Below are 138,187 nucleotides of genomic sequence, written 5' to 3'. Positions count from 1 at the left end.
AAGCCTACCAGACAGCTAATGCCTTTTCTACTCGCTTCAAGGCAAGCAACACTGAAGCATGCACAAGAGCACCAGCTGTTCTGGACGACTGTGTGATAAGCTCTCGGTAGCCAATGTGAGCAAGACCTTTAACCTCTGTCCCACCTCGACAACAGCCAGTGAATATTGCAGGGCGCCAAATTCAAAACAACAGAAATCCCATAATTAAAATTCCTAAACATACAAGTATTATACCATTTCAAAGATAAACTTCTTGTAAATCCAACGACAGTGTCCGATTTCAAAAAGGCTTTACTGCGAAGCACACCATGTGATTATGTTAGGTCAGGCGCTAGTCACTGAAAACCATACAGCCATTTTCCAGCAAGGAGAGGGCTCACACAAAGTCAGAAATAGCGATTAAATTAATCACTAACTTTGATGATCTTCATCTGATGGCACTCCCAGGACTCCACGTTAGACAATAAATGTGTGTTTTGTTCGTAAAGTTAATCTTTATGTCCAAAACATCATTTGAAATTGGCGTGTTATGTTCAGAAATGCATTGTTCTAAACAAACATCCGGTGAAAGTGCAGAGCCACATCAAATTACAGAAATACTCATCATAAACATTGATCTAAGATACAAGTGTTTAACATACGATTAAGATATTTCTCCTTAACCTGATGAGACCAGGGGGTGCTGTTTTCACTTTGAGGAAAAATCGTATCCAATTTAAACGGCTCGTACTCAATTCTTGCTCGTACAATATGCATATTATATTACTATTGGATAGAGAACACTCTCTAGTTTCTAAACCGTTTGAATTTAGTCTGTGGGTAAAACACAGCTCATTTGGCAGCACACTTTCTGACCAGGAAGTGGAAAGTCTGAAATCGATGCTGTGTTCAAGGGTCTGCCTATAAATGGGCATTATACGTATGATATACGTGCACGTCATAAACCTTCACCCGGATGTCAAGAGGAAGTGAGAGGAAAAAGGAGTTGATTATCTCTGTCTGACGTTGAATGAGCCCACTTGGAACAACGTGTCCCCATTTTCTGTTGTCTGCAACGCGCGTGGAGGAACCTTTATTGCCTACTGGAAACCTGCCGTTATGGATGAATATGATCTCCGGCTCTGATTTTATTTGATACATCTTCAATATCATCCTAAAGTATGTTTTTTCAATATAGTTTCATTAGATTATTGAACTTTATTCGGGACGTTAGTTGTGTTGCGTTGCTTGACTTTGTTGACGTTGGGAGCATAGCGCCGCATGGCCAGTGTGTTTGCTAATTCAAGAGGAAAGAGTTCGTTCTGAATCCAAAACAACGACGGTTTCTGGACAAAGGACCATTGTACAACATTCTGATAGAAGATCAGCAAAGGTAGGAACCATTTTGTGATGCTATTCATATATCTGTCGAACTGTGTACTTGTCGCTTTGGGCTCAGGTTTTGGTTATTCCCTTACCATAACTAAGTCTTATGTCGTAATGAAGATATTTTAGAATCCTAACACTGGCGATTGCATTAACTAATGGATCTATCGTTTCTATACAACATGTGTTTTTTTGTAATGTTTATGAATAGCTATTTGTCAGAATAGGTGAGAGTCTAAAGAAATATCCGCACATTCTGGGAAAAAGATGCTACGTTAACGTTATGCTACGTTATGCTACGTTGTATAACCCGGATTTCAGCTCTAAATATGCACATTTTCGAACAAAACATGAGTGTATGTATAACCTGATGTTATAAGCTGTCATCTGAGAAGGTTTATGAAGGTTAGTGAAATTTAATATCTTTTGCTAGTTTATTCGCTAACGCTAACGTGCCTATTGCTATGCCTGGTGCCTTGATGATGAATGCGGTAGGTGGTAGGCTATTGTAGTAAGCTAATATAATGCTATATTGTGTTTCGCTGTAAACACTTAAAAAATCGGAAATATTGGCTGTATTCACAAGATCTTTGTCTTTCATTTACTATACACCATGTATATTTTCAGAAATGTTTTATGATGAGTATTTCGTATGTCACGTTGGTGTCTGTAATTATTCTGGCTGCTTTCGGTGCAATTTCTGATTGTAGCCGCAATGTAACTATGATTATACTGAATATGCACATTTTCCGAACAAAACATAAGATTTATTGTATAACATGTTATAAGACTGTCATCTGATGAAGTTGTTTCTTGGTGTCTTTGGTTTGTTCTAGGTTAGTTTGGTTGATTTTGTGCATGATACCTGTGCTGTAAAAAATGTCTGTGCTTTTTTCTATTTGTTGGTGAGTAACTAAATATATATTGTGTTTCGCTGTAAAACATTTAAAAAATCGGACATGTTGGCTGGATTCACAAGATGTGTATCTTTCATTAGCTGTATTGACTTGTTAATGTGTGAAAGTGAAATATTTCTAAAAAATATTTTTTGAATTTCGCGCTCTGGCTTTTCAGTGGAATGTGGGAGGAGTTCCGCTAGCGGAACGGGGGGGCTAGAAAGGTAATGCAACCGCTGTGTCAGATTTCAAAAAGGCTGTACAGCAAAAGCACACCATGCGATTATGTTAGGTCAGCGCTAGCCACAGAAAACCATACAGCCATTTTCCAACAAGTAGAGGTGTCACAAAAGTCATAAATAGCATTCAAATTAATCACTTACCTTTGATGATCTTCATCTGATGGCACTCCCAGGTCTCCATGTTAGACAACAAATGTTTGTTTTGTTTGATAAAGTTCATCTTTATGTCCAAATACCTCCGTTTGTTGGTGCGTTTAGTTGCAAAATCCAAAGGCACAATGTGCACGCTCAACATCACGACAAAAAGTAAAAAGTCATAAAAGTAGTCCGTGTGGCTCAGTTGGTAGAGCATGGCGCTTGCACCGCAGGGTTGTGGGTTCATTCCACGGGGGACAGATGAATATGTATGACTTTCCAATTTGTAAGTCGCTCTGGATAAGACGTCTGCTAAATTACTTAAATGTATGTTAGTAGAAACATGTCAACGATGTTTAAAATCAATCCTCAGGTTGTTTTTGTCATAAATATCAATAATATTTCAACTGGACAAAAGCTTCTTCAATAGAAAAGGAGAAACAAGAAAGGTGCGTTCCCGATCACGCATTGGACTCATGTCTGGAAATTTCCACTGGCTCTCATTGAAGTGCTGTATCTCCCTCATTTTCAGAGTAAAAGCCTGAAACAATGCCTAAAGATGGCCACATGTAGAGGAAGCCATAGATATCGTGAACTGGGTCCTAAGTCTTTGTATGGTGGATAGGCTTTCAATGGAAAAACAGCCTTTCAAAATAATAGTTCTTCCTGGTTGGATTTTCCTCAGGTTTTCGCCTGCCATATCAGTTCTGTTATACTCACAGACATTATTTTAACAGTTTTGGAAACTTTAGAGTGTTTTAGAGTGATATGCTTTATGCATATTCTAGCTTCTGGGCTGAGTAGCAGGCAGTTTAATTTGTAGTTTTTTCAACTCAGTCCTATTGAATATACAGTGGGATATGGGTCATCTTGCACTTCCTAAGGCTTCCACTAGATGTCAAGTCTTTAGAACGTTGTTTCAGGCTTCTACTGGGAAGGGGGGCTGAATGAGAGGGGAATGAGTCAGAGGTCTGCCAGCAGCCTCGGCTTCGTGATACGCGGTCATGAGAAAGTTACCTCTCGTTCCATTGCTTTTCTACAGACAATTCATTCTCCGGTTGGGACATTACTGAATTTATGATAAAAACATCCTAAAGATTGATTCTATACATCGTTTGATTTGTTTTCTCGACCAGTAATATAACTTTTTGCAATTTTCGTCCGACATTTCGCTGGACTCGCGCCCTCGTGAGTTTCCATTTGTTTACTAAACGCCCTAACAAAAGGAGGAATTTGGACATAAATGATGGACGTTATCGAACAAAACAAAATTTCTTGTGGAACTGGGATTCTGGGAGTGCATTCTGATGAAGATCATCAAAGGTAAGTGAATGTTTATAATGTTATTTCTGACATGTTGACTGCACAATATGGCGGATATATTTGTTTCTTGATTGGGCTCTGAGCGCAGACTCAGATTATTGCATGGTTTGCTTTTTCCGTAAAGCTTTTTTGAAATCTGACAACGGCGGTTGCATTAAGGAGAAGTGCATCTAAAATTCCATGCATAACAGTTGTATCTTTTAGATGTTAATTATGAGTATTCCTGTAATTGATGTGGCTCTCTGCAAAATCAAAGGATGTTTTGGAACTTCTGAACGTAACGCGCCAATGTAAACTCAGATTTTTGGATATGAACTTTACCGAAAACATACATGTATGTGTAACATGAAGTCCTATGAGTGTCATCTGATGAAGATCATCAAAGGTTAGTGATTATTTTATCTATATTTCTGCTTTTTGTAAGTGTATCTTTAAAATGGTGTAAAATACATGTTTGAGGAATTTTAATTATGGGATTTTCTGTTGTTTTGAATTTGGCACCCTGCAGTTTCACTGGCTGTTGAAGAGGTGGGATGCTACCGTCTCACGTACCCTAGAGAGGTTAACTTGGCTTTCGAAGACCTTAGAAAGGCAGGGTAGGGTAGATATAGGTCTATAGCAGTTTGGGTCTAGAGTTTCATCCCCTTTGAAGAGGGGGATGACCGCAGCAGCTTTCAAATCTTTGGGAATCTGAGACGATATGAAAGAGAGTTTGACCAGGCTAGTAAAAGGGGTTGCAACAATTTCGGCAGATCATTTTAGAAAAAGAGGGTCCAGATTGTCTAGKCCAGCTGATTTGTAGGGGTCCAGATTTTGCAACTCTTTCAGAACATCCGCTATCTGGATTTGGGTGAAGGGGAAATGGTGGGGGCTTGGGCGAGTTGCTGTGGGGGGTGCAGGGCTGTTGATCGGGGTAGGGGTAGCCAGGTGGAAAGCATGGCCAGCTGTAGAAAAGTGCTTATTGAAATTCTCAATTATAGTGGATTTATCCGTGGTGACAGTATTCCTAGCCTCAGTGCAGTGGGCAGCTGGGAGGAGGTGCTCTTATTCTCCATGGACTTTACAGTGTCCCATAACTTTTTTGAGTTGTGCTACAGGATGAAAATTTCTGCTTGAAAAWGCTAGCCTTAGCTTTCCTAACTGCCTGTGTATATTGGTTCCTAACMTCCCTGAAAAGTTGCATATCACGGGGGCTATTCGATGCTAATGCAGAACGCCACAGGATGTTTTTGTGCTGGTCAAGGGCAGTCAGGCCTGGAGAGAACCAAGGGCTATATCTGTTCCTGGTTCTACATTTTTTGAATGGGGCATGCCTATTTAAGATGGTGAGGAAGGCACTTTTAAAGAATAACCAGGCATCCTCTACTGACGGGACYAGYTCAAAATCCTTCCAGGATACCCGGGCCAGGTCGATTAGAAAGGCCTGCTCGCAGAAATGTTTTAGGGAGCGTTTGACAGTGATGAGGGGTGGTCGTTTGACCGCAGACCCATTAAGGATGCAGGCAATGAGGCAGTGATCTCTGAGATCTTGGTTGAAAACAACAGAGGTGTATTTGGAGGGCAAGTTGGTTAGGATGATATTTTTGAGTGTGCACGTGTTTACGGATTTGGAGTTGTACCTGGTGGGTTCATTGATAATTGTGTGAGATTGAGGGCATCAGCTTAGATTGTAGGATGGCCGGGGTGTTAAGCATGTCTCAGTTTAGGTCACCTAACAGCACGAACTCTGAAGATAAATGGGGGGCAATCAATTCACATATGGTMTCCAGGGCACAGCTGGGGGCAGAGGGTGGTCTATAGTAAGCGGCAACGGTGAGAGATTTGTTTCTGGAAAGGTGGATTTTTAAAAGTAGAAGCTAGAATTGTTTGGGTACAGACCTGGATAGTAAGACAGAACTCTGCAGGCTATCTCTGCAGTAGATTGCAACACCGCCCCATTTGCTTTCTACACCTGCATTGCTTGCTGTTTGGGGTTTTAGGCTGGGTTTTCTGGTACACACTTTGAGATATAAGCTGATGTAAGAAGGGCTGTATATAAAACATTGATTTGATTTGATTTGGCAAGTTCTATCTTGTTGGAAGATGTTGTAGTTAGGGATGGAAATTTCTGGGTTTTTGGTTCCTGAGCAGGATTCAGACACGGCTAGGACATCCGGGAGGCAGAGTGTGCTGAAAGCAGTGAATAAAATAAACTTAGGGAGGAGGCTTCTAATGTTAACATGCATATCTGCACAATTAGCTGTGCTTCCTCTACTACGAGATATCTCCTGTATCACTATACACAGAGGGGTATCATTCCCCAGAGACCTATTACCTACTTCCTTAATTTATGAGCCACAGATCTCCGCCCAGTCACATTCCATTCTGCTCTCCCAATTGCTGTAACATTAAAGCCTTGGTTTTTGGGACTCCATAGAAACACTGATGTCGGTCCTGCCAAACTCTGCAACTAACACCCTTATGCAAACATTCTGTCTTTAACACAGGCCCTGTATGTACCTCCTCCCGGCACATTACAGTACCAGTCAAAGTTTGGACACACCTACTCATTCAAGGGTTTTTCTTTATTTTTACTATTTTCTACATTGTAGAATAATAGTAAGACATCAAAACTATGAAATAACACAATGGAATCATGTACTAACCATAAAAGTGATAAACAAATCAAAATATATTTTATATTTGAGATTCTTCAAAGTAGCCACCCTTTGCCTTGAAAACGATTTGTAGTGCAGGACACAATTTCTTCTATTGATTCAAAGTCAGAAAGTATCAGGTTTCAGGTAAGACCCAAGTGCAGACTGTGTAGAAGTAACAATTTTTATTGTAACACGGGCAGGCAAACGACAGGTCAAGGCAGGCGGGGGTCGATAATCCAGAGTGGTGGGGCCAAGGTACAGGACGGCAGGCAGGCTCAGGGGCAGGCAGAGTAGTCAGGCAGGCGGGCTCGGAGTCAGGACAGGCAGGGGTCAAAACCAGGAGGGTGAGAAAAGAGAGACTGGGGAAAAGCAGGCGCTGAGACACAAAACGCTGGTAGACTTGAACAAACAAGACGAACTGGCACAGACAGACAGAAAACACAGGTATAAATACCCAGGGGATAAGTGGGGAAGATGGGCGACACCTGGAGTGGGGTGGAGACAAGCACAAGGACAGGTGAAACAGATCAGGGCGTGACACAAAGAAAGCACTTGGAAGCATATAAACAGGGAAAACAGAAAAGTATGCACTAAAACTCCAGCAATTGTTGCTCAATACACACACACCAACCCAGTATACTCTAACTCCTCATTCTTGTCTTATCCCCCATCTCCATAGCTACAAACATGTGGTGACACGGCGGCGTGCAGGCACGGCYGTGGTGGTGTGTTGGATGGTTGCCATAGTGGTTGGCCTGACGCCCATGCTGGGCTGGAACAACCGGCAGCGTCTCCATGACAATGTCTCCCAGGTGACCCATGACTTCTTAGTGATGTGTAAGTTTGAGAAAGTCATCAGCATGGACTACATGGTCTACTTCAACTTCTTCGGCTGGGTGCTGCCGCCCCTCGTCCTCATGCTGCTCATCTATGCTGAGATATTCTACAAGATACACCACCAGCTCAACAAGAAGGTAGCTCACTGTCTGTAGAGAAGTACCTGTCTTGAGAATCAAATGACTAGAACAGGGTAACCCTACCTTCTTTACCATGAGCTATGTGCATTGTCTCTATTATATGTGCAAGAATTATCTATGCTGAGGTATTATATGATCCAACGCCAGCTCGGTAAGAACATTAGCCTAATTTAGTCTTACCAATGTCTTGCCAAGGTTAGCTTGAGCTAGTCTTTCCAATGTCTTGCCAAGGTTGGGTTGAGCTAGTCTTTCCAATGTCTTGTCAAGGTTAGCTTGAGCTTGTCTTGCCAAAGTTAGCTTGATCTTGCCAACTCCTATGGTCATTCTCACATGGCCTGAGAATGATCCTAGGAGTTGGCAAGACCGCACAAACAGTTCTGGGACCAGGTTACATGAAGGTCACTGACTAGACTAGAGTCAGGTGAATGAAGCGGGTGCATTTGATGAGCACAGCAGGGAGGTGGAAGGAGATAAACGGGTGTTGAAATTCGCTGTCCTTTGGCGTAACAGGTTATTCCCCTCAGGGATGAAAGCTTAGACAGGCATAATGAGCAGAGATGTTGATTTGTTTCTAAATCAGGTGTCAACTCACTCCACCCAGGACACAATGCTGTGCAAATCAAACCCACTTAGAATAACCAAAAAATGTAACGTCAGTTAACATCAGTTAAATTGTAAGTATGCATTGCAGAAATGTACAGCCTCTGAATCTAAAGTCTAAATCCTCTTCTCCCTCCCTCCTACCCCAGGTGACGGAGAGCCACACAGACCGCAGCCATTACTACAGTAAGGAGCTGAAACTAGCCAAGTCATTGGCTCTGGTCCTCTTCCTGTTTGCRATCAGCTGGCTTCCTCTAAACATCCTCAACTGCATCACGCTGTTTAGCCCGAACGGTGACAAGCCCGCGCTTCTCATCTACATCGCCATCCTGCTCACACACGGCAACTCCGCTGTGAACCCCATTGTCTACGCATTCCAGATCAAGAAGTTCCAGAATGCGTTCCGGAAGATCTGGAAGCAGTATGTGCTGTGTAGGGACCCGGTAGGCAAGCTGCCCCAGAGAGGGAGTCAGAGGTGCCAGAGCAGATTGGAGAGGATGTTGAGGGCGAACGATGATGACAATTAAGTCTGATCTGGTGATGAAGGTCATAGGGGTCACGGGTCTGTCGCATCCCTCAATGTGTGTGTCGTGTGTTGTTTGTTAACCATCTGTCAATGATGGCTTTTCAGTGGTGGGGTGTTGGACTGATCTTGTTGATCGCGTACATACTCGTTACTAAAGGACTGTTATGGAAACGCTGCTGGCAGCGGAATCCAATACAGCAGAGAGTTTCTACTACAATGCAACTCAAACACGAACGTAATMGATATCCCAAGGGCTCATCTAATCCCTGATTGTCTGCGAGTGGATTACAAACCCAAATGTAAACGTGGAAAACGCAGGGGAATCAGACAGAGAAGTATGACAGGGTAGTAGACAGTAGACAGTACCCACCACCTTGCTGATCAACGCCCAGTCACCGAGGGGGAAAGTGGATGAGCTGTCAGCGAATCTGCGCTTCCAACATGAATACTGGGAGGCCTGTTTGCTGGCGTTTACTGAGACTTGGCTGGATGAGTCCCAGACAGGGAAGTGGAGCCAGCTGGCTTCACACTGGCCAGATCGTGATCTGACCGTCACAGGGACCAGTGGTGTAAATGGARCCTGGTAAGAGAGAGACTCTGTACCCCTGACATTGAACTGTTTTCTGTGTCACTGRGACCCTACTATCTGCCCCGTGAGTTCCCCCAATTGTTTGTTACCGTTGTGTACATTCAACCAAACGATAATATAGCAAAGGAATCAGAGATGATWTATAATCTGTCACAGAAACTGGAGTCCATCTCCCCRGACGCACCCACATTTATTTGAAGGGATTTTAACAACTGCACTTTGCACAAGGTCCTGCACACGTACCACCAGTATGTGAAATGTCACACTAGGAAAAATAAGACTCTTGATTTGTGCTATGGGASAATACCAAATGCTTTCTCTGCCACCACCGGACCTCCCCTGGGGACATCTGACCASAATGTTGTCTACCTCCAGCCAACCTACTGTCAGCTCTTGGAGAGGGAGAAACCCACAGTTAAAACTGTCCAGATCTGGAACGASAATAGTATCACTCCTCTCCAAGGGTGTTTTGACTGTACTATGTGGGAGGTATTTGAAGACAGCAGCTCGGATCTTAACAAACTCACAGATGTTGTTTCAGTGTATGTCAACTTCTGTGTTGWGTCAGTTGTGCCTACAAAAACCTGTAAAATGTTCCCTAACAATAAGCTTGGGTATCAAGACATCTAAAATCACGAATTAATAGGAAGAAGGCAGTTWATGCTGAGGGTGATAGACAGGCTTTAAGAGATGTACAACYTGAGATCAAAAGACAGATACTGGTGGACAAGGAGGCATACAAGCAAAGGGTGGAGAGGACCCTCTCCTCAGGAAACTCAAGGGTGGCCTGGTAAAAGATTAAATCCATGGCTAGTCCCTCCCACATAGGCAGGAGAAAACCAGTGCTGAGCTTGGGAGACATGAGGGACAGAACATGGCTAATGAACTGAATGTTTTCTTCTCAAGATTTGAATCAGACGACTTAGGAAGCAAACAAACAAATGGAAGCATCATTACAAATGTTTGAGAGGGTTGTTGTTAAACAGGCTGATGTTTTGAAGTTGTTCAGTGGATCTAATGCACAAAAAAGCCCAGGCCTGGGCAAAATAAGTGGACATTGAAGCACTGTGATGAACAAATAGCTGGTGTTTATACAGACATTTTCCAATCCTCGCTCGACCGGCAACACGTGCCAGTATTGTGGAAAAACTCAATAATTATACCCATTCCTAAAGCATCTAATCCCTCTTTGCTGCATGACTACTGCCCTGTCGCCTTGACATCCTTAGGAATTAAATGCTTTGAGAAAATTGTGAAAAGTCATATTCTCTGCAACACCCAGAAGCTCCTCGACCCATTTCAGTTTGCCTATCAGCCCAGCAGAGGAGTTGACGATGCCATTCTTACTCTTCTCAACATGATCTACAGACCTCAAGAGGGCGCCAAATCCGTCAATGTTCTGTTTGTTGACTTTTCTTCTGCCTTCAACACAATCCAGCCTTATATTCTGGCACAGAGAATCATAAGTGACTTCCGCTGAGATGGGGTGGCTGGTTTTGTAGCTGTTGGACTTTCTGAACCAGATGTCACAGCGGGTCAAGTTGTGTCCCCGAGTGTCGGACATATGCACCACCAACACAGGCTCCCCACAGGGATTTGTTTTGTCCCCACTCCTGTACATTTTGTACACTAATAGTTGTACTAGTTCCCATCCTGACAGACACTTCGTTAAGTTTGCTGATGACACTGCCTTGATCAGCCTGTTGCATGATGACGAGGAACAACATGGCCCCMTCCTAAATTACTTTGTAGAGTGGTGTGATGAATCATACTTGGTCCTCAATACCAACAAGARCAAAGAGATGTGCATAGACTTCAAGAAGCATACAACACCTACCTCTGCAACATCTGTCAGAGATCAGAACATAGAGATAGAGGAATACAAATTTATGGGTGTCCTCTTGGACAATAAGCTTCAGTGGAGTAAGTGTACAACCCTGATCTACTAAAAGAGTCAACAGAGACTGTACTTTCTAAAAAAGCTGGGATCTTTTAATGTTGAGAGTATTTAAACTTTTTGTATTGTTTGTTGGTTTGGCAATGCCAGTGTCAGCCAGAAAAATATGCTGAGAAGGATTATCACCACAGCAATCAAGGTACTTAGAGTCAAACAGATAGGCCCTCAGTAAGGCTCATAAAATTATTTTAGACCCAAGCCACTCCATGTACCCGGACTTTGAACTACTCCCCTCTGGGTGCAGGTATAGGTCACCKCCTGGCATGAAAACCAAACTAGACAATAATTTGTGCCAGGTGTGATATCCCTCCTAAACAGTTCAGGCTGATGTTCCTATCGAACCCGTGTAAGGCCGGCAAGCTAGTCTTTTTTTATTTGTGTCACGCCCTGACCTTAGAGAGCCTTTTTATTCTATATTTTGGTTAGGTCAGGGTGTGACTAGGGTGGGTACTCTAGTTTTTTGTATTTCTATGTTGGCCTGGTGTGGTTCTAAATCAGAGGCAGCTGTCGTTGTCTCTGATTGGGGATCATATCTAGGCAGCCTTTTCCACCTGTTTTGTGTGGGATCTTGTTTTTGTATTGTTYCTTTTTAGCCCTACAAAGCTGAACGTTTCGTTTGTTACTCTTTCTTGTTTTTGTGCCGGTTATCATAAATAAAAATGATTAACCTACCCCACGCTGCATCTTGGTCCGACCATCCTTCAACAATGATTGTTACAATTTGGATGTAACTGTTATGAATATTGTGCTGTCAATTTGTTGTATTGTCATGTACATGTTTAAACACCKCTTTAAACATGTACATGATACTGCAACAACATTTCCCCATGGGGACAATAAAGGAAGTAAGGAAGTAAGTAAGTGAAGATGTCGGGATGTGAATACTGGATTATTAGAGCAGAAGGATGTACATGACAATGGTTTCTCTGTTGATTTGCCTGCTGGTTAGAGAATTATGATTGGATAAAGAGGTGGAGGTGGTGGGAGGGATCCTAACCCTGCAGTGATTGAACTTGAAGGAGGGTATGGGGAAGGGACCCTATCCCCAACCCTCGACAGAATCGAGGGGGACCCTAACCTCAGTTTGACCCCACACAGTGAGGAAGTTCTGTCAAGGAATGTTCCTAAATGAGGGTTGAAATGTTYCCTCACACAGGCTGAACTAATTATCCACAGGTGGCTGGGTTCCGATACCGTAACCGTGGGTGATCTAATCTCTCTACATTCTAGAATGCAGCAGAATGGCGTCACTCCTAATACATCACTAAGGTCCATCGACTGACAAGACAGGTTGTACTGTCTGACCTGATGCAAGACAACAGAACAGACCAATGGAGAGGTCAGGTCAGAATGGTGATTTAGGATTCCGAATTAGGAAGGTAGAACTACTAACAATGACTTCAAACATCTCCCATCGGCTTAGGGAACGATGATGTGTAACGGGGGAAGGGGGTATCCGGCATGTACCGATAGGAACCTGTTGAACTATTAGTAGCACACTATGGCTGTGTCTGAAATGGCACCCTATTCCCTATATAGTGCACTACTTTTTTGGGGGGAACCAGAGCCCGTAAATCACTTAAAACTTTAAATGGTTCAAACACGCACAGTCARGAAGAAGGCGCAACAGGAGGTTGAAAAGGTTTGGCATGGGACCTCAAATCCTCAAAAGGTTCGACAGCTGTCCCATTGAGAGCATTTTGACTAGCTGCCTCACTGCCTGGCATGGCAATAGCACCGCCCTCGATCGCATGGCGCTACAGAGGGTGGTGCGGACAGCCCATTACATCATTGGGGCCGAGCTCCSTTTCATCCAGGACATCTATATCAGGCGGTGTGGTAGGAAGGCCCGGAAGATCGTTAAAGACTCCAACCACGCAAGCCATGAACTATTTTCTGTGCTTCCGTACGGCAAGTGGTACCGGTGCATCAAGTCTAGCACCAACAGGCTCTTGAACAGCTTCTATCCCCAAGCAATGACTGATAAATAGCTAACAATTCAACCACACCATCCCCGTCCTCCATTGTCTTGACAACAATCCTTTTCAGCCCCAGTAGGATCAGCCTGTCCACTGATTCCTCCAATTTGTTCTTTACTTCTGATAGGTCCTCTGCTTGTTTGATCTCGAATTTATGACAGGCAATGGAGAATTTTACACACAGAAACAGAAACCATACATGTAAATAAGGATGATCTATTATTTCTTGTTGCTGTTAGGGAGGACATTCAAAATGTGGGGGCTTATTCAAAATGTATGGCAAATCCAATAAGGGATGATCTAAGGGAAAATACTCTGACATTGTGGTTTTAAATACTACATTTTGTTTATAAACAAATGCTCTTAAAACAACTCAGTCTCTGGATCTGATTTTGGAGATGAGGGAGGTGAAGGTGAAAGGATAAAGTGAGTGAGAAGGTGAGGGGTGAAAGAAGAAAAGAGTGAGGATGTTGAGGGTGAGGGGTGATGAAGGAGGTGAGTGGAGAGGAGGCAGGCGAGAGGTGAGAGGGGACAGGTAATTGGACAGAAACCAATGGTGTAAAGTACTTAAGTAAAAGTACTTTAAAGTACTACTTAAGTCGTTTTTGGGGTTATCTGTACTTTACTATTTATATTTTTGACAACTTTTACTTTTACTTCACTACATTCCTAAAGAAAATAATGTACTTTTTACTCCATACATTTTCCCTGACACCCAAAAGTATTCGTTACATTTTGAATGCTTAGCAAGACAGGAAAATMGTCGAATTCACACACTTATCAAGAAAACATCGCTGGTCATCCCTTCTGCCTCTGATCTGCCGGACTCACTAAACACATGCTTTGTTTGTAAATTATGTCTGAGTGTTGGAGTGTGTCCCTGGCTAGCCGTAAATAAAAAAGAAAAAAAAGAAAATGGTGCAATCTGGTTTGCTTAATATAAGGAATGTTAAATGATTTAAACTTTTACTGTTGATACTTAAGTATATTTAAAACCAAATACTTTTAGACTTTACCTCAAGTAGGATTTTACTGGGTGACTTTCACTTTTTACTCAAGTCATTTTCAAATAAGGTATCTTTACTTTTACTCAAGTATGACAATTGGATACTTTTTCCACCACTGACAGAAACAACCACACACAAAGTTTATAACTATCAATTAGTTCAACTGTAGTCAGATACAAACATTAAATGTATTATTACTATTATAATTATTAAGTATTATCATGCTAGTCACCTACACATCCTTCACAGACTATGTGTTGTGGACTCCTGAATTTCATACTCCTCCAATGACCCGTTAATCGTGCTCTCCAGGGTTGCAAAGCCCGCTGCCACCTGGAGAGTAAAAACCTTGCTCGAGGCATCATCATCCTCCCCCACAAAATCAAACATCATCTATATAACACAAGACCAACATTAACTATTGTAATTCAGCCTGAAATGTACATTTATCGTGCTGAGTTTCTCAACAAGTGAATGAATGACTTACCTGAATGGATTCAGAGAGCCGGAATCTCTTCCATTAGGCTGCTCTGGATGAGAGACCACCCTCTGTCTTCTCTCCTCTATTGACTACAATATGAATTACTGTTAGTGTTCGGTTATAAATATAGTTATATCACAGCTTTGTTSAATTCTAGAACGGCACGTAGAAATAAGTTTAACCATTTATTTTAAGCAATGAATAATGCAAGTCTTCGAGATATAGGCTCTGCTCCTTCAGGGTAGCTCACTGCCCAGGGCAAAGCGTCAAAATKAAATAGCCTACAGGAGTGCGGTAAGCTATACTAATCCCCCCAGCAGGAACACAGAACCAAACACAGAGCCTCCATGCTGGGGTGGCGGTGGGTGCAAGAAGCCAGCGCATTGTAGCAGCAGCAGCAAGCGGCAGCAGAATTTCTGCCGTGTAAATGTGTGCTTTATGTCATTCAGGCTTTATGATAGAGCTGCCAGATGAAAGCCACTCCTCAGTTAAAGGCACATGACAGCCAGCTTGGAGTTTGCCAAAAGGCACATAAAGGACTCTCAGACCATGATAAACAAGATTCTCTGGTCTGATGAAACCAAGATTGAACTCTTTGGCCTTAATGCCAAGCTTCACGTCTGGAGCAAACCTGGCACCATCCCATTCCCTACGGTGAAGCATGGTGGTGGCAGTATCATGCTGTGGGGATGTTTTTCCGCAGCAGGGACTGGGAGACTAGTCAGGATCAAGGGAAAGATGAAAAGAGCAAAGTACAGAGAGCTGCTCGATGAAAACCTTACTTCACATCGCAAATACAGGTGTGCCAAGCTTATACATAAGAAGACTCGTGGCTGTAATCACTGAAAAAGGTGCTTCAACAAAGTACTGAGTAAAGTGTCTGAATAKTTATGTAAATGTGATATTTCAGTTTTTGTTTTTTGTGCAAAAATGTCTAAAAACCTGTTTTTGCTTTGTCATTATGGGGTATTGTGTGTAGATTGATGAGGTAAAAAAAAGCTATTTAATACATTTTAGAATAAGGCTGTAATGTAACAAAAAGTCAAGCGCTCTGAATTATTTCCGAATGCACTGTATTGGCCTACAGTTGTGCGCAGGCCAGTTAGGCTAGTGCTACTTCTCTATGCGAAATCAGGTGCGCACCCTTACTCAACATTGACAGAAGCATGTCAAACAAAAGACGATGAATACATTGACAAAACTCGTAAATGGAATYAAATAAACAAAAACTTGTTTCTTACAAGTGTAGCATAGGTTGTGAGTTTTGCAAAACACATGTTCACTCTGACAATGAGAAAGGTAAATGACTGGAATAGAATATATTGACTGCAACCAAACCAAACAKACATTGCAGATGAGAAATGATGGGAATTAACGGTAAATGTAGGCTACAGCTAGTTATATACTGTATGTAATGGGGAATTGATAGAAACAGCAAACAATGTGCACAATAAAGTTAAGAATTGTAAAAAGAACAACGTGCAAATATTGTACACTCCAGACGTGCATAGCTCCCAGCTGCCCTGGTCAACTGTAAGGGGTTGAATACTCATGCAAATTAGATATTTCTYTTTTTCACGTTAAGTAAATGTGCAAATATTTCTTAAAACATGTTTTCACTTTGTCATTACGGGGCATTGTGTGTAGATGGGTGAGATTTAAAAAAAAAACATCTATCCATTTTGATTAGCTGTAACACAGGCTGTAACACAACAAAACGTGGAATAAGTCAAGGGGTATGAATACATTCTGAAGGCACTGTAGTAGGGTAATCTCTATGAACACTAAAAATGTTATCATTAGCACTTTCCATCGGCAAATGTGTTTTGAACTATTATATTTGACTGCAGTGTTATTTCAATCCAGTTGTTATTTSCCACTGGCAAGCAGCAGCATAGAAAAGCTTCTGGACCCCCTTCTTTCAACAACACTCCCTCTCTTCCCTCTCACACACAATCTACCCTATGAATATATTTAGGTCAAAGGTCCCTGCAGCACCTCAGGTCTCCGGGCATTTTTTACCATAGTCAGTTGACAGTTTTTGTTGTTCATCTGTGGGACTACATGCTGAGGAAAGTGTTTGCCTTGCACCTGTGATAAGATGTGATGTTTGACTTCTCTACAGTATCTTTTCACAGTATAGGGAGTATAGACTCAAGCRTCATCATCTTGGTGTGAACTGTGGTGACCCCTGCCACTAAACAGCCAACTCARCTCTGGTTTAGGACAGGAAACGTTCAAGCAGATTTTTTGGCTTCGGCCGAAGTACTGTATGTGAAAATATGTAGTTGCCGTGATAGATATTCTTGGCTTTTTGTTGTGTCTACAACTAAGGATGTATTTTTTTTTTTWAACACAGTAGTTGCTGCAAACACCCTAGCCTCAGTGTACAATCCGATATGTCGTCTGACATGTAGGTACATTTTGTGAAGATGTGTGTTTGTGTGAGGACGCATGCTTCTCTCACTGTTGCCACAAAACATGAAAAAATTWAATTGCAACAGAAGACAACAGTGGTCACCAATACACATCCTAATATAAAACATATTGATGAGTATGGTTAATCCCTCTGTGATCCTATTGTCATCAAATGGTGTGTATGACAACATTAGGAGGGAGTACCTTCTAGTGAAAATAAGTAAGATGCTGTTCTCTAGTGATCAGAAGTTAGAACTACATCACCACATTCTCTCTCGATGAGAAGCAACCAGATCACGTTGAGCTCATGTGAGAATGTGGGAGGCAAGCCGTCTGCCTAGTGAGACTAGATCACGTTTGGTAGACTAGTACCAGCCAGGTAGAGTGCCAAGCCGTCCGGCCTACATCTGGCAAAAGACTAAGCTGTATGTTGTTTGACATCAGTTGCTTGAACTCACTGATTGAAATGTTGTTCATGGTATTGAACAAGCCYTCTGAGTCATCATACAGACTGAACCAAATACAGAAGACTGAGATTACAAATACTGGTAATAATTAACACCAAAACACTGAGACACAGTCCAGCTGTTTCACAATGCAGCTCTATTTTTTATTAAAAACATAAAGACACAATTACACACTAGGCACAAARATACAATTGAAAACAAAGTTGTTTTGAGTGACCAGTGTAATTTCTTATTAATAGCTTCTTAAAGTGAATCTTAAAGGGCTAGGCTACATATTGAACTTCAATCTTCTCTGGCCAGTGGRACAGAATATTAATTTATTGATCAATTCAAATCGCCCTCATAATCATTGGCCTGTCAACACCATAAGTCCAAATCCACATCTCCATCTATGGAATAGGATTGGGCTGATTTAGCAAGCTAGCTACTGCAGGACATCAACACAAGTGGACAAGAAATGAAAATGATGTTGTGCTTAGGATGTGATTTGATTGGTGTGAAGCCAAATCCAAACTGGCCTCCCTTGGGAGGCATTTTGCTGCACCAGGACAACCCACAGCTGAGATCAGCTCAACACTGATTGGCAAATTATTTTATTTAAAAAATATATAAAAGGGAGCATCAGATACATGGGCTACACATACTGAGACTGAAGGGTTCTGTTTCCCTCGCTCTGATGATTTCTCCGGTGAGATTCAGCCATTGAGGAAAATTATGAAAACACAGAGAGGCGAAAAATCAATAATTGAATAGTAATAAAAAAAATATTGGTCAAATATTTGGGGAAGCCTGGCTTCCCTTGGCATCCATGAATACAAGCCATAGGTTGCCTGCAAGTTACCGCTGGATTTCTCTATTAAATGGGAGATTACGCAGCGCTCCTAGCTAAAATAACGCTGCTTGCAATGAAAAAAAATCTAAATAGCAGACCAGTTGATCTGACGCTGTTACGTGTCTATCCGAAAGTTGGAACTACACCATTTATAATTTGACTGGAAATGTAGCCTGTGTCAATTATGATGATTTAGATAACATGTTTACTTGCAGACAATTACTTAGCCAAATTATGCCTACGTCGAGGCTACTCTTRTGCGTCAATACATTTACAGTGCCTTCAGAAAGTTTTCATAACGCTTGATTTATTTCACATTTGGTTGTGTTACAGCCTGAATTAAAAACGGAATACATATATTTTTCTGACCGATCTACACACAATACCCCATAATGATGAAGTGAAAACATGTTTGTAGAATGTTTAGCAAATTTACAGAAAAATCTKATTTACATAAGTATTCACAGCCCTTTGCTTTAACACTCCAAATTTAGCTCAGGTGCATTCAATTTCCTTTGATCATCCTTGAGATGGCACTACAACTTGATTGGAGTCCACCTGTGGCCAATTCAATTGTTTGGAGACAGGCACAGGAATACGAGATAGGGGTTTTAAGAGTTGTCCCAAAAATACAACATGCCATGAAAAGGCACGGGAATGAAGCCCAAAACAAGTATACAAAAACACAGMGATGAAACCCAAACAAAGGTTAAACTCTAATAAATACACACGGGACGAGACTCGTAATAACATCTACACAATGGTGAACAGAGAGCACATATATGCAATTACTAATCAGGGGGGAATGGGAACCAGGTGTGCGTAATGCCTAGAGGCCGTTGACGTAGACCTCCTGTACTGATGCATAGAATGACGTGCTGCACCAGCAGCGGGACGACACCGGCCTCGAGGAGGTCCACAGGGAAGCGGTGCGGGTCGGTCAGGGCCAGTTGTAGCTGCCAAAGTTGTGTCGTCAGACGGGCTAGTTGCAGCTGCCGAAGTTGCGGCGGCATCAGACGGGCCAGTTGCAGCTGCGGAACTGCAGCTGCGTTGGACTGTTGGACGGGTCAGTTGGAGCTGCGTCGGACGGGCCAGTTGCYGCGGCCAAAGTTGCGGCCAGAAAAGGCTGCCCTGCTGTTATTGTGAAATGGAACCATCTAGGAGCAACAATGGCTCAGCCCAGTGGTAGGCCAAGCTCACAGAATGGGACTGCCGAGTGTTGAAGTGCGTAGCGCGTAAAAATCGTTTGTCCTGGGTTGCAACACTCACTACCGAGTTCCAAACTGCCTCTGGAAGCAACATCAGCACAAGAACTGTTAGTCGAGAGCTTCATGGAATGGGTTTCTATGGCCGAGCAGCCGCACCCAAGCCTAAGATCACCATGCGCAATGCCAAGCTTCGGCTGGAGTGGTGTAAAGCTTTCCGCTATTGTAGCAGTGGAAACGCGTTCTCTCCCTTTTGTTGTTGGTTCATCACACCAAATGATTTAATCAGCCTCCTGAGTTTGAAGAGGCGCTGTTGCGCCTTCCTCACCACTGTTTGTGTGGATGGACCATTTCAGGTTGTCAGTGATATGTACGCCGAGAAACGTAACGCTTTTCACCCTCTCCACTGCACTCCTGAAGTCCACGATTAGCTCGTTCATAAGAGGTTATTTTCCTGGCAACACTTCGCCAGGGCCCTCACCTCCTCCCTGTAGGCTGTCTTGATGTTGTTGATAATCAGGCCTACCACCGTTGCGTCTTCTGCAAACTTGATGATTGAGTTGGAGATGTGCATGGCCACGCAGTCTTGGATGAACAGGGAGTATAGGAGGGGGCTTAGCACGCACCTTTGTAGGGCCCCCATGTTGAGGATAAGTGTAGCGGAGGTGTTGTTGCCTACCTTCACCACCTGGGGTTGGCCCATCGGGAAATCCAGGACCCAATTGCACAGGGCGGGGTTCAGACCCAGTGCCCCGAGCTTAGTGATGAGCTTGGAGGGCACTATGGTGTTGAAGGCTGAGCTGTAGTCGATGAACAGCATTCCTCCATAGGTATTCCTCTTGTCCAGATGGGATAAGGCAGTGTGCAGTGCGATGGGTATTGCGTCATCCGGGGATCTGTTGTTTTGCAAACATGGTCCTGTTTTATCAATTTCTGTGATGATCAARGGGCAGTTTATTACCTCTGTGAAATGAATATGCAACTTAAAGTTGTGCGTATTTGTATTTATTTTTGCAATAAAGATGGTGACATTACAACAATACACATTTACAAAAAAATCACTGGACAAGTTAATGGAAACATAGCTAGTGTGTGCTTAGAACAAAATTCTTACCATCTCCAGGTCCTCCGGGCTTAATGCATCCGTCTCCCTTCTGAAAACCTACTGCATCCAGGTCTTCAAAAAAATTACTTATAATTTCAAACGTCTGTTGTTCTAATTCTCTTGGAGCTGTAGTTGATTTAACTATTTGACAACAGACTCAGAGTAGCGTGAAGAAGGACAAAGCAAATGTTGACGGTTTCTCAGTCGTATGTGCACTAGTTAATGCGGTGCACACAGGGTTGCCAGATCTAGCTCAAATGTCTAGTCCAATGAGCACTCAAAACCCACCCACAAAGCCTGAAAATAAGCCCCCCTCCCCCCCAAAAAAATATTGCAGCGAGAGGAGTTGCCACATTTATCCAATAGGTGTCTCTATAATGACAGTCTAAATCATCAAGTTTGCGGACGACACTACAGTGGTAGGCTTGATTACCAACAACGACTAGACGGTCTACYGGGAGGAYGTGAGGGCCCTCGGGGTGTGGTGTCAGGAAAATAACCTCACTCAATATCAACAAAACAAAGGAGATGATCGTSGACTTCAGGAAACAGCAGAGGGAGCACCCCCCTATCCACATCGATGGGACAGTAGTGGAGAAGGTAAACAGTTTAAGTTCCTCAGCGTACACATCACGGACAAACTGAAATGGTCCACCCACACAGACAGCGTGGTGAAAAAGGCGCAACAGCGCCTCTTCAACCTCAGGAGGCTGAAGAAATTTGGCTTGTCACCGAAAACACACACACACTTTTACCGATGCACAATCGAGAGCATCCTGTCGGGCTGTGTCACAGCCTGTTACGGCTACTGCTCCGCACACAATCGTAAGGCTCTCCAGAGGGTAGTGCGGTCTGCACAACGCATCACCGGGGGCAAACTACCTGCCTTCCAGGACACCTACATCACCCGATGTCACAGGAAGGACAAAAAGATCATCAAAGACAACAACCACCCGAGCCACTGCCTGTTCACCCCGCTATCATCCAGAAGGCGAGCTCAGTACAGGTGTATCAAAGCTGGGATCAAGAGACTGAAAAACAGCTTCTATTGAGTGGCTGCTGCCAACATACAGACTCAAATCTCTTGCCACTTTAATAATTAATAATTGGATGTAATAAATGTATCACTTTAAACAATGCCACTTTATATAATGTTTACATACCCTACATTACTCATCTCATATGTATATACTGTACTCTATACCATCTACTGCATCTTGCCTATGCCGCACGGCCATCGCTCATCCATATATTTATATGTACATATTCTTATTAATTCCTTTACACTTGTGTGTATAAGGTAGTTGTTGTGAAATTGTTAGATTACTTGTTAAGATATTACTGCACTGTCGGAACTAGAAGCACAAGCATTTCGCTACAGTCGCATTAACATCTGCTAACCATGTGTATGTGACCAATAAAATGTTATTTGATTTGAAATACAACTGGTAAAATTGCTTTACCTTGTTCTCTGCATTTCTCCCTTTGTTGTTGGTTCATCACACCAAATMATTTAATCAGCAAGCATWATTGTAAAATGGTGTTAACACAATGTTGAACATTGTTAACACAATGTTGAACATACAAGTCACATCCAGGTGAATTTTTTGTATTGATAAATGTGAGGTTTCCACACGGGAGGGCTATTAGCTGAATCAGTCATACAATTTGGCATGCCATCCAAGTCCCCTTGCTTTGTGGTACGAAAGTTAAAGCTAAAGGCACTCCACTGCCATCTACTGAACTGGATTGGTGTAACAGTATATGCGTACCAAAGCAGATCTTGCATGCTGTAGGCCTACTGGCCTATCAATACAATGCATTCACAGTGCACTAAACACACTTTAATTGAATGTACTAAAGCAATCAACACATTTACATTTACATTTACATTTAAGTCATTTAGCAGACGCTCTTATCCAGAGCGACTTACAAATTGGAAAGTTCATACATATTCACACATCTATGCACTGTGAATTGCATTGATATTAGGCCTACACTCCTATGATCAAATCAAATTTTATTTGTCACATTCTTCGCAAACAACAGGTGTAAATTAACAGGGAAATACTTACTTACGGGCCCTTCCCAAAAATGCAAAGATATATATATWTTTTTTGAAATAGTAGAAAAATAATCTAAAACTGAGAAAAATAATAACACGAGGAACAAACAGAAAAATAATAACACAAGGAATAAATACACAATGAATAACGATAACTTGGCTATATACACCAGGTACCAGTACTGAGTTGATGTGCAGGGTTACAAGGTAGTTGAAATAGGTATGTACATTTAGGTCGGGATAAAGTGACTAGGCAACAGGATAGATAATAAACAGTAACAGCAGCATACAGTATGTGATGAGTCAAAAGAGATTAGTGCAAAAAGGGTCAATGCGTATATTCAGGGTAGCTATTGGTTAACTATTTAACTAACCATTTAGCAGTCTTATAGCTTGGGGGTAGAAGCTGTTCAGGGTCCTGTTGGTTCCAAACTTGCCGTGCGGTAGCAGAGAGGACAGTCTATGACTTGAGTGGCTGGAGTTTTGGACAACTTCCTCTGACACCGCCTGGTATAGAGGTCCTGGATGGCAGGTAGCTCAGCCCAAGTGATGTACTGGGCCATACGCACTACCATCTGTAGCACCTTGCAGTCGGATGCCAAACAGTTGCCATACCAAGCGGTGATGCAGTCAGTCAAGATGCTCTCAATAGTGCAGCTGTAGAACCTTTTGAGGATCTGAGGGCCCATGCCGAATCTTTACAGCCTCCTGAGAGCGAAGAGGCATTGTCGTGCCCTCTTCCCGACTGTGTTGATATGTGTGGACCATGATAGTTCCATAGTGATGTGGACACCGAAAAACTTGAAGCTCCCGACCTGTTCCACAACAGCCCCGTCGATGTGAATGGGGGCATGCTCGGCCTTACATTTCCTGTAATACATGATCAGCTCCTTCAACTTGCTGATGTTGAGGGAGAGGTTGTTGTCCTGGCACCTCACTACCAGGACTCTGGCCTCTTCTCTGTAGGCTGTCACATCGTCGTTGGTGATTAGGTCTACCACCATCGTGCTGTCTGCAAACTTAATGATGTTGTTGGAGTCATGTGTGGCCACGCAGTCGTGGGTGAACAGGGAGTATAGGAGTGGACTAAGCATGCACCCCCGAGGGGCCCCCATGTTGAGGATCAGCGTGGTAGATGTGTTGTTGCCTACCCTCTCTACCTGGGGGCGGCACATCAGGAAGTCCAGGATCCAGTTGCAGAGGGAGGTGTTTAATTCAAGGGTCCTCAGCTTAGTGATGAGCTTTGTGGGCACATTGGTGTTGAACACTGAGCTGTAGTCAATGAACAGCATTCTCACATAGGTGTTCCTTTTGTCCAGGTGAGAAAGGGCAGTGTGGAGTGCAATAGAGATTGCATCATCTCTGGATCTGTTGGGGTGGTACAGGAATTGGAGTGGGTCCAGGGTGTCTGGGATGATGATGTTGATGTGAGCCATGACCAGCCTTTCAAAGTATGTCATGGCTACAGATGTGAGTGCTATGGGGGCGATAGTCATTTAGACAGGTTACCTTGGCGTTTTTGGGCACAGGGACTATGGTGGTCTGCTTGAAACATGTAGGTATTACAGACTGGGTCCGGGAGATGTTGAAAATGTCAGGGAAGACACTTGCCAGCTGGTCACTGCATGCGCTGAGTGCGCGTCCTGGTAATCAGTCTGACCCTGCGGCCTTGTAAATGTTAACCGGTTTAATGGTTTTACTCACATCGGCTATGGAGAGCATGATCACACAGTCGTCCGGAACAGCTGGTGCTCTCATGCATAGTTCAGTGCTGCTAGTATCGAAGCGTGCATAGAAGGTATTTAGCTTGTCTGATAGGCTCGCGTCACTGGACAGCTCATGGCTAGGTTTCCCTTTGTAATCTGTGATAGTTTGCAAGCCCTGCCACATCCGATGAGCATCAGAGACGGTGTAGTAGGATTCAATCTTGGTCCAGTATTGACACTTTGCCTGTTTGATGGTTCGTCAGAGTGCGTAGTGGGGATTTCTTATAATCTTCCGGATTAGTGTCCCGCTCATTGAAAGCGGCAGCGCTAGTCTTTTGCTCAATGTAGATGTTGCCTGTAATCCATGGCTTCTGGTTGGGATATGTACGTACGTACTCAATCCCATCAGATTGATCCTGGAACATATTCCAGTCTGTGCTAGCGAAACAGTCCTATAGCTTATTACTGAAAGGTCGCTGGTTTCGAATCCCTGAGCCAACTGGGTGAAAAATCTGTCTATGTGCCCTTGAGCAAGGCACTTAACCCTAATTACTCCTGTAAATCGCTCAGGATACYAGTGTCTGCTAAATGACGTACATGTAAAATGATTCCCTACACTTCCTTGTGTTGTCACATAAACTAAAATTAGGTTAACTATTCTAATTTTAGCAACCAGGAGGTGGCGGAGCGATTTCTGCATATTGCACATTCATTTCTTGTTATTTTTTCTTGTTATTATGTGTGTATTGTTATTGTATTGATAAATATTGCTGCATTGTTGGAAATGCAAACATAAGCATTTTGCTGCACCTGCGATAACATCTGAAAAACTGTGTACACAACCAATAAACTTTTATTTGATTTTACTGTACCTATGATCAGGGGTATAATCATTATATACCACCCTGCATACCACTGCTGGCTTGCTTCTGAAGCTAAGCAGGGTTGGTCCTGGTCAGTCCCTGGATGGGAGACCAGGTGCTGCTGGAAGTGGTGTTGGAGGGCCAGTAGGAGGCACTCTTTCCTCTGGTCTAAACAAAGATCCCAATGCCCCAGGGCAGTGATTGGGGACACTGCTCTGTGTAGGGTGCCGTCTTTCGGATGGGACGATAAACGGGTGTCCTGACTCTCTGAGGTCATTAAAGATCCCATGGCACTTATCGTAAGAGTAGGGGAGTTAACCCCGGTGTCCTGGCTAAATTCCCAATCTGGCCCTCTACCATCACGGTCACCTAATAATCCCCAGTTTACAATTGGCTCATTCATCCCCCTCCTCTCCCCTGTAACTATTCCCCAGGTCGTTGCTGCAAATGAGAACGTGTTCTCAGTCAACTTACCTGGTAAAATAACGGTKAAATWAAAAAAAATTWWAAAAAAATTAGTCAAAACAGTTGCAAAACGTTTCGTTTTCCAACTAAAACGAGAGTTTCTATTTTACAAATTCAGGTAGGTCACTCCCCGTTTCGTTTGCTTCCGTTTAAGAAACGTTTGCAACAGAATCGGCGTAATGAATACGCCCCAGGTATGGTGTTGTGCATACTGCTACCACTAGGTGGAACCACGACACTGGTGTTTGGTTGAACACGTTGGATCTTGACAGTGCAGCATCCATCCAACCTGCATGCAGTTCTGGAAAAGGTAGAAATCGATTAAATTCATGGCAAACTCCTATTATCAATAAAGTGGGCCTAGATTTGGCCTGAGCCACATCTGCATGAGGATGATAGATTTTGGGGCAAGTGAACCAGGAATACTGTTTATTCAGTTAAAACGATTCGATATAATCATATATTAATATGATCCGTAAACATTTGTTTTCTAAGAGGACATGTAGCAAAAATTATCATTTTGTTTCATGTAGGCCTATCAAAGGGACAGACGGTAACGATGACGCCGTGGTCAAAGAGGGAACGTTGGTGAAGTTTTGCCTGTAAGGGCACGCCGGTCCGTGCTATCCTGGATCGTTGGGACGTCCCCCAAGGATGGCCCAGTAGTCACAAAAATAGATGGGTGTTGGTTAAATTGTGATTTTAATGAATGGAGCGAATTTGGAGCGGCCGTTTTTTTTTCATGTGAACGTGAAGCGGTAGGAAATGACATCGATCGATGAGCGCTCAACTCCGTTCACATACTCTGGTACAGGTTAGGGTTATGGACGTCCCAAGAATTCCAGATTGCAATGACCAAGGGACGCCTGCGCTCTGACTACTACACTGGAAACATATCGCTCAACTCCAATTTGAACCCCATCCCCGGCCCGTTTACAGCATGGAAAGGAAAGGTAATCTGCTTAAAGAATAAGGATGATAAATGAACAGTATCAGTGAATGCGCACATCAATGATCCAACAAGCTGAGGCCGCTGATTTTGGACATATGACTGTTATTGAAGGAATTGTCAAGGCCGTGGATTTTTTTGTGGAACTAGACAATAGCGAACCACGCGTTGTAGCTAGCTAGGCACGAAATGCTAGCTATCATGAGCTGTAAAGCTAGTTAGCTAACGTCACTAGTTAGCGGTGGAGGTTTTCACAGCTGCACAATCCTGATATTATTTGATAAACATTATTAAACTCGTTTGTGCAATTGAATAAACAAAACCCACGTGTGGGAAACACCTGTATTTTGTAACTTAACTAAGTTTGGCCATTTCAGCATCTAACACCTGCTCGCTAGCTTTCTTAGCAGCTAACGTTATCTGGCTAGGTAACGTTAGTTCCATATTGCAACTTTGTGCGCATATACTTTAGCCCTCCTTATCACTATGTAACAACGGTGTTTACGTTATAACTAGCAACCAATATTACTGTATAATTAACTAGCCAACGTTAGCTAACAGGTTGTGTATCAAACTAACGTTAATACGTACTGTTATGAAAGTGAAAGGTCTGCCAAATGAAACGATGGTAACGTTATTTTGTCATCTACCCCGTGACAGTTCTTGCACTCCAGGCGAGGAAGAAAAGGACAAAGACGAAAAAACCCGGCAAAAAGTGAGTGCCTAGTAACTTTTATTAGTTAGTAATTTGGACTGTCGAGAGAGCGCCCCTCTGCTTCACCGAATTTACTTTATAATCTTCGATCCTGGTTATCAGTTAGATATGTCTGATTGGAATCTTTCTTGTTGGTATTTGGTTTTCATTATGCCACAGAATCCTAATTTTGCTCTCGTCCATTCAGTGCATTCCTTATCCTGGTTTGTGTGGTTGACTCATTCACTGAACTGACATGTGAAGTGAAAGTTGCCCTGATGCCATTGTTTTGTCCAGAGCTGCATCTCAATTGTGTCAATGGGGTTCCTCCCCTCCTTCACTAACTCAGGGTTTAATGGAGAAGGAACCTGTGCTGTTACTACTCATGAATGAATGAACAAATAAATGAAAGGACAGTTGACATTATTCCTGTTGACAGTGGTGCTCCTATAACGGTATGGTCCATTTTATGCTTTCACTGAATACCTATGTGTGTGTGGGGGGGTGGKGATTCAGGGAGATGATGCTCGAGCCAAAGCTCTGCCAATTATTGATGAGCTCGATTAGCTTCTCCTCTGAGCACACAAACACTGACACTCACACACAATCTATCTCCCTCAGTCAGTATACATCACACACAACCCTACAGGCCTTCGGCCCTACGAGCACTGCWATGCAATCACACCTACAGCCCAAAGCATGAGAGCAGTACAGCCTTATTCTAAAATGTATCAAATGTTTTTCCTCATCAATATACTGGACAATGAAAGAAAGTTAATTTGAAAACCAATATGGAAGTCTTTATTAAAAAATTATCCGYATGTGGTTGGGTTTTGGCTAGGCTACTTTGAAGCAAGGTAAGACATGCCTCATAATACGTAGTAAAACGTTAAGTTTTCAAATTAAGCATATGCTTTCAAAATGCATACTGCCTCCAGCTCATTGCGAAGTGAAGCCTGCCTTCTGTTGCCTATGCATTTGAATATTGAATGGGAAGCGCACTTCAATTACCAGTTGAGAAATAAAAATAGTTGCTCTTTTTAATCGTGGCCATCAAAACAGTTTTTAACACGCAATTACATTTAGAATTGTTGCGCAATGATTGGGCTAATAAAAGCAGGTTTCACTCCAGCAGCAACGAAAGAGCTGTTTGAGGAGCTGTAGCATCAGCTCTCGTGCTGTCTGACATATTTTCTGCTCAAAGGCTGTGTAAGATACAGAACGAATATACACATGCCAATTTAATTCCACAAAATTWTGCAAATTAACCGAATAGACCGATAAGCATGACTGGTCAAATGAATTACATTGACTGCAGTGGTAGGCTTGATTACCAACAATGATGAGACGGCCTACGGGGAGGAGGTGAGGGCCCTCGGAGTGTGGTGTCAGGAAAATAACCTCACACTCAACGTCAACAAAACAATGGAGATGATCGTGGACTTATGGAAACAGCAGAGGGAGCACCCCCCTATCCACATCGATGGGACAGTAGTGGAGAAGGTGTAAAGTTTAAGTTCCTCGGCGTACACATCACGGACAAACTGAAATGGTCCCCCCACAAAGACAGTGTGGTGAAGAAGGCACAACAGCGCCTCTTCAACCTCAGGAGGCTGAAGAAATTTGGCTTGTCACCAAAAACACTCACAAACTTTTACAGATCCTGTCGGGCTGTATCACCGCTCCACCCACAACCGCAAGGCTCTCCAGAGGGTAGTGAGGTCTGCACAACGTATCACCGGGGGCAAACTACCTGCACTCCAGGACACCTACACCACCCAATGTCACAGGAAGGCCAAAAAGATCATCAAGGACAACAACCACCGAGCCACTGCCTGTTCACCCCGCTATCATCCAGAAGGCGAGCTCAGTACAGGTGCATCAAAGCTGGGACCGAGAGACTGAAAAACAGCTTCTATCTCAAGGCCATCAGACTGTTAAACAGCCATCACTAACATTGAGTGGCTGCTGCCAACATACTGACTAAAATCTCTAGCCACTTTAATAATAATAAATTGGATGTAATGTATCACTAGTCACTTTAAACTAGAGGTCAACCGATTATGATTTTTCAATGCCTATACCGATTTATTGGAAGACAAAAAAAGCCGATACCGATTAATCGGCCGATTTATTTAAAAAATATAATTTAAAAAAATATATATATATCTATATCATACACACACACACACACACATTTTTGTAATAATGACAATTGCAACAATACTGAATGAACAATGAACACTTTTATTTTAACTTAATATAATACATAAATACACACACGCACACAGCTCTGAAGTGACAATGATACTGAAGAGTCTGCTTAGGAGACAAATACTCTCAACTGTTTGAATAAAAATAGAGTTTAAGTTACCTGTGATGAATGTTGAAAACAAAAACTTAAATTTCTATATGCAGGAAATCCTATTTTAATAATGGGCATGGTAAGAATTGACAACCAAAGTGCGAGTCAATTCCCATGACACCTTTTAGCAAAATCTGAAAAGCGGTTCCTTCATTTATTCCATAGGATATTTTTTGATTCACTTAAAACAAGGTCTGTGTTTCGTGTAGGCTTACCGTGCCAATTTTATCACCGTGCCAATTTTATAACTGTGTAGATATCCATAGGACAAGGTAACTCTGATCAATATTGGCTAAATATAAGCGAAGATAAAAAAAAATTGTAGAGTGAATTTATGAAAATATGTTGACAAACGTTACCTTATCCTAGTGAGATTTACACGGGTATCAAAACGTCGAGYCGGTTTAAGCCTGCACGAAACACAGACCTTATTTGAAGTAGATCAAGACATTCTCTATGGAAGACATGAACGGTAAAATAACGAAGGAACCCCTTTCAAGTTCAGCCGCAAGTTATTACAGGAATTATAACGCGTCGACTATTTCTCTCTTATCCATATACCTTTGACTAATCCGGAAACTATCACCTCAAACAACACGTTTATTCCGTTCCGTATTTTATCTAACGGGTGGCATCCATGAGTCTAAATATTCRTGTTACATTGCACAACCTTCAATGTTGTCATAATTACGTAAAATTCTGGCAAATTAGTTCGCAAAGAGCCAGGCGGCCCAAATTGTTGCATATACCCTGACTCTGCGTGCAATGAACGCAAGAGAAATGACACAATTTCACCTGGTTAATATTGCCTGCTAACCTGGATTTCTTTTAGCTAAATATGCAGGTTTAAAAATATATACTTGTGTATTGATGTTTATGGTTAAGTACACATTGGAGCAATGACAGTCATTGATTGATTGTTTTTTATAAGATAAGTTTAATGCTAGCTAGCAACTTACTGCATTTGCTAACAGGCAGGCTCCTCGTGGAGTGCAATGTAATCAGGTGTTAGAGCATTGGACTAGTTAACTGTAAGGTTGCAAGATTGGATCTCCCGAGCTGACAAGGTTAAAAATCTGAGGCAGAACGTTCCTAGGCCGCCATTGAAAATAAGAATGTGTTCTTAACTGACTTGCCTAGTTAAATAAAGATTAAATAAAGGTGTAAAAAATAATATATATATATATAATAATCGGCAAATCGGCGCCCAAAAATACCGATTTCCGATTGTTATGAAAACTTGAAATCGGCCCCGATTTATCTGCCATTCCGATTAATCGGTCGACCTATACTTTAAACAGTGCCACTTTATATAATATTTACATACCCTACATTACTCATCTCATATGTGTATATACTGTACTCTATACCATCTACTGCATCTTGCCTATGCCGTTCGGCCATCGCTCATCCATATATTTCTATGTACATATTCTTATTTATTCCTTTACACTTGTGTGTGTATAAGGTAGTTGTTGTGAAATTGTTAGATTACTTGTTAGATATTACTGCACGGTCGGAACTAGAAGCACAAGCATTTCGCTACACTCGCATTAACATCTGCTAACCGTGTGTGTGTGACCAATAACATTTGATTTGACTGGTATTTCCATCAATGAATAGGCACAAAAGCATTATTTCGCAATGGGATTTTATTTCTTCTCCTGGACAATTGGCCTGGCCGCAATTTTGTTTGTCGGCATTTAAATTACCGGCTAAAGGAAACCCAGACACACACACACACACACACCTCCAGTCCTCCGGCTCTGTCTCTGGTTGTCCCAAAATGGCCTAACAGTGCCAGTCTCAATCTACACAACACTGGGGAAGAATCTTCCAGTTTTTGAATTCCGCTGCAGAGCTCTCGCGCACTTTCCTTCCATTCTCCTGTCTCAGTCCTGCTCTCTTCTCTCCTTCCTTCCCTCCCTCTTCTCTTTTTCCAGTCTTCATCCCTCCACACCCTCCCTTTCCTCCTCTCTTTCTTCCTATTTCTCTCTCACCTCAGTAGCTCACTAGCATTAGTTGCGCAGTGTGTTCAGTTCTGGTGTGGTACAGAGGAGAGCTGGGGAGCGGTGTTGCGAGCGAGCCCCAGATCAGAGCACCGTTCCTGGGTTAGCCTGGCCGAGCCTTCCTCTGCCTCTGGGCCATGTGGCTTCTCGACTGGATTGTCTCTCTCAACACCGCCGTTGTCAAGCTGGCCACCGGCCTGAGGTGCAAGTGAGTGGCAGATTGGATGCTGTGTGTGTGTAGGGCTCTACGTTAAGGCTTGTCTGCTTGTCCGGGCAAGTAGAAAAAAAGAAATTGGTCAGACAACCAGAATACAGATTTCAGTTGTCCTAATGGACATGTAAAATAAAAAATCTCTATCGGTTACTCCGATCAGAATTGGATCAGGCAGGGCAGTGCATGGTTGACATTGAGTAAATTGCCTGTATTCGTAAAGCCTACTTCAATAAATGTTATATTTACACAAAGCAAGAGAACAATGTAGCCCGAGCTAAGAGTTTCACCAAAGCAGCGCAAAATATCGTTTTTTTTCTCTCTCAAATGTCAGATGATCTAGGCCAATAGACACTCATGTGTCTTATTGTTAAAGAAGGCCAAATGTTCAATGTTCTCTCCACTTGATATGAATGTGACGTCCCTATTAAGCCACTCCTTCAGTTTCATSCATACTAGATCTCTTCTGCCGCGCTATTTCATGATCAAACGATGAATGAATCGAACGGTGTTCTCGGCTACCTCAAAGTTTAAAGTTTGTTTTTGAATAACCCCAAAACATGGGAGGCCTAAGGTAATAATGAGAGAGATTGAAGAAACAATAGCAGGATGTACAAATCCAATGATACATTTTAACAAACCTTACAGTTGAGCAAAGCATTATAAGACTGAAGGAAATCCCTCGTCATTGCGAACCAAACGACCAAAGCCTAATCCTACTAACTGAAATTTCATTAAAGCGTGAAGACAAATTAAAGTAATGAAGAGTATTTTCCAAACTATTCCAATAGTGTTTATTGTCCTAAAGTTGCAGCTTTTAAATGAAATGAAAGTAGGAGTCTATGCTATTCACATATTTATTTTTAATGAATTATTTTAGGCCACAATGAGTGAAATGGCGCAAACGATCCTCAGATGGTCAAATCTAATGAGTCAAAAGAACTTACGCTACAGCTGAGGAAAACCTATAAAATAAATGATGCATAGTTGGCCTAGGCCTATTGCCATATTATTCTAGCAATGTGCAACCTACCTACAACACATTTAGTAGCCTAGGCCTAATAAGAGAGGAGGATGAGGCAAAAAAAAGCAACTCAGTTTATATTTATCCAGTTCTGAGGACAGCAGATTTGCTCTGCAGCCCATGATGACCCATCACAGACACACAGCCAGCAAGGCTTGTTGACTGTCACTCACTCCATCTGTGCGCTTCGGCACACACAGATAGCCAGATAGGGTTAGGCTACTACACATCTCTGACGAGCCACAGCTCCACCAGAGTGGAATGGGCTATTTGAAAAGATTTGGCTCCACTAAATATATTTTGTCAATGTCATGATTCCTCTCGTCTCTCGAGCCAAATGCGTAGCAGTCTTCCATTTTTTTTACTTTTTAAAAACAGTTTGGGGATGGCCGCTAGGGGGTGATAACATTGTCAATGAGCAAGCGCCCTTTTGGCCGAAAGTGTTAGACCACAAGTGGCTTAAGCTTTTGGACAAGTAAAAAAATCTGTCGGACCAAAAAAGTTAATGTCAATCCCTGATCTGTGTGTGTGCAGCACACCTGACTTGTTGGTGGCCTGATCAATTTTCTTTACTACGCAGCAGATGTTGACTGACATCACTCCACTGGGCACCTGGTTAGATGAGAATGACGAGTTTAGGAGGAGTGGTGTGTGTGCATGGTGTATTACATGTGTGCATGAGGTGTATGCAGAATTGTGTGTGGCGTGTATGGAGACGTGTGAGTAGGGTTGCAAAATCTATTGGAAGTTCCTGGATTTCCAGAAATCCTGGTTGGAGGGTGTGCAATTCCTGCCCAGTGGAAATGCTCYTTTAGGTTCCACCTCCGAAGGATGACGCAAGCTACTGACACAGGCTAGTATATTCACGAATTTGGGGTGGGAAAGAATCTCCTGGTGATATCCACGTTCGAGCTCTGCTACCCGAGTCCGACGGGCCGCGACATATGGGTTAGGGTCGGGTAGGGCCTGTTTTAAGACGGGAGAGATTATTTCACAGAAAATAATGTTCCTTGAGTTTTGTCGGTGTCTCGTGTGACAAAAAGTAGCTGACGGCTAACTGTTCTCATGTGTCCTCATTGAGCAGAGCAGCCCAAGCAGAGCCGTTGCTATGGATACTCAGACTGAGCTGCCAAGAGCAGAGCTCATGCGGCTTGCTCTTCATGCAGGGAGCAAGTGACAGAGGACCAGCTAATGGATTTACTAATGGAGTGAGTTATTTTGGGCCTGGCCTTCATTTTGGCAGATGCACTCAGTCCTGGGTAAAGTAGGGCCTGAACGTTGCATCTTGGCCTTAGGCTTAAAATGAATGCCAACAAATAGGGAAATGACAGCTGTTAGTGTATCTTGCTAACCTTATCTTGCTAGCTAATGTTATCTGTTGCTGATTTTTGTTTTGTTTTAACTACACCGTTCTCAAAAGATTAGCCAGCTGGCTAATAGTTCTGGAGCTGGGTTTGTCACTCACATAATAAGGAAAACGTTGCCACAGATGTAAATCGGTTTCTTTGACTTCGTTATCTATTATCTCCAAAGTTTTGGCATCTTCCACCAGAGACATGCGCTTTTTCTACATTGAAATGGACATGGTGCTGTCTTTGGTAGGTAGACTACTGGCAGGCTGCGGTACAGCAAAGCCAAGTCAGCCCRTGCTCATGGTGCTCACAGGGGCTGCACCAATCAAAGCAGTAAAGTGTGTAGTGAAGTGGTCAAAACCATTCATCTTGGGTTGACGGGGGGAGCAGGGTATGCAAGTGTAACCGATGTGAAATGGCTAACTAGTTAGCGGGGTGCACGCTAATAGCGTTTCAATCGGTGATTTCACTCACTCTGAGACCTTGAAGTAGTTGTTCCCCTTGCTCTGCAAGGGCCGCGGCTTTTGTGGGGCGTTGGGTAACGATGCTTCGAGGGTGGCTGTTGTCGATGTGCGCAGAGGGTCCCTGGTTCGAGCCCAGGTAGGGGCGAGGAGAGGGACGGAAGCTATACCGTTAGTCATATGATGCAATTATACCAGTTATAAAATTGTCATTTTTTTCATACAGATTAGCAAAAAATGATATAGAAAATGTCTAAACTATCCAACAGATTGTTAATTTTCTGCTAAAAAAGGGGGATAAAGCATACATTTGCTCCCCTTTTTTGATTCGCTCCATGGTTACGGCAAAAAKCTGTTTGTCTCAGTCATGACTCGAAGAGGAACAACTTCGCAGGAGTTTGATTTAATAAACATGCTGGTGGGTGGTGAGGTTCAAATAAAACCTAGGCATGAAATGAAACGGGCAAAAAATTATTTCCACGTCATCTCATAGGAAAAGACAAAGCATTGACGCGGGCTGGTTGGATTTGTCACTTCAAGGCCAAACATATCATACCTTGAATAAAACAATGACTTATTGACTTAAATCGTTGTGCAGCATCATGGGTAAGCTCTAGCCATCGTCCTTTAGCTCTGCTGGTGTGAATGTTCAAAACGTACATTTAAAAAATATATTTCTTCTGTGTAAATTCATTGTTTTACCATGAAGTAGCGTGGTGGGAGAGACGCATATTTTTTTGGCTTGACATTGTGTACTGCTTTGGTGAAAATATTAGCTCTGTCTACATTGCAAGAGACCATTCTGTAAATGGTTTATAACATATCGATTGAAATAGGTTATGCAGACTATAGCGAAGAAATAGGCCACTTTTGCCGTGGGCTGCCCAGTCAGCTCTACTGCGTGGTGTCGAGTTGGAATTGGTTCTACATCGTCTGTCTCATCACAGTGTCGTCACCATCGACAATGTAGGTCAATCCTCTTCGATATCTGATACTATTGTAATATCGCCCAACCCTAGTGTATGTGTCAGATTGATGTCTCGGCGTCCCTGGCTGTAGCCCCAGGTGACTGTATCCTGCTGCTCAGTTCTCATTTAAGCAAGCCTTTATTGGCCCATCCTAGGGCCCTATTAAAATCTGCGTTGTGGAGAACCCGGACCGAATCACGGAATCCAGACATTATAAACGGAATTCAACAATATTCAAAAATGTATTGAACAGTAGGAAATCTCCTAAATGTATTGAACTTAGGAATTCCTTAATTTGCCCAAAGGTAATCATAAGACTTTAATAAAATGCATCAGTGATTCATATTTTCCTGGAACTTTTTGAAAGGAAACGTGTGTGTGTGTGTGTGTGTGTGAGATGCGGGGGTACGTCTACACAGAAATATAGCCGGTATGATGCGTTTTGCATCATATAATAACATTAAATGGGTGGATCTTCCCTTGGCTGAATGATATCATGATTATTTGCATCAATTCAGTGGCAATTTCTTTTGCAAACTACCATAACATGAGCACTACAGACACATCAGCAAGCAGTACATATGTTCTATGTGTGCTAACATGAGCACTACAGACACATCAGCAAGCAGTAGATATGTTCTATGTGTGCTAACATGAGCGCTACAGACACATCAGCAAGCAGTAGATATGTTCTATGTGTGCTATTTCTATGGTTCCCACTCTGAAGTTTGGTTTTTGCGTCTTTTAATTGTGGTTTTGTACACCAGCTTCAAACGGCTGAAAATACAATATTTCTGGTGATTGAAACGATATTTCACAGTGGTTTAGACGGTACAATGATTCTCTACGATGCTTCTTTTGTTACAAACTGAATTTTGTAACAATTATTACAATTTCAGCAACAAGGAAATGGAGTAGCGATATCTGCATAGTGCACCTTTTAATAATAATGGATAAGGAAAATAAATTAGATATAGACCTGATTTCACCAAATGTTATTCCGCAACCAAATGTTTTATGTTTTCAATTCAATTATACATATTCTCTACGGAAAGTGAATAGATCAATTGGTAGTGACAGAGTCACATTGGACATTGCTTGGGAAGTAATCTGATACAATTTCTTTGTCATGGAGACAAACCAATGTGCATCAGTCGCGTCTTCCTCTAGCATTTTACCTATAATTTATAGCCGAAAGCATTGCGGATTTATGCGTAATTTTAGATGGGTAAAAACAAGTGTGAATTGTACCAAAAGTTCTTTATTAATATACACTACCGGTCAAAAGTTGTAGAACACCGACTCATTCAAGTGTTTTTCTTTATTTTTACAATTTTCTGCATTGTGGAATAATGTGAAGACATTAAAACTATGAAATAACACATATGGAATCATGTAGTAACCAAAAAAGTGTAAAACAAATCAAAATATATTTTATATTTGAGATTCTTTAAATATCCACCCTTTGTCTTGATGACAGCTTTGCACACTCTTGGAATTCTCTCAACCAGCTTCACCTGAAATGCTTTTCCAACAGTCTTGAAGGAGTTCCCACATATGCTGAGCACTTGTTGGCTGCTTTTCCGTCACTCTGCGGTTCAAGTCATCCCCAACCATCTCAATTTGGTTGAGGTCGGAGGATTGTGGAGGCCAGGTCATCTGATGCAGCACTCCATCAATCTCCTTGGTCAAATAGCCCTTACACAGCCTGGAGGTGTGTTGTGTCATTGTCCTGTTGAAAAACAAATGATAGTCCCACTAAGCGCAAACCAGATGGGATGGCATATCACTGCAGAATGTTGTGGTAGCCATGCTGGTTAAGTGTGCCTTGAATGAAAGTCACAGACAATGTCAGCAGCAAAGCACCCCCACACCATAACCGCTCCTCCTCCATACTTTATGGTGGGAAATACACATGCAGAGATCATCCTCCCAAAGACACATGGGTTGGAACCAAAAATCTCCAATTTGGACTCATCAGACCAAATTACAGATTTCCACCGGTCTAATGTCCATTGGTCGTGTTTATTGGCCAAGCACGTAATTTCTTGTTATTGGTGTCCTTTAGTAGTGGTTTCTTTGCAACAATTTGACCCATGAAGGCCTGATTCACACAGTCTCTGAACAGTTTAAGTTGAGATGTGTCTGTTACTTTAACTCTGTGAAGCATTTATTTGGGCTGCAATTTCTGAGGCTGGTAACTCTAATGAACTTAACCTCTGCAGCAGAGGTAACTCTTGGTCTTCCATTCCTGTGGAGGTCCTCATGAGAGCCAGTTTAGGACTACACTTGAAGAAACTTTCAAAGTTCTTGACATTTTCCGTATTGACTGGCCTTCATGTCTTAAAGTAATGGATTGTCATTTCTCTTTGCTTATTTGATCTGTTATTGCCATAATATGGACTGTCTTTTACAAAATAGGGCTATCTTCTGTATGCCATCCCTAACTTGTCACAACACAACTGATTGGCTCAAACGTATTAAGGAAAGAAATTCAACAAATGTACTTTTAAGAAGGCACACCTGTTAATTGAAATGCATTCCAGGTGACTACCTCCTGAAGCTGTTTGAGAGTGCAGTTGCAAAAACCATCAAGCATTATGATGAAACTGGCTCTCGTGAGGACCGCCACATGAATGGAAGACCTGTAGAAAATAGGAAAAATYAAGAATAACCCTTGATTGAGTAGGTGTTCTAAAACTTTTGACTGTGTGTGTGTAAGGGATGCATGATATATCGGTGAACATATCGGATTCGGACGATATTAGCTAAACATGCCAGCATCGGTATCTGCCCGATGTCTAGTTTTTACGCCGATGTGATAAACCCATGTCAAAGCTGACGTGCATACCTATATAACGTAGGTACATGATGTAATGATGCCACGGAAAATGTTGCGTTATACGTGCATCATAGCATTCCTAACCTAGCCCACAATGTCTGCTGTGTGGATCGAGGAGTCATTTGAAAGAGCAAGAAAACTCAAAGGCGAAATCCATTAAAACCAAGATAATGGAATTAATTTCCCTTGACAATCAACCGTTCTCTGTCGTGGGTGATGTTGGCTTTCGTCGATTGGTCGAGCACCGGTACACACAACCAAGTGCGCTATTTTCCAGATGTTGCACTACCGGAGTTACACAGTAATGGCATCACTGCTAGAGAAAGATACAGTAGCACTGTCAAAGCTGAACAAAAAAGTCTGCAAACACAGGCCACGAGCGATGTGTTTACAATACCGCAGTGGTAATAAAGCATCATTTGTTCGACCGCAACTTCTGGCGTTGCTAGCTTTAGCTTGGTACCTAGCTAGCACCAATACAACCAGCCTGAAAACAATGACCAGTAGAAACTGCAGTCATTTTCATTATTCTTAGCAYTGATTTAGGAATCCTTGTGAGTAAGTATTAGCTAGGTTACCACTTGTTTGCCTATTGAAATTGAACTTCAGTTCATGAAAATAAATAGCTAGCCAGCTACTTAACCCTGTTGCCCAAAGCTAGTGGAGTTTTCGGTTTGCCTTCAAAATTTAAAGTGTTGCATAATAACAGTGACGCAAATGAATACAAATAGTAAAATTATGCCATACTTTTTTATTTTGAACGCTAACCGCAAAGTCCACTATTGTGGCTTATCCTTATTGTGGATAGCTTCACATAGATGGGTCCGGCCACCATTAATCAAATAAGAACTGTCTTTATAAATTAGAGTTGTTTTAGATGACACCTAGCTATATAGTTAGCTAGCTAGCTATAGCTACTGAATCAGATTGTCGTTTTGCTATGTTTTTTGGGAAGAACATTGCTTGCATCCATGAGCTAGCTAGCTTTTTTAAATGCCAACAAAATAACCTTTTGGTGTGTGTGTGTAACCTTTATTTAACCTGGCAAGTCGGTTCAGAACAAATTCCTATTTACAATGACGGCCTACTCCGGCCTAACCTGGACTATGCTGGTCCAATTGTGCGCCGCCCTATAGGACTCCCAATCACGGGCCGGATGTGATACAGCCTGTATTTGAACCAGGCACTGTAGTGAAGCCTCTTGCACTGAGATGCAGTGCCTTAGACCGCTGCGTCCATGTGTGTGTGTTTCCTCCCAATCCTAACCATTGTCCCACAGATTTAGAAAGGGAAGGCCAGTCACTTCCAGTTGTATTATCCAGGGCAATGGACTGTGTGTTACTGTAGTGTTTTTCTAACGCACTATAATTCTCTGCTACATTTTCATCCTCGATCTCGCTCTGCTTGCATAGCCGTTGCTCTTGCTCTTTATGTAACCCATTTCTTCCTGCAGTGAGTATGTGTGTGTTGGACTGCAGAGAGCCCCCCAGCAGTGAGACTGAGTTAGTTAGGACATGAGGAGAAGGGGCGGTAGGGGGTGGGGGAGGAGCACTGCAGACTGTATGTGTGTGTGTGCAGATAGGTTACAGAACTACGGTTGTAAATTAACTGTTTTGTACCGACTGTCTCACTGATTGACACTCCCTGACTGACTGATTGTCTCTCACTGACTAACTAGTTCATTGTGAGTGGACTAGGCAGACGTAGGAAATTAAGAAAAGGCCACCTCTTAGTCTAGCTGGCAAGTCACGTTCTGGTGTTTTTCCTGCCTGAAATTAAAGGTCCAATGTAGCTGTTTTTACAATTAAGTACCATACTGTGATTGTTTTCAATTTAAATTGTCGAAAAGAAACAAAAATGGATTCTTAGCATAAAGTAATTTCTCAAGCAAGAAGTTTGCTAGGACTGTCTGGGAGTTGTCTGAGTGAGGAGGGGAAATCTGAAAACTTGCTGTTATTGGCAGAAAGGTTTGGAACCCTCTTATTGGTGTATTAACTCATTTACCGCCTGGTGATMTCACCAGGCAGGCTTCAACTCCATCCCCCCCAAAGCAGGTTGAAATTTCAAAATGACTCTTACACTAAAAAGAGTCATTTTCATACTTATTCCAACTTCATAGTGTGGAAATACTTTTGGTCATGTAGATATATTTCACAGCGGTTTAGCTAGTACAATGATTCTCTACACTATACTTGCTGGTTTTGTAGCAAACTGAAATAAAACAATGAATACAAGTCCCATGATGGTAGTACCTGCCCATTACTGCTTATCACTTATTAACAATAATTTATTCACATTACTTCACTTAAGTCAAATTTTCAGTTGTGCATATTACATTTTTGTTTGATTACTATTATTTGATTCCATGTCATCCTCTCATCTCTAGAGCTGCTGCCTAAAAAACTATTTTAGTAGTTCTTCAAAGTAAATAAGGCTTACTGGTCGTGTTACACTWCATGACCAAAAGTATGTGGACACCTGCTCGTCGAACATCTCATTCCAAAATGAAGGGCATTAATATGGAGTTGGTCCCCCKTTCGCTGCTATAACAGCCTCCACTCTTCTGTGAAGGCTTTCCAGTAGATATTGTAACATTGCTGCAGGGACTTGCTTCCATTCAGCCTCGAGCCTTTGTGAGGTCGGGCACTGATGTTTGGCGATTAGGGTTGGCTCGCAGTCGGCGTTCCAGTTCATCCCAAAGGTGTTCGATGGGTTGAGGTTAGAGCCTGTGCAGGCCAGTCAAGTTCTTCCACACCAATCTTGACAAACCATTTCTGTATGGACCTCGGTTTGTGCATGTGGGCATTGTCATGCTGAAACAGGAAAGGGCCTTCCCCAAACTGTTGCCACAAAGTTGGAAGCACAGAATCATCTAGCATATCAGTGTATGCTGTAGCATTAAGATTTCGCTTCAGTGGAACTAAGGGAGCATGACAAACAGGCCCAGACCATTATTCCTCCTCCACCAAACTTTACAGTTGGCACTATGCATTGGGGCAGGTAGCGTTCTCCTAGCATCCAATCATTAAAGACATTCTGACTTACATGTAGACACACAAACAGGCCATTTTACGCAGTGTACACCGCACAGGGAGATCTAGACGTCACGTTTGTTGACTTGACAAATTGTTGCATATTTCTGGTGGTGTAACTTGGAATGGCAGTCAGGTAGCTAAGCTAACACATCCACCCAGTGTCTGTTGGAAAGCAGACTGAACCATGTTTTACTCTAGGATTTTGCCTGTGCTTAGCTCTATTCCGTTTATTTTTAACCCCCCCCCTCAAAAAAAAAAAACCTGGTCCTTGCCGATGACAAGAATACCCATAACATGATGCAGCCACCACCATGCTTCAAAATATGAAGAGTGGTACTCCGTGATGCGTTGGATTTGCTCCAAACATAACACTTTGTATTCATGACAAAAGTTTGCAGTATACTTTAGTGCCTTGTTGCAAACAGGATGCACGTTTTGGAATATGTTTATTCTGTACAGGCTTTCTTTCACTCTGTCATTATGTTAGTATTGTGGAGTAAGTACAATGTTGATCCCATCATCAYTTATCTCCTATCACAGCCATTAAACTCCTTAACTGTTTTAAAATCACCATTGGTGAAATARCTGAGCCTTTCCTTCCTCTCCGGCAACTGAGTTAGGAAGGGCGCCTGTATCTTTGTAGTGACTGGGCTTTATGATACACCATCCAAAGTGTAATTAATAACTGCACCATGCTCAAAGGGATATTCAACGGCTACTTAAAAACAAACAATAAAACATCTACCAATAGGTGCCCTTCTTTGCGAACCATTGGAAGAACTCTCTGTGGTTGAATCTGTGCTTGAAATTCACTGCTCGACTGAGGGACCTTATAGATCATTGTATGTGTGGGGTACAGAGATGGGGRAGTTATTCAAAAATGGTMTTAAACACTTGCACACATTGAGTCCATGCAATTTATTATGGCTTGTTAAGCACACTTTAACTTCTGAACTTATTTAGGCTTGCCATAAGAAAAAGGTTGACTTATTTTTTTTATTAATTTGTATACATTTCTAAAAACAATTCCACTTTGACATTAGGGGGTATTGTGTGTAGATCAGTGACACAATCTCAATTTAATCKATTTTAAATTCAGGCTGTAGCACAACAAAATGTTGAAAAAGTCAAAGGGTGTGAATACTTTCGGAAGACACTTTATATCCATGACAATATATGAAAAGAGTAATTTGTTGATTGTATTTGACAGTGTGTTGTGCKCTTATAGCCATTCCTTTACGCATGAATCAATCTCGTCTTTTCTTTATGCTTCGGGTCCACAGCTTCATACCTTTMMMSSYWTMMWYMRRMMRKKCSMRRRCSYMTTRRTTTTTTTTGGCCACAGCCGATGGCAACAGTGGGATGCCTGGTGCTGAGGATGCAAACACGTATTTATTTGACATCTGTCCGCCGTGAGTGTTGCTTTAGCACTCTCCATCACTAATGTGGAGTGTAGCTCTGCTGGTATCTTTTGTGCAGAATGCAGCAGCTTCCGTCTCTGTTCATCGTTCCGAGCAGGCTAGTCTTCTTTGCAATGAACGTGTCTGCCAGGGATATGTATGTGAAGAAGTTGTCCATGGTCACATTACTGCCTTTGCCCATGTAAAACTCCACGAGTCTCAAAACCAGTCCGAGTCACTCATCCGCCGGGCCTGGTTTATTCTTTCACCACGTTATGGAAAGGTGTTGGGCTTGAAGACTAAGWCGATGTCAGTCACATGAAGTCACATCACCTTCGTCGGCAACGTCGATATCGAGCTAAAAATGCCATCAGATTCCAGCTCATCTAAACTCTAAATTTGCAATGCTGTCAGTCCATCCATTAGTTTGGTTTGGCTTTCCATTGTGAACCACACACACTGTACTCGGTGTCTGATTTGACTCTGAGGGGAGATTATATACCATTTCCAGCCTTTCATAATAAAATAATTAGACCGCRCACAAATAAATATTCGTAAAAATATAAAAAGGATATGTTTTGTGTTATTCTACAAAGGCATACTGCAACACACAGACCTGGCCTATTTTAGTTTCTCTAAAGGACAGCCATTACAGCTGTGAATCATTTTAAGATTCTACCAACCTTGCACAACTCTTTGGGCAACATATCTCTTGTTTTTAGCAAAATTGCTCAAGCTCAGTAAATTTGGTTGGGAATCATGGATGGACAGCAYTATTCAAACCGTGTCTCTGATTTTCAAGCAGATTTAAGTTCGTACTGAGACTGGACCATTCAGGAACACTCAACACCTATTGGACAGTCATTCTGATGCGTCTTTGGCATTACTAATTTGTGTAATTGTTCCGCTGAATCTGAGGGTTAGCTTTTCCAAAGACTACGGCGTGACAAACTCCCCAGTCCCTTCCGGTGACAGGCATCCACATAACAATATGCTGCCACCACAATACTTCAGAAATACTCTGGGGTGTAAAGACCMTGGCCATTTGAATATGGATTTACATTACTCTGTCTGTTGCTCAAGTCATTGCTAACAGCCATCTGAGTAAAATGAAAAATAAAAGCAAATGTACTACGGTCAAATAACATCTTTGTTTAGCCGAGATTCTTGGAGACTATGCTGTACATGTTTTGAGGTGACAGGACAGTGTTCAGTGTGTGCAGAGTTACCCCTGGCTCCATAGTAACAGTAATAAGTGGGGAAACATTGAGAGGAACACGGTAATGTAGGGTAATGGGCTGAGTAATTTATGAATAAACTCTGCCACTTTGCATAAAGAGAGGGAGATGCACATGGACACAGAGACGGACGACCACGTTGTGCAGCATTGCTAAGAGTAGTGAACACAAAGAGAGTGAATAGGGCGAGAGATGGTACAGATGCAGATTGATGCGTTGTGATGATAATGAGAGAAGGAAGCAGATGGAGGGAACGAGAAGAAAGACTTGATGAGGGGGGGGGGGGTTGTTTTGGTCTGAGGTGGAGGAGGTGTAAGCATTCATCACCTGCAATGCAGTGCTGGGCTGAGTCAGCCAATCATAGCTGAGCAGAGAGGGGAGGAGGTTGGGCCGGGCGCTGACGACAGCCAAGGAGAGTTCTCGGTCAGCGAGAGGGTGAGAGTGAATGAGCGGGGGAGAGAGGGGGGGCAGTAACAGCAGTGTCTAGCTCCTTTGCCTGAGCCTGCAGCGAGACTGGGGCTCACAGATTTCTCCTCTTCATTCTTATCCTCCTCTCCTTCTCTGCACTGCTCTCTTCCTCTCCCGCTCTCTTCCTCCCTTTGTACTTTTCCCCTCTGTTTTCTGGACTCTGTTCATCTCCACGCTGATCCCATCTCCTCCTCTTCACTCATCTCCTCATCTTGTCGTATTGTGGTGTATGGAGTGAGGATCTCAGGTCCCGCCTGCACCCATCCTCTCTACACCTCCCTCCATGGGCATCCGAGCATCCTGCAGGTAAGAGCAGGGGTAGAGGAGGTGCGCGTGTGTGTGTGTCAGGATCTCTGCACTTGCATGTCCTTGAAGTACCCCTGATGTGTGTGTGTGTGTGTGGTAAGAAGAGAAGAGAGAGCTGTAACAGCTGGGCTTTGTCCTCTGCAGTGGTCCTGAGGATTGAGGAAGCAGGAAAAGACACTTCAGTGATTTTAGGGAGAAGAGTCTGACTGAAAACACTGGTCTTTCTGCCTGTCTGTCTGGTGCTATAGCCCAACTGAGAATTCAACAGTGGTCAGGGAGGTCTGTGAGTTTTTTCTGTCTCTGATGTTTGACCCTGGTTAGATTAGCGAAGTAGTCACCGAAGTAGAAGAGGGTTAATAGAGAAAGGAAGTGTGTGTGTGTCCGGGCGTGACATGAACRTTTTTAGCCACATGTCCTTTGGACAAGTAGGACAGATTGTATTTACTTGTCAAAGAAATATAAAATGGTCTAACACCATTTTACATCATTGTATGACGCAAGGAACCACTTTACAAAATATAATGCATTACTATTTTTTTACGATGTAGGCTACACTCTACCTATTAGCTTCCTTGCATACAACCAAATACTTTTGTCTTTATGAAATGAATAGAATTGGCATAATAAAGCAATCCCCATTAAAAATCTGTCCGTTTAAGATAGAAATATTGCACTTCCGCATCTGTGGTGAAAGGTGAGGAGTTAGAGCAGTTTGTGTCAGACCATAAGACCAAAATCGTCTGTAGCGTCCGAACGATTTGGCCTACAAACATTTTTGACCCCTCTATGGAAAGGAGATTCTTGCGAACACGTTTAGGTCTGTTGTTTTGCTCTTGGAAGTATGTATGGAAACTGTTTAGTGACGCAAATAAGGGGTTAAATTATTTTGTGTGTGTGGACAACCCTTCAAATTAGTGGATTTGTCTATTTCAGCCACACCCGTTGCTGACCAGTGTATAAAGTCGAACACACCGCCATGCAATCTCCATAGACAAACAGTGGCAGTAGAATGGCCATACTGAAGAGCTCGCAGAAAGGGGACGACCGCTGAAGCGTGTAGGGCGTAAAAATCATTTGTCCTCTGCAACGGTCACACTGCCTCTGGAAGCAACGTCAGCACAAGAACTGTTCATCTGGAGCTTCGTGAAATGGGTTTCCTTGACCAAGCCGGCCCACACAAGCCTGAGATCACCATGCGCAATGCCAAGCATCGGCCGGAGTGGTGTAAAGCTCACCGCCRTTGATCTCTGGAGCAGTGGAAATGCCTTCTCTGGAGTGATGAATTACGCTTCACCATATGGCGGTCCACCATATGGCGGACAAATCTGGGTTTGGTGGATTCCAGGTGAACGCTACCGTTTTGGGCTTGGGCCCTTCATTCCTGTGAAGGGAAATCTTAATGCTAAAGCATACAATGATGTTCTAGATTATCATGTGTTTAACTTTGTGCAACCGTTTGGGGAAGGCCCTTTCCTGTTTCAGCATGACAATGCCCCTGTGCACAAAGCGAGGTCCATACAGAAATGGTTTGTCGAGATCGGTGTGGTGGAACTTGACTGGCCTGCACAGAGCCCTGACCTCAACCCCATCGAACACCTTTGGGATTCATTGAAACGCCGACGGCGAGCCAGGCCTAATCGCCCAACATCATTGCCCGACTTCACTAATGCTCTTGTGGTTAAATGCTGTGGGGACTTGCTTCCAATGTTCCAGCATCTAGTGGAAACCCTTCCCAGAAGAGTGGAGGCTGTTATAGCAGGAAAGGGGGGACCTACTCCATATTAATGCTCATGATTTTGGAATGTTCGACGAGCAGGTGCCCACATACTTTTGGTCATATAGGGTAAGTTTCCTGATCTTTCTTATCTCTCAGATATAGGACAGACACTTCGGAACAAAGTTCCTTTTTTGGGGGGGGGGGGCGACAACTATGTGTTGTACCATGTAGTGAATCTGTTATTCAATGTGTTTGTTTGGGCTAATAGCAGTAAGGCCAAATAATTTTTCAATAAATAATATATATATATATATATATAATTATTTTTTTGATACTTAAAGGGGTTTAAAAAAGGGCTTAAAGGGCTTTAAAATTCCAAATCAAATAGCGAAAGGATCCTTGGTATGACCTTCTTAAAAGGTCATATGTTTTCTAGCTTAGTAGAAACCCCTCTCCCGGCTTGGACAGGGTTTTAACTGTAATGGGTTAAAGTCTGGCTACATTTTCTGGTTCCTGCCTCATGTCAGCATCGGTTTGGAGATGAAGCTGTAGCCAATATGCATATCACCTATAATTTGACATGTTGGCTTTTTATTTATGTACATGAAAAATAGATTTGAATATTGTGCCAATGTTTGGCCTCTTCTGATCGACGTTATTGATATTGTGATGACATTTTTTAATATATATTGCTTGTCCATTCAGACAACTTAAATCTATATTCTTGTCTGATTTTTTTATATATTGTTTAAACTTGTCTCGGACAAGAGGACACGCATTAATGTCGAGCCGTGTGTGTTTTTGCGAGTGTGGTGCGTGTGTGTCAGGAATGAATGCAACAGCAGCTGTGACAGTTGCTCATCAATGGAGACGGGAAAATGTCGGTGACATTGTCTACACGTCCTTCCCTTTCATAATTGTCTGGCACCCTCTCTCGCTCCACCTCATTCTCCACCCCTCTCTCCCCGCTAGGGTTGTGAACTTTTAAACGATATGGGGATCGTTAACGTTGAGACAATCCCTAACCAAATCTTTTTTCTTTTTTACAAAATTAAAATCTGTGTAGTTATCACAAAACTACCACTAAAAGGAACGGATCATCATCATCGTCATAAAGGGCATTTTCAAATGCCTAACGCAACAATGCTATAAAGTTAGTAGGAGGATATGTGCATCTTTGAAATGGATATAAAGCCCTCCGCATTAACAGTTGGGAGAATGTCAGACGGTGAGGCAGGGAAGTGACTGCAGCGAAGTCCTCTATGGCAATATTTAGTTACATGAGGTGGAGGTTAAATAAATGCAAACCTTGTAAGGTGGATTTAATTTACAGTGACTGTGAGAATGTTGCTTGTTTATTCCTGGTGTGTGTTTGTGTTTTGTTGTGTAGGATGATGGATCCCTGTAGCCTACAGCTGTCGTGCATGAGGACCTTGGTTTTTTTGCTATTAATCTTTCCTTGATTCCTTGTATCCTCTTCATTTCACCTCCTTTTCAAAATGCTATGAGATGGGAATCAAGGACGGGTAAATTTGTAGTTGTCCCTGAGGTTCAGAATAGTGTTGCTATACTTGATCCCAGTCAGCTGACCATTGAGTTTGTCAGCTGACAGGAGTTGGTGGGTTTGAGGGTGTGTGTGTGTGTGTGTGTGTGTGTGTGTGTGTGTGTGTGTGTTGTGTGTGTGTTGTGTGTGTGTGTGTGTGTGTGTGTGTGTGTGTGTGTGTGTGTGTGTGCGCACTCGAAGAAGGAAATGGGGAGAGAGCAATTCAATACTAATTTTGATCCACAATCCAGTTTTCCTCAGTAGACTTCCAGTGTTGAACAGAAAAACACCAGACAGTGCCATAGTCTAAAGAAAATGGGACGTGCTGCTCTGTTTTCACCCACTGATTACCCCATGGCAAACATCAGCCTCTCAAGCTGACTGGAGAACTTGCACACCCACTGAGGCTGTGGCGTAGATATAGAATGAATTATAGTTCTGTGGGCTGAGGTCCCATGCGTCTGAAGGCTGAAATAGACTACACGATTTTTGCCCGGTCTACAGGCTCTAACCAGAGAACTTCTCACATTTGAACTATTCAGTCAAGCCAAATCGTATTGAACTTGTAACAATATGTAGTAAATGCAGCTGGTGGCACAATCAGGTCTGATTCGTGCTATATTTTGCTGGGCAGGTTTGCACGTGTAGTAGGGAAATCATTAGGGTTCTTTCCCTTCCCAGATGATTCGATACGTCTAGATACAGTGCATTCGGAAAGTATTCAGACKCATTGACTTTTTCCACATTTGTTACGTTKCAGCCMTATTCTAAAATGGATTCAATCAATTTTRCCCCACATCAATCTACACACAATACTCCATAATGACAAAGAGAAAARGGGTTTAAACATAAATAAATCACATTTTATTTGTCACATGCGCCKAAAYAATGCTTGCTTACAAGCCCTTAACCAACAATGTGGTTTTAATACCTTATTTACTTAAGTCTTCAGACCCTGTGCTATGAGAATCGAAATTGAGTTCAGGTGCATCCTGTTCCCATTGATCATCCTTGATGTTTTTTTCTACAACTTGGAGTCCACCTGTGGTAAATTCAATTGATTTGGACATGATTTGGAAAAGCACACAGCTGTCTGTATAAGGTCCACATCAGAGCAAAAACCAAGCCATGAGCTTGAAGGAATTGTCCATAGAGCTCCAAGAAAGGATTCGAGGCACAGATCTGGGGAAGTGTATCAAAAAATGTCTGCAGCATTGAAGGTCCCCAAGAACACAGTTGCCTACATCATTCTTAAATGGAAGAAGTTTGGAACCACCAAGACTCTTCCTAGAGCTGGCCACCCGGCCAAACTGCTCAATCAAGGGAGGAGGGCCTTGGTCAGGGAGGTGACCAAGAACTCGATGGTCACTCTGACAGAGCTCCAGAGTTCTTCTGTGGAGATGGGAGAACCTTCCGGAAGGACAACCATCTCTGCAGCACTCCACCAATCAGACCTTTATGGTAGAGTGGCCAGARGGAAGCCACTCCRCAGTAAAAGGRACATYKCAGCCTGCTTGGAGTTTGCTAAAAGGCACTTAAAGGACTCAGACCATGAGAAACAAGATTCTCTGSYCTGATGAAATGAAGATTGAACTCTTTGGCCTGAATGCCAAGKGTCACGTCTGCTGTGCAGCCTTGCTCCCCATCCAACCTGACAGAGCTAGAGAGGATCTGCAGAGAAGAATGGGAAAATCTCCCCAAATACAGGTGTGCCAAGCTTGTAGCGTCGTACCTAAGAAGAGTCGAGGCTGTAATCGCTGCCAAAGGTGCTTCAACAAAGGACTGAGTAAAGGGTCTGAATACTTATGTTAATGATATTTCAGTTTTATACATTTGACCAAAATAGATAACCTGTTTTTGCTTTGTCATTGTGATATTGTGTATGGATTGATCAATTTTAGAATAACGCTGTAAAGTAATAAAATGTGGGAAAAGTTACTTTTCACTGACAATCCCAACTCAACAATAATCTGTCTAAACMGCGTGCACTGCCTTTTCTTCCTACTATAGGCAATGTGATTTAAAACAAGCCACAACTTTTTTTTGCCTTCAAGAGGTGCCCATTGCATCCAACATTGTAATAGCACCTCGGTTGTTTAAGATGGMCAACCCCGCCTATTTTCTTGTTGTATTCCATTACAATATAAGTTCTTAACACTTTTAAAAACAACTCCAGAACCTCGCTCTCTCGCCAATGAACTSTTGCTTTCTTGCCTGACAAACGAACTACAGAGTTTGCCAATGTTAGCTGATTAGTTACGAAGCTGGGACAGTTTCCAAATGAATTGCATCGGTCAAAACAAGCAACTTGTTAGCTGGCTATGTAAACAAATATCCAACTCATCATCAAATCAAATGTATTTATAWAGCCCTTCTTACATCAGCTGATATCTCAAAGTGCTGTACAGAAACCCAGCCTAAAACCCCAAACAGCAAGCAATGCAGGTGTAGAAGCACGGTGGCTATGAGCTCCACTGCACGGGCATCTACCCTACACAGCTAAGCTGTAAAATAATGTGAAAACGAGGCAATGTATAGCCTATGCATTTCTGCACATAGCAAACATGACAAACCCTAACTTATGCCAAACAGATTAACACACATTACTCTAGCCTTCATTTCAGTGGTTAGAAGTGCAAGATGACGCCATACTGGATGGCCGCAGTTTTGCGAGCTCCGACCCAACATTGCTATTTTGTTGTTTATTTTAACTCTATTTTCACAATATATCTGTTATTGTTTCTTTTGAACATCAGATCGGCAGTTACTTAACCCAATTCCGGCTTCTACTTCGACTCATCTTCCCTGGGCTCTAATTCTGACCAAATTTTTGGGCTGCCCAAGCGGAAATGCCGGCGTTACAGAGGCAAGCGATGGGGGTAATGATGAGATTAATGCAAAGGGAAAACTGGCCACCTCTTCCRTCCATTCTACTGGCTAATGTACAGTCACTTGATAATAAGATGGATGACCTCCGATCTAGGATTTGCAACCAACGGGGGGGACTGCAATATTCTTTGCTTTTCAGAAACATGGCTCTCGGAGAAMATACCCCCCACGGCTATCCAACTAAATGGGTGGACAGTACAATGGAGTCAGGAAAATTAAGGGGGGGGGTGTTTGCCTCCTCACCTACACCAACTGGTGTGCTAATTCTGTTATTCTGTCTTGCAATACCTGATGGTCAAATGCTGACCCTTCTATCTCCCGAGGGAGTTTTCAACTGTTATTGTGACTGCTGTATACTTTTCACCTCAGGACAATAAAAATAGCAAGCTGGCGCTTAACAAATTGTACAAGGCTATAAACAAGCTGGAAACCCTACACGCGGAGGCTGCTTTTCTGGTTGCACGCGATTTTAAGACCCATGATGCCCAACTTCAATCAACACGTCTCTAACGCCACTAAGGGCGATAAAGTCCRAGACCACTGCTATTCTACCCTCAAGCATGCATACAAGACCTTCCCTCGTCCGCCATTTGGCAAATCAGATCATGACTACGTACTCATGCTTCCTGTTTACAAGCAGAAGCTGAAACAGGAASTACCCGCAATTTTCTATGTTGAGAAATGGTCACCAGAATCAGAGTGTATACGGGACTGCTTTGCTAGCACTGATTGGAATATGTTTAGAGACTCCGCCGATAATGTTGATGAGCTAACCACCTCCGTCACTGGCTTCATTAGAAAATGCATCGGCGATGTGGTACCCACGCTGTGGGTTCACTGTTTATCAAWAGCTCTGGATTAACACAGAGGTTGGCGCTAAACTGAYGAGCAGGSKTCCCACACACAGAGCTATCGTAGACAACCCTCGTGCTACGGCCGAAGACAGGAAGACGTACAAGAATGACCGCCGCAGTTCCTGTGTAGAGTATGCTTACCTACTTTATTATGCATTTCATTTTCCTTTATTCTTATTTCTCGCTAAAAAATGTTTTTGTAATACATTGTTATTGATTATTGCATTATTGGGTTTTGAGTTTGCAAGAAAGGCATTTCACTGTACTTGTGCATGTGACATTATTACTTGAGACTTGTCTGTATGGCTAGCTAGTGAAAGTGACAGCTGAAGTTGACGCTTRGTGACGCAGCCCAAATTTACCGCTACACACAACTGTTTTTGTTAACATATGAATTAAATCGGTAGGAACAAGACAAAACAACTAGTTAGTTGACTATATACAGCTAAAAACCAACTATTTCTATGAGACAGAGAGCAATCATTTGAGCTCCACTGCTGATGTGCTCGCCTGTACCAACAAAGTTATCATAACAGGACTTGATAATCTGAGAGCAATCTGAGAGCAAAGTTTCACAGCATCAAACAAACCGACAACACCAAACATAGAAAACCAGTCAAAAGTTGACACACCTACTCATTCAAGGGTTTTTCTTTATTTTTACAATTTTCAATTAGTGTAGTAATAGTGTTGTAACCAAAAAAGTGTTAAACAAATTGAAATATATTTTAGATTCTTCAAACTAGCGACTCTTTGCCTTGATGACAGCTTTGCACACTCTTGCATTCTCTGAACCAGATTGACATGGAATGCTTTTCCAACTCTTTAAGGAGTTCCCACATATGCTGAGCACTTGTTGACTGCTTTTCCTTTACTCTGCGGTCCAACTCATCCCAAACCGTTTCAATTGGGTTGAGGTTGGGTGTTTGTGGAGGCCAGGTCATCTGATGCAGCACTCTCCTTCCTGGTCAAATAGCCCTTACACAGCCTGGAGATGTGTTGGGTCAATGTCCTGTTGAAAAACAAATGATAGTCCCAATAAGCGCAAACTCGATAGGTGGCGTGTCGCTGCAGAATACTGTGGTAGCCATGCTGGTTAAGTGTGCCTTGAATTGTAAATAAATCATCAACAGCAGGGGTGTCAAAGTCAAATGGACGGAGGGCCAAATAAAAAATTTAGCTACAAGCCGAGGGCCGGACTGTTCGAATGTTCATTGAAAAATTTTTAAATGACGCATATAGTCTAGTGAACCTAATTGAACCTACTGAAAACCTAACAAATATATTCCAATATGATCAGATAAATAAAGCAATATTTTCTTATGGCTCTGTCAGTAATCTTTAATTTTCAACAGACACAAAAGACAAATTTCCTTTATATAAAAATCCCCATAACATGAACATTAAATGAAAGAAACCGGTATTCAAGGNCAGCCACCAATTGTGCAAGTTCTCCCACTTAAAAAGATGAGAGAGGCCTGTAATTTTCATCATAAGTACACTTCAACTATGACAGACAAAATGAGGGGGGGGAAAATCCAGAAAATCACATTGTAGGATTTTTTATGAATTTATTTGCAAATTATGGTGGAAAATAAGTATTTGGTCAATAACAAAAGTTTCTCAATACTTTGTTATATACCCTTTGTTGGCAATGGGAGAACTTGCACAATTGGTGGCTGACTAAATACTTTTTTGCCCCACTGTATGTGGAGATCATCCGTTCATCTACTCTGCGTCTCACAAATACATGGCATCTGGAACCAAAAATCTCAAATTTGGACTCATCAGACCAAAGGACAGATTTTCACCTGTCTAATGTCCATTGCTCGTGTTTCTTGGCGGAAGCAAGTCTCTTCTTATTGGTGTCCTTTTAGTAGGGGTTTCTTTGCAGCAATTCGACCACAAAGGCCTGATTCACTCAGTCTCCTCTGAACAGTTGATGTTGAGATGTCTGTTACTTGAACTGTGAGGCATTTATTTGGGCTGCGATTTCTGAGGCTGGTAACTAATGKACTTATCCTCTGCAGCAGAGGTAACTCTGGGTCTTCCTTTCCTGTGGAGGTCCTCATGAGAGCCAGCTTCATCATAGCGCTTGATGGTTTTTGCGACTGCACTTGAAGAAACTTTCAAWGTTCTTGAAATTGACTGACCTTCATGTCTTAAAGTAATGATGGACTGTTGTTTCTCTTTGCTTATTTGAGCTGTTCTTGCCATAATATGGACTTGGTCTTTTACCAAATAGGGCTATCATCTGTATACCACCCCTACCTTGTCACTACACAACTGATTGGCTCAAACGCATTAGGAAGAAAARAAATTGTGCAAAGCTGTCATCAAGACAAAGGGTGGCTTTGAAGAATCTCAAATATAAAATATTTTGATTTGTTTATCACTTTTTTGGTTACTTCATGAATCCATGTGTGTTATTTCATAGTTTTGACGTCTTCACTATTACTCTACAATGTAGAAAATAGCAAAACATTTGAGAAAAACCCTTGAATATGTAGGTGTGTCTAAACTTTAGACTGGTACTGTATATGGGCCCTGGTCAAAAAATGTTTACTATAAAGGGAATAGGGTGCCATTTGGGACACAGATTCCTCAATATCACTTTGGCCTATTTTCATTGAGGCCGATTTTGATTTGATTGAATGTACCAAGGCATCACAGCTGTCGATGGAGTACTATTTAGAGGCCTGACCTCCCAGCTTCAGGGAGCACCAAAGGGACATATAAATTAAAGTATGTCACGTTTTCCGACCTTAAAAGTAGAATGTCAAGATGAAACCACGTCCCATGACATCGGTTGTGTAGATCCAGCAGCTATACGCCTCAATCCCAGGTTAACGGAAAAGGCTCATTTACAATAACCCTGCCCTCTCTCTCTCTCTCTCCAGACCAGACCCTGCGCCGCGGGGAGGTGCGTCCAAGCAGAATGACTCTCCTATCCCAGACCAGGATGAGGAGATACTGGGCTCTGATGACGAGGAGCAGGAGGATCCCAACGACTACTGTAGAGGTATGATACACTGTGTACACACACACACACAGTCTTGTACAGCGCTTGTGGGGATACACAATTCAGTCCCATTCAAAATCCCATTTTTCCCTAACCTGTACTCTTAACCTAACCTTAACCCAAAAACCGAACCATAACCTTAATCCTAACTCTAGCTCCTATCCCTAACCCTTAACCTAATTCTAACCGTAACCCCCTAAAAGTAGCATTTGACCTCGTGGCGACTAACAATCTATCAATCAAATGTATTTATGAAGCCCTTTTTACATCAGCCGATGTCAAAGTATTACACAGAAACCCAGCCTAAAACCCCAAACAGCAAGCAATGCAGATGTAGAAGCACGGTGGCGAGGAAAAACTCCCTAGAAAGGCAGGAACCTAGGAAGAAACCTAGAAAGGAACCCGGCTCTGAGGGGTGGCCAGTCCTCTTCTGGCTGTGCCGGCTGGAAATTATAACAGTACATGGCCAAGATGTTCATACATTCGTAGATGACCAGCAAGGTCAAATCATAATAATAATAACAGGTCAGCGCCTCCGGAGTAAAAGTCAGTTGGCTTTTCATAGCCAATCATTCAGTTAGAGACAGCAGGTGCGGTACAGAAAGAAAGAGAGCGAGAGAGTCGAAAACAGCAGGTCCGGGACAAGGTAGCACGCCCGGTGAACAGGTCAGTGTTCCCAGTTGGTGGAATTGTTGTTTACTATTCTTGTGGGGACTTCTGGTTATAGTTAAAGACGTCCATACACAGTCACACACACCAACTACCATATGTTACTATTGCAGGAGGTTACCACCATGTGAAGATAGGAGACCTGTTCAATGGGAGATACCATGTGATCAGGAAGCTGGGCTGGGGACATTTCTCCACTGTGTGGCTGGCCTGGGACATACAGTAAGTGTTGACGGTGTACAGTATCTATAATGTCTTGACATACACCCTTTGGAATTACCTGGATTTTTGCATAAATTGAACATTAATTTTGATCTGAGCTCCATCTAAGTCACAACAATAGACTTAAACTAATAACACACAAACAATTATATGTGTGTTTGTCTGTGGAGATTGCATGGCTGTGTGCTCGATTTTATATACGTGTCAGCAACGGGTGTGGCTGAAATAGCAGAATCTATTAATTTGAAGGGGTGTCCACATACTTTTGTGTATATACAGTTGAAGTCGGAAGTTTACATAAACCTTAGTCAAATACATTTACTCTGTTTTTCACAATTCCTGACATTTAATCCTAGTAAAAATTCCCTGTCTTAGGTGAATTAGGATCACCACTTTATTTTAAGAATGTGAAATGTCAGAATAATAGTAGAGGTGATTTATTTCAGCTTTTATTTATTTCATCACATTCCCAGTGGGTCAGAAGTTTACATACATTCAATTAGTATTTGGTAGCATTGCCTTTAAATTGTTTAACTTGGGTCAAATGTTTTGGGTAGCCTTCCACAAGCTTCCCACAGTAAGGTGGTTGAATTTTGGCCCATTCTTCCTGGCAGAGCTGGTGTAATTGAGTCAGGTTTGTAGGCCTCCTTGCTTGCACACGCTTTTTCAGTTCTGTCCACAACTTTTCTATAGGGTTGAGGTCAGAGCTTTGTGATGGCCACTCAAATACCTTGACTTTGCTGTCCTTAAGCCATTTTGCCACAACTTTGGAAGTGTGCTTGGGGTCATTGTCCGTTTGGAAGACCCATTTGCAAGCTTTAACTTCCTGACTGATGTCTTGATGTTGCTTCAGTATATCCACATAATTTTCCTTTCTCATGAAGCCATCTATTTTGTGAAGTGCACCAGTCCCTCCTGCAGCAAATCACCCCCACAACATGATGCTGCCACCCCCGTGCTTCACGGTTGGGATGGTGTTCTTCGGCTTGCAAACGTCCCCCCTTTTCTTCCAAACATAACAATGGTCATTGTAACAATGGTCATCGCCCCTACCTGGGCTCAAACCAGGAACACATCGACAACAGCCACCCTCGAAGCATCGTTACCCATCGCTCAACAAAAGCCGCGGCCCTTGCAGAGCAAGGGGAACTACTCCAATTCTCAGAGCGAYTGACGTTTGAAACGCTATTAGCGTGCACCCCGCTAACTAGCTAGCCATTTCACATCGGTTACACCAGTCTAATCTCGGGAGTTGGTTAGGCTTGAAGTCATAGTTTAATATTGCCTGCTAACATGAATTTCTTTTAGCTAAATATGCAGGTTTAAAAACCTGTGTATTGGTTTGTGTATTGATTTTAAGAAAGGCATTGATGTTTATGGTTAGGTACATTCGTGCAACGATTATGCTTTTTTCGCAAATGCGCTTTTGTTAATCATTACAAATGTATAATCCAAAATAAATATGAACATATTGGCATTAAATGGAGTTGAGAGTTTAGAAGACTGCTCAATGAAGAATGAATGCCTGTCCAGTGCTTCAAAAAAGCCTTTTCACTAGATTTGAGATTTTATCAATTTCGAAACTCTGAAATGATGTACGCGCTGCAAAGAAATCCAATGGGCACTTTTACATCGGCTGAAACACCGGACTATTCTAGCAAACAGCGTTCAGATTCCCTTTGCGGTAGCCTATAAGCTTTGTGTAGCCAGTTTGCGGTCTGTCGACGTGATCATTTTGTTTGTATGTTTTAAATGATTTTGCTTTTAGTGTTGATTAGGAACCGTTTCTAAAAAGCCAATAGTTGTGAGCTGTCCCTCGTGATTTGCCCTGTTTTGAGAGGCGACAAGCGTTCTTCTACTATAGAGASTAAACTTGGGGGTTCATGTGCTAAGAAAAACGTTGTAGATAATTATCRCCATTCTACACTGTACATGGAATAAACATACATTGTTTATTCCACCAAACATGTGTTTTTTTTTATATGTTCTGTACTTATCAGTATGAATTTATTTAGGTTTTGTAAGTACCTTTTCAGAGGACTGAACTGAACCAGGTGCGAGCCATAATGTTTGTCAAAGCACATGAATCTCCAATTTTCTGTGCGCGTCTGGTACTCTAAAACGTTGGACAGGGTTGGCAGTTCTGATATTAGTATGGTGTTCCTCATGTTTGGTACACTGTGTAAGTTGTCCTGTATTTCCAGGGGGAAGCGTTTTGTGGCCATGAAGGTGGTGAAGAGTGCAGAGCACTACACTGAGACAGCCCTGGATGAGATCAAGCTGCTGAGATCAGTGAGGAACACGGACCAGAACGACCCCAGCAGAGAGAAGGTGGTTCAGCTACTAGACGACTTCAAGATCTCTGGCATGAACGGAAGTCGTATCCTCAGTAAAACAATGACAACAGTGCTTTATCAACTTTTATACACACAAGCATGACAACAGACCAAGGTTATTATAGTTTCGTGATTTTACGAGTTTTTCGGTTTTTATTTGACCTTGATTTACTAGTTTTTATTCAGTTTGATATAAACATTTCTATTTCGTTATATTATTTAGTTTTAGTGTTAGGGACAGAACYTAGTTTATGGGAGGGGAGGGGCCATTTATTGTGTTCTAGGTTGTATTTCTGTAAGAATCAAATGTTTGGTCACGTCCTTCGTAAACATGGTATGGATGTACTGGGTCGTACTCACCACTCTCTATAGCGCCTTGCAGTCTTGTGCCTTGCAGTTGCCGTATGAAGCAGCGATGCAGCCAGCATGTGTGTGCGTATGCGTCTCTTCACAGTCAGTGTTGTGCCATAAGGTGTTTTATCTGTTTTTAAAATCTGATTTCACTGCTCGCTTGAGTTACTTGATGTGGTTACTTGATGTGGTTCCATGTAGTCATGGGTCTATGTAGTACTGCACGTTTCTCAGTCTGTTCTGGACTTGGACTGTGAAGAGATCCCTGGTGGCATGTCGTATGTATGTAAACTCAGCAAAAAAAGAAACGTCCCTTTTTCAGGACCCTGTCTTTTAAAGATGATTCGTAAAAAAAAATCTGAACTTCACAGATCTTGTTCAATGAACCATAAACAATTAATGAACATGCACCTGTGGAAAAGACATTAAGCCGATTTGTCTCCAGCAATTAATTTCTGGATAACAATTAAGTAACTAACTGCCCTGCTACACTACGGCAATCGAGTGTCTTGCATTGCCATCAGCCATTGAGGGAATGCTTTCTTTGAAATGAATGCAAGCTACTATACTGCCCGTGTTGCGCGCGCATTTTGTCACGTCCAATAGCAGCATACAAGCTCAAGAAGGTTCAATTGTCGATGGCTGACGTGCATATTGATTCTGTCTTGTGAATTGAAATAATGAGAGTTTTTCGGTTGCATATGGCCTCGACTATACACCACTGGTTATTTTACTAAGATTTCGAAAGTCAAGAAGCTACTAGCTAGCAGAATCTCTAGCTAGCTACATTGACTATGTTTACAATGCACACACGTTGCTTTTGTTTAATCAGAGGATCATTTAGTACAACCACTAGCAACAATTTTAATGAGTACTTACAAAAAACAGGACCAACACTATTGTACTTGCGCGTAGTTGATGAATATGGTACAGCAGAGGAAAATAGAATAAAGACCCTCTTCGCCTCTGCTCTCCTCTGTCAAAACGACACGCTCTGTAGCAGTTAAAATGTCCCATTGACGCAACGCTGATGGAAAAGCAACGCGATGCATATAGCAGAGCTGAAGTGTTAGTGGTTTTCAATTAAAATTGTCAAAAATTGCTTCTTCAAAGTGTATTTTCTCAAGCAATAATTTTGGTCTGAGTGGGAAGGAGGAAAATGAAAAGGTGCTGGTATTGGCAGAGATGTCTGGAACTCTGTTATTGGTCAATTAACTAATTTATCACATGGTGATGTCACCATGGAAGGCCAACACTCCATCCCACCAAAACAGGCTGAAATTTCAAGTGGTCTTTCAAACAGCTCTTACACCAAAATTGCGTTATCATAGTTTTCACAATTTCACAGTATTATTCCAACCTCAACCTCTTATTTGTCACGAACACCGAGTACGAGTACAACAGGTGTGGACCTTAGACTTACAAGCCCATAACCAACAATGCAGATCAATAAATACAAATATTGGCTAAATAAACGAAAGGGGGGGGGAAGTTGAGCAATAAAATAACAAGGCTGTATACAGGGGGTACCGGTACCGAGTCAGTGTGTGGGGGTACAGGTTAGTCGAGGTAATATGTACATGTAGGTAGGGGTAAAGTGACTATGCATAGATAATAAACAGCGAGTAGCAGCAGTGTAAAAACAAGGTGGAAATATACTACATGGCCAAAAATATGTGGAAACCTGCAGAAATAGCCAATCCATTCATATGAATTGGTGACCACATACTTTTGTGTATATATATGTGTATGTATATATATATATATACTGTAAAGGACAATCCCATTTTTGACTGCACTGGTCTTTTAAAGAGTGCTCGATGCTCCCACAGCAATTCAACATTGATAGCCAGTGGTCATGATGCACAAGCTAGGCCAATTTGAAACATCACTATCTCCTCAGCATTTACCTGCCAGATTCGGAAGCTTGAAACCCCCATTAGAAGAAGAGGAAAAAAAAGCTTAGTTTAAGTTGTAGTTTACTATAATAACCCTGAAACAGACAATCAAAGGACGCAGGCGTACTCCATCTACTCAGTACTCCCTAAGATCAGTGCGTTAGTATTAGTCAATATTATGAGCCTTAACATCTTTATTGCCCTAGTCCTGGCACTATCTATCAGTGGTTCACAGATGTTGCACTGATGTTTGGCCGGTGTGGTACAGCTGTTGGCAGCACAATACACTCCAGCTAGATGACACGCACAGAGCCACAGATGTAGTGACAGTTTGTCTGTCCGTCCCAGCAATGCTTACATCCTGGTCACAGCTGGGTGTCTGGGCGACGCGTCCAGACTTCCTCCGTCCCAGCATGCCCAGCTTCTGGAAGAGGTCTTATTGATTTCTGGGTTCGTTGGCCCACTTCCATCTTGGTTCTTGGCAGAACCTTAGGTGTTCACATTTTTTATATTGGGTAGGTGTCTGCCAAATGCATAGGCGTGAATGACAAGTGTGTGTGTGTGTTTTTGAGTCCTTGACCCAGCTGCCCATCAGATGTCTGTATGGTGTTTGAGGTTCTGGGTCATCACCTGCTGAAGTGGATCATCAAGTCTAACTACCAGGGCCTTCCTTTGCCCTGTGTCAAGAGCATCATTCGACAGGTAAAACAACACCTTATTCCTCACACAACATTGGGTGTGTTCCAGGTTGGGTGCATTCTTTTTTAGCAAAAACAAAGATTCTACATAACTTTTACGTCGAAACAGGGTTGAAAATTCCGTACACTATCCCTAAGGTTTCCCGGATTCATGGAATCCTCCAACTGGAATTCTCCTTAATGTTGAAACCCTATGCAGCACTGGTCTTACTGATGCTCTACCCTCCTCCTATAGGTTCTCCAGGGGCTGGACTACCTCCACTCAAAGTGTAAGATCATCCACACGGACATCAAGCCAGAGAACATCTTGTTGACTGTTAACGAGCCCTACATTAGGAATATGGCTGCTGAAGCTACGGAGTGGCAGAGGACAGGAGCTCCACCCCCCTCTGGATCTGCAGGTACATACACACCGACACACCACAAAGAAGTAGACATATATACAGTCCTACGATAGGACGATGGCTGATGAGGCTACAGAGTGACAGAGGACAGGAGTGCCAGCCTCCTCTGTATCCACAGATGACGGACACTTTCTCTCGACCAATTGGCACACTGAATTAACAGAGTCAACCGTTTAGGAAGGTTTTATCAACGTGAACATAACGTTACCTCCTCATCAGGGCTTGGGATGGTGAATAATGGGATTGTAAAAGCTAGAATCCTTCATCTTAAMCAATAAAGCGGTCACCCTGCCTGTGTTTTGGCACCCTCAGAGGGTCGGAAGAACCCGAGGCATGTGGTTTTCAGGGAAAAGGCAGAGATGAGGCGAAGCCTGAACCGGATGCTTCCGGTTTCTTTTACGCCTGCTACGTTACATGCTGACCATACCGCATGCGTTGCGTGCGCCAGCGTTGCAAAAATGCATTGTCACATACATATTTGCACATGCATCAATCATTCATCCAAAAATGTTTGCGCGCGTCAATGAACGTCTGCATAGCCAGGCGCTAAAATAGAACTTGTTTTTTTGAAGCATATACCCACATGGGTGATTGAAAGCTAAACGAGGGCCACACTCCAGTCCATTTGTGGGTGGTAATGCYTGTTAAAGTTGGTTTCTAACTTTCATATAAATTCCACAGAAGAAGAATGAACAAGGAGAAAAACGAACTAGCTTTCCCGTTTTTAAAAAAATCTGTGGATGAATTGTCCGAGTAGAGAACACACGATGATGTATGACTCAACATGGGCCAAACATTCTACAAAGATCTAGCAAAAATAAAGGGACCATATGCATTTCAGGTAAATATCAACCCAGGACAAATTAGCTAGCAACAACAAGCTAGCTAAATGTCCATGAATGTTTCATGTGTGTTTCGACCTGTCCCCAAATGAATATAGTTGGTTCAGTTGGTTTAAGTATTTTAGCCTGCTTGTCATGAACGTGTCTGGTGAGGATCGACAAAAACAACACCTACACGATGGCACACGCAGACACGCGCAGAGCCTGTTGGGTCAGCATGTTAGGTTAGTGTGTTGGTAAAAAGCTGAGGGATGGGCCTGGAGAAATGTAACCTCTCAAATTAATAGACAGAGCTATGGATTAAAGGACTGACTATCCATTATCAAAATTATAACCATGTAAGTGTTTGTTTCCATTTTATATGATTTTACTCCAATGTTTGTTTACAATCTTGTATTTTCAGTTCTGATGAAGTACGACAGTTGAACTAAGCTCATCAGGCTTTCATAAGTTATATTCTTCAACAATCAGTGGGTATACAGTTAATTCGGAAAGTATTCAGATCCCTTCCATTACAGCCTTATTAAAAAAAAATATATATTTTTAAATTGTTTCCTCATCAATCTACACACAATACCCCARAATGACTGAAAGATTAGTGGAATCTGTGTGGGTAGCTGGACAGGTAGGATGACTGACAGTGAAGGTGAACAGGTGGTCACGTGACAGAAGAATGGATGAGACTGAGGCAGGAATTCCTTTAACCATAAAGTGGTATATTTACTGAGTAGTGTGGATTCATGGACGCACAGAACTTCTCAAGCAGACGGAGTTAAGGAAGAGAAAGCAGCGAGATCAGGCGATGCCGTTTTCCTCCTTTTATGTGGATGAGATCTGTCGGTCATTGCCACRTGACCTAATTAAAGCGCCCCTGGCCCAGCTGAGTAAGTGGCCATGAATTAAAGGATTATTCCACCAACTCCATGGGCCTTTCCTACAATGACAAAGCAAAAACAGGTTTTTGGAAAAAAAATGTAATGTGTTAAAAATAAACTGATACCTTATTTACATAAGCATTCTGCAGCTGAAAAACATCCCTGCAGTATGATGCTGCCACCACCATGCTTCACTGTYGGGATGGTGCCAGGTTTCCTCCAYATGTGTCGCTTGGCATTCAGGCCAAAGAGTTCGATCTTGGTTTTATCAGACCAGAGKATCTTGTTTCTCATGGTCTGAGAGTCGTTTAGGTGCCTTTTGGCAAACTCCAAGCGGGCTGTGATGTGCCTTTTTACTGAGGAGTAGCTTCCGTCTGGCCACTCTACCATAAAAGCCTGATTTGGTGGAGTGCTGCAGAGATGGTTGTCCTTCTGGAAYGTTCTCCCATCTCTACAGCGGAGCTCTGTCAGAGTGACAATTGGGTTCTTGGTCACCGCTCTGATCAAGACCCTTCTCCCCCGTTTGCTCCTTTTGGCCTGTGCGGCCAGCTCTAGGAAGAGTCTTGGTGGTTCCAAACGTATTCCATTTAAGAATGGAGGAGGCCACTGTGTTCTTGTGAACCTTCAATGCTGCAGACATTTTTTGTTGCCCTTCCCCAGATCTGTGACTTGACACAATTCCTTCAATCTCATGGCTTGGTTTTTGCTCTGACATGCACTGTCAACTGGGGGACCTTTATATAGACAGGTGTGTGCGTTACCAAATCATGTCCAATCAATTTAATTTACCACCGGTGGACTCCCAAGTTGTAGAGACATCTCAAGGATAACCAATGGAGTTGGATGCACCTGAGTTCAATTTTGGGTCTCATAGCAAAGGGTCTGAGTACTTATGTAAATAAGGTATGTTTTTTAATTTATAATACATTTTCAAAAATTCAAAAATCCTGTTTTCGCTTTGTCATAAGGGGTATTGTGTGTAGATTGCTGTGGACAAAACTATATTTAATCAATTTTAGAATAAGGCTGTAATGTAACACAATGTGGAAAAAGTCAAGGGGTCTGAATACTTTCCGAATGCACTCTATATCGGGAGTTGTACCTGTACACACACGAGTCTGCCCTCTCCTTGGCTAGAATGGTCCCACTGGATCTTGTCTCCTCCCGACTGCCTTCTAGTCTCAGTACCYGTCTCTTTGGCTAACATTCCYCTCCTCGCCACTCCTTGTCATTGCAAAAGACTGGCCTTTCGGCAATCTCAACATTCAATATGCGCTGGATTTAGTTGTTCAAAATAACATTTTCCATGACATGTGGATCCTCAAAAAGGACAACAAATGTATAACAAAGTCAWAAACAAACATTAACACTATATACAAAAGTATGTGGACACCCCTTCAAATTTGTGGATTCGGCTATTTCAGCCACACCCATTGTTGACAGGTGTATAATATCGAGCACACAGCCATGCGATCTCCATAGACAAACATTGGCATTAGAATGGCCTAACTGAAGAGCTCAGTGACTTTCAACCTGGGCTCAACCCCATCGAACACCTTTGGGATCAATTGGAACACCGACTGCGAGCCAGGCCTAAATGCCCAACATCAGTACCCGACCTCCGTAATACTCTTGTGGCTGAATGGAAGGAAGTCCCCGCAGGAATATTCCAATATRTAGTGGAAAGTTTCCCGGAAGATTGGAGGCTGTTATAGCAGCAAAGGTGGCACCAAGTCAATATTAATGCCCATGGGAGAGCACTAGTAAGACAGTGACTCAGCCCACGTAATAGGATCAGAGGCAGAGAATCCTAGTGGAGAGGGGAGCCGGSCAGGCAGCGACAGCAATGGTGGTTCTTCACTCCAGTACCTTGCTTTTCACCTTCGCACCCCTGGGCGATAGTAATGGTGCCAGAGGGGATGGCTGCCGTTTTATGGGCTCTTAACCAACCGTGCTATTTTGTTTTGTTTTTATCCCGCATTTTTCGTAACTTCTTTTGTACATAATGTTGCTGGTACTGTCTCTTAAGACCCGAAAACAGCTTCTGGACATCAGAACAGCGATTACTCACCTTGAACTGGACGAATCATTTTTCTTTTAATGAGTCAGACGAGAGGGATTTACTCCAGACACCCGACGAGGCCCTCATCCCTGTCGTTCGCAGGAGAAAGACGGAGATATCGCGAAGGAGATCAAGGTGCCTTGTAAGGATCCGGCGACGAGTGGCTAATCTGCCTTTGCTATCGGTACTATTGGCCAACGTACAATCGTTGGATAATAAAGTGGACGAACTACAGCACGTATATCCTACCAACGGGACAATAAATACTGTAATATCTTATGTTTCACCGAGTCGTGGCTGAACGACGACTTGAATAACATACAGCTGGCCCTCAGGTAAGACAAGGGGTGTCGGTCTATGTCTATCTGTAAACAACTGGTGCACGATATCTAAGGATGTCTCAAGGTTTTGCTCGCCTGAGGTAGAGTATCTCATGACAAGCTGTAGACCACACTATCTACCAAGAGTTTATATTCTTCGTAGCTGTCTATTTACCACCACAAACCGATGCTGGCACTAAGACCACACTCAGTGAGCTGTATATGGCCATAAGCAAACAGGAAAACACTCATCCAGAGGCAGCGCTCCTAGTGGCCGGGGACTTTAAACAGATTTGAGTTTGCCTGCATTAACCTAATTTCTACCTGCATGTTAAATGTGTGACCAGAGGTAAASAAACTCTAGACCACCTTTACTCCACACACAGAGACGCGTACAAAGCTCTCCCTCACCCTCCATTTGGCAAATCTGACGACAATTCTATCCTGATTCCTGCTTACAAACAAAAACTAAAGCAGGAAGAACCAGTGACATGGTCAGATGCTAAGCTACAGGACTGTTTTGCCTGCACAGACTGGAATATGTTCCGGGATTCTTCCGATGGCATTGAGGAGTACATCAATAAGTGCATCGATGACGTCGTCCCCACAGTGACTGTACGTACATACCCCAACCAGAAGCCATGGATTACATGCAACATCCGCACTGAGCTAAAGGGTAGAGCTGCCGCTTTCAAGGAGCGGGACTTTCGGAAGCTTATAATAAATCCTGCTATGCCCTCCAACGAACCATCAAACAGGCAAAGCGTCAATACAGGACTAAGATCGAATCGTAATACACCGGCTCCGACGCTTGTCGGATGTGGCAGGGCTTGCAAACCATTACAGACRACAAAGGGAAAGCACAGRCGAGAGCTGCTCAGTGACTCGAGCCTACCAGACGAGCTAAACTACTTCTATGCTCGCTTCGAAGCTAGCAACACTGAAACATGCATGAGCGCTTAAGCTGTTCCGGACGACTGTGTGATCACGCTCTCCGCAGCCGATGTGAGTAAGACCTTTAAACAGGTTAACATTCAGAAGGCCTCCGGGCCAGACGGTTTACCAGGACGTGTACTCCGAGCATTGCGCTGACCAACTTCACTGACATTTTCAACCTTTCTCTGTCTGAGCCTGTATTACAAACATGTTTCAAGCAGACCACCATAGTCCCTGTGCCCAAGAACACTAAGGTAACCTGCCTAAATTACTACCGYCCCGTAGCACTCACGTCTGTAGCCATGAAGTGCTTTGAAAGGCTGGCCGTGGCTCACATCAACACCATTATCCCAGAAACCCTAGACCCACTCCAATTTGCATACCACCCCAACAGATCCACAGATAATGCCATCTCTATTGCACCCCACACTGCCCTTTCCCACCTGGATAAAAGGAACACCTATGTGAGAATGCTATTCATTGACTACAGCTCAATGTTCAACACCATAGTGCCCTCAAAGCTCATCACTAAGCTAAGGACACTGGGACTAAACACCTRCCTCTGCAACTGACTCCTGGACTTCCTGACGGGCCACCRCCAGGTGGTAAGGGTAGGTAACAACACATCCAACACGGGGGCCCCTCAGMGGTGCGTGCTCAGTCCCCTCCTGTACTCCCTGTTCAGTCATGACTGCACGGCCAGGCACGACTCCAACAACATTAAGTATGCCGATGACTCAACAGTGGTAGGCCTGGTCACCGACAACGATGAGACGGCCTATAGGGAGGAGGTCAGAGACCTGACCGTGTGGTGCCAGGACAACAACCTCTCCCTCAACGTGATCAAGACAAAGGAGATGATTGTGGACTACAGGAAATGCATGACCGAGCACTCCCCTGTTCTCATCGACGGGGCTGTGGTGGAGCAGGTTGAGAGCTTCCAAGTTCCTTGGAGTCCACATCACTAAAAAACTAACATGGTCCAAGCACACCAAGACATTTGTGAAGAGGGCACGACAAAACCTATTTCCCCTCAGGAGGCTGAAAAGTGTCCTCAGATCCTCAAAAATTTCTACAGCTGCACCATCGAGAGCATCCTGACTGGTTGCATCACTGCTTGGTATGGCAACTGCTTGGCCTCCGACCGCAAGGCACTACAGAGGGTTGTGTGTACGGCCCAGTACGTCACTGGGGCCAAGCMTCCTGTCATCCAGGACCTCTATACGCAGGCAGTGTCAGAGGAAGGCCCTAAAAATTGTCAAGGACTCCAGCCACCCTAGTCATAGACTGTTCTCTCTGCTACCGCACGGCAAGCAGTACCGGAGCGCCAAGTCTAGGTCCAAGAGGCTTCTAAACAGCTTCTACCCCCAAGCCATAAGATTCCTGAACCTCTAATCAAATGGCTACCCAGTCTATTTGTATGGCCCCCTCCCCCCCCCCCTCTTTTATGCTCCTGCTGCTCTGTTATCTATGTATAGTCACCTTAATAATTCTACCTAACATGTACATCTTACCTCGACTAACCGGTCCCCCCCCCCCCCCCCCCCCCGCACATTGACTCTGTACCGGTACCCCCTGTATATAGCCTCGCAATTGTTATTTTACTGCTGCTCTTTAATTATTTGTTACTTCTATTTCGGTAGATTAGATTTTTTTAACTGCACTGTTGGTTAAGGGCTTGTAAGTAAGCATTAATACCTGTTGTATTCTCCCTGCATGTGACAAATAAAATTTGATTTGTGCCAGACTACACTCAATTGTAGGACCTACTGAAGAGATGAGTCTTCAGTAAAGACTTAAAGGTTGAGCCAGAGTCTGCGTCTCTCACATGGATACAATGGTCTCCCGACCATTCCATAAAAATGTGGATCTATAGGAGAAAGCCCTGCCTCCAGCTGTTTTGCTTAGAAATTCTAGGGACAATACAATATAGACAGACACCGTGCTACTGGTACTGTATGCTAATTACTGAGGCAGATTTGACATAATCCTATGCTGGTTTAGTCATTATCTAGCTGAGGATATGACAGTCGAATGTTCTCTTTCTCTTCTTTCTGCCTAGTGAGCACAGCCCCTGCGCCCAAACCAGTAAGTCTCTGTTTTTCTGCGTTATTTATAAAAGCATGATGTTTTTATTGAGTGTGGTTGCTGCTACCAGGTAATGCATGGGAGTGGGTGGCTCTCTGTTCACACTTATCAATGGAAAAGCAGTTTTACAAATTGTATAGTAGTCTAAGCCTTGAACTCTCTTCCCTTCTTCACTCCTCTCTTCATCCCCCTCTCCTTACCCCTCCCCTCAGACGGCGAAGATGTCAAAGAACAAGAAGAAGAAGATGAAGAAGAAACAGCGGAAGCAYGCYGAGATGTTAGAGAAGAGGATTCAGGAGATGGAGGGAGCGCCGGAGGGAGGAGAGGAGGAGGGGGAAGAGGAGACTGAAGGGACCACCACAGACTCCCCCCCGCCCACCGACACGCTACAGGACATCGCTAATGGTGTCACAGCAGGTAAACAAACACCATGGTTTTAGAGAACACAACCAGTGTGGGGAGATCAATTGGAGGCACAGAATTGCTAATCTTCATTACATKATGAGTAGTCTTATGGCATGCAAGGGGATTTGTAGATCAATAATTCTGGCAGCCCGGCTGCCATGTAGTGGATTTCAAACAATATTTGGACCAAATGTCATGGGACCAGGGTTGCTGATCAGTAGTGTGTTGACKTAGGGTTATGTGACTGACTGTCCTYTCACTTACCCTCTGTCCCCTAGACCCAGCTCCAGATKAAATGGAGGAGGAGAGCAGGATGGAGGTGAACTGCAATGGCCATGCCCTCTCGGAGAGCCATGTGGTACAGAGGACCAACGAAGAAGAAGAGGACCAACAGAACGCCAACAAACTTGACGCCGTAGCCCCCGACAATGTCAGTACCCAGGGACGGGACTCGCCAGCCAACGCAGTTTACCCAGAATGCAATGGCAGAGGGCCCGGTGACCCTGGAACACACGATAAAGAAGGAAGAGGGAGAGGAAAGGAGGGCGAGACAGAGGAGTGTAAACGACCAGAGAAGGATGACGAGGAGAGAAAAGACGAGGAGATGGAGACGGATGAGGTGCCTGGAAGAGAGGATGAAGAGGAGGGCGAGAGGAATGGTTAGTGGAGGGGCTGCGCACTTCATCAGGAGGGGAAACATTATAGAATATTTGGATAGAATAAAGATCACGGAGTTCAGACATGTCTCTTTGAAATGTAGATTCAAGTATCATTTCGGCTCTATTCCTCATTTCTAGTCGCAATGTTCTGAACGGTTCACCTCACTGAAGACACTCGCGTTGATGGCGTAATGTCTCTCTTTCTCTACTCCTTCTGTCATCTTTCTGGGGGCTCCTTATAATATCACCACCTCAGTACTTCTCTTTCGGTCTTTTCCGTCGTCTTTCTCTTCCAGTTGACTCGGCAGAACTGACTTCAGCATCACACAACGCTCACATTATAGATAATTATTGTTTTGTTCCTCTCCTTTTTCTCTCTCCACTTTCAACCCTCTTCTCTCTTTTTAGATAAAGTAGCAGCAGGTAGTCTGTTGGTCAACCCTCTGGAKCCTCTCAATGCAGACAAGATCCAGATCAAAATCGCTGACCTGGGGAACGCCTGCTGGGTGGTGAGTATAGTACAGCCATTTTTTAATTTTTAAAAATCTTATTTGGGCCCCAATCATCCTTCCTCGCTCGCTAGCTTGATCGTTAATCAGGACCGGATGRTGTGGAAGACCCACTTCTCATCCCGTCGACTCGAAATGACCAGATTATTAAATACATATGACCAGATATGCGACAGACGGCAAAGGGTTTTTACTACAGTCTATGTTAGATARTGCTGCACTGTCGGAACTAGAAGCACAAMCATTTRGCTAAARTCGGAATAACCTCTGCTAACCATGTGTATGTGACCAATAAAATGTGATTTGATTTGACTTAAAGGCTTACACCAATACGAGTCATGTCAGATCAGTGATGCCTTCTCTTTCTCTCTCCATCTATCCCACTCTCTTTCTCCCTCTCTATTTCTTTCTCTCTCTCTCTACCCCCCCTCTATCCCTCTCTCCATCCCTCCTCCTCTCCTCCTCAGCACAAGCACTTTACAGATGACATCCAAACTCGTCAGTACCGTTCTCTGGAGGTGTTGATGGGAGCCGGCTACGGGACGCCTGCTGATATCTGGAGCACTGCCGCAATGGTGGGTAGAGATAGGATAGAGGACATACACACACACACACCCCGACACACACTCCTCACGCTTGTCAGATCAACCCAAAACGTGGCCTCGCCTCCGTGTTCCTGTCAGTAGGGACACGCAAAGGAACGTCTCTGCACTTACCAACTACCACAGGTCAGGTCTGGCTGTATGTTGACTTGGTCATGTAAAGAAAAAATGTGGGTTACAACTCACAKGTACAACCACGTTTAATAAATAGTTTAGTTTCCCAAGGAGGTCCCGCAAGAATGTGAAACAACTTAGTCAGTGTATAACTAGCCTCAGAAAATCTTGCGCTAACTAGCCCAGCAGACAGTGCTCTGATATGTATTTGTATTAAGCTGCGGGGCTTACTAGTCATCAGTCTGTCTCCCTGTCTGGTACAACTCTGCATTTGAGCCTTTTCACACGTACCAACAAACAGGTGTGCTCATTCTACAGTGGTCCCTGGAGCGTACGCTCAAACCGGTTGGATTAGAACGCTTACTTGGAACGTCCAGTTTCGATTGATGCAACAGTCAGCGTTTGAGCTGGCCACGCTGTCCTTACTGTGTTCTGTAAGGGACCACTGTAGAATGAGCACACCCGTTTGTTGGTACGTGTGAAAAGGTACAAATGCAGAGTCCGTTCTGTGAAACCAAATTGAGATGGTTTGGGATGAGTTAGACCGCAGCGTGAAGGAAAGGCAGCCAACAAGTGCTCAGCATATGTGGGAACTCCTTCAAGACTGTTGGAAAATAAATCCAGGTGACTACCTCATGAAGCTGGTTGAGAGAATGCCAAGAGTGTGCAAAGCTGTCAAGGCAAAGGGTGGCTACATTCAAGAATCTCAAACATATTTTGATTTAACACTTTTTTTGGTTACTACATGATTCCATATGTGTTATTTCATAGTTTTGATGCCTTCACTATTATTCTACAATGTAGAAAAMAGTAAAAAATAAAGAAAAACCATTGAATGATTAGTTGTGTCCAAACGTTTATCTGGTACTGTATATGTGACTGTCCCTTCTAGGCTTTTGAGCTGGCTACAGGAGACTACCTGTTTGAGCCTCACTCTGGGGAAGACTACTCTAGAGATGAAGGTATGTTCCCCTCCCTGTAAAGGCACAAGATTGTGCCTTTTTATAGTATCTCAAATATTTTAGACCTCAAGACACACTCACTCACATCCTGTTGTGTAGATCCTGCTGCTGTGTCTGTGAGGATTCTGCAGACCTTCATCACAACTGAGATTGGCACCGTCTAATTTGTTTGTCCTCTTCCTCTCTTGTGTAGATCACATAGCGTTGATCATTGAGTTGTTGGGTAAAGTTCCTAAGAAGCTGATCCTGGCCGGAAAATACTCCAAGGAGTTCTTCACCAAGAAAGGTAAAGAAGCACCACGCTAGAGTGTTATACTACAAACCAGGATCAGTAAGTTAGCCAGCAACCTTTTTTTAGAAAGGTATGCTTGAAATGGGAATGGTCAAATTAACTCAACAAAGAAAAACCATATCGGAGTTTAGCTTTGTTAATGAATGACAAAATCAATAGTTATTTCTGGTTGTTTATCAAAGTTAGCCGGCTAACGCATTGATTCTGCCTTGTAGTTTATCCCTCTGCTGTGTGTGTTTTCATAGTTATCATAGTTTGTGTGCACGTTCGTGTGCGTGCCATAGCAGGTTTAACCTGTTCACYCGTACCAACAAACGGGTGTGATCCTTCGACAGTGGTCCCTGCAGCGTACGCTCAAACCCGGGGTGATTGGAAAGCTTATTTAGAACGTCCAGTTGCTATTGACGCAACAGTCAGCGTTTTAAGCTAGCCACACTCAAACGTTTTCTCAAACATTTTGCACAAACAAAGTCCTTGCAAAATGATYTCCTGAATGTGAAGTTTTATTTTTGGATGCAATGTTCAGACATTCACAGAAGTAGAGACCTCATACACAGTCATCCAAATCGGAAAATGTCGGCTACATTAGTCCTAGCGCTAACTGACGTAATCCAAGCGGTCATATTTAGATAACTCTCGGCTGTCAGAAAACACTATGAATTAGCTAATAGCAATTACTATTTATATTTCATCACGGGTGAGCTGATCATTGATCTAAATATTTGAGTAAAACACTTTCTAGAAATCGAATGTAATCCGAAGATGGGTAGTTTGTGCGCGCCGCCATGTTTTGTTATTTTCGCGTCAACCAAAGAGGAGACAAGATGAGTTGGTCCGTTTGCAGTAGGCATGTTGAAGGGGGTGTGTTGTCAACGATCATTCACTTCCGGAATTTTACCTTTTCACCTCATTATAACATCTTTGMTCTGACAGACGTTAACGTGACACCCAGAATGCATTGTATAATGTCAACAAACATGGCGCCACACATAGCTGGCAAATAGTTTAGCATTAGGTCATTAAAATCAGTACAACCTTCCAAAAAGTATTTTACACYCATCATCCATTACAATATATGCAATAATCYGAATGCATTATTTMTCACCAGTACTTGAAAACGCAAGTAAAACTGTYAATACATTGTTTCATACATACATGCTACACTAGAAACGCCAACACGATATACAGAAAAAAAGGCAATTACTTTGWTAGGAACGCACACATATCCAAAGTCTGAATGTGCCAYTTCGTGCAAGACTGCGCAAATGTCTGCATASTGATCTGCGGAAACATTGGTGAAGTGCTTGGGCTCTCCTCGAGGAGAGAAGTTTGTCCGGCTCAGTAAAGCCTCAAACATAAATTGTCCGCAATGCTGAAATGGGCGATGTGAATTAATGAGGAGGCGGAACACACCTAAATTCGGACTGTTAGAAAATCCAACTTGTTAGAAAATAATTTGAAATTGACAAGTTGAAACATAGCCTATAGATAATGAGCAGCACGCGTTAACTGTCTTGTTGCGTAACAATCACATTTTGGAATAGTGAGTGCATTCTGACATTACGTGCATAAAACAACTCACGCTGGGGGCGACCMTTGGAGATATTTGTTACTTACGTGTGAAAAGGTTACAGTCGAGCCTTGTCTAAAAGTGTGCGTGTTTTTTTCACATGTAAACTAAACTGTCTTGGGAATGTGTGTGTGTAGTTAACTTTCTCCCTCCCTCCCTCCCTCCCTCCCTCCCTAGGTGACCTGAGGCACATTACCAAGCTGAAGCCGTGGGGTCTGTTGGAGGTGCTGGTGGAGAAGTATGAGTGGTCTAAAGAGGAGGCAGCTACCTTTGCTAGCTTCCTTTTCCCAATGTTGGACCTGGTACCAGAGAAGAGAGCTACGGCTGCAGAGTGCCTCCGACACGCATGGATCGCCCCCTAGAGGAGCCACAGCGCTACCACAGCCAACAAGCAGCTCATACAGTACACATACATACATACATACATACATACATACATACATACATACATACATACATACATACATACATACATGAACATATGTACATATACACACACACAAACATACATACATACTCACGTACTCACAAGCATTCACACACACACACACATATAAATACACACTAAGAGGAAGCCGTTGCCAGCACCATGCCTGCATTGCCTCCCTAGTGGCTCAACACACGCACAAACCACACTAGACTGGCTACTGAAGCCCTACTGGTGGCCTTCATAGAAAACACTGGTTCCKGATAAATAAACACAAGGACGCCCGATCCAGCAGCACTATATCTATTTATGTCTCTCTCTTTTACTTTGTTTCTTTTTGGTACTGACTGGATAGGACTTGAGTATCTGATCACTTTTTCTTTATTTACTCGTGTTTTTCTCTGTGCCAATGATGACACCTCTCACAAGTTTCATTCGGAGTTTTTCTTTTTTGTTTTTGTTTCTATGTTTGACAGACGTGCATGTTCAGAGTTAAGATCAGACCTCCAGTGGACAACTTCAAGACCAATCCAATCATATCTACAAAACACCCACTGTACCACTATACTAGCACATCCAAATGGTTGTTATTTTATATACAGTATTGATAGTTAGTTTGAGTCTTTTCCTTCAATAACAAAGCATATTTACAATGTGTGTAGGATTGTGGGGAAGAGTAGCTACCTAGAAAGTAATGAAAAGATTCTAAGGATTCTCCATGAAGTATTCTGGAACTGACTGAATGCAATGGAACTTGTTCTGTCTCTCTTCTATGACATCATCCCTGTCCTATCCCTCCTTGTCTCATTCCAAGCAGCCGTTTTGGAATGGCACTTACCACAGTGTGGAGATAGTACCATCGTACTCTGTCCCGCGTTTCATTTACTACCTTCTGTCACCCGCATTGATCCACAGACCATGACTAGACCTATGCTACTGAATAACCATGTTTCAAATTAGCCAGCAGATTCCGACCTTACCGTTACGCTTGTTTACACTAAGCTGCACTGGGGTCGGAATGCAATCATGGTTAGATTTAGACAGTGCGGAGCCGGCGCGGTGTCTAAAACGTTCCTCAATGCAGCGATGGGATGTGCCACTGTGCCCCAAATTGTACTTCAATTCAAACTGCCCTTTTTCCTCCTCATCCGAGCTAGCAGTAGACACAGCAGCCATTATGGAATGGCACGTCGCGTTGAACAACAAAGACGCTGATTGGCTGACACTGCCATTCCAAAATGGTGGCGGTGGCTACTGCTCCCTAGTATGAGGATGAAAGGGCATTTTTCTAGTAGAACTAGCAGTATTTCAATCTTCTTGATGTATCAGTTTGGATATAGGTACACTTTTCAGTACCGCGTTACATCCAAGGATGTATATAAAACCTGGATTGCTGATGCTATGTATTGGCCAATGGGTGGCTTTGAAGCAACCGGTCGACCATATTGGCACTCCCTAGAAGAGGCAGTCCTTCATAGGAATGAATGGAATTCCAATTAAATTAAAGGACAAAATGACCTGTATTTAAATATTTTTGTAGTGGGGACAGTATGCATTAAGGTGTCTAACAGAGTAAACTTGGTAAAAAGTAGACATTAATAAATGCATTTTTATAGCTTCCAAAATATTTTTTACAGTGGTGAAGGAGTGCCAAGATGACGGTGCGGTGGCTTCAAAACAGTGGCCCCTGTAAGTCATCTAGTGTGTGTGTGTGTGTGTGTATATATATATATCATTGGGCACATCCCATCCCTGCATTGAGAAGTTTTCCAGCCCATATCTCGCTGTGGCTCTGTGGTGTCTTAATCTAACCATGATTGTGTTCTGACCCCAGTGCAGCTCAGTGTAAACAAGCGTAACATAGGGTCCGAATCTGCGGGCTAGTTTCATACCTCTCCTGTGGTGTTTAAGGTTTGCCTCTGAGAAAATAATGCTTATTTTTATGCTAGATGATGTGATACAAGATCGTGAGAATTTTCCCGTTTCAGAAAAATTATCAGAATCAGAATAATTCTGTATTCGATTCCAGAACAGATTTAGAAAAAAACTACGCCTTATTCTTTATATAGTTGGAAGAGGGTGCCATTTTAGGCGCACACCATATCTGAACCCCTATCTTGTACATATCTGTACCAAAGAGTTGGCCTTGTCTCTCTGAACTTCTGTTTGGAGCTTCTGTTTGAACTGTGTATATTATGAAGGAGAGGAAGCTCTGCCTGTGTCCCAAATGGCACCCTATTACGTATTTAGTGCCCTATTTATGACTAGAGCCCATTTAGGTTCTGGTCAAAAGTAATGCACTATTTAGGGAATAGGGTGCCTTTTGGGACACACACACTGCTAAGGTGCGAATGTTTGAATGAGTTATGAGGTTGATTGATGCCTTGAGACGCATTTGCTAGTTTTTTTTGCTGCGTTTTTAAAGCTTATTTTCATACTGACGTTGCCCCCCTTGCAGTGTAGGACTGTTTTAAATGCATCAAAGAGAGAAATGTATAACCGCGGATTGTAATAAAGAATGATGATGCTATTATAATGCTTTGAAGGGTGCCCAGCCCCCCCCCCGATCCCATTGGTTGCTCTTTTTCTACAAGCCCCTCCCCTCCCTCGTTCTCAATGCGCTCTTTCCCTGACCTCTCCTTGCCCTTCTTCCTCCCACTCTCCTGACCTCCCTCTCTGCATTTGATTGTTCACTGCTAAACTAAGCATTTTCTGTAGTTGAATAAACATTTAGATTTTGAAAATGGCTGACTTGTACTTGTTAGGAGGCTGTGCAGTATATTCTATATTCCAGTAAAGCAAGGTCGGTATATTAATATGGAACATTTATTATCACTTATCAGTGTTCTACCAGGTGCATGTATTATTGTAAAGTGATGCACTAAAGTGGAGTTGATATTGCCTTTTAACTAGCTGGGCTTTTTTCCCACAACACCACCACCTCACAGGTCCTTCTGTCATGTTGTATGTAGTACGTCTGTCTTCTGTGGTTGATAATGAGCTCAGGCTTCCTCTGAAACAGAGAGAGAAAGAGGTAAGACTCTTGTTTGTACTATGGGAGCATTATTTTCCGACAGATGGCGTCACTCCTACTTATCCAAACTAAATGCATGCTCTTCAACCGGTCGCTGCCCGCAKCCGCCCGCCCGTCTAGCATCACTACTCTGGACGACGGTTCTGACTTAGAATATGTGGACAACTACAAATACCTAGGTGTCTGGTCCGACTAAACTCTCCRTCCAGACGCACATTAAGCATCTCCAATCCTAAATGAAATCTAGAATCGGCTTCCTGTTTCGCAACAAAGCCTCATTCACTCATGCTGCCAAACACCCTCGTAAAACTGACTATCCTACCGATCCTTGACTTCGGCAATGTCATTTACAAGATAGCCTCCAACATTCTACTCAGCAAATTGGAGATAGTCTATCACAGTGCCATCCGTTTTGTCACCAACGCCCCATATACTACCCACCACTGCAACCTGTATGCTCTCATTGGCTGGCCCTCGCTTCATTTGTTGTCAAACCCACTGGCTCCAGGTCATTTATAAGTCTTTGCTAGGTAAAGCCCCTCCTTATCACAGTTCACCATAGCAACACGTAGCACGTGCTCCAGCAGGTATATTTCACTGGTCATCCCCAAAGCCAACACCCGCTTTGGCCGCCTTTCCTTCCTGTTCTCTGAGTTTGATGACTGGAACGAATTGCAAAAATCACTGATGTCTTATCTCCCTCACTAACTTTAAGCATCAGCTGTCAGAGCAGCTTACCGATCATTGCACCTGTACACAGCCCATCTGTAAATAGCCCACCCAACAACCTCATCCCCATATTGTTATTTTTTGCTCCTTTGCACCGCAGTATCTCTACTTGCACATTCATCTTCTACACATCACTCCAGTGTTTAATTGCTAAATTGTAATTATTTCGCCACTATGGCCTATTTATTGCCTTACCTCCCTAATCTTACTACATTTGCACACACTGTACATAGATTTTTCTATTGTGTTATTGACTGTATGTTTGTTTGTCGCACTGCTTTGCTTTTTCTTGGCCAGGTCGCAGTTGTATATGAGAACTTGTTCTCAACTGGCCTACCTGGTTAAATAAAGGTGAAATTTAAAAAATWWAAAAATCCCTCAACTGACAGACGGTGCAGGCGGAATCTTCACACTATCTAATGTAAGACAATGGTCTTTTRTCATTTGGGCAAAAGTCTGTCCTCCGCCCTCTCCTCCATGACCCGGAAACCGATAAGTGGTCGAGGAGTGTGTTGAGTCGTTAGTAGGCAAATGGAAGATGGTCCTACCCTCTAGTCTCCTTTTGGCAAGGAAGCACTAGTGATTCCTATCTGTGTCCTTCGTGGAAGCGTTTTGAAATCTGCCGTACCCCCATTGAATCAGCTATTGTTTTCTTGAAGGAGAAAAGCATGCAAACATTTAAATGATATGCTACTTATCCTTATCTATAAAATGTAGTGCTGAGCGATTAACCAACGTTAGGTTTTTAAATGGCTAATTGAGGACTTTGGATTATTCATTTCATCTGGGTTTATCCTGGGAGCACATTGCAGTTTTTCTTTTACACCTGTTAAATTAGGTTACTATGGGGCAGACATGGAGAGGGAGAGAAGAGACTGAAGAATGCAGGATCGAGAGGTATAGAGGGCAGTTGCTTCGCAAGGTAATGTACACTATACAGTGCATTCGGAAAGTATTCAGACAGCTTGACTTTTTCCACATTTAMTTTTACATTACAGCCTTTTTCAACAATGGATTAAGTATTTTTTTTCTCCCCTCAATCTACACACAATACCCTATAATGATCTTGGGAGAAGGGCCATGTTCAGGAAGGTGACCAAGAACCCAATGGTCACTGACCGCTCCAGAGTAACTATCTGAAAATGGGAGAACCTTCCAGAAGAACAACCATCTCTGCAGCACTCCACAAATAAGGCCTTATAATAATAATAATAGAGTTGCCAGACGGAAGCCACTCCTCAGTAAAAGGCACATGACAGCCCGCTTGGAGTTTGCCAAATGGCACCTACATGACTGTCCATGATGAAACGAAGATTGAACTCTTTGGCCTGAATGCCAAGCGTCACATCTGGAGGAAACCTGGCACCATCCCTACGGTGAAGCATGGTGGCAGCATCATGGTGTGGGGATTTTTTTCAGCGGCAGGGACTGGGAGACTAGTCTAGATCAAGYGAAAGATGAACTGAGCAAAGTACAGAGAGATCGTTGATGAAAACCTTCTCCAGAGCGCTCAGGACCTCAGACTGGGGCGGAGGTTCACCATCCAACAGGACAACGACCCGAAGCACACAGCCAAGACGACGCAGGATTTTTTTAACCTTTAACTAGGCAAGTCAGTTTAGAACATTCTTATTTTACAATGACGGCCTACCGTGGCCAAACCCTCCCCTAACCCGGACGACGCTGGGCCAATTGTGCGCCGCCGTATGGGACTCCCGATCACGGCCGGGTTGTTATACAGCCCGGGATCGAACCATGGTCTCTAGTGAGGTCTTTAGCACTGAGATGCAGTGCCTTAGACCGCTGTGCCACTCGGGAGTTACAAGTTTCTGAATGTCCTTGAGTGGCCCAGGCAGAGCCCGGACATGAACCCGATCAAACAGCTCTGGAGAGACCTGAAAATAGCTGTGCAGAGACGCTCCCCATCCAACCTGACAGAGCTTGAGAGGATCTGCAGAGAAGAATGGGAGAAACTCCCCAAATACAGGTGTGCCAAGCTTGTAGCGTCATACCCAAGAAGATTCGAGGCTGTAATCGCTGCCAAAGGTGCTTCAACAGTGTACTGAGTAAAGGGTCTGAATACTTATGTGATATTTCATAATGTTTTTTATTTTTGTATACATTTGCAAACATTTCTTATAAACCTGTTTTTGCTCTGTCATTATGGGGTACCATGTGTAGATTGAGGGGGAAAAACTATAATCAATTTTAGAATAAGGCTGTAATGTGTGTAATATGTGGAAAAAGTCAAGGGTCTGAATACTTTCCCGAATGCACTGTATATACAAAAGTATGTGGACACCCTTTCAAATTAGTGGATTTGGCCATTTCAGCCACACCCATTGCTGACATGCGTATACAGCCATGCAATCTCCAGAGACAAACATTGGCAGTAGAATGGCCTTACTGAAGAGCTCAGTGACTTTCAACGTGGCACCGTCCTAGGATGCCACCTTTCCAACAAGTCAGTTTGTAAAATGTCTGCKCTGCTAGAGCTGCCCCGTTCAACTGTAAGTGCTGTTATTGTGAAGTAGAAACGTCTAGGAGCAACAACGGCTCAGCCGTAAAGTGGTAGGCCACACAAGCTCACAAAACTGCCTCTGGAAGCAACTGTCAGKAGAACTGTTCGTCGGGAGCGTCATGAAATGGGATTCTGTGCTTCCAACTTTGTGGCAAAAGTTTGGGGAAGGCCCTTTCCTTTTTCAGCATGACAATGCCCCGTGCACAAAGCGAGGTCCATACAGAAATGGTTTGTCGAGATCGGTGTGGAAGAACTTGACTGGCCTGCACAGAGCCCTGACCTCAACCCCATCAAACACCTTTGGGATGATTTGGAACGCTGACTGCGAGCCAGGCCTAATCGCCCAACATCAGTGCCCGACCTCACTAATGCTCGAGGCTGAATAGAAGCAAGTCCCCACAGCAATGTTCCAACATCTAGTGGGAAGCCTTTACAGAAGAGAAGACGCTGTTATAGRAGCAAAGGGGGTACCAACTACATATTAATGCCCATGATTTTGGAATMATGTGTTTGACGAGCAGGTGTCCACATACTTTTGGTCATGTAGTGTAACARGACCAGTAAGCCTTATTTACTTTGAAGAACTACTAAAATAGTMWTTTAYGCAGKAGCTCTAGAGATTAAATGATGACATGGAATTAAATAATAGTAATCAAACAAAATATAATATGCACAACTGAAATATTTGACTGAATTTAAGTAATGTGAATAAATTATTGTTAATAAGTGATAAGRAGTAATGGGCAGGTACTACCATCATGGGKCTTGTATTAATTGTTGTATTCTGTGTTACAGCATTCAACCCATATAATGCATAGTGCATTTAAAGATGCCGAAATCGCTCTGCCATTTCCTGGTTGCTAAAATTRTAATATTTCMGTTTGCTACAAAACCAGGAAGTATAGTGTAGAGAATCATTGTYCTATRTAAACTGCTGTGAAATATATTGTCCGTAACCAAAAATATTGTATTTTCAGCTGTTTGAAGTTGGTGTACAAAACCGAAAGTAAAATATGCAAAAATGGAACTTAAGAACGGGAATTCTAGAAATGGTGCACGTAGAACAGATCTACCGCTTCTTAGACTTGCATTCAATGAGATTAACAAATCTATACCTCATGTTTCTTTGTGAATTTGGTCAGTTAGCKCAAAAAGTTACATACTGCAGGTTTAATGTTTAAGAAAATAACCGAAATCGAAAACCGTGGTGATAATTTTTTTAAATAATCGAACCACAATAACCTCTAAAAACACATTGCTCAGTACCAGGCACATGCTCAGAGAGGGCTCCACCTGTGGAGAGCAAATGCCCCTTTACCCTTCCAATCTCCTTTTCGGTGGTGGTATAATTTCCCCCCTAAAAATATATTTTTTATAAATGTTTTGTAGTTCTGAACCCACTGCCCTGCAAGTCATTAAATTTCCCTCTGCTTCAGAACCATAAAGTTGCACYTCTTGATTGTTAATCAATGACCAGTCATTGGTGTGCAAAGGCGGCCACAATAACCTCAATAACCTCCACAAAAGTGCTTTCCTCTCCATCTTAAATAAGCATGCCCCATTCCAAAAATMTWGAACTAAGAACAGATATAGCCCTTGGTTCACCCCAGACTTGACTGCCCTTGACCAGCACAAAAACATCCTGTGGCGTTCTGCATTAGCATTGAATAGCCCCCGRGARATGCAACTTTTCAGGGAAGTCAGGAACCAATATACTCAGTCAGTTTGAAAAAYCMYSCCTTAGCTTTCCTAACAGAAATTTGCTTCCTGTAGCACTAGTTCCAAAACGTTTTGGGACACTGTAAAGTCCATGGAGAATAAGAGCACCTCCTCCCAGCTGAGGATAGGAAACGCRGTCACCACAGATAAATATARGATAATCGATCATTTCAATAAGCATTTTTCCACGGCTGGSCATGCTTTCCACCTGGCTACCCGTACCCCGGCCAACATCTCAGCACCCTCTCTAGCAACTTGCTGTTAGCTTGTACGATTCTCTCCAATCTCATTCGTCCTCTCCCATCAACGAGCTGTTTTCACCCACAGGACTGCTGCCGACTGGGTGTTTTTTTTGTTTGTCGCACCAAGACACCGTCTTGCGTGAAAATCTGGGAGGGCGGCCATTTCTGAGATACTGGATCCGGCACACCTGGCACCAACGATGATACAATGCTAAAAGTCACTTAGGTCACTCATTTTGCCCATTCTAACATTCAATCGAACAGTAATTGGATGCCCGTTTGCCTGCTTTATATAGCAATTCACGGCTACGTGACTCACTYGCTGTAGGAGCAATCCATTTTCGTGAACRAGGTGGTGTACCTAATAAACTGGCCGGTGAGTGTATATCCCTAGTTATATTATTATATTATATAGTTATATCCCTAGTGTATATCCATGAATGACTTTCAACTCCAAATGCAGGTGTAAAACAGTTTATTTCTGTAACTGATCTTGCGCTTTGAAAATGCGTCGCCGTTCATCAGGGTTGGGTAGGTTACTTTCTAAATATCAGTAGTTAGTTACTGTGCAAAATGTGTAGACTTCCCAAATCAAATTTTATTGGCCACATACACGTGTTCAGCAGATATTGCAGGTGTAGCAAAATACTTGTGTTTCTATCTCCGACAGTGCAGTAATATCTAACAATTTCACAACATGTTCCCAATACACACATCTAAGTAAAGGAATGGAATTAAGAATATATAAATATATGGACGAGCAATGTCACAGCAGCATAGACTAAGATACAGTAGAATATAATACAGTATATACATATGAGATGAGTAATGCAAAATATTTAAACATTATTAAAGTGACTAGTGTGCCATTTATTAAAGTGGCCAGTGATTTGAAGTCTATGTATGTAGGCAGCAGTCTCTCTGTGCTAGTGATGGCTGTTTAGCAGTCTGATGGCCTTGAGATAGAAGCTGTTTTTCAATCTCTCTGTCCCAGCTTTGATGCACCTGTACTGACCTCGCCTTCTGGATGGTAGTGGGATGAACAGGCAGTGGCTTGGGTGGTTGTTGTCCTTGATGATATTTTTGGCCTTCGGGTGACATCGGGTGCTGTCGGTGTCCTGGAGGGTAGGTAGTTTGCCCCCGGTGATGCATTGTGCAGACCGCACCACCCTCTGGAGAGCCCTGCGGTGGTGGGGGGTGCACTTGCCGTACCAGGTGGTGATACAGCCCAACAGGAAGCTCTCAATCTGTAAAAGTTTGTGAGGGTTTTAGGTGTCAAGCCAAATTTCTTCAGCCTCCTGAGGTTGAAGAGGTGCTGTTGCGCTTTCATCACCACAGTGTCTGTGTGGGTAGACCATTTCAGTTTGTCAGTGATGTGTACATCGAGGAACTTAAAGCTTTCCACCTTCTCCACTGCGGTCCCGTGGAGTGGGGGTGCTCCCTCTGCTGTTTCCTGAAGTCCACGATCCTCTGTTTTGTTGACGTTGAGTGAGAGGTTATTTTCCTGGCACCACACTCCCAGTGCTACGGGGCAATAGTAATTTTGTTCATTTACCTTTGCTTTCTTGGGTACAGGAACAATGGTGGCCATCTTGAAGCATGTGGGGACAGCTGACTGGGATAGGGAGATATTGAATATGCCAGCTGGTCTGCGCATGTTCTGAGGACGCGACGTGGCTGGTTTTCCTTTTGTAGTCTGGTCACACACATTTCCTAGGTGGCACACTGAATTGTGGGAATTTACCTGTAAACAACGGTTGTGAACAGTTTGAAGTTGCATGCGTTGCGACCTTTTGCCACCTAGGAAATTTGTGTGACCGGTCCTTCTCAAATAGTACACCATCATTTACACACACACAGAGAAGTCAGCTCAGACAGATCCAGCTCAGAGCCATCAGCAGCATATTTMAATTTAGAATGGAAAATTAATGTTTATTCAGCTAATGTTTAGTGCATCGAATCGTAATCCAACCAAATCGTTTCCAYATTTTGAGAGGATTACTGCATCGCCAAAGAGGGAGGTAAAAATAAGCTCACTAAACTTCCAATCGGTCAAAACCATTTGATTTTGAGACGGGTGAAATCCATTGGCTATGTCATATCTCATTTGTAAATTATAAATATTCATACATTTCTAGCGCAAACAGTTAATCTGCAAAAAATGATAAATTAATTAGTGGGTGAGAACCAAAGTGTACGCTACCTCCAAAGCTACACTACCTCCCCCTTAATCTGATAGTGGGGTGGCAGATGCCTAGTCTCCCTTATGGCTCAGATCAGGTGCCTACATAGTAGACATACATCATTTGCACACACACACCTTAAAGTACATAATTTACGCACACCCACCACCCTACAGTACATCATTTACACACACACACCCTACAGTACATCATTTACACAAACACACCTTACAGTACATCATTTACACAAACACACCTTACAGTACATCATTTATACACACACACACACACACCTTACAGTACATAATTTATACACACACACACACACACCTACCTTACAGTACATCATTTATACACACACAAGTCAGCTCAGACAGATCCAGCTCATGATATCTATCAGCACCAGATTTTAATTTAGAATGTGTTTAAACAACAAATGTTAGTGCATCGCATTGAACCGAATCGCACCAACTCATTTCAAACTAAAACGTATCGCCCTGTATCGCATCGGAGCCCATGTATCTAGATACGTATCGAATCGTCTTGAAAGGCAAAATATGCACATCCGTGGTTGTTACAGTTGTTAATACATACTGGTATAAGGGGTTATTTAAGTCACACCGAGACCAATGTCTCTTTCACATATTAGCCCTGTATACACATCAACATTCACATCAATACACAAAAAAGAAAAACACAATCATAGAAAACAACACATTCTTCAGTCAAATGGTCCTCAAATCAGCCCTCTGCATTTCCCTAGAGGCACCAATTCATCCATTTTTAGACAGCTTTGGAGATCATTCCACAAGTAAGGTGCAAAAAAACCTAAAAGCAGATATACCTAACTCAGTAGAGATGGAAGGGATGTCCAGAGTTCGCCATCCCTTAGACCAGGTCTGTTATCTCGGAAGTCTAAGTTAACAACGAAGGAAGGTACGGCTGAAGTTTATGCAGGYGGGCTTTAAAAAGCAAGAAAAAGTGCAATGCATAAATCTACGAGCCTTCAAAGAGGGCCAGCCTACTTTCTGATACAGAATGCAGTGATGCGTACTGAACCTGTTGCCCATAATAAAGTSTAGTGCGCTGTGATTAACAGCGTCCAATGGCTTCAACACAATGACCGCTTCACTCATATCGACAATATCGTCGTAGTCTTTAACTGGTATGGATGTCGACTGAATAATTTGTTTTTGGCTATTTAATGAAAGGTATTACCTATTCCTATAAAAGATACCCAGATATTTCGAAGTAAAGTATTACAAAATGGTGACATTTTTAATGTACTTATTTTATATTACGCTGAAGAAAGGACGTGACTAAGAGTTTCATAATATTCCTTAGAGAGGAAAGTTTCCTTAGAGAGGAAAGTTGTGGTTAAGTGGGTTGGGATGTTTGAAACTTCCTAATGAGATCTTAAAGGGCAGCGATGAACCATAACAGTAATTGCTGTATTACATCGTGGCTAAACACTGTGTTGGTTACACTAGATTTCCTCTGCGTTTCTAAACGGTACATGCAAGACCTGTAAAGTGGTGTCACAACACCACTTATTGAAGATCTACACAAGTTCTCTGCTCTCCCAATTAATTCCTCTCACTAACTGAAGAATAGTGTTTATATGTGTGTGTGTCTATTGTGTTTCGAGAGGTTGCTTTGCCTAAATGTATTTTTAATAATGGTGCGRTTTGAAATGGTCTCAGTTTCTCATTATGCCCTCTGTGATATGATATAAACTCTCTGGGTGARCTGATTCCAGCACTAAGGATTTGGATGAGGACAAGGACAACAGTCGGAGACTAATGTTTGAGGAACATTCTTTGGAGGAACGCCTTGTCTTGGAGGGAACAGTCTGCTCACACACATCAACACCAGTGCTAGAAATGATGTTATAGACTTCATCTTTTCTCTCTCTCTTTTTTGTCTCTCTCTCCACCACTGTTTTGATTTCCATTTTTTTTTAATAGGACGTCTGGAGATGGACGAGTTGAGGTAACATTTTATAATTCRATAATTCAACTTTTCCATGTACCTCCATCCCACTCCCCTACCTCTCACCCCTTTCCTCTTCTCCCTCAATACCTTTGTCTTTTTCTTTCCCGTCCACCTGAAAGTTGTCAGGCAGTAGTTGGTCCTGTCTGTTTCCCAGGGAGAAAGCTAGGAAGGAGAGGATGAGGGAGTCCATGATGCTGATGATWGCCAGGATGTAGGCCCAGCGCACCGTGCAGTTACCCAAGGTGTACTTATCTGTTCTCTGTCCACACATCCTCTTCACCTCCTCACTGTCCCAGCCGTCAGGGTAGATCATACAGCCTATCACCATGCAAGTGGCTASGAAGGGGGTGGGAAAGAGAGAAAGTGATGGACCAGTTAAAAAGCTAATTGTAGTACAGGTGACTCTGGAGGGAGTGGGAGCAAGACAGATGGACAGACCAACAATCAGTTAGGTAGATGAACAGAGAGACAGATGGACAAGACCAAGACCCACACAGCAATGAAAGTTACGGCAGTAGTTGCTTGGCAACTCCAGTCTTGAGTTAGATAAACTTCATCCATAATTCACCCCTAAGCTCAGTCATCTCATCTCACCTCGGCACACTAAGCTACATGTGATGGGATCACATTACCTGTCCTGAAACATTACACACTCACTTTCTAACCTGGCACATACAAACTCACTTTCTATTCTCTGAGCATATCCTCTCTCCCTTTTTAAATTCAGACTCAGCTTCCCGAGTTACATTTGGCAACAGTTTGCCTTGCTCTCTTAAAACTTGCTCATGGTCCTGGAGAGTTTATGGGTATGTTTTGTTCTGGCCCAGCATTAACTTATTTAATTAGTTGAATCAATGTGCCAGTGTTGGGCTAGAACAAAAGCCTGCACCACATAGCTATCCAGGACCAAAGTTGGTGACACTGGATTTCCTCTTCCCTCTAGGCAGCTGTCCTTGGTGCTGAACTACTCAGTTTAACTAATTTTGTTCATTTCCCGGGAGGTGTTCACTCAGTGATGTTGCAGCCTGCTTTTCAGAAGTAGATGAAAGACAGTTTTCACCACAAGCACAAATAGACTGACTGCGTTGCCATGGGGAAAAGCCTCAGTGTCGCATTACTCGCAGGTGTGGGATTGGTGGAGGAGGAAGAAGAAAAGGAAGAGAAGGACTACTACTGTAAGTGGAACAATACCACTAATCAGACTCTCAATACTTAGCCTACAAACAAGTAAACAGCACCGAACACACACTATTCTAATCATACACAGTAACAAATTGCTGGAAATGTACAGCAATTTTAAAAAATCTACTGTATTTCTATATTACAGTACTGTAAAGAGCAACACATTAAGGGGGATCAATAGCATTCTTCTACACTGCTGTAAAATTACAGCAATTGCAATTTACACCAATCCCATGTAATTACAGTAAAATATTACAATTACAGTAGCAAGAGCGTCTGCTAAATTACCAAAATGTAAAAATGCAAAGCACACTGCTGGGTATTATAATGATCTCCGCCCTCAAACGTCTTCAATTGTAGGCTAGTGAAAAACAGAACTGATATTGAAATACCTAGATCAAATACATGTAACAGACACTGCCCATCGTTGGCACTAGATGCCTGCACTGTAAATCAAACTGTTTATTAACCCCTGTGCTGCCAGTAATGCCCTATACATTCTAGAAATACCGCATGTTGCTATAGTCAGGTGTTCCAGTAATATGCTGTAAATTTGTGTTTCAGTAAAGGTCCTATAAATCTACAGTAATTTACTGGCTTTTGTGCTGCCAGTCATTTATTGTAAATGTACAGTAACCTACTGACTACTGTGCTGCCAGTAATTTACTGTACAAATTAAAGGAAATGTTTTAGTGTATGGCGTCTTCTTCTACTCACAGGAGGCCAACTGCATCCATGCGCAGATCTTGTAAACGCTGCCGGCATTACAGAAGAAGAAGAGGCTGAAGCAAACAATGCTGCCCACCACCAGCAGCATGGAGATGCCAACGAAGAACATGGCTGTCTTGAAGGCCCCGGACGGGATGGAGCCGAAGTCCAGCGCGCTCCCTTTGCAGATGAGCTCGCCGGTGAGCGCGTTCCCGATACAGTAGTGGAACAGGCCAAAGTAGCCCGCCTGCGGGGTGTTGACGCTGTCACCGATCCAGTAGGGCTGGACAAGAGGGACATCAAGAACAAGAAATATGCACACAAGGGTTTTGGTTACTTACAGCATCATCGAGGGCTGTGTACAAAATCATTTTAAAAAGAAGAACACCAGAGGATGACACAGGGAAATGTTAAAAACACTTATGGTGGCCTCCCAAGTGGTGCAGCGGTCTAAGGCACTGCATCGCAGTGCTAGAGGCATCCCTACAGATCRGGGTTCGAGACCTGGCTGTGTCGCAGCCCGCCGTGACCGGGAGACCAATGAGGCGGCGCACAATTGGACCAGCGTCGTCCGGGTTAGGGGAGAGTTTGGCCTGGCCGGGATGTTCTTGTCCCATCGCGCTCTAGCGACTCCTGTGGCGGACCGGCCGCATGCACGCTGACAAGGTCGCCAGTTGYACGGTGTTTCCTCCGACACATTGGTGCTGCTGGCTTCTGGGTTAAGCAAGCAGTCTGTCAAGAAGCAGCGCGGCTTGTCAGGGTCGTGTTTCGGGAGGACGCATGGCTCACACCCGAATCCGTACGGGAGTTGCAGCGATGGGACAAGACTGTAACTACCAATTTGATATCACGACCTAACCTTAACCCTTATTCTAAACCTACCCCTAATCTTAGCAAGCAGTTGCTTAACAGATTTTGTTGATAGACACATACAGATGGTTATGCTATCCAAATAAAGTGTGACCACACTTCTTTCCAATGTGGTCCTCGGGATATAACACACACCAATGTTAATCTAGAAATAGRTAAAGAAATAACTGTCTACTGACCTGTATGAACACCACCATCACCAAGATGGCGAAGCAGATGGTAAAGATGGTCCACAGGACACCCACGGCGCGCGCGTTACGCACGTAGTTGGTGTGGTAGATCTTAGCCGCTTCCTGCGCGGGGAGCATGGCGACGGTTGGAGAAACTATTTCTAGATAACTTTTTTGATGGTTTCCAAGTCAAGAGAGGGAAAAAAAGGGGGGGGGGAAGTTCCGTTCCTTCTTTCTACACTCACTCTGCCTCGTCTGTCCTGATGAACACTGCTGCTCGGAAATTCAAAACCATGGACAGCTCCCGGTGCTGAAGGCGTCACTTACTGACATACAGTATCTCTCTCACACACACACACACACACACACACACACACACACTGAATGTATAAACCAACACGGACCCCACACGGAACAGATAGATGAGGGGACAGTTGTGCTGGCCACCCAGTCAGAATACCACCTGTTGAAGTAGTTGGTTCATAAATGAGGCATGCAGGTAAGCCTATTGGGTGATTCCCCGTGTTTCTCAGGATTCCAATGAATGATTAATTGATGGTGGGAAACAGATCCTTTGGAAGAACGAGGAAAGTGCTAGACTATTTTAATGTATTCATGGACGGATAAACGGGCTCTTACGTGGATAGTGAGAGTAATTTGGTGAGGAAGACACTGAGCCTTTTGTTGTCTACAGAGGAAAGGCATCGTAGGCTATAGGCTACGCAGCCCTACTCAGGCATCTGAAAACAGTGGTGTCGCAGCAGAGTTTTCAACACTTCGTCAGTGTGTTTTATAGCCTCTACGAAGGCCTGCCCACTGGGCACATAATGGTCAATGTATTGTGARGTGGAAAATACATTTGATTTTCAAAAATGTCAACCACAGGATTATGTCACCATGATAACCAAATTTCAACATAGACAAACCAAAATATGTTGAATTTTGAACATTTAAAACAAAGTCAGATCTTCAACGTTATATCCACTATCAACATTTGAAGGACAGATATCTTCTGCTTAGTTKCATCTGTGCCACTGACTTAGTCTGGCTTTAATTCCAGTTTGTCAATAAATTCATAATTTATACTATGCAAGCAGAAGATAAATCTCCTTCAAATGTTGATATTTGGTTGCGTTCAATATTACTTTTGCAATACAGTCAATAGCCTAAAGTTAAGTCTATTTTACAAGCAAATGTAGTCTAACAGGGTAATGTCTTTTCATGATAATGGCACCAGAGGAGATCCTAACCAATCTCCTAACCAATTGTGCTCTTTTGTGTTTTTTCTCGTCATTTGTAAATTACTTTGTACATCATGTTTCTGCCATCATCTGTCATGCCCGAAAAGAGCTTCTAGATATCAGCACGGCGATTTACTCACCTCGTACTGGACAAAGATTTTTTCATGAACGAGTCGGACGTGAAGGATTTACACATTTAACATGGTTGCACATGTTAAATGTGCAAACTGAGGGAAAAACCTCTAGATCACCTTTACTCCACACACAGAGACGCGTACAAAGCTCTCCCCCGCCCTCCATTTGGCAAATCTGACCATAATTCTATCCTCCTGTTTCCTGCTTGCAAGCAAAAACTAAAGCAGGAAGCACCAGTGACTCGGTCAATAAAGAAGTGGTCAGATGACGCAGATGCTGAGCTACAGAACTGTTTTGCTAGCACAGACTGGAATATGTTCCGGTATTCTTCCGATGGCATTGAGGAGTACATCACATCAGTCACTGGCCTCATCAATAAGTGCATTGATGACGTCTTCCCACAGTTTGACTGTACGTACATACACCAACCAGAAGCCATGGATTACAGGCAACATTCGCACTGAGCTAAAGMGCAGAGCTGCCGCTTTCAAGGAGCGGGACTCTAACCCGGAAGCTTATAAGAAATCCCGCTATACCCTCAGACGAACCATCAAACATGCAAAGCATCAATACAGGACTAAGATTGAATTGTACTACACCGGCTCCGACGCTRGTRGGATGTGGCAGGGCTTGCAAACTATTAGACTACAAAYWGAAGCACAGCCYCGAGCTMCCCAGTGACACGAGCCMAACAGATYAGCTAAATTACTTCTATGCTRYCTTCGAGGCAAGCAACTTTGAAGCATGCATGAYAGCATCAGCRGTTCTGGACGACTGTGTGATCATGCTCTCCGTAGCKGATGTAAGACCTTTAAACAGGTCAATATTCATAAGGCCGCAGGGSCAYACGGATTACCAGGACGTGTACTCCGAGCATGCGCTGACCAACTGGCAACTGTCTTCACTGACATTTTCAACTTGTCCCTGACTGAGTCTGTAATACCAKCATGTTTCAAGCAGACCARCATAGTCCCTGTGCCCAAGAACACTAAGGTAACCTGCCTGAATGACTACTGACCCGTAGCAGTCACGTCCATAGCCATGAAATGCTTTGAAAGGCTGGTCATGGCTCACATCAACACCAATCTCTATTGCACTCCACACTGCCCTTTCCCACCTGGACAAAAGGAACACCTATGTGAGAATGCTATTCATTGACTACAGCTCAGCGTTCAACCCATTAGTGCCCTCAAAGCTCAATCACTAAAGCTACAGACCTGGTACTAAACACCTCCCTCGTCAACTTGGATCCTGGACTTCCTGACGGGCCGCCCCCCAGGTGAGTAAGTGCGAGGTAACAACACCCATCTGCCACGCTGATCCTCCTCAACACTGGAACCCTCAGGGGGTCGTGCTCAGTCCCCTCCTTTAACTCCCCTCGCTGCTCTCATGACTGAATTCGTGTGAGCCGACTCCAGAGACAATCCTTAAGGTTTCAGACGCCACAACAGTAGTAGCCTGCTCACCGACCAACGATGAGTACCCTATAGGAGAGAGAAGGTCAGAACCTGGCCCGTGTGTGCCAGAGAAAACACTCTCCCTCAACATGAGCAAGACAAAGGAGATGAATTTTGCGGACTACAGAGAGTAGCGAGACCACGAGCACGCCCCCGATTCTCATCGACTCAGGGCTGTAGTGAGCAGGTTGAGAGCTTCAAGTTCTTGGTGATCCACATTCATCAACAAAATCTGGTCAAGCACGCAAGGACAGTCAGTGAAGAGGACGACAAGCCTATTCCCTCTGGAGCACTGAAACATGGTCCTCAGATCCTCAAAGATCTACAGCTGCACCATCGAACATCCTGACTGGTTGCATCACCTGACTGTATGCAACATGCTCGGTCTCCCGATCGCAAGCACTACAGAGGGTAGTGCATACGGACCCAGTACTCACTGGGACCAAGTTTCCTCCATCCAGGACCTCTATACCAAGCTTGTCAGAGGAAGGCCCTAAAAAATTGTGTCACAAGACTCCAGCCAACCCTAGTCATAGACTTCTCTCTGCCTACCCGCACGCTTCAAGCCATAAGACTCCATAACAGCTAATCAAATTCGCTACCCAGGCATTGCCCCCCCCCCCCCCCCCCATTTTCCGCTGCACTCTCTGTATAATATCTATGCATAGTCACAAACTCTACCTACATGTACATATTACCTTGACTAACCTGTGCCCCCACAAACTGACTCTTTACCAGTACCCCCTGTATATAGCCTCGCTACTGTTATTTTACTGCTGCTCTTTAATTCATTATTTATTTTTATTTAAATGTTTAACTTATCTATTTTTTACTTCACTTATAACTGCATTGTTGGTTAAGGACTTTCACTGTAAGGTCTACACCTGTTGTATTCAGCGCATGTAACAAATACAATTTGATTGATTTTAACATTCAACCTTAAAATGAGTAACACACTATACATTTCTTCTTATGGGATCATATAAAGCGTGCATGTTCAAGATACCTTCGACGACATATGCATGCTATGTGGAAATCGTCACAATTTCTGTAATAATCTGCGCAGAATCTCGACCACAAACCTGGAGGATGGGGTAGGAAAGCGATATCTATTGACAATGTAAGATATTGAAATATGTCTTATGCACCATGGAAAAACACATTGTATGAAATAAATAAAACAAACCATATAACCTATAGCATCCGTACCTTGTTCCAGCATTCTTGACCTCGGTCACTCAAGATGACCTCAGGAGAACCGTGGGTGCTGAAGATAGTCCAGCCTCGCTAGTCTCGTCCTCGATGGGTATCATACAAAACTAAAATCTATTTTTGGTTCCAAGCACCCTTTTTAATGGGTTACAGAGGGGGAATTTAGAGTTAAGCACATGTTCTTCCTTTACTGACCTTAATGGGTATTGCCTCCATCCACTTGGTAAAGTGATCGGTCGCCGGCAGACACCAGCTGTTAACATTCCTGGATTTAGTGAAGGGTCCGATGAGGTCCATCCCTAACATTTAAAGTGTTAGAGAGAAGATACCTTTATTCTTACCCGTATCATACAGTCTGCAGATTTTTGTATTTGTAAGGACACACACACACACACACACAATAATATTAAACTCTGCTGTGGTCAAATAAAGAAACCATTACTAAACAACTTATCAGGGCAACATTTGAATTGAGACACTTACCGATCATGTGCCATGTTGAAACAACTTTGTTGGGCTTCAACTCCGGCGCCACAGTCTTCACCCTCTCAAACTTCTGGCAGGCTAGACAAGGTACTGACCTTAAAGAGAAGAGTGACATATTGAAACATTGTGTGCTCTCTGATATGACATTAATTGAAATCATACTAATATCAGATATAATAGAATGTGATTGGTAAACACAAGGTTATTTCACTTGTCCAGCTGTCCACCTCCTTGACAATTCCCCGTCAGAAGAAGCGTAGCTTGATTTTGGCATTCATGCGCTTCACTCCGAATTGGCCAGCATGCATCTCGGTCAGCATGGCCTCCTTCTCCTCCTTAGTACAAATCACCCTCCTGTGTGGCTGGCCATCCTTCCCCTGTAGGTAGATATGATTGCCTAACAAGTCGGACGAGAAGAGTTGTTGAAATACTCAAGTCTAAGTATATTTGCACTGCTGCCTTTCTCTGTTTCTCTCTCTCCATCTCTCTCTGGGTCTGTCTTTCACTCTCTTCCCAACTCTCCCACGATTCATCTCTGCAACAAGATGTTTAAANTCAGAGACCTGGCCGTGTGGTGCCAGGATAACAACCTCTCCCTCAACATGAGCAAGACAAAGGAGATGATTTTGGACTACAGGAAAAGGAGGACCAAGCACGCCCCCATTCTCATCGACAGGGCTGTAGTGGAGCAGGTTGAGAGCTTCAAGTTCTTTGGTGTCCACATCATCAACAAACTATCATGGTCCAAGCACAGCAAGACAGTCGTGAAGAGGGCACGACAAAGCCTATTCCCCCTCTGGAGACTGAAAAGATTTGGCATGGGTCCTCAGATCCTCAAAAGGTTCTACAGCTGCACCATCGAGAGCATCCTGACTGGTTGCATCACTGCTTGGTATGGCAACTGCTCGATCTCCGATCGCAAGGCACTACAGAGGGTAGTGCATACGGCCCAGTACATCACTGGTGCCAAGTTTCCTGCCATCCAGGACCTCTATACCAGGCGGTGACAGAGGAAGGCCCTAAAAATTGTCAAAGAATCCAGCCACCCTAGTCATAGACTGTTCTCTCTGCTACCGCACCGCAAGCAGTACCGGGAGCGCCAAGTCTAGGTCCAAAAGGCTTAATAGCTTTCACTCCCAAGCCATAAGACTCCTGAACAGCTAATCAAATCGCTACCCAGGCATTGCACCCCCCCTTTTACGCTGCTGCTACTCTCTGTATATTATCTATGCATAGTCACAAACTCTACCTACATGTACATATTACCTTGACTAACCTGTGACCCCGCAAACTAACTCTTTACCAGTAGGAAAGTGATATCTATTGACAATGTAAGATATTGAAATATGTCTTATGTACCATGTGAAAAACGCATTGTATGAAATAAATAAAACAAACCATATAACCTATAGCATCCGTACCTTGTTCCAGCATTCATGACCTCGGTCACTCAAGATGACCTCAGGAGAACCGTGGGTGCTGAAGATAGTCCACTATTGCCTTGGAGGTGGCCTCGCTAGTCTCGTCCTCGATGGGTATCATACAAAACTAAAATCTATTTTTGGTTCCAAGCACCCTTTTTAATGGGTTACAGAAGGGGACTTTAGAGTTAAGCACATATTCTTCCTTTACTGACCTTTGCCTTCACCCACTTGGTAAAGTGATCGGTCGCCGGCAAACACCAGCTGTTGCCAATCCTGGATTTAGTGAAGGGTCCGATGAGGTCCAACCCCTAACATTTAAAGTGTTAGAGAGAAGATACATTTATTCTTACCCGTATCATACAGTCTGCAGATTTTCGTATTTGTAAGGACACACACACACACACACAATAATATTGAACTCTGCTGTGGTCAAATAAAGAAACCATTACTAAACAACTTATCAGGGCAAAATTTGAATTGGGACACTTACCGATCATGTGCTTTGATGGGCTTCAACTCCGGCGCCACAGTCTTCACCCTCTCAAACTTCTGGCAGGCTAGACAGGGTACTGACCTTAAAGAGAAAAGTGACATATTGAAACATTGTGTGCTCTCTGATATGACATTAATTGAAATCATAATAATTTCAGAAATAATAGAATAATAGTTATTTCACTTGCCCAGCTGTCCACTTTGACAATTCCCTGTCAGAAGAAGCGTAGCTTAATTTTGGCATTCATGTGCTTCATTCCGAATTGGCCAGCACGCATCTTGGTCAGCACGGCCTCCTTCTCCTCCTTAGTACAAATCACCTTCCTGTGTGGCTGGCCATCCTTCCCCCATAGGTAGATATGATTGCCTAACAAGTCGGACGAGAAGAGTTGTTGAAATACTCAAGTCTAAGTATATTTGCACTGCTGTCTTTCTCTGTTTCTCTCTCTCCATCTCTCTCTGGGTCTGTCTTTCACTCTCTTCCCAACTCTCCCACGATTCATCTCTGCAACAAGATGTTTAAACATAGGACGAGGGTGCTCTGGGGAGAAGAGATGGCAGCTAGTCGCGATCCAAGGGATCCATGTCAAGTTAACATCAAAAGTAGATTTGTTTTGTTGCATTTTAGCTAATCCTAATCATTTTTCTAACCTTAACCTAATTCTCAATCTGCTACGTTAATTCTCCTAATCTGCTGCAAAAATGATCCTAACCTGCGAGGAAAAGTCAAATCGGATAATTTAACAAACGCTAGATCCCTTCCAGCCATGACCACTAAATGTTTAACTAGTCATGACAGTGCCACAGTAATAAACGCAAAAGTTATTGGAAGGTTACAGTAAGACTATTGAACGCTCTAGAAAAAAAATGTTATTTGGAGTTCTATATAGAACCTTTTGGTTATTTGGACGAGATTAGAGAACCCTAATAAAGGTTCTATATACACTAAGTATATGAAACATTAGGAACACCTTCCTTATATGGAGTTGCACCACCCTTTTTGCCCTCAGAACAGCCCCAATTCGTCGGGCATGGACTCAATAAGGCGTAGAAAGCGTTCCACAGGGATGCTGGCCCATGTTGACTCCAATGCTTCCCACAGTTGTGTCAAGTTGGCTGGATGTCTTTTGGGTGTGGAACCATTCTTGATACACGCAGGAAACTGTTGATTGTGAAAAACCCAGCAGCGTTGCAGTTCTTGACATAAACCGGTGCGCCTGGCACCTACTACCAGGGTTGCAACTTTCACTGGGGACGGAGGGGGACATGTTCCCCTCACATTCTAAAATTGCATTTTGGTCCCCCCAGTTTTATCATTGGAATGTGATACAAAACGATGCAACTGTGTGCTTTAAGACCATGCGGACGCCTCTGAGCATTCAGGTAGGCTGTTTGGAGTGTTTATCCGATTGGATAAAAACATTTTTTTTATAGAATTATTAAAAGCATGAGTTTGTATCAGCCTGTAAGGCTTTCATCAGATTCACTGCTCTTACCCTACCATAGAAGTGCAGTGTGCACAGATCACTCAGATCCTCAATACAGGGACTTGACATTCGCTGTGAATGGTTCACCTGACCAAAACAAAAAAGGGAAATTATGCGAGAGGTAGATACATAGATCAAGTCTGTGGGAAGGGCATGATCATTTTGCAATCTATCCGGTGAGTAGCTAAGTAAGATAACGTTGGCTAGTTATCTTGCTACAGAAACAACGAGCTAGCTAGCTAACGTAACGCTAACAAGTAGCCTAAAGATAACTTTCATGTTTCACTTACRTTTCCAACAACGACGTGAACTTRATTATACACTCACCGGACAGTTTATTAYGTATACGTTCACAAWAATGTATCCCTCCTACAGACAGTGAGTCACGTGGCCATGGCATGCTATATAAAGCAGGCATTGAGGCATTCAGTTACTGTTTGATTGAATGTTAGAATGGGAAAAAACGAGTGACCTAAGAACTTTTAGCGTGGTATGATTGTCGGTGCCAGGCACGCCGGATCCAGTATCTCAGAAAAGGCTGTCACACACACGACAGTGTCTAGGATGTCCAGAGAATGGTTAATACAAACAAAAAACATCCGGTCAAGCGGCAGTGCTGTTGTCGAAAACAGCTCGTTGGTGAGAGAGGTTGAAGGAGAATGGAAAGAATAGTGCAAGCTAACAGGCGGACCACAGACAAATATCGGTGCAGTACAACKGTGGTGTGCAGAATGACATTTCGGAACGCACAATTCGTCAATCCTTGTCACGGATGGGCTATTGCAGCAGACGACCACATCAGGTTCCACTCCTATCAGCTAAAATCAATAAGAAGCAGCTCCAGTGGGCATGCAATCAACAACACTGGACAATTGAGGAGTGGTAAAACATTGCCTGGTCCGACGAATCGCAGTTCCGGTTGTGTCATGCTGATGGCAGAGTCAGGATTTGGCATCACAGCATGAGTCCATGGACCCATCCTGCCTGGTGTCAACGGTAAAGGCTGGTGGCACCGGCGTCCAATTTGCGTGATGCCCTTGCGTCAGCATGGACCAACATCCCTGTGGAACAMTTCCGACTTGTAGAATCAATTCCCCGGATAATTCAGGCTGTTCTGGAGGCAAAAGGGGGTCCAACTTGGTACTGGATGGGTGTACCTAATAAACTGACCAGGGAGTGTATTTCTTCACTTCAACATCATGGCCCCACCCAGATACAAAGTAGTTGTAGGTATCTGGTCTTTGCTGGAGTACCTTGTCTGGTACAGTAAATAATTGCTTATATCCGGAAACTGGAGGCTGGACAAATCTGTTGTTTCGATTTCTTAGTTTGGCCAGGGCGGCCAGCTCTAGGAAGAGTCTTGGTGGTTCCAAACTTCCAAACTGTGTTCTTGGGGACCTTCAATGCTGCAGACATTTATTGGTACCCTTCCCCTGGTCTGTGCCTTGACACAATCCTGCCTCCGCTCTATGGACAATTCCTTTGACCTCATGGCTTGGTTTTTTTCTCTGCACTGTCAACATGCACTGTCAACTGTGGGACCTTATATYGACAGGTGTGTGCCTTTTCCAAATCGTGTTCAATCAATTGAATTTACCGCAGGTGGACTCCAAGTTGAAGAAACAGCTCAAGGATGACGAATGGAAACAGGATTCTCCTGAGCTCAACCTGTTTTCGCTTTGCTATTATGGGGTATTGTGTGTAGATTCATGAGGAAAATATTTTAWTTAATCAATTTTAGAATAAGACTAAGGTAACAAAATGTAGAAAAAGTGAAGGGGTCTGAATACTTTCCAAATGCATTGTAAAATAAACAAAATATTGGACATTGTATTCCCACTTGAATTTTAGTGTGCTTTTAAATGGTTGTAAGAGCAGTGATAGACAACTAAACCAAAAATCTGACATTGTTTTTCCATTTTAATTTGGTTGTGCYTGTAGATGGTTGAACGCATAGTGATAACACATTGGAAATTRAACTAACTTTTGTCTGTCTTTTTGAGTGGGTGGATTTAGGTTGTAATCTCATTGATCAATATCAGCCAAATATTACCCAATAATCGACATTGAAATTACATGGTGTACCACATGGGTATCCTGCATGGTCAGCATAAGTTTTGTTATTTTGATTTCTGAGTCAAAACTGTATTTTTCCTTTTTCGTTTTCTGAATTTGAATAACGAAAATCGGAAATCTACTTGTTTACTCATTGTGTCAACATTGGACATGGAATAAAACAAAAATAAATAACGGTCTGTGTACCTTTTGGCCAACTAACCTTTTCATGTGTGAGTTCCAAATATTTCTAATGGTCGCCCCACTTGAATTTTAGTGTGATGTCAGTGTAACCGATGTGAAATGGCTAGCTAGTTAGCGGTGGTGCGCGCTAATAGCGTTTCAATCGGTGACAACACTGGCTCTGAGACCTGAGGTAGTTGTTCGCCTCACTGTTCCAAAATGTGATTGCTATGCAACAAGACAGTTAACCCGCGCTGCCCTCAAACCAAGGCTTGTCAATTAAAAATGATTTTATACCAAGTTTTATTTTCTAACAGTTTGAATTGAGGTGTGTTCCACCTCATTAATTCACATAAGAAGTTGCATAGCCTTTACTAAGCCAGACAAACGTCTCTCTTCAACGAGAGCCCAAGCACTTCCACAGTGTTTCCTCAGATCCAGTATGAAGACATTGCGCATCTCTAATCAGAACAGGCCTTGCACAATTTTTCCCCCCCGGCACATTTTCTGGAGGGTGCCCGCATTGCTTTCATTGTTGTTTTCCTTACAAATTGGACTTTGGATATGTGTGCGTTCCTATCAAAGTAAGCGGCTTATTTTATGTATTTGTGTTGTTTCTACTCTAGCACACCGTGCGTATTTATGGTTCATAATGTATTTACTGTTTTCACATGTTTTCAAGTACTGCTGACAAATCATGCATTCCGATCCTTGCATAGATTGTAATGGACACAGATGTGTGTAAAATACTTTTTGGAGGTTGTACTGATTTATGATGAGCTAATGTTAAGCTAATTTCCGGCTATGGGTTGTGCCCTGTTTGTTTGTTTTTTTATTTTAATTTTAAATGTAACCTTTTTAACTAGGCAAGTCAGTTAAGAACAAATTATTATTTACAATGACGGCCTACCCCGGCCAAACCCAGACGACGCTGGGCCAATTGCGCTCCGCCCTATGGGACTCCCAATCACGGCTGGATGTGAAACAGCCTGGATTCAAACAGGGACTGTAGTGCCTTAGACCACTGCGCAACTAGGGAGCCCATGATGTTGACATCATACAATACATTCCGGTTGTCATGTAAGCGTCTGTCAGACCAAAGATTTTATAACAAGGGATAGTTCACTCAACTGACTTATAGTGCTTTCAAGACAACTAGGAACTCTGAAAAATACTAGGTCAAATCAGGATGTCAGTGGTTTTCAGGTCGGAAAGTCTGAGCTCTAGAAAGAGGCCGTATTCCCGAGTTGGATGACTGGTCAAAACGATTTTTCCCTGTCAGAGCAAAAAAAAATTGGAGTTCCCAGTTGTCTTGAACGCACTGAAGTCGGAAGTGAGAGATTTCCGAGMTCCCAGTTGTTTTGAACGCAGCATCAGATTGTAAATTTGGTACCTCATGGTCACCAGTTTAGACCCTCCTTTCCAGGGGTTTTATTTTTATTTAACGTGTAAACTTCTGWTTCCCACCCATTTATTGATAAATCCCCCATCTACGTGGGAATTCCAAGACGGATGGAAAAGCATTCTAGGTGAAGCTGGTTGAGAGAATGCCAAGAGTATGCAGACCTGTCATCAAGGCAAAGGGTGGTTTGAGATATTTAATGGAGTGAGTGACAGACAGGATTTGGGTGCTCCATGTTACCCACTTTATGACACTTGAACGTTGCATGTCACGTGTCACGTGTCTGGATCACAACCAGTCATACCACCAAAGCAACATTGACATTGCAAATTCAGGGAAATTCATTAATTTGGACACATGCTCAGTGCCTGAAGGGTGAATAGAAAAATGTTCACATCAGACCTCTGAAGGTGGTAGCACATTACTGCCATCTAGTGGATGTTACTTTTTACAACAGGTTATTCTGTAAATACACTACAATTCAGGATTAATGATACTAACTTCAACCCATGTCAGATTTAAGAATATTGGATACCTTATTGTACATACAGTACCAACATATATAAGCATAGTAATATAGACTTCATCCAAAGTGCTTTGCCTTTTAAAACAGGCCTAAAAACAGCCATTTGGCGAGTAGTGAATAGATGTTTAAAGACGGCAATTACATTCACTTTTATTGCATATCAAGAGGAGGGGCGGTACGGGTGAGGGAGGTTCTTCAACCAAACCCATGTACACCAATCTATTCACTCTCTCCCCACACACCCACATCCCTCCATGCAAATGCCATACGTCAACTTTCAGTAAAAACAACACTTGAAGTGAATTTAAACATTGAATTAAACAGATTGTCGAGGGAGAGCGAGACCGAGAGAGAGATTGAGTTAATCCACTTGCTTTGGTCATGTTAACATATGTTTCCCATGTCAATAAAGCCCCTTAGAATTGTATTTGAATTGAGAGAGGGAGGTAATCACTGTTGTACATTCCATTTAAAATAGTGTAAAACTGTTCTAGAGGCATATTGTCTCAGCACAGTAGGGTACAGCAGGGTTAGAGAGAGAACCAGATTTACAGCGACGGGGCCAGGATTATTGCTTCTCATCAGGGTGTAGTAGGAGGCGGTAGTGCAAGACTTTGAGAGGATCATGTCCACTTGATAGGGCTGAGTGACTGAACTGTATGAAGGGTCCTGTCAGTGTGTGTGTGAGAGAGAATGTGTTTGTGGGGAGTGAATCAGTAACCAAGTAATATTACAGGTTCCGTATCATTGATCATCAACCCCCCACAGGGGGTARGTACAGATGTAGGATCTTAATTTGATCATTTTATCACAGCAGGAAAATAATCCTGCAGCAACAGGAAATATGAATTATTGTGTGGATTATAATTAATTCATTTTTGTAAGGGTTGATYAATATTTAGTTAYGGCAAATGAAGTCTGACTTTTCGAAGTGGTAATTACTAACTTGAACAGCATTTTAAATCTTGAATACGCTACGTTTGCATTTCCTGAAATTTCCTTCAACAATAGGGTGATCAAATTAAGATCCTACACAGTAGGCCAATTGTCACAGCAATAGGCGTATTCACAACTAAACAGTATAGCTCACGTCTGCCTTGCAGTGAGCAGGAAATGATGTTGGTGAAGTAAACCCATACCAATAAAAAGGCTTATTTTAACTTACTGACTTTTTCCACATTTTGTTGTGTTAGAGCCTGCATTTAAATGTATTAAATTGAGATTTTGTGTCACTGGCCTACACCCAATACACCCATAATGTCAAAGTGGAATTATGATTTTTTTTTTTTTACAAATTAATTAAAAATGTAAAGCTGAAACGTCTTAAMTCAATAAGTATTTAACCCCTTTGTTATGGCAAGCCTAAATAAGTTCAGGAGTAAAKATGTGCTTAACAAGTAACATTACAAATTTGATACATGTCATTTATTTTCCGTTATTCCATGTCCAATTTTGACACAATAAATGGGAAAACAAGCCACTCCATTTTGACAAAATAACGAAACGTACACTGCATGACAATGTCTAATGTTTGTAATGTTGTTTGAAGTTTAGCTCAGGGACGTAGGCTACAGAGGCTCACCAGTAGGTGTCACTATAATGTTATAATTGAAATAGCATTAGATTTTACAAGGTCATCACCACACAAGTGAAAAGAGTCMGACTAAAATAAGGATTTATTCCTGAATTTTATCAGAGGCTTTGGGTAATTTTTTAAAGCATATTCTACCACTGATATGTGTAGGCTAGGATAAGGGTTAAGCTCTAAAATGCTTCACTAGGCCCAATTTTCTGACAATTTATCGATAAGTTGACAGATGTCAGCTATGTGAGTAATAAGGTAAACAATAGCAAAGGTTTCCTCCATCTTTTTTTCTTAAAATGTTAACCATCATAAWAACAGAAACAGATGATCTTTCTGCCCCCAATGTTTATTAGGCCTGCCTACCRAATGCCCATGCAATTACCCTAATTMRAATGTCAATTGTATTTACAAACCTAATTTGCATATTGTATTATTTTGCCATTATCACTGTCAACTCTCAGAATGACACGTCCAGATGATGCTCTCATGAAAACTAGTCAACGCCTAAATGATCATGACATTGAAGGAGAATAGGTAAAGAATAGTAACTGCCACCTGTCACGATATAATCTGATGACCATTGTACTGAAACAAATTAACGGTGCGCGAGACAATCGAACAATGCTGGTCTCGTGGGAGGGGCGGGCCGGTAAATCAATCAATCAATTTAAAAAATCGCTCCCGCTCATCTGCTCCGCCATTCATCTCCGCCGGCGCCAAGTCTCATGAATAGAACACCCGACACGCATCTCTTCATGAACGGAAACGACCATCTGCTTCCATTGATAGGGGGAGGTTGAAGATACATTGCTATATTCAACCTAGTGATATCYTTTTTTTTAGAATAGCAGGTAGCCAAACATTAAATGTCAATTCATTTTAATGTTAAGGAAATGGGCTGACTAATATAAATGCGATGATATTATTAAATGTGATGATGATAACTATTGGAACACGGCTAATTCTACCACAACAACTAGACGAATCCTTTCCATGAAGCATACATTTATAGACCCACTAGAAGACTATGGGAACTATAACAGCTGTCGTAGTACCGTTTTTTCAATCACTATGAAAAATGTTTCAGATCTAAGATATTTTCAATACTCTTAAATACAGAACTAAACTGATAACGCTTGTAATGCCGTCTAGCTTATGTTCAGAACCTTTGATTAAGCACTCATTGAGGTTTCACGCATCTTTCACCCCTGAGTCATTCGAACAAAATCAACGTTTTCCGGGGGAATATTTTGATTAGTCACCAATATATTAGATAATGATAGACTTAGATTTCGTCATTTTAACTACCATTTAATCCAATAGCAAAACATACAAGATACAAATGTCGAAACTGTTTTTTTCAATGTGCTGAATGTAAAGAATAGTAGATGGTAAATATAATTTTCCATACAGTATTTGACTWTAACTTGACATGCACCATTTTTTCATTAATTTGTATCCAATGGCAGGTTGTGAGCATATTGAGAAATATGTCAGTCTTACCGTTTCATTATCCTGATACAGTACATAGATATAGACATGGGATGATCCAGGGAGGGGCAACACAGTGCTGAAGCCCCCTCTAGAATAGGCCTAACATCCCCAAGAAAGATTTTGTTAGCATATGCACAGATGTACACCGTATATTGCAAGGACCGAGCTACCCCTTAGCTACTCCCCTGTACGTAGGACAAATCATCAGAAAGTATGCCATTTTAAGTGACTTGTCAGCTGATACAGTATCGCCTGACTCTCTGCTTGAAATTCTTCAGCGTACAGTGTATCAATGAAATTCAGATAATGAGTGGAATATATTGTTATATACAACCCAGGTATTTCATCAGTGCATTGTACAATACACTATCATTTCAAATGGTACCACATGACTACTTAGACTCTGTCCTACTGAAGCACACCGGCTGATGGAGAATGATTATGTAGTGTTTACAGCCACATCCATATATGATTAGTTTTTACCTTCCAACCTAAATTGATATGAAATTGATACATTTGAGGTAAAAATATAGAAATGTACAGCAGTTATCAGACTATTTACGTTAACTAGACACTACATACTTTTGTTTTATTAGTTATCAGTTTTGAGAAGTTTGATTAAGTGATAGGTAATTGTATTGTTAACCATTGACAAGAAAATCATATCAAAGTAAAATGAATATTGCATTTTGAAAAGCAGATACACACTACATCTAAGTATCTAATTTGATATAGTGAACAACTGACTTTGTGAAGTTGCTGTACTCAGTCAATTTGAAAATGTGCTTAGAGTTTTGAAACATGAGTCATTTTCATGACCTGTTTAGATTTGTGTACTTAGAGTTGTGAAAATCTCTCACATACTTGTGAAAATTGCACCAAAATGTTTTATTTATTTATTTTTTATCTCGATTAAGGGAGAGAGATGGACAGTGTAACAGGCACTCAGAGAAAGAGAGGAGGAGAGATCAACATCAGGGATGATAGCCATCAGCAGCTGTTGTCAGTAACTGTCCTTCTCTCCTTCAGGGGAAAGTTGTGTTTTGGCAACTAAGGACAAGGGAGGCCCTGTGTTTTTGGATAAGTAGCCTATTTACCCTGTGAGATTCAGTGTATCAGATAACCCCTCAGTTATCATCAGGTCACAAACAAAGCTGACCTGCAGTTAATGAACAGTCTCAGTGGACCTATTTGATACAGGATACTGTTTCACATTGGAAATAACTGTGGAAGTTAAGGTTTTCCCTGAGAGTTGAACTTATATTTAAAAAAATGATCGGAAATAGGACTGTAATAGGCCTATCTTATAGCAAACTTTTTAGCGTAATTATGCTTACCCTTCATCATGTCTCATGACAAAGTCAACAGTTATATTATATACTGCAGAGCAGGGCTGCCCAACCCTCTTCCTGGAGATCTACCGTCCTGTGGGTTTTCAGTCCAACCCTGATTTAACGCACCTGATTCTACTAATTAGCTGCTCAACAAGACCTTAACTAGCTGAATCAGATACGCTAAATTAGGGTTGGACTGAAAACCTAAAAGGACAGTAGATCTCCAGGAAGAGGGCTGGGCAGCCCTGCTGTAGAGAGTCTATAATGATTTCCTTACTGTGACGTCCCTCCCGCTCTGTCTGCTGGGATCTTCTGTTTGGTAGTCTGCTTGTTGCGGGAGGCCAGTGGGCATAGCTGGGACGATCGTCAGCTGATTTGACGCACCTGGGCAGGCTTGGCCTGCAGGCTATAAAGGGTGGCCACACCAGCCAAAACACTCTCTCTCTCCCCTTACTGGCAGGCTGGCTTCCACCACATTTCGTTTTTTTGGGTTTGTTTTCACCGTACAACACGCTCTCCACTCAACCACACACTGCATACACTACTGATCCTGCAGACGTCAACAGCTTATTTTACACGTTTGTATTAAATGTAATCCTTTTTACATGTAAGTCCCGCGTGGTCTCCATTTGTTGGTGTGAAACTACGAGCCAGGTTGTAAAATCCAACCGCGCAGTGTTTTCTGTGCTGAGTCGACCTTCTGTGTGCCTTTTCCATTGTTTATCTGTACAGAGACTCTGTATACATAAACAACGGAAAGGCACNGTCGACCTTCTGTGTGCCTTTTCCATTGTTTATCTGTACAGAGACTCTGTATACATAAACAACGGAAAGGCACACAGAAGGTCTACACAGCAGAGAACACATGAATGAATGGTGACCTTCRTGACCCCTGGTAACTCATAGTTACCCTCAATCTTAATCCCCCCCATATCTTAAGGCAACGTAGTTATGGAGAAACACGACACACTGTAGCTGTGTGGACGAAAGGGTCCTTTGACTTAGGTCCATTTAAGTATTTAGATTGTTTTACTTTAGGACATTGGCTGATTGTTAACCCAACCGTTCATCTTTCCCTGGTTAGTGTGTGTGTGTACATGGGCAGAACTCTAACCGTTTACTAAACTTCCCCTTAAAGTCCTGTCTTTCTTGTATTTCCTGTACGTGTTGACTTACTTAACTTATACCTTTTTAGCTTCTAGTGGGCCTCAACAGTGGACCKCGTTCTGGGCAATTTTCTGAAGTTCTTTCCAAGTGGTTCCTGCCTTGTGGGTTCCATGCATTCATGTACGTCATAGTTAGTGATTCATTTAACCAGGGAAACCAGGTGTGCTCTCTGGGCCATCCATTACATAAATTGATAGTAAAAAACAGCAGGACATTGTGCATCCTTGCATTATACACTGAGCAAACCGAACATTAAGAACACCTCCCCCTTMTTGCCYTCAGAACAGCCTCAATTCGTKYGGGCATGGACTCTACAAGGCGTCAAGTGTTCCACAGGGATGRTGGCCCATGTTGACTCCTATGCTTCCTACAGCTGCGTCAAGTTGGCAGGATGTCCTTTGGGTGGTGGACCATTCTTGATACACACYGGAAACTGTTGAGTGTGAAAAARKCAGCAGCGTTACAGTTCTTCACACAAACCYGTGRGCCTGSCAKCTACTACCYTACCCGGTTCAAAGGCACTTCATTTTCTTTGTCTTGCCCATTCACCCTCTGAATGGCACATACACAATCCGTGTCTCAAGGCTTAGAAATCCTTCTTTAACCTGTCTCCCTCCCTTCATCTACACTGATTGAAGTGGATTTAACAGATGACATCAATAAGGGATCATAGCTTTCACCTGGATTCACCTGGTCAGTCTATGTCATGGAAAGAGCAGGTGTTCTTAATGTTTTGTATACTCGGTGTATAACGATAGCTACGTGTTTGTGTGTGTGTGTGTGTACTGTGTGTTCTCCCTCATGTCAATGCACTCAGCTTTATTAAGTGATTTTTATCCCAGCACTACAGTTAGGCTGTTTATAATCAAGTTATTTCAAATCCAGCAGCAGCAATCCAATTTTCATCCACATAATGGAGAGAGAGAGTAGGTGTGTTTGTGTCTTGTGAGTGTGTGTGTGTGTGTTGTGCAGGCCAATACACCCTGCCATCACAGTCACAGAGCCCTCTGCACTCTCTGCATCGACTGTCTAAACCCTGGTCTAAACCCTGGGCTCTCTACCATAACCTTACTTACTTAAATGACTTGTGTCCTGTGATGAGTTAGTGAGAGTCATTCTTGTCTCTCAGGTCTTATGGCTTATTGACGAGGATCAGCCTCTAGGCCTGTGCAGAGCCATCTCTGCAGCCATTTCTAAAGGCTCTAGGTCTGCTGGTGTCCTGGGATCTGGGGTGTAGAGACAGACAGACCAGGGTCCTATGATCCGGTGATGCTGCTCTCTTCCAGCAGTGTGCGTGTGTGTGAGAGAGAGGGTGCGTGTGTGGGAGTGTGTGGGTGGGTGTGTGTGCACGTGTGTGGGTGTGTGTATCTGGGTGTGGGTGGGTGGGTGTGTGTACACGTGTGTGTGTGTGCACACGTGTGTGTGGTTGTGTGGATGTGTGTGTGTGTGTGTGTATCTGGGGGTGGGTGGGTGAGTGTGTGTGCACATGTGGGTGTGTGTGCACATTTGTGTGGATGTGTATCTGGGTGTGGGTGGGTGCTGGCTAGTGTTTACCCTGTCCTAAGAGGCACCCCCTCGATCTTTTCCTCTCTCTCTCTCTCTCTCTCTCTCTCTCTCTCTCTCTCTCTCTCAGCCCTTTTTAGAGAGTATGTTTCCATAGAAACGAGGTGCAGGATGCCCTGAAGAAAAGCAGAGAGAGATGTCCACGCCCAATTCAAAGCACATCAACTGTCTATTTTCACCATGTGACTCGACTATCACCCAAAACTGTTCTCATTGATAATTATTGATAATTAGCTATTGATAATTACACCATATTTAACTAATATGTCAATGTGTTGTTGTCACCATTGAAAATGAAAACGTGTCCTGAATGAATGTACAGCGGTAACAAAGATGATGACAGCCACAGCTAACACCCCCAAGGTGTAGCTAGAATAGCCCAGTGGGATGRATGACTGACTGGTGTATCTGTTGATCAGATCAGACCTCTGGATGTATCCTACCAGTGGCATGTATTAACGGATGCCAAGGAAAGCCAGGCTTCCCCATAAAATGTACAGATAAATTAAAAAATAAACAACAAACATAATTTGTCTTTCGTGTTTCGTAATTTTCCTTCAATTCGCAAGAGGCTAAATATATCTCACAGGGGAAAGCATCCGAGCGAACTAAACAGCGCCCCTCTGTCTCTCTAAATGTAGGCCATCTATCTGATGCTGTCTGGTCCAAACAAGTATAGTATTGTTGCCGCCCGTAGCATTGAGGGCAAGGGAAGCCAGCGAGCATTTGGCCTCCCTTGATAAAAAAGTATAAAACATTTGCCAATCAGCGTTGAGCTAAACTGAGTGAGCTCATCTGTGAATGGGCCTGGCACACCAAAAAAAAGTGTCAAGGGAAGCCAAGCTTGTATTTTGGCGTCCTATCAAATGCCATTGAGAGCATACGGCATTGACAGAAAAACTTGAATTGTTGCATCTCGTTGTGTTGTTGTGTTGCTAGCTAGCTAAAATGGGCCCRTTCCTAAATTATCCATTGATGGAGATAGGGACTTGGACTTGTGGTTTTACTTAATTCTCTGTACTGGCCAATGATTATAACYGCAAATCTGATCCAAKCATTAAATCATACATTGTTGTGCCCCTGGCCTGAGAGGATGGAAGTTCAATATGCAGCTAGATGTTGATGACTAATGTTAACTAGCTAACGTTGWCCATGAATGGAYGTTAGGCTAGCGAGCACGCATTTTAGCCAGGTAGCCAGGAAAACAAAAATGAAAAGTGTGAACGGTATGACAGAGCGATAGACCGTTTCGTCAACATGAAAGAGAGGCGTTTCTCTACAAGCAGGGTGAGTCAACATGTTTTTCTACTTGCACAAACGTGCACACACACATCAGAACCATGGACAGCCACATCATATTTAGCTTACATTGATTCAACTGTTTTTGGTATCTACTATATTAGACTAAGCATGATGATGTTGAAATGTTGAAGTTGAAATGGTGCTGGAATGATGAAGGCAGCTCCTGTTTTCTTTGCAACTTGCGGTAACTCTGTGGTTCTAAATCAATAGTTTAGGGGTCCGAAAATGTGGGAAACATTTGTATATCATGTAACTGTCTGTTACATGCAATGTGCTTTGTGGACTTATGGATAAAACAAAGGTGTGGTTGAATTTATTCTGCCACTGTCTTCTTATTGTCTCGGCCTTTAGGCCTATATATCACGGTCGCAAGGAATATGAATTAACAAGTTATAGAGCAAACAACACAATTATCACAACACATAGAGATGGGGGGGAGCTGACCCTAACCCTCCTGTCGCTATGTTGTCTGTCTCCCCTCTCCGTTCAGCTACTACATGTGGCTTCACTTATAGCTCTTTGATGGACGGGGCTCTCGTGTGTGTGTGTGTGTGTGTGTGTGTGTGTGTGTGTGTGTGTGTGTGTGTGTGTGTGTTGTTGGTGTTGTGTGTGTGTGTGTGTGTCAGAGATGGGGGAGGGGAGTCTAAATGCAATTTTAGTGTTCTTATTTGACCTATAGCTGTTACCATCCCCTACCCTGCCACTCACACAACCATACACCCCCGCCTTTCCCTTCCCGTCCTCCTATCCTCCCGTAGCCCCCTTGCCAGTGTCAGTGGGCCAGCCAGCCTTCTCCCTCTCCCCGACAGCCAGAGGCTAGACTAGCGCCCCTCCACCCTCGCTCCATTCCCAGCCCAGTGTGAAGCACTCAGACCTGGGTAGAGGGAGGCAGGGAGTCTAGGCACGCAACCCACAGCTGTGGCAGGGACAGAGTCAGAGTGTGTTTGGGTCACCAGGCGCCCGGGGGCAGAGAGYGATGTAATTGTACTCTACTGTGTGCCACTACTACTGTTCTTACTTGACCTTGCAGTGCAGTCACAGTCCACCCCGTAATCACTCATACAGTTACTACAGTAGGCAATGTGATGTTGTCTATAATGATAACTATAATAACTGMTTGTTGWGAAGATTTGTGTGTGTGTGTGAGGGTCTGTAGTGTACTTTGTGTCACTGATCTGTAAACAAAAAGCAAACAAAGAGAGACCGATTCTGCTAATTCTCTCTCTCTCTCTCAAGGTGGATGAAGAGAAGGGAGGAGTAGGATGGAGACTGGGAGTGGTTTGTCTGTCTGTGTCTGCACGGCCCAAGGGCATACGCACAAACACAKAGTCTGACTTAGATGAAGTCACAACCAGCTGATTCTCTGCTTGGTTMCTCTCTCTGTTTCCTTCTCTTTCTGATCCCCTCTCACTCTCTATTCTTCTCTTTCTTTTATCTCAGTCCCTCTCTCTCTGCCAACTTCAAATTAAGGCTAGGTTTATTGGCATGACAGGAGTGATTCACTGTTGCCAAACCAACACACTGCAAAACAATAATTGGCTCCCAGTGTACAGTATATCTATGTCTCATTGTCCTTTCACCTCCTCTCTTCCTCTCTCTCTATGAACAGTGGATGGGTTGAGACGGTCTACCCTCCTCGTTATGACAGACACAAACCCACGCGGGCACACACACACACACACACACACACACACACACACACACACGCACACAATCCTGGCTGCTGTGTACAAGCCTTTGTCTGTAGAACCACAGAGGGGCTTCTATTACTGAGAACAGAGAGGGGGTTATAGATAAAAAACAGAGAAAGACTATAGATAGTAACGGCAGTGTATACAAATATAGCAGTGCAACTAAAGGGCTGTGTGTGTGTCAGTATGTCTTACTTTTCCCTCCCTTCCCTCCCTCCTAACCGATCAGTGAGCTTAAGACTCTTACGCAATCGTGCTCAATTCAAATGGTGGCAAAGAGAGGAAGTGGAGAGAACAGGGTTTTATTAAAGAATGGGAATCGGCTTAGAGACTTCAACGCTATACTAATAGAAGCTGTATCTATGTGTGTGTCTTTGTGTGGGGAGGGAGGAGAGACATCAACGAATGAGAACATATTAGGCTACAGCTTCTTCCTCTTCTCTACATCTCTGTCACTTCTGTAACAGACCCAAATGTTGGGCTTTGTATGTGTGTGTGTGTATGTTTGTGTATGTATTTGTGTGTGTGTGTGTGTGTGTGTGTGTGCTCCTCTATCTCCCTGTCACCATGTAACAGACAGACAGGGCTTAGGCCTCCATGCAGTCACTGAATACTGTGTCTCTGTGTGACGTCTGGAGGCGGCATTCCTTACTACCGCTCCTCTCTCAGGGTGGATGCCACTGGGTTGCTCTCTGATCAGCAGACAGCGTTCATGATACACAGGTTGATTTTACAGGATGGCAAATCCGTAATGAGCTCGGTCACAGGAAGTTTACAGTAAATACTAATGGTTTATAGTAAATCGTCTATTTAGCAAATGTGTCTCTGACCAAAATAAATGGGAAGCTGGTGCATTATTATCTAGTCCAGGCCAACAACCTCATGCAGTGTGGTGTTTTGAGTATACAGTGCAGCTTCACATTGCATTATTGTCGAGCCATTATTACAACATTGAACGTTTAAATCCCTGTGAATTTCCACTGCTATTGGTATTTGCAATTGCAACATACATAAACTGCTGTCTTTTGCTGTTGTTGTTATACTTTATACAACGGGMGGGTGTAACCCTGAATGCTGATTGGTTAAAACCGCATTCCAGCCGATGTCCATTCCACAAGTAACCACCGGCTAAATCTATGATGTTAAAATGCCTATTTACTCTGTTCCATCTGACTGGACAATCCACTGTCTCATCAGCCCAGCCAGGCAATGTATGAACTTGATCTACAATATAAAAAGCATCTAGACATTATCTCAAATTTTTTTAGACTAACATTTAGTTTTCGACAGCGGAGATTTGTATAAACCTTGCTGTCTGTCTCTCCGACATTTGCAACCTTGTTTCAATATTCAAATTCGATCTCCAGCTGTCCCATGGTAATGAACGCAGTGGCAGAACTTTCACCGGGGTCATTCTGAAAGGGCATTTTTGTCCCCCCCAGTTTTATAATTGGAATGATACAAAACGAGGCAACGGTTTGCTCTGAGCGGCCCGGTAGGCTGTTTGAAGTCTTTATCTGACTGGATAAAAAAGTAATATATATATGATGCCCCCAACTTCTAAAACCAAAGTGAATGAATGAACGTGTCGGGAGTCGGGATGAGACAGGCAGGCAGCTTTTCTCAGTCAGTCGAAATCATGAATCAGCATCATTTATATGGATATATACAAAGTACTATCAATAGAAAACAGGTAAAACGAAACAAAGTGCAGCTAGTTTGCAGTCTTTCCAGCTTCAGTTTGAAGTGATTATGTTAGCTGTGTTGTTGGCTAGCTCCTCTGAACAACAGTGCCCTGACGAGAGAACKCATTTTCTACGCCAGGCAAAATCYCGCATAATTTTGGATGTATCCAAATAAATGTCACTAGAAAACAGTTTGAACAAATGCAGCTACTTTGCTGTTATTCTGACAGCACATTTTTTTTGTGTACCTTTGACCCCTTTTTCTCCCTCATTGGTAGTTACAGTCTTGTCCAATCGCTGCAATTCCTGTACGGACTCAGGGAGAGGCGAAGGTTGAGAGCCATGRGTCCTCCGAAAACATGACCCTGCCAAGCCGCACTGCTTCTTGACACAATGCTCGCTTAAACCGGAAGCCAGCCACACCAATGTGTCGGAGGAAACATCGTACACCTGACGACCGAAGTCAGCGTGCATGCGCTCGGCRKGCCAKAAGGAGTTGCTAGAGCGCGATGGGACAAGGACATCCAGGCCGGCCAAACCCTCCCCTAACCCAGARGACGCTGGGCCAATTGTGCYCCGCCTCATGGGTCTCCTGGTTGTAGCCGGCTGCGAAACATCGAACCCAGGTCTGTAGTGACGCCTCTAGCACTGCAGTGCCTTAGAKCGCTGCACCACTTGGGAGGCCCCCTGGCTGCACTGTTTGATGTGAATGTGTAAGTTAGCCGTAGTTGCCTAGCTATGAAATAGTATGAATATGTTTTTAATGAAAATATGTAAATCATTATTTGAATATGTTGGTAACCCGTTATGTTGGTAAGCCCTCGAAGCCYGTGTTTGGAGGATGTATTGGCCGGGCCTAACAACACCCATGCCAATATATCCTCCAAACACCGGCATCTCAGGCATTATCACTTAATTATCTTTCATAACACACAGACTGTTATGAAATGGTCTGCCTGTCGGTGTAAAGTACTTAGGTAGTCACCTGCAGTTGACGTGAAGTGGGGACCGTACACTAACATGCACTGCTGTCGCTGTGGCTGAGAGAACAATGGGAAAATCAAAACAGCTTTGGGTCAAGAGCACTGTGAATGTGTACATGCATATGTGTCTGAGTGCATGTGGAGTGTGCCTTAACAAGTACGATATATGTACATATTTGTGTGGGGTTATGCATGTTTATCTGTCTGTACGTGCAGTATGTGTATCCATGTTTGTCTGTATTTGCCTGTGTTTGGGAATCTGTGTGTACAGTCCATAAGAACAGTCTGTGTGTGCATATCTGTGTGTACCATAGTGTGTATGTGCATATGTGAGTGTATGTGTGTGTATTCATTGTTTTGTGTGTTCAGGTCCCAGTTGTGTCAGTAGCAACTTGGTTCCTCAGGCTGGAGGACTGAGGCTGATCCTTGTTACTGAATGTTAATCTTACCAGGAATCCTGCGCTGTTGTGAAACTATGCATGTATATATGCATGCTTCAGCCGTCCGGGACCCCAAACAACCTCTTGGTCTCCTGGTCCCTGCTGCAACCAAGCGACTCAAGGCTTATATTCACCAAACGTCTCAYAGTAGGAGTGCTGATCTGGGATCAGACCCCCTCTCCCCCCCCGCATATAATCGGATATAATCACAGCCACCTGGTGAGGATAGCAAAGGGCTAAATGGGCCAAGTTATGTAATGGGAACAGCTAATATGTAGCCTTTGACTACGTGCAACTACTTCAACGATTTGAATTGGCTGATGCTTYAACTAAAACTTTTTCTAACGTTCTCAGGTATGGCCCCTCTGTATTTTAAAGTATTGTGGTGGCAGCCTCATGTTATGGGTATGCTTGTCACCGGCAGGGACTGGGGAGTTTTTCAGGATCTAGTGTTGAGCAATTCTTGTTTTTTGAGGTCGGTACGATTTTGGCTAGATTAATAAAAAAMAATTACGATTTTCAATTTCGGTTTAGATTATTTTCTTAAATATTAAATGCTTCATGAAATAATGACATTAAAATGATTTTAGAGCTTTTTATTGGAAATTCCAAAGCCAAAAATAATGAACAGGCAAACCTTGAAAATATCCACATTGGCTAGACATCAATAGAAAAATACAAAATGAATATGAAATAATACAATATTTCAGTTGTGTGTATTACTTATCTTTTATTTGCTGACTTAATTTTTTTTCATTCCTTAATTAAAAGTCATCATCTCATCACTGCTCACGCTGTAGCAAAACAGCCAGACAATGTTCTCTCTGCTCCCCATACTGTACTGTCTTTAGTCATCCTATTTAGCTAGGTTAGGCTGACTAAGCATGCTGCAGATCATTTTACTAGTTTACAAAGTAGATAAGGCATACTTTCATGAACTGTCTCTCTTTTCTTTGTGTTGTGTATTTTCCTCTCTCATGTGGTCTATGCGGTCTCTGTCTATCTAACCTAATGTAGCAAGCCTAAAAGTAAAAAAAATATCTTTCTAAGTGGAAAAAACAGGCGCAATGGATTATGGTCATTGTAGTTAATTAATACGTTTCTGGGCTGAACTATGCTGAATATTTGGTTAATGAAAACTACAACTCCCTTCGCCAGCGTTCCACTCTCGTGAATGATTTGATTTCTCTCTAGAGAAACTGCATGTTGGAATCAGAAATACCTGAACGAAATAGTATTCAAGTAATTGAACTGTTGTTTAATAACCGTGAAAAAAAACGAATTGTTGGTTAATCGCTCAGCTCTATCAGGATCAGAAGGAGCAAAGCTGAGGATAACAAGTTAGAGGAAAATCCACATCAGTCTTCTGAAAACCTATAACCCTGGGCTAGATTGTTTTTGAAACTGTTTTTGAAAGGGTGTTTTAAATGTACATTTCTGTCTTTTTCATTCTCGTGATGCCACAATCAAGACAGGTGCCACTGTATGACCGGAGCAAGGAGAAAGTACAATTCAATTGTTATCCCAGTGGAAAAGAGACTAATAATTTCACCCAAAATAACACATTTGCTGTTGTACTTTTTTGTTGCTCTTTTTGAAGATATCCTTCGCATCAGAAACAAAATCAAAATAACCAATGTTTTTTTTCTTCCATCCTTGACGGCATGGATGAGGGACAACTGCCACTGGAGTTTGATGAAAAGAGTTCGGGTAACACTTTATTTGGATAAAACATCTTTAGATGCTCTACAGACTATCAGAAACATTGCAACTAACTATATACTAGCCCTAACCCTAACACTTATCCTAACCCCAAACTTAACCCTAACCCTAACACTTATCCTAACCCCAAACTCAACCCGAGCCCTAATGCTAACCTTAACCCTTACCTCTAACCTTTATTCTAATTCTTACCCTAACCGTAATCTTAGCAAGCAGTTGCTTATCGACAGATAGTCAGTTGCTTATCAACAGATTGTTTGTTGATAGTATGACCATCTGTGTAGCATCTACAGATGGACTATCCACATAAAGTGTGACCACAGGCAGATATCTGATGTGTCAGAGTCTGCTGCACTTGATGTTTTTCTTACAAACCTCATCACTGGCCATCTGCTCCCTGATGCTCTCCTCTGGAGAACCTCCCATCTAGTAGCTGCCAATCAGATCCCTCCAGATAGTATWGATTGAGTTACAGAGACCAGAGGATTCGACGATGCTCCATAGGATGAGTACTTCAGGAGAGGTTAGGGTTAGCCCTAACCCTAACCCTAAAATCAAATGATCCAGAGATGGCCAGCCTCATCATCTCAGACATTAAAGCAACCTGGAGCCTCTATATAATGTGCCATGTKCCGGTGTTCTGCTGGATGGCAGTAACTGTGCTTCAAGATATACTGAGTAAAGTAAAGAGAGGACAAGAGCCTACATCCCTCACTGAAATGAACATGCATTACTTAAGGATACAAACAAGTCCGTTTTGGGATGCACGGATCAACACATGGAAAGGGCAAACAACATGCTTTCATGTCAAACAAAGACGTTATTTAATTGGGAAAGCTAGCATATCAGAACCTGGAAAGTCAAAATGTGCTCATCGCAGAACAGGACTTGAAAGACTGTGGAATTAGTGTCATGGAAGCTGCTACATGCCCTGGCCTGTGTATAGAACTTGTAGAATTAGAGCATAGACTGTATCCCCCAAAAGGTGTATTGTTTTGTACACGTATTTGATCAGGACTTCTTCACTGCTCTATATGCATTTCATGAATTTGTTAACGTCAAAATTGACTCAGCCTTCATCAAAAAGAAAAAAGGGAGCACTTCATTGAATACAACATGCTTCTAAAATGCAGTATTTGTGCACAATTTCTACTTAAAATATCAAAAGGCACTATTCGTGGAACAACCCGGTAATGGCCTTGAGGACCTGGGGGCGAAGTTGCCCACATGATGTTTGTGATGGTAGTAAGCCTCAGGCAATGAGGTTTGTAAAGCAGTAACAAATACAGCAATATGCAGTTAATGCCTTTCGGGAAGGTTTTCGATTGTGTTTCCTTTTTCGTAAACGAAAACCTTCATGAAAGGAATTGGGTAGAAGTAAATTAATTCGCAAATACAAATATAATTTTACATACAGTACCAGTCAAAAGTTTGGACATACCTACTCATTCATACCCTACCTTTTCACAACATAACTGATTGGCTCAAACACATTAAGAAGGAAAGAAATTCCACAAATTACCTTTTAACAAGGCATTCCTGTTTATTGAAATGCATTCCAGGTGACCACCTTATGAAGCTGGTTGAGAGAATGCCAAGAGTGTGCAAAGCTGTCATCAAGGCAAAGGGTGGCTACTTTCAAAAATGTAAAATATATAATACATTTTGATTTGTTTCGGTTACTACATGATTCCATATGTGTTATTTCATAGTTTTGATGTCTTCACTATTATTCTACAATGTAACCATTGAATGAGTAGGTGTTTCCAAACGTTTGACTGGTACTGTATATATTTCATGACTGCATTTGAATTTGATGATATAATATTGGTGCCCATTCAAAAGCTGTGTGTATTAGCGGCATATCAGAGACCAAAAAGCTGAACAGATAAAAAAAAAATATTTGTAGGCTGGATAAATCTAATTTTTCATTTTCAATGATTTACCAAGGGTGGGGTGCTGCTAGTTCTAATTGTAATAATATTACCTTTAATGAGTCTCTGAGTCTTGTCACCCCTTTTCATTCAACCCGACTTTGTGTCTCTCAGTGTGGACCACCGAGGAGAGCGCAGGACCAAACAAGGGCTGAAGAAATGTGAGTAATTAACCATGAGTCATGGCTGATAAAGAACATGAACATGAACATGTAGTAGCACCTTTACAAACACAGTGATGTTTCTGTAGAACACTTGACTGCAAACAAAATCTTTTTCTTGTGGGCACGAGGACAATTGAAGAGATGTATTTTTCTCATCCAAATATTTACCTAATCTAATCACTTTTCAGATGCCAGTGAGCTCACACTAGACGGCAGCACAGCAAATCACACTAGACGCCAACACGGCAAATGGTTTCCTGTCCCTGTCCGAGGGGAACAGGAAAGTGATGCGCCAGAGAAAGGAGCAGCGCTATCCCGGCACCCAAGAGAGGTTTAATAAATAGAACCAGGTGCTGTGCAAGGAGGGCATCGACGAGTGACATTACTTGGAGGCTGAGTGTCTACACGATGTACATATACAGTAGGCATAGCCTACAAGGGAATAGAGAGGAAAGAAGCCAGTGACAATATAATGCTAGGACAGAACGCTGCTTCTTGGACATTGTACGCCTCAAAGTATAAGTACCATGCACAGCACCTAAAAATGATCCACAACTTACGCCTCCCCAAAATCATTCCAAATGTGTTTTACAGAGTAGAGGGTATTTCTGGACTGGCCAGGCCGGCCTGCTGCCCCTCTACAGCATCTCCTCTGAGTCTGACACACTGACCCACCTGTGTGCATTCCACACCCCATTCACTGAGCCACTTTATATTGGGTTTAGATTTAACTCCCCATTCGCAATACTTGATCTGAAATAGTCAAATAGCCTACAGTACATCTAAGCGTTGTCTTTCAGAAAGTATATGTGCCACCGGGTGGGGTGGGAGAGGGGTTTAACAATACTGATGTTATTTTGTATCTCTCCTTTCTCCTTTTTGTTATAATTTGTGAATATTTGTTTTTTTAAGTGCTATTTACTAATACAATTCTTATATGCATTTAGTCAACCTCCTAACCATGTAGTGCACCTCTTCTACCGAATTCATCCTCTTTGTTGCAAAGCCAGTCCCTCCACTGTTACAGGCATAATTTCCGTGGATGTGTGTATGTTACTAGAACTTGATATCATAGCGCTGTGTTCCCCAACTCGAGTCCTAGAGTAGCTTCAGCAGTACACATTTTGATGGTAGCCCCAGACAAACACACCTGATTCATCTTGTTAATGAATCATCAAGCCCTCAATGAGGTTTTTAGATTAAATATTACGTTTCATTTTTTTTCATATTGGTTTTGTTTTGTAGAATTGTGCCAAAGGTTATGTTTTCATGCATTTTTAGGTTTTCTTCAATATTTCTACTTTTAAAGACCTACTCTACACCATTGAGTGGTAAGATACAATGGTTACAAATGTTTGTCCCCATGAGACACCGTAGGAACAAAGCCAGTATCACTTCCCCAAAATAGTCAGAATGAATCTAAGACAACTCAAGAAATCAGACAATTAATCTTCATTTTGTTGTTGTTGATTATTTGAATCAGCTGTGTAATGCTAGGGCAAAAAACAAAATGTCCACCCCTTAGGGTTCCAATGACCAAGTTTGGGGAAATGCTGAGTTAAGGTGTTTGGTGCACTGTTTCTCAAGTATTTAAAAAAAAAACGAAGTCCGATCTGCTGTGTTGCTGGGCAGTCTGGCTCGCTCTCTGTGTGTTCTGCGATAGGATTGGATAGAGTGCAATCACCGCAGCTGTGTATCCCGTGTTAATGGGAAAGTGAGTATTGTCTAAATCAAAACCCAACCCCCAAGAAAGTCGTGATGAACTCACTTACAAAACTCCTATTTACACTTTGTAGCAAAGTTTGACATCAGAATACATTTTTCTGACTAATATCGATGCCGCATAGGCCGTTTTCTACCGGAGAAGTTGTTTAATGCCTTCAGTTGCGCTTTAAAACTCATCTTTATTGGCTAGGTCCTACACTTCCTAGACTTTGATTGTTGCTTTTACGATATGGTTATCTGTATTTGTTATTTTTCTATTTTAGAAACCACAGTGTGCCAGCTTAGCAGAACAGCTTGCTCCCTCTCTGGATACGAACCAGGATATACTGTCTGCACAACAGATCGAACCAGGGCCTTCTGCCTCGCAAACACTCGTGATCGCCTGCTTGATAAAGTATTAGCCAGTTACTTCACCGAAAAGCTAGCTGATGCAAGTGGAGACACTTCTAGCTGTGGAGTGAACTTTAGCATACGATCTTAATTCTGTTTCACTCATCTCTTAACTCACACCACAGCGACTCCAGCTGTTGAGCTGAGCGCAACTACATATTCGGCTCGACTGCACCACTGCGATGGACCGCACTGTGCCAGGAAAGCTTCCTCCCTTTCTGGGTACTACCCAGGGTACACGGTCTGTACAACAGCTCGAACCAGGTTCCTCTGCCTCACAAACACACTTTATCAATTTAATTTGGCCACTTAACTCCGTTAAGTCAGATATCTTTTTGTAAGCAAAACTGTAGGAGATCCCGGGAAATGCTTCATAACAGGGATGTAAACAAATGTGTGCACAATATTTGYGAGAAATAAAGTTTTTGTGCATATGGAAAATGTCTGGGATCTATTTTTATTAAAACATTTTTTTTACCTCTTTTTCTCCCCAATTGGTAGTTACAGTCTTGTCCCATAGCTGCAAATCGCTGCATTCAAAACCAGAGACAACATCCGGGTACTTTGCCAGTCAGGAAAGGTAGAAGAGAACAGAATCACATGCTCTCTGTGGTAAACAGAAGCTTCTGGCAGTTTCTGAAGCCAATGTGGCATATGGAATATATTTTCTTCCTATGAATTTGGCTCCAGCATWTTAACCATTTTGGCTATAAGCTATTCCTGAAAGCTAAGACTCTCTGGAACATGGATGTGCCGTTTGTTCCCCTCTATGATGATCACAGGCCACGTAGGACACGTTAGAAGGGAGTGTCACAAAAACCGCAATTTGGCCGACATGAGAATATAGTTGAATAGCCCCGTAATAACCCTTCTAAAGGTACAGACACACTGAGAAATCTGACTGCCGATAGGTACTTAGCACAGTAGAAGGGGCCATTCCTTCTCTTACTAGAACAAAAGACATCTCTGCTGTGTAATGACCGGATACCGGTGAACCAGCCTTTTCTACTTGTAGAATCGCAATGCTCATCAGTGGACGATAACTTGACTTTGATCCAATCCCTTCTTCCTGAATGTGGAATGAGGCAGCGCTCGGTGTGTTGGTTTAAAAGCTTTTGAAAGTGTCTGAAAGAGTGTTCTATTGGAAAAGTTTGGTTACTAGCTAGCTACTTTTTGATTTTGGATCCCGCGGTTGGCATCGGTTGCTGGAATCGCTGCTATCTGTCCAGGGATCCTGTCGATCGAAGGTCTGGTGATGAGCTGCTTGAATGCAGCCCGTGACGTGGTTAGCCCATGTGGATGGGTCCGCGGATTGTCCCGGGCTTGTGGCTGTCTAGATCCCTACTGTTTGTTGCTATTTCCATCTTCCCTACACCCTGCGCTGTCTGTAATGGCCGGGAGTAACAGTATAGCCTACGTTGCTGGCATGACAAACACCAAAGCTGGTGGGAGTACAGTTGAAAACAGTGGTGTCTCTCTATCACAGGTGAAGGATCTTTTAAAGAAACAAAAATTGTTCTACAAGCAGTTGTTACAACAACAACAATATAGCTTCAACTGTTGTGTCCAAATACTGGTGGAGTCAACTAATAGAAGAATGTACGACCTGAACAGAGAGGTCCAGGACCTGAAGAACAATTTACAGTTATCCTAGGGTCAGCTCGATGAGTTTAAACAGGACAATGGCAAGATGACAACAATCTGAAAGTCGTTGAGAGGACATTAGTTCTGTATGTGAATCCATGAGGACAAAGACATCTGATTATGTCGAGGTACAATCAAGGTGGAACAACATTGTGGTAGACAAAATTGCAGAATCTCCACATGAGACCTGGTTGGAGTCTGAGGACAAAGTGAGGGAAACTGAAGATGGACCACAGGAAGATTTAGTTGGAGCTGACCCACAGGACTGAAAACCCACCACCGGTCCCAGGTGACAGGCCCAGGCCGATAGTTCCTGAGGTTCAATTACAAGGTAGCGGTTCTGGAAAGAGCCAAGAACTTGAGGGGAACGTACATCTTRTTAAACAAGGACTATCCTGAATCTGTGAGCCAGAAGGGAAAATAACTTATCCCGGCCAAGAAAGCTGCCAGAGCGCATGGGGACATTGCTTACATCCGATTTGACAGGCTCATTGTCCACCCTCCCTCCCAAAAGCCTAGAAGGGATGAGAGAGCCAAGCCCATGGATTTGTAGTTCTAACCCTGCAGCACACACACACACTAACACACACCAACTGATTGCTTTTCTTTTTCTCTTGCTTTGTTTGTTCTTTTCAATATTATGTCTTTCTCTGAGAAGCTACCCAGGAAAGGGCTGAAAATAGCCCATATTAATATACTGTATGTAGCCTTAGAAATAAGGTTCATGAAATCAATAACTTGCTGACATCAGATAGCATGCCTAAGGAAAGTATTCAGACCCCTTGACTTTTTCCACATTTTGTTAAGTTACAGCCTCATTCTAAAATTGATTGATCGTTGTTTTCTCTCTCATCAATCTACACACAATACCCCAAAATGAGAAAGCAAAAACAGGTTTTTAGATATTTTTGCAAAAATAAATAAATAACTGAAATATCACATTTACATAAGCATTCAGACCCTTTACTCAGTATTTTGTTGAAGCACCTTTGGCAGCGATTACAGGCTCAAGTCCTTTTGGGAATGATGCTACAAGCTTGGCACACCTGTATTTTTGAAGTTTCTCCCATTCTTCTCCTCTCAAGCTCTGTCAAGTTGGATGGGGAGCATTGCTGCACAGCTATTTTCAGGTGTCTCCAGAGATGTTCGTTCGGGTTCAAGTCTGGGCTCTGGCTAGGCCACTCAAGGACATTCATAGACTTGTCTCGAAGCCACTCCTGCATTGTCTTGGCTGTGTGCTTAGGGTCATTGTCCTGTTGTAAGGTTGACCTCTGCCTCAGTCTGAGGTCCTGAGCGCTCTGGAGCAGGTTTTCTGTACTTTGCMCCATTCATCGCTCCCTCAATCCTGACTAGTTTCTCAGTCCCTGCCGCTGAAAAACATCCCCACACCATGATTCTGCCACCACCATGCTTCACCGTAGGGATGGTTCCAGGTTTCCTCCAGACATGACGCTTGGCATTCAGGCCAAATAGTTCAATCTTGGTTTCATCAGACCAGAGAATCTTGTTTCTCATGTTCTGAGTCCTTTAGGTGCCTTTTGGCAAACTCCAAGTGGGCTGTCATGTGCCTTTTACTGAGGAGTGGCTTCTGTCTTGTCACTCTACCATAAATGCCTGATCGGAGGAGTGCTGCAGAGATGGTTGTCCTTCTGGAAGGTTCTCCCATCTCCACAGAGGAACTCTAGAGCACTGTCAGAGTGACCATCGGGTTCTTGGTCACCTTCCTGACCAAGGCCCTTCTCCCCCGATTGTTCAGTTTGGCCGGGCCGCCAGTTCTAGGAAGAGTCTTGGTGGTTCCAAACTTCTTCCATTTAAGAATGATGGAKATTTTAGAATAAGGCTGTAATGTAACAAAATGTGGAAAAAGTCAAACGGTCTGAATACTTTCCGAAGGCACTGTATCAGCCGTTTCTGAGACTCACTAAGATAATTATTTTGATGATACAGCAGTAGCAATATAAGGATATYACATCTATCACAGGAGGTTGGTGGCATCCTAGTTGGGGAGGACGAGCTCGTGGTAATGGCTGGAGCAGAATAAGTGGAATGGTAGCAAACACATCAAACATGTTGTTTTTTTTAATAAGAAATGTGATGAAAATTCCAAATTGTTTGCATAATCAACTTACGCACAGCTCTGACCCACACACTTACCCCACCAGACATGCCACCAGGGGTCTTTTCACAGTCCCCAAATCCAGAACTAATTCAAGAAAGTGCACAGAATTATATAGCTCCATTATTGCATGGAACTCCCATCTCATATTCRTCAAATTAACAGCAAACCTGTTTTAAAAACATATAAAGCAACTCCTCAAGGCACAACGCCTCTCCCCTGTTTGACATAGATATTTTGTGTGTGTGTGTTGATATGTGGACTACAGTATGTMTGCCGTTTTTAAATGTATGTAGTTCTGTCCTTGAGCTGTTCTTGTCTYTTAATGTTCTATATTATGTCATGTTTCATGTTCTGTGTGGACCCCAGGAAGACTAGCTGCGACTTTTGCAACAGCTAATGGGGAATAAATGCCAATAAAATGCCAAAACTACCAAATACCAATCAGATAGCATAAACCTCCGCGCGGGGGAGCCGACAGAAGTGACAAGAAAAAGGGAAAAAGGCGTCCCTTTTCCTGGTGTAATCCACCCCCTTTTCATTAGAATTGTTCTAACTAAATCAATAAAGGTGCATAATACATACAGAATATTTTTTCTAGAGCAAGTCCTTACATATTTTACATCTGGCTAAAGAGTTTTGTGCTTGAAGAAGTKTTTTTTTGTTAGGTTAGGATTGATCATGTGCACCTGCTTATTAGTTAGGTAGCTAGCTACCATTAGCTTGCTAACAGAGCTAGGAAGTCACACACACTTCATATGAAACGAATGGGGTGGTATGTGGAGCGCAATGCACACAACACTAAATGCTAGCTAGCAGTAATCCATGAGGAGGTACAGCATTGAGACCATATGGCTTGGAATATCATTCATTTTGTTTGCTGAAATAGCAATGATTTATTGTCAATAAATTGTTTTCMTCCGTAAATAGCCATCACATGCACATTACACACATGTAAATACATGTATTGAACTCCAACAATCAATCAACATAGTACGTGCTCAATATGAAATCTTGAGAATGAACAGATAACAATTAGGCCTATGTATGACCAGGTGATATTCACTTACTCTATTCACTGGTAACATTAGTTTTTACACAATAATAAAAAACGTTATGCYCAAGGGGGACACTGGATGAATATGATCACATAATGTTTTAGATTTGCTTGATTTAACTCAGCTGTCGTGCTGGGTTTGGGATGGAGGAGTTCACACAACTTATGACCGATAGGATGCAATCAAATGTACAAACCCTGACATCCCAGCACGCCAGACAGGCAAAAGGCACCTAAAAATGAGCATTGGGTGGGATTTGGGCTCTAATTGCTTAGCGACAGAACAAAATCTGCTGGGGAAGAGGGTTGTGTGTTTTTTTTATTGGGCACAGGGGAAGGTAGTGCGTTTTTACTCTCTGGTTTACATTCACTCTTCTGCTTGTGTTTTCCTCATAAACAACGGCTTGACTAACTTTTGATATTACCCTAATAAAGTTTAGAAACGTTTGTGAAGGTTTGGTATGGTGTCACTATAATTAAGCTTTAGCTACTGCAGGCGTATGATATGGCGTATGATATGAAGGCAGTGCACCCTAGTGCTCCAACTGACTCCGACAGTTGAACTTGAGGTGAGGAAGTCTGTTTCAGGCCTACCAGAGTTACTCCTATAATCTAACAATATAATGCTTATCTTTATACAAAATATTCAGATCGAAAATGAACAAATTCTGTACGTCTATATCTGTATAGCAGATAGCCATGTGGCATAAAGAAATGCATGTTGGAGTCGTAGCATGCCACCGGCATATCTCTCTCTATGGGGTTAGGCCTAAACTTCTCTTATTTTATATAGGCTCTATGTACATATTGAAATATGAATATCATACAGTGGACACCTTAGCCTATAGGCCTATGCATGCAATGCCCTGAAACAATCAATCAATCAACCCAAACTGTGCAGCGGCCAATTGATGAATGGTGTTGGTGTTTCAAAACACCAAAAACTTGAATGACATTCGGAGATTATCAAGCCAAGCCTTCGATACCCGGTAAGCCTACAAGGTAGGGAGGGATGTATTTTCTTTTAATCGAGATCGACACAGTCAATTTATTGTGGCGTTGAAAACGCAAAACATGATATTGAAGTGCCTGAAGTCGGTATGCGTTGTTTATTGGTTGTGTGGTGCATTGGCACAGAAACCTGTTGGTGGAAAATTTGTTGCAAATATTTATTATAATTATAAATATGGCATCAAAATGTTGAAAATATGATTTCCCCCCAGCTGATCGTTGTGTGCAGTTGGCTCTGATCTTACTGTAATGAAACAGGCAGGGAGAGTGAGCTTATCTGTGGTGGTCGGTGAACCCTCAACCTTCTGGCCCGTAGCTCTGCATTGCATCGACTGTCCCACAAAAGCATGCTGATGGCAAAGTCGATATCCACATTTATAAACACAGGGTCGCTACAGTTATTGTTCTTTTTGGTCGTAAACATTATTTTGAGGTGAGGGTGGGAGGGTGTTCAATTTACACTGAACAAAAATATAAACATAACATGTTAAGTGTTGGTCCCATGTTTCATGAGCTGAAATAAAAGATCCCAAAAATGATCCATACAGTATGCACAAAAAGCTTATTTCGCTCAAATTCTGTGCACAAATTTGTTTACATCCCTGTTAGTGAGCATTTCTCCTTTGCCAAGATAATCCTTCCACCTGACAGGTGTGGCATGTCAAGAAGCTGATTAAACAGCATGATCGTTACACATGTGCACCTTTTGCTGGAGACAATAAAAGGRCACTGTAAAATGTGCAGTTTTGTCACACAACACAATGCCACAGATGTCTCAAGTTTTCAGGGAGTGTGCAATGTGCATGCTGACTGCAGGAATGCCCACCAGAGCTGTGCCAGAGAATTTAATGTTAATTTGTCTACCATAAGCCGCCTCCAACATCATTTGAGAGAATTTGGCAGTYCGTCCAACGGACTCACAACCYCAGACCACCACATCCGGTTTCTTCTCATCCGGCTTCTTCACATCCGATTTCTTCARATCCGACTTCTTCACCTGCGAGATGGTTTGATACCAGCCACCCGGACAGCTGGTGAAACTGTGGGTTTTCACAAATGAAGAATTTCTGCACAAACTGTCAAACCATTTCAGGGAAGCTCATCTGCATGCTTGTCGTCCTCATCAGGGTCTTGACCGGACTGCAGTTCAGCGCCGTAACTGACTTCAGTGGGCAAATTCTGACCTTCGATGGCCACTGGAATGCTGGAGAAGTGTGCTCTTCACAGATGAATCTCAGTTTCAATTGTACCGGGCAGATGGCAGACGTGTGCGTGTATGGCGTTGTGTAGGCGAGCGGTTTGCTGATGTCAGCGTTGTTAACAAAGTGCCCCGTGGTGGCGGTGGGGGGATGGTATGGGCAGGCATAAGCTACGGACAGCGAACACAATTGCATTTTATCGATGGCAATTTAAATGCKTAGAGATACTGTGACAAGATCCTGATGCCCATTGTCGTGTCATTCATCCGCCACCATCGCATCATGTTTCAGCACGATAATGCACGGCCRAATGTCGAAAGGATCTGTACACATTTCCTGGAAGCTGAAAATGTCCAGCACACACACCAGACATGTCACCCATTGAGCATGTTTGGGATGCTTGGATCGATGTGTAGGACAGCATGTTCCAGTTCCCGCCAATATCCAGCAACTTTGCACAGTCATTGAAGATGAGTGGGACACCATTCCACAGGCCACAATCAACAGCCTGATCAACTCTATGTGAAGGACATGTGTTGTGGCAAATGGTGGTRGTACCAGATACTGACTGGTTTTCTGATCCAAGCCCCTACCTTTTTTAAGGAATCTGTGACCAACAGATGCATATCTGTATTCCCAGTCATTTGAAATCCATAGATTAGTGCCTAATTAATTAATTTCAATTGACTGATTTCCTTATATGAACTGTAACTCAGTAAAATATTTGAAATTGTTGCACGTTGCGTTTATATTTTTGTTCAGTATATTTTACAGAACAAGGGAAGGGTCATGTGAAAATCTTTAAAATGTTGGGGAGGGGGGTAAAAAAAAATTATGACACCTTGAGTATACACCTCCCTCTCCGGCCTCTAGGTCATCAGGCTGCTGATTATCCCACACACCTGTCACCATCGTRTCGCGCACCTGTGTCTCATGACACTCACCTGGACTCCATCACCTCCTTGATTATCTTCCCTATATCTGTCACTCCCCTTGGTTCTTTCCTCAGGTGTTACTGACTCTGTTTTCATGTRGGTGCGATGTTTGTGTTTCGTGTTCATTGTTTCTTTTATTTCTTAAAACACCTACTCCCTGAACTTGCTTCCTGACTCTCAGCGCACTCGTTACAGATTTGGAATAACACTGTGAAAATGATGATTATGCCCCTTTAGTGTAAGAGCTGTTTGAAAAGACCACCTGAAATGTCTGCCTGTTTGGTGGGATGGCGTTTTGGCCTGCCTGGTGATATTACCAGACAGTAAATGAGTTAAGAGAGTTCCGAACCTCTCTGCAAATAACAGCTAGTTTTCAGTTTCCCCCTCCCCACTCAGACCAGTCCCAGACACTCCCAGCAAAATTCTTGCTTTAGAAATTGCTCTTTGCTAATCAGCWWTTTTTTTTGTTTCTTTATGACCATTTGAATTGAAAACAATCACAGTAAGGTACTTAATTGCTACACAGAAATGATTTAATATTGAGATAAAAAACGACTGCATTGGACCTTTAACCATGGGGCGTTCCTCTGCCCATGCATTGCTGACACATGCCAGCTCTTACCTTGCCGAGATATCAGCAAACCAACCAACATAAGCTCCTCATAAGAATGAGGATCCTTCCCCTTGTTTTGATTTTACATTTTAAAGGGGAATTTCAGCATCTTACAAAGTACTGTAATATAGCCCTGGATATCATACATTGTCTTCAATTATATTCTATAACGACTCAAAAGTGTGGACCCTAATTTGTCTTCTTGTGCGTTTTGGAAAACCAATGAAAATTGAATTGAAACGATGGATCATACTGTCTGTGCAGCTCTCATAACATGTTGGATTGGAAATCTGCCCTGTTTCTGTGACGTGCATCTAATTCATCTCAGATAATAACAAAATTACAATTTGTCCGATGGGATTTGATCCCTTGAACATGAGCCATGGAGGATGAGGAAAGGATTTAGGACATGTTCCGTTTTTCTACAAGATTAACCATAAAATCGGTAGGAATCAACACGTTTGTCGAAGCCAGAGTCAGAAGAGAGGAAATCACACTTTTGAAACACATCGTCATTGAGAAAATCAACAGTACAAAAGATCAGAGATGGTCCTTGATTCTGACATTCCTTCCAAACATTCACTACAGCTACAATAGCCTGGAGGTGATCGGCAGGAGAGAACAGAGGGGCGAAAAAACGGAAGAGAGAACTTACATTTCCTCTTTTGAAGATTGTGACTGAAAGCAGGAAAGAAACACGGCACTGAGCCACTTCCTTCGCAGGTTGCTCCTCCTCACCAGAAACACATTCTACCATAACACCATTGCAATACCAGTTGATAAAACRTTACTCTCTTAACATCAAATCCATAGGTCTAATATAACTTGTTACATGCTTGTAATGAGTTACGTTGCTTCTACTATTTTACTAGTAGTGGATAGACTCACTCTTTTTACTCAAAACRATGATCTATCTGCCATTAGTCACTATCGGACTCATCGCGCAACGAGCCATTGTTTACAGATGGCTCAATAGTGGAAGCTTCCGTAGCCTGGCGTCCTTGATCAACCAAACCTAAACTACGCGGTTTCACCAAAATAACGTTTCCCGTCAACATCCAATGTCTCTAGGAACAATACTGTCCTTCGCTATCAATAAATATGTCCTTCGCTATCAAATAGTGTTTAAAAAAGTTTTTACCCAGGGTCTCCCATTTTCTGCACGTGGGCTGCCATTGTAGTCCATTCTAGACCACGCAGTTACACGAGCGTAAARTAACACGTGATTTCCCACTTATACAGGCGGAAAATGGTAGACCCTGAGATAAAAACGTGTTTTAAATGCTTATTTGATAGCGAAGGACARATTCAACCTGACGAATCACAAGTATTGTTAATAGAGATATTGGATATGCCTCTGTTGATGGGAAATTTTGGCTCGTTGCGGGATGAAGCAATATAGGCCTATCAGTGGTGGATCGACTCACTCTTCCTGAAACCCTTACCTATCTGCTGCTAGTCACGACCGGCCTATCCCAGCTTGTGCTGTGCTTATTATATGTTATCTGTAGTGGATAGACTCACTCACTCTTTTTTACTTTACCATGCACTAGTCATCATACAATTACATCCCTAACTTGGTATGTTACCTTTGACCCCCATGATGTTAAATCTGTGACCCTTGAACCTCCCTCTCAGACATGGGAACATTGACTCTCTTTATGACTGGTTAACGGGCCTCAGATGTTCCCTGTGCTACTGCCCACAACCTAACACACGCACACACGCACACGCACACACACACACACACACACACACACACACACACACACACACACCCCATTGGGCGCCTCTGAGACTCTGAGGCTCTGAGCTCCCTAATTGGCCTATTAGGTAGGACGGGGGCGGGAGTATTTGAAATGTGTGGCTAAGAGCTTGTCAATCAAATGCGATTACACCCGCCCCCCTACGGTTTGCTCTCTCTGCCTCCGCTGTGCACATTCAATGTGAGACAGACAACAAATAGGCAGAGAAGGTTGTTACTGTGTGGTTTTGGATGAGCGCCGAAATCGTTTGTAGACTTCGCACATACACAACAGGATGTAGCAGCGGCGAAAGAAATAAGAAAGGAGAAGAAAAGCGCGTGCGAAGAACGGAGGTGCAGATTGTGAGAGTGGACAGAAGCAGAAGCCGACGGTAGCAGGATTACCCACGGCAGGTTATGATGACAGCACCGCGGCCCGAGCTTCTAACCTGAAGTACCGCTCCATGCGCTTTTGTTTGACGCAACGCTGGATTTTTACGCACTGAACGGACTCTGACTGGCACAGTTCAGATACTTTTGTAACAGAGGGGAGCACTGAAAGAKAGAGGACAGGATGGCGAGCCAAAACGACTGCTGTGTGAAGGTCTCTTTGAGGTATGCCCCTCCGCGATCCCTGAATGCCCACTGAAAGATTTCTGCCGACCTTTGCAGAGCGCATTGTGTGTCTGTGTGTCTCTGTTACCGGGCAATGAATTAATTGAGTCGCTCACATGTGAGTCATAGAAGCATTCTCTGGTGATGCTATTTAGCTGTCCATATGTAGAGTACAGCAATAGTTGCATTAGTACAGTTAGAATTTGGCGTGCTTTTGCAACATATGGGTGGTGTTCTTCTAGCTACTGTACACAGAGCAGATAAGGCAAAGCATGTGCGAGCATGCCTTCATATAGGTGCAGAAGATTAAGTAGATCAGTGCTATTATGCTGATAGGCTGAATGATCTGTTGGTTGAAATCATGAGTGTTGTGGGATTCTGAAAGTCCTCAGCCCAGGTGCTGGCGGGGGAGCATATCCATGGGGCGTTGCAGCCTGGTCTCATAGACTAGACGCAGCATAGTAAATGTAAAGTTGGCCTCTCAAGTACGTATGATATGTTACGTTTGGTATGGTTACATAAGACAGACGGTTACTTAATGCAAAAACAAAAGTAGTTTGGTTGGACAGGTGGGTGTATAACGCGAATGAAGGTTGCAAATTTGAATATCATCACTGATAGCATTTTAGCTAAATAGCAACTTTTCAACTACATACTACTTTTTTGCTACATTGCAACTACTTGGCGTGTTAACTAACCCTTCCCCTAACCTTAACCCTTTTAGCTAACCCTGCCCTTAACCKTTTAACCTAACTCCTAAACTTTACCCTGACCTTAACCTTAACCCCATAGCCTAGCTAACGGTAGCCAGCTAGCTAATGTTAGATACCTAGCTAGAATTCATAACATATCATACGTTTTGAAAATTCATAACATTGTACGTTTAGAAAATTCGTAACACATTTTGAATTGTAATTTGTAACATCATATGAGATGGGTGATGGACATTCAAAATGTAATACATACCATACGAAACGTAACATATACTAAATGGAGTGTCCCAGATTTACGTACAGAATAATACGAAATGCTCTGAGACCAGGTTGGGCATTTCTGCCAGTCACAATAATATCAAATTCTCTTCATGTGAGCTCTCCATGCCATGTGTTGTTGCTATTGCAATAGGGTGTCTTATCATCGTTACAACATACTTGCTTTCCCTCAATGACTCAGTGTTAGAAAAAATTTACTTTGGACCTTGCTGAAATGTGTTTTTGCATTTTGAGTATAGCAGCACAAAGAGATGTAGATACTGTTCCCCAAAGCGATGACATGTCCTTCACATTTTATTCACTGCCTTTGTTGAGAACGAACCCTGAAGGCATGGGGCTGGGTTGTGAGGTTATCGATGAATATTGGACATCATCGCTGTTTAATTGGGGTGCCATAAGGGGATATTATATATCACAGTAGGCTATTACCACTAGGGCTGTGGCGGTCGTGAAATTTTTGTCAGACGGTGATTGTCAAGCAAATAACTGTCGGTCTCACGGTAATTGACCGTTCATTAACATAAACACATTTAGCATCTCCTGGCTTCCACACATAAAAAAAGTCTAATAAATCCATGTAATATCGCCTACACCTTCACAATAAATCCATGATTTATTTTAGACAGGTCTAAAGAAGCATGATATGAAGAAAATGTAGTCTATTTCAGAAGAACAGAATAGCATACTCTGAGTTGTCCTTATGCTAGGTCCTGATGTGGCTATGCCAAATGGCTGTGGGCTAAACTAGTTCATTTAGCAGACAAGATTTGCTTATAATTCCGTGGCATTATTTTATATTATTTCATAGTATGAAGAATACAGATTAACACATATATATATAAATATTGAAAATATATTTTCTCCAAACGATTTGAGGGATTTAACTGTGTTGATCAGTTAACAAATAAATAAAAATGCTTAATTTATGCTTAATTTAGAGTTATTAATGTAACTTTAGTTGTTCTACAAATGTTGGGCTATATGTTTAGATTTGTAATACATTGTAAGGCTGCATGATGAGACTAATGATGATTTGAAAAAAGTCGCTTGAAAGGCATGAGCTCTGCTTAGTGTTTTTGCGCAGGCTGTACACACCAATAGTCTCTCATTCACAATTTGACAAGCACTTGATAATGCCTTGAATTTCACAGTAGCATACCCTTTGTGGCTGTAAAGCACCCTAAAAAATCCATGGCCTTTGCGGCCTGGGCTTGCTGCGTTGTGCCCTTCTCCCTGAGTGTGCTGCGCAATCCGAAGCGTCTCGCACTCACATGGCTCTCCTTCACGTGATCAGGTCGTTCTCACAGGCTACACACAAGTGAAGGCAGGCTCATCGGGGATGCAACTGKGCGCGTCCTTATCCAATTCCGAGGTGTACAGTACTAGTCAAACGTTTGGACACACCTACTCATTCCAGAGTTTTTCTTTATTTGTACTATTTTCTACAGTGTAGAGTAATAGTGAAGACAACAACACGATGAAATAACACATATGGAATCATGTATTAATCAAAAAAGTGTTAAACAAATCAAAATATATTTAATATTTGAGATTCTTCAAAGTAGCGACCCTTTGCCTTGATGACATCTTTGCACACTCTTGGCATTCTCTCAACCAGCTTCACCTGGAATGCTTTTCCAACAGTATTGAAGAAGTTCCCACATATGCTCCCACATATGCTCCCACATATGCTGAGTACTTGTTGGCTGCTTTTCCTTCACTCAGTGGTCCAACTCATCCAAAACCATCTCAATTGGGTTGAGGTCGGGTGATTGTTGCGGCCAGGTCATCTGATGCAGCACTCCATCAATCTCCTTCTTGGTCAAATAGCCCTTACACAGCCTGGAGGTGTGTTGGGTCATTGTCCTGTTGAAAAACAAATGATAGTCCCATTAAGCATAATGCTGTGGTAGCCATGCTGACTGACTAATATATAATTGATAGGCGAATATTGTCACCCATCAGACTTCTTGATTGAATCTTCTCTTTACTTATACAAAATAATATGTGTAACATTTGTTTAGATTTAGAATGAACCATTATCATGCAACTGTATCGAAACAGGGGCAGCGGGAAAAAATATGTCATCTATGCACTTAAARAGCGAATGGAGGACGCTTTTCCCCGTGGTTTATTTTCATGCCAGCCAGGTAGACTATACTTKTTTTGTAAATTATACACAATGTGCACAATTTTAGGAAAGTTAAGAAATAAATATAGTAGGCCTAGTCTATAGAAAGCTGATGGGATCCTCCTCTTTTTATTAGCGGCCATCACTCTGTTTTCTCCCGCAATTGCAAAGCCTATAGAAATGTTGTGCCACATGAAGTGAAGTGTTTGATTTTTTGTTGTTGTTGATTTTTTACATTTACATTGTCAGAGGGATTAGGGAGACAATAGAGTGCTGAGTACCAGTTGGTAGCTAGTTTGGTAGGCTWCTAATGATAATCGGCAGTATCAGAGCTTCGAGAAGCATAATTACCGTGACAAAACGGTCACGTGGAATTTGACTGCCTTCATGACTCTAGTAATGTGAGAAGGCTTGACTTAATTGGGCTAGTATATTGGATAGTATATCTGCAGTCATGTGCGCGCGCGTGTTTCTCTTTCTCTGTGTGTGCGTGCTCGCGTGGTAACCTTGTCGCAGCCAGACGGTTTTGCCCCGTGGCAAGGCGGTCGGAATCGGGGCCTTTTTGAAGTCAACCGTAATATCAATGGCTCCATTTTCCCATTTTCCCGTGCAGTGGCCCATGCGTGGTTGGTGGGCTAAATGGTTACAAGGCTCGTAGCCCATAGTCAGTCAGCTGGATGCGTGCCAAATGGTACCCTATTCCCTATATAGTGCACTTCTTTTGACCAGGGTCCATAAGTAAAGAATACGGTGCCTTTTAAAGGACACATCCAGCTGACTGGCTATAGGCCACGAGCCTTGTAACCATTTATCCTACCAACCACACATGGGCCACTGCACGGGAAAATGGGGCCACCAATATTATTACGGTTGACTTCTAGAGGTTCTGACCCCCCCCCCCCCCCCCCCGGTGCGGCACGAGACCGTTGGACAATGGGCCGACACCACCGCCTCACCACGGGGCAGAACCCGGCATTAGAGTCAGCCTGTCAGTTAGTTCCTTTGCGCTCTTTGTCACAATGTCAAAAAGAGGAAGTGGTTTAGCCTGCATTTTGCTGAGGCTTTTCAAAAAGAGTGAAAAGAAGAAAAGCGATGCTGCTTCATTGTTGTTCGTCTGTTGTTCGTATTGGGGCGGCAGGTAGCCTTAGTAGATCGAATCCCCGAGCTGACGAGGTTCAAATCTGTCGGTCTGGCCCTGAACAAGGCGGTTAACCCACTGTTCCTAGGCCCGTCATTGTAAATAAGAATTTGTTCTTAACTGACTTGCCTAGTTAAAACAAAAGGTTAAATAAATAAAATACAAATGAGGAAGTGGGGTTAAAGGCCGAGGCCCTACTATTGATTTATTTAACTGGCCGGGGGAGGGGATGGTATGTGAGGATGAGTGAAGGTGAATGGTATCAGTTATAGTTCACACCTTTCAGACACACACAGTAGGYGCCTGACATGACCTGACAACACAGCAGCAGGAGACAAGGCTGTCTCTCTATTCAAAGCTGCATTTTTCAACAGATTATTTTGTCACTATGGAAGTACAATTTACTTAATTAGTGTTAGTTACCCTGCACTAGGTATAGGCCTACTGTAAGCACACGAAGTTGAACAATACCAACCAATGTTAATTCAGTAGCAAACACGAAAATAAGCACACAGAGGTATGTAATAACCATAGTGCCACTGTTGTAATAGGAATCTTAAAAGCATGCTCTGTTCTCTTCTTCGTGTGTGATCCAAAATGTGCGTATGTGTGTATTTACTCTGTTGCTAATGGGTGGCACCAGTGTTAGTGGTGACAGGAAGTAGGGACGCATACAAACAAACACACGGATCTCGAGGACTTCCCGTGGAACTAGGTATGCATCCCAAATACCACACCCAATGCACTACTTTTGACCTTATCTCAACGGGCCCTGGTTAGAAAATAGTGCACTACATTGGGGAATAGGGTGCCATTTGGGATGGACTGTCTTCGTAGCGACGGGGAAGACWATTCCAGGGAACGCCGGGCCACTGYTAACAGAGAGTAGATGGATGGCTGTGTAATCGCTCCCACATTTTATAATCGGAATTCTGTTCTGCAACAGAGGAACCTCCGTTCAAGGWCTGCGTTTCGAAAAGTACGGGTTTGACCGGCGCGTGTGCACGCTGGTGAGGGAGCCGACGGAGGGGGGTGTTGATGGCCAAACAAAGTCAGGTCATTCACCACCCTGACCTAGAGGCTGGACCCCATACCCCCGCCCCTCCACAGTCTGTGTCACAACAGAGAAGCCGTTAATTTCCTGTCTGTCTGGGAAAGCCTTCACTAAACAACATTCAGAGAACATACAGCCAGCATACAGATAGCCTGTTACACAATGACCCAGAATCCTGCATCCAAACAGTAGATCACACACTTCCAGTGCGGTCGATGCCATCTTGAGGGCTGGTGTTGGCTTGAGGTTGACAGATTTATGTTGCTGATGGCTTGGTCTAAGCCATGTGTGTGTGTGTGTGTGTGTGTGTGTGTGTGTTTATTTTTGTTTAATCTGTGTGCGTGGGAAGTCATATGTGCTTTTCATGTATTTCTCTGTGTGTGCAAGCTCATTTTTGAACATGTGCTTTTGGGTGTGTGGGTATGTTTGTTGTTGAGTTTTTCATCTGCAGGCCATGTTTGCCCCTCTCTCCCCTCTCTTTGTCCCTCTCCATCCTCCTCTCCCCTCCTCTTTTCACCCCCCCGTCATTGCAGGTGTTGAGTCAACAGCCAATCTTGTTATAAATAGACACAAAGAAGACCGAGAGAGGCTGTTGACTGCATGTCTCCTGTGACGACAGGACGAAACCGGAGGAATCATGGAGGAGAGACACAGGGGGCCTGCATCCCAAATGGCACCCTATTCCCTATGCAGTGCACTACTTTTAATCGGAGCACTGGTCAACAYTAGTGCTCTAAATCYAGTTGATGAGACAAGCAGCCAGCCACCTCCTCTGGGTGCTCTTAAACAACGTTACCCGCCAAGCGCCCAGGGGGGAGCTGAGATTGTCTGATGTTCTGTTCTGCTCCTCTTGTGATGATGAGGCTGGAAATAGAT

The 138,187-nt window shown here is 42.8% G+C and overlaps 4 protein-coding genes across 5 annotated transcripts in view; 3 read left to right on the top strand and 1 right to left on the bottom strand.

Annotated features, from left to right (window-relative positions):
- The window catches only part of LOC111969702 (adenosine receptor A1-like), a 21,787-nt gene extending 9,857 nt beyond the window's left edge, over positions 1–11,930 (top strand). Inside the window, exons 2-3 of the mRNA XM_023995887.3 lie at positions 7,280–7,574; positions 8,327–11,930. Of these exons, the coding sequence (XP_023851655.1) occupies positions 7,280–7,574; positions 8,327–8,704 (673 nt within the window). The 3' untranslated portion in view covers positions 8,705–11,930. The remainder of the gene's footprint in view (positions 1–7,279; positions 7,575–8,326) is intronic.
- A 14,701-nt stretch (positions 11,931–26,631) lies between these two features.
- Positions 26,632–74,475, top strand: LOC111969699 (SRSF protein kinase 1). Of its 2 annotated transcripts, XM_023995884.3 has the most exons (15): positions 26,632–26,795; positions 27,452–27,506; positions 55,068–55,189; positions 55,972–56,080; positions 58,285–58,460; positions 61,261–61,367; positions 61,599–61,764; positions 68,865–68,890; positions 69,103–69,307; positions 69,574–69,954; positions 70,363–70,463; positions 70,931–71,038; positions 72,072–72,141; positions 72,335–72,427; positions 74,181–74,475. In XM_023995884.3, the coding sequence occupies exons 1-15, from the start codon at positions 26,783–26,785 to the stop codon at positions 74,363–74,365; spliced, it is 1,917 nt and encodes a 638-aa protein (XP_023851652.1). In that variant the 5' UTR covers positions 26,632–26,782; the 3' UTR covers positions 74,366–74,475. The 2 variants fall into 2 exon arrangements, with proteins under 2 accessions (XP_023851652.1, XP_023851653.1); XM_023995885.3 differs by lacking the exons at positions 26,632–26,795; positions 27,452–27,506 and adding an exon at positions 45,080–45,164.
- Positions 74,476–86,829: 12,354 nt separating this feature from the next.
- Positions 86,830–89,989, bottom strand: lhfpl5a (LHFPL tetraspan subfamily member 5a). Its single transcript, XM_023995886.2, has 3 exons — positions 89,793–89,989; positions 88,753–89,026; positions 86,830–87,189 (listed from the first exon to the last, which is right to left on the bottom strand). The coding sequence occupies exons 1-3, from the start codon at positions 89,919–89,921 to the stop codon at positions 86,906–86,908; spliced, it is 687 nt and encodes a 228-aa protein (XP_023851654.1). The 5' UTR covers positions 89,922–89,989; the 3' UTR covers positions 86,830–86,905.
- Positions 89,990–131,582: 41,593 nt separating this feature from the next.
- Positions 131,583–138,187, top strand: part of kif21b (kinesin family member 21B) — a 117,623-nt gene continuing 111,018 nt past the window's right edge. Inside the window, 1 exon segment of the mRNA XM_023995883.2 lies at positions 131,583–131,996. Coding sequence (XP_023851651.2) covers positions 131,956–131,996 — 41 coding nt within the window. The 5' untranslated portion in view covers positions 131,583–131,955.

This window comes from Salvelinus sp. IW2-2015, linkage group LG11, assembly GCF_002910315.2.
Source record: "Salvelinus sp. IW2-2015 linkage group LG11, ASM291031v2, whole genome shotgun sequence".
NCBI lineage: Eukaryota > Metazoa > Chordata > Actinopteri > Salmoniformes > Salmonidae > Salvelinus > Salvelinus sp. IW2-2015.
Note: the sequence above shows the minus strand (reverse complement) of the source record. Positions and strands in the feature narration are given on the sequence as shown.